Here is a 135,340-nt window from a genome sequence, read left to right as displayed (position 1 = left end):
GACTAGCCAGGAACGCTAGAGGCAGTTACTCAGTTTCATAAACTCAAATCTATCAGGTGAGAAGGAGGCACATATGATTTTATAACAGTAAAGATTCCTAAAGCTTAAGCATGATATAGAAGTACTTCAGTGATATATATAGACACAACATCCATTAGATATAATAGTTTAATTCTTTTCTACTTGTAACTGATTTTGCTCTTGATACTGAGGAAAACCATTGTTAACATTAGGCTTAACTCAATGTGTGACTGTTAATGAGAATATATGCTGTGAAAATAGCTGTTCTTTTAAAAATGTTTAAGATTAAAACTAATTTGGAAGCCATGCTAAAACTGAAATGGTTTAACAATATGAGTGACTGGGGAAACACAGCAAGCAGAACTAGGAGCGAGTGAGGCTGGTGTAGCCGGTACCATGCTTTAACAGACTGTGCTGCTCAAATACAGCTAGAGCACGCTGCACATAGTCTGGCTTTGCAAGCAGGCTGACATTACTTGTGCTGAGGATAAGGGGGAAAAGCTTCTATACGAATTCACAGGAGGTATTTTTTGTATTGTAATATAATCATCTGTGTAGGACACAATGTAACAGAACAGTCATAGCCACATGATGTGAAAATATTTATCTATGTAAAGTGGTTTTCCCTGGGTTTGTTTGGTTTTGGTTGTGGCTTTTTTTGATAGTATTTTGCTAGTACTTACCTATGAGAGGATATTTCTTTGCACAGCAAAATGGCCACAATTATTTCCTATCTTACAGAAAATTAATAAGCTTTGTTCTAATCAAGACCAGTATTACCCCAGACAAGCTCAAGAGAGGGCTTTTTTACCTGTGATAGACACTCTTTGAACTTTTTGTGTGTCTTGGAGAATGAAATCCTAACATCATACAGGTAAAAGCTTGAAATTAAAATACACTCATTGCAATCTTTATTAATCTCTGATCAATGTTTAGATGAAGCAAGACTGCTTATCTTACATTGTGCAAGTGTGCTTTCTACTGAGCAATACAGAAGTCTTCAGCTGGAAAAAGAGCTGAGGGGAGACAAAGTCTAAAAAACTTTGAGTGCCACAGAAAGGGTCCATAGTGACTGGCTATCCCACTCTTTCTTAGTAAAAGATTTAGGGGACTTCAGATGTAGCTAGTAGAAGCCAGGTTCAAATCAAAGAGCTGGTTCTCCACCTACTCCTGTTTTCTTTCTGCAAGCTGCTGTGCTCAGAAGAAAAGCAAACAAACCCACTGCTTTTAAATTCTGAACTCAACAAACTGGATTGGACTGTATCAAGGATTCAAACGGAATTTGACAGTATGGAAGAGTCACAGGAAAATAAAAATGGAGTTTTCTTTAATGTAGGAAAAATCTTGACACAATGCCTGGAAATCCTACAGACAAAGGGACATGGGAAAAACCATTCTTCCCCATACTGCACTGTTATGCCAGTTATTGGCATATTGTTTAAAAGAATAACTTCTTAGCTAGGACTTATGGTAGTTCATTCCTTAGCATTTGAAATAATTACTAATATTAGCTGTCTTATTCAATATCTGGCAGAATATAAAGTCTTAACCTGCTGGAATTAGTTGCCACAGATCAGGGAGTTAATAGAAACAAATACGGAGAGCTTGTCTCTGGCTGATGTTTTCCAAGATTTCACTAAGGATGTTGTCCAGTTTTAATTGCTATGTGACTCCAACATTATAATATGATTCAAAGTTGCCTCATTATATTGTGATTTGCACTACTAATGAAATCTCTTTGCAATTAAAAAAGCAGCCCAACTGAAGCACTGCTTGATAGCTTAATCCTTTATCTTGCCAGACAGTTCCTAAAGATAATAAGATTTTATGTGGCTTTATTTCCCTTTTTCTTTTCCCAGTTTCCTTGTGTTGAAATTGCTTGTACAGAGAGTTACTCTTATGTCACTTTAATCCCACAGTGATAAATACAAGGGCAATTCCATCTCCCTATCCACTTATGTGGCAGAAAGAGACCCACTGGCCTATATCAGTGATCAAACCTGAAACTGTATAAACTGGTGATATAAACCCAACCCCAACACTTAGAAAATCCTGCTGCATTCCAAATCTTATTTAATCTACCAGTTGTCTTATATTTCAATTGTTGTCATGGTATCTGATTTTCAAATGGTAGTGGGTTCAGCCTCACAGGCTCCACAACAGTTGCAGTTTTGTTGGGCTTTTTTGTTTTAAAGGCTCTGAGAAGAACAGAAAGTATACATATAGGCAAACTTGCAAAGGGACTTCCCCTTCAGGATTACTGTAGCAGTGTGCCTTGTCAACAAATTTGTGATATTACACTCATGCAAAATAAACCACTGCGCAACTTAGCTCTGTGGGACTGCATGACAAATAACTGATGGTGTTTGTAGGCATGTAAACAGGCTTTGCAAAGGGACTTTGCAAGAGGTTTACTGCTCCATGGGAAGGAGGCAATACCTGCCTGTACCATGTCCTTTCTCATGCCTCTGAAAGTCTTCTAGGGGCTGTTTAATGTCATTCAAGAGTCCTCTGTGCGCTACTCCTCCGCCTCAAAGTTTTGGCCTCGTTTCTTGCCTTTGCTGCAGCGTGCATTGCTTTCGTCCTCCTTCCCTTCTGATGCTGGGATTTACTGTTCTTAACAGAAAACCCTTAAAAGATGTGGCTCAGCTGGTAGCCTCCTTATCTCGTTGTAGCAGATAATCAGGACTTAGGAGCTTATTTTGATTTTTTGGAAGTAGGCTGGTTTTTGCCACAGAACTGAAATGCTTGCCAGTAGCTGTTTCTCGATGGTGGTGCCACTGCTCATCCCAGACCTCTGCAACACTACGATAGGGAACGTGGTAATTTAAAGCGGTCTCTCCTAAGGGGCTCGGTAGCTGGGAGACCAGGTGAGTGTGCTGTAGTGCTCCATATCATCCTCAAACACCCAGAGGCATCTTTTCACAATTTCTCAAAGATTTTGAAAGGTTTCCAAAGGCTCAGTTAGACAAAGGCCACAGCCCAAGAGGTCTGTGAAGCCAAAACCGTTGCAGGTGGAGTGCACTCCTCCTCACGCTCAACCGCAGCTCATTGTGTTTGGTTTAGACACAACCATTGTCTCTGCTTCAACAGGCAGATTTCCAAGCTTTGTGGGACTGTAGCAAACCCGTGTGACAACAGTGTTGCTCTGTGGATAGTGTGGGTGTTTACCCTGCAGCAAAAACAAGTGGTGCATCCAAGTATTTCTCTGCCTGTGCTCTCGGAACAGAATCCCAAGCTTAGCATCATAGGGTGCTGAACAAATGGGACATTTGTGAACCTTAATCCAATGCCAATTAAAACACAGGAAAAGCTTTTATTGATCTTACTGAAATATTTCCTTACTGTAGACCAACTGTCACTTTTAGCTGAGTTACTTTTGATTTTTTTTCAGAAGACCTTTATCTGCTGAGAAGTGCTGGGTGATCAGATCTGCAAATCCTGCCTGCATTACTCAAAATGTTAGCAAATCCTATGTTACACGTGAACCAACATGTTTCCTGAATTGTTTATATGGAAGACAGGGAAAGAAAATAGTTTATATTTTTTCATCCCAAGTAGTCATTCTATTGTACAGTCTAAAATGTTGTACAAAATTTGATTTGTATTCCTGTTTCATTTATGATTTTGTCTTTAAGTGTCTATATGATGACTTTCTAATATGAACACACATATTGGATTTATTTCTCATGCCTTGTCTCCTCAAAGTATTGAGAAATCCTGTGTCACACAATAATGTTTATAGAACCCCAAGTGTGGCAAACTCATTTAAAATGTTAATTGTGTATGTGGTAAGTAAATAATTTATACCACTGAAACTGGTACTGTTTCATTGATATCTAATTTCAGTGTAGGGAAAAGATGTGAAAAGGGGCTTTTTTCAGTTACTCTTGGACCTGCTGCCGTTTGGACATCACAGCCTCAATGGAGTATGAGACAACGTGAAACATTGCTGCATTTTATTAGGTTTTGCAAAGATGTCTTCTTAAACCTAGCTTACATAAAGAAATTCCTTTAGAAGAGGGTTGTTAAGACTTTCTGCCAAATATTTATATACCTTAAAAATAGCACATGCTCTGGAATTTAATAATAGTGAATTAGGTTTTCAGCCCTTAATTAATTCCTTTTGCTCTATTCCAGCAACACAAAGGGATTGCAAACCTGAGGTAAGGCAGAAGATAAATGTTTTCCAGGTATAGTGTAATCCTCCTCTGGCTTTCCTTCTGCATAGTCTTGGTGGGTTATCCAGCTCTGTGGTTTCTGGGTGGACAAATATGTCAGAACTGCTCTGCCCTTGCAGCAGGCACTGCTAAAATGTACGATTACTCTGTAGTCTACTAGAGAGCAAGAGTGGAAACTGTGGGGCCCAGAGTTTCAGTGTCTGTGTACACTGACCTGAACTGGTGACACAACAGCTCTTAAATGATTCCCTTCTCATTCCCCATCCTCTTCATTTGTGCTTTGAATGCTCTGTGCCAGAGCAAGGATGCACATAGGAGTCTGAGTACCAATAGAAAAAAATGACTGATGGGACTGGGGTGAAATGTAACTCTTCCAAATCCATGCCAACACTGTATTGCTCCCTGTGATAATCTGATACCAGTTTCCAGTGATGATGCTGAATCCCACCTCTGCAGGCACACGGAACCGCAAAGCCATTAGGGCATTTCCAAGTGCCTGTAGCCTGCAGCAAGCATCAGGGTGAGTACAGTGAAGATCACTCATCTGTCTGACTGGAGAAGGCTTCGAAGTCCAAGTTTGGGAATTGTAGTCTTAAAGCTGATGGAACAGATCAACCTAAATTCTTTTAAACAGCACATGCAGGACAACCAGGTGATCAGGCCCTGTCAGCATGGGTTTATGAAGGGCAGGTCCTGTTTAACAGACCTCATCTCCTTATGACAGGGTGACTCACTTGTTGGATGAAGGAAAGGCTGTGGGTTTCATCTACCTTGACTTTAGTAAGGCATTTGACACTGTTTCCCACAGCATTCCCTTAGGAAAATTGCATGTTCTTGTCTTGGATGGGCATACACTTTCCTGGGTGTAAAGTTGGTTAGATGGTTGAGTACAAAGAGTTGTGGTCAATGGAGTGGAAGTGTCAATCTGCTGGGTGGAAGTGTCAATCTGCTTGAGGGTAGGGAAGCTCTACAGAGAGATCTGGATGGGCGGGGAAAGGTCAGTGCATTGAGTTTCAAGAAAGCCAAGTGCCAGGTCCTGCCCTTGGGCCACAACAACCCCCAGCAGTGGTACAGGCTTGGGGAGGAGTGGCTGGAAAGCTGCCAGGCAGAGAGGGGCCTAGGAGTGTTGGCTGACAGCAGCTGAACATGAGCCAGCCGTGTGCCCAGGAAGGCCAATGGCATCCTGGCCTGGATCAGGAACAGTGTTATCAGCAGGAGCAGGGAGGTGATCATTGCCCTGGACTCAGCTTTGATGAGGCCACACCTCAAACACTGTGCCCAGTTTTGGGCCCCTCTGAACAAGAAGGACATTGAGGTGCTGGAAGGCTCAGGGGAGAACTTATCACTCTCTACAACTACCTCAAAGGAAATTGTAGTGAGGTGGGGGGTGGTCTGTTCTCCCTAGTGACGAGAAATGGCCTCAATTTGCACCAGGGTAGGTTCAGGCTGGATGTGAGGAGGAATTTCTTTCCTGAAAGGGCTGTCAGGCATTGGAACGGGCTGCCCAGGGAGGTGGTGGAGTCACCGTCCCTGGAGGTGTTGAAGAGACGGTTGGATGTTGCACTTGGGGAAATGGTCTAGTGGGTGATAGGACTGGGACAAAAGCTGGACTTTGGATCTAAAAGGTCTCTTCCAGCTGAAATGACTCTATGATTCCATGATTCTAATACCTTTTTTCTGGATGCACCTGGTTTGCATTCTCTGCTTGCAAAGATCCGTTCACAATCTCAAAATAGAATATAGCTTAGTTATTGTAAAGCTTCAAGCCACAATTCCAGAGCAGACTGATAAAGAAACAGAAGGCCAGCTAGGAGTTTATCTAATAAAAGCTAATTCGCTTGGAGTGGAATTTTTTTTAGGTCAGGGCATAAAAATGAAGCTTAATGCCTCTCCCCATTTCTTTGAGAGGTAACTGGGATCTTTCTTAATGATCTGAGTCTTTCCTGGAAAGATGAAACTTTCCTTTGATTCTCTTTCTTTTATAAACTTGCACAAGTATTCTCTTCAGTAACTATTTGCCAGTATACCAACATGCTCTCAAATACCAACAGTATCTACGTAACTTCAACCACTTCCATGCTTTTAAAATTTCCAGAGTCAATACTACCATCAGATGAAGCAATGCCTGGCTGAGACCAGCCCTCTGTATACAAAGCAATTGGCTGAAACTTGTTTACAACCAAGAGATAATCAGGGATAGTGAGCACGTATCTTTGATCTTGTCCTTACTCATTTGAGCACTGAGCAAAATGTGTGCATGTGTGTGTTAGAAAATCCAGAACAACACATGCCACAACTTCACTCCCTGGTGAGAAAGTGAAGGCACAAACAGGCAGATACTCCTCTCCCTGTTGGGGGTGCTGAATCGTGTTCCATCAATCTTACACACTCCCAGTCTCCTGGAGAGTGTGGGTTCTCCCATTGTATCTTGTCTGTTTGTTTTATGCTCTTGTGGGAAAGTGCCAGATATAGAAGTAGGAGATTTTGCTGCCATTCGTTGTCACGACACCAACTTATGCCATGGGATGTATTTCTCCTTGCTGAACCACTGTGAAGTTAATGGGATTGTGTCTTGTGTGAAGAAAAGAAAATAAAGTCCAGTTTAATTCAAAGTAGGTTTAGCAGAGCTAATCTGAAAGTCATGATTTCTCATTTAGGAGAACCCACTTGGGGTTGGGTCTTCTTGCCTAATTTTATATGTCTACTCCATAGCTACCTAAACACAGGTGTTGCTTTATATAATTGTTAAAGAGATAACACTGTCTATGGATATTAAGAATTATTTTCAATACTGTGCATGGATATAAAGAGTGATTTGTTTCATCTTGGAGCTGAAACATACTTTTGGACAGGTGACTTGTAATTTCACTATTCTGTGTTTTGTAGGTCTCCATTGCTTGTACTGGGAGCCTCGATACCTACCTCAGATGTAAATACATATGCAGGAGGTCCTTGAAGCTAGATGGGGTGACTCTGATCTGCCAGTTTCTCCTGATGTATGAACAATGTAAGTCAATGACAGCTCAGATTGTTTCTGCAGCAATTATACAGAGCAGCAATTACATTTCTGCAGCAATTACAAGGAGTGACACTGGAGGTACAGGGAAATGAGGAGGAAAAAAAAAAGAGAGAGAAGGAAATAAAGCAGGGATATTGGCCACATTGTGAAATCTTTAGTCTAAACCTATTCTTGAGACCAGCAGTGAGGTAGTGAGTGGTGCACAAATGGCTTCTGAAGTCAGGGTTTGTGCAGTGGGGAGAGGACTGTTCTGCAGGAGAGGCCCCAGCTTATTCCTGGGACATCTTTGCCTGCCTTACATTCAGGAATGCATGAAAAAGGGCCTTTAGGTTTTGTCAGGAACAGAATCTCTGTTGATTTGGTGAAAAAAACTGCATCAGTCTCCAACAGGATGAGACTGCACACAGATGAGAGCAGAGGGAAGTGAATAGAGGGGGAGTTGGCAATGGGGCTTTTGTATGCAGTGAGAGGTGAATTCTGGTATGTGACATCCAGGAGGCAAACTTATCTTGCCTACCATCTACATCATCAGCTCTCCTAAACACGCCTCAAGGCATGGTGCTGAGGGCCAAGGATGCTGCTCCTGTGTAGGAACAAGAACTCAGTAGTAGAGAGGCCGAGAAACTGGACGATTCTTTTAGAGGTTTGTCACCAGATTCATGATGCAAACACCCCAGGGAAAGCCCATACAAACACTTTGCTAGATCAATAGATTGGTAATACAGGTTGATTAATCTAAGGTGACTATCTTTACAACGATGTTGTGAGATCCAGTGCTCAAGCAGCCCTACTTGGCCCTAAGCATCTGCCACAGGGACACTGGGTGATAGGAGTGCTCCCTCACACCTCATTGTGGGGCTCCCCTGATCGCCACAGCCAAAAGACCGATCCATAGGCATCACCTGGCACTCCAACCCTTGGCATATGAGTTACCTGCAAAGCAGAAAGTGAATGTTTAATAAGCCATCTAGTTTCCACACATATATAGAGATGAAAAAAAAGAGTGGAAAATATATGTATGTACATATACATACATATAGGTTTCCATATAGGATATTGCCAGGGCTGCAAGCAGAATAATGAGAGCACTATTTGTGAATCCTCCCTCCCCTCTACTGTAGGAAATAACAACGAAGTCAAGGTAGGCTGTGGGGCTGGCATCCTTCCCCTGGGGCTGTCTCTCCCCCATTAGGGCTCTTTCCCACTTTGAAAGGGGAGACTTCAGCTGCCTTCAACTGCTGAAGTGGAGCCACCTTCCCTCACATATGCCTGACTTATAGACCATTTTAAAATATGCCATGGGGGCGTCTAATATGCTAATGAAGAAAGTGGGTGGAATAGCAGGAATGTGAGCACAGCTAAAAATGTACGTGCCTAACAATTGCAAATCAGCCTGTGCTGAAGTTACCTAAATGGGTTGGCATCGGTGGAAGGTGGGTGCCTCTACACCTCTTCTTGTCAGTTTTCAGTGAGTACATGGCTAAAAAAAGCCCATCCGCCTCTGTGTATGGGCCCAGAGTTTCAGCCAGGGGTATTGGCGAAGGCTTGTAGCAAAGTCCTTGAAACATACACTTACCTACTTTCCACTCTTATTCATACAGTAGGAGGAACACTCTCTTCATGCAAACACATCCTAGAGTGCTTGCAGGCATAGTATTTCAGATATGTCATGACATCTGGAGATAACGAACAGAAATAAGTTACACCTTGGAATGGACTTCTAAAATCTTGGTTAGTTTTGGCAACTAGAGTCTTGTCTGGGGTGTATAAATGAAGATCCTGTGTATCGTGGCTTGTAGCAGAGCTTTAGGTCGCTCACAGATTTGTGTGATTAGGGGTGTAAAATCACAGTCTGGTGATTTTACACAGTCTTGTTTCTGCAGCCCAAGCCCAGCTCTTCCATTGCTGCTTTTATATGATTTGGTTTTTCAGATGACAACTAAAGATTTGTGGATGCATTTGGAAGAACAGTTGCAGGTAAAGGCTTTCTAAATGTATGCCTACAACTGCAGTGGCTGAATCTGGCAAAAAAAGAGAAGTAATACCACAAAGAGGAAAGCATGAAACCATGACAAAATCAGTGCACACAAAGGTGTACATATATTGAAAAGAGAAAAAATCACAGACAGGATATTGTCTGCAACCACATCCTGCCAAGGAAAGCCACCTCTGCCCGTGGGAACAGGTATACAGGAGACTCTGCTTGTAGGGTTGCAGCCTGACCAGTATGTTATATGCCTCTCTGAGAAATTAAATGTTAGCAGGAGAGACCGGTGCAGGAATGGATGAAACTGGGTTACAGCTGCATGGAAAGTATGAAAAAATGGGAAGAGTCTTTCTAGGAGTGCTGAGACCAGAGGAGGGGACATCCCAGGTGTTTGCTGCTGCTGCAGAGCCTGTTTGAAAGGCTGTACCTGTTGGGTGCTGTGCTCTTGAGGGTCCTGTGCCCACTCCTGCAGCTCACAGGTGAGGAGGGCAGGCTGTGAAGCTGTGGGCTAAGCTCTGGAGGTGAATACAACAATCCTCTGGCTGGGGAGGGTGCACAAGGTCTGATACCTTTAGCTGAAGGTAGATATAGCTTGGAGTGGGGACCCAACAGTGTGGGAAGAGAAGATGCTAGTGGAGATCAAGATAAAAGAGGCCATGTCTGAGGGGCAGCAGTGAGATAAGAGGGTAGAGGTAAGCAGCAGGATGTGGGGTTTGGTGAAGAACAATGTTTAACAAAAACATGCCGAAGCAAACTGAGTGAACCATGGGGAGCAAATCCAGGAGTCCAGGGGCAGATCAGTCTCTGTGGGGAGCTGTGATGGTAGCACGAAGGTCTGTAGATCTGCTGAAGGAGGGCTCCAAGCCCCACAGAGGCAGAGGGAAGAGGAAGAACTGATAACGCAATAGGGCTGTCTCATGCACGGAAGGAAGGTGTTCACTCTGCTGCTCTGTGCTCGTGAGGCAGTGGAGGCTGCTGGCAGGTCGTGGGCCGGGATGGGACATCCACAGCCAATATGTTGGGGGAGGTTGAGGGTGATGAGAGAGTGAGATGAAAAAATAACATCACAGATCTGAGAAGAGTTTCAGTCCCTGGAGAGAAGAGAAAGGAAATTGGTGCAGAAAACCCCAGAGCTGTGAGCTCGTGGGTGAGGGAAGCCAGAACTGCTAGAGGTGCTGGAGGAGCGTGGGAGGTGAGAGGAGTGAGGAGGAGTAAACATTTGGGTGAAGGCGTATCTTTCTGTCCCAGGATTATCTGCTAAGCACAGCAGTGCCAACTCTGTGTCTGCTGCATCCCCAGCTGCCCAGCAACCAGCCCTCTGCAGCTGCGCTTGTACCAGCCTGGCTGCCTCCAGAAGATGGAGGGATGGTTTGTCAAAGGATTTGTTTGCTCCATTACAGTGTGGCAGAGGTTAATCACAGCCTGGGAACAGTGACTATTAACAGCAAAATCTGAGGTAGGAGAGGATGGGCTGGGACTCCAACCTCTCTGAAAGCCAAAACCATGCTGGGTTTTTTTCCCCAGGATTTCTGAAGCTGCCAGGGAGAGGAGGGGGTGGTACCCAGAGGTGTTTGTGGTTGCAGTGTGGCTGTGTGGAAAGCTGGGTGCTACACTGTTTAGAGTATGAATAATTCAACTTTTCCGTTTGATCCGAGCCAAAGATTTCCTTTTTTCTTGCTGAAGTAATCAAACAAGTGAAATTGTTTCAGCTTTCTTCCTTTGCATGTGGCTTTAGCAAGAGGAATGCAATGCCTTTTCTCTAGGCATCACTCCAGAGTGGAGAAGAGGAGGTAGAGGCTCATTTCTTGCCCAGGGGTAAAGACTCTGGTTCCAGATGTGAGTGACCAGATTGAGGCTGCACCATATCCCAGGGCAGGTCTGACCTGTGCCCTCCCATGTCAGAGCAGTCCTGAGCAGGAGGTGTTGGAGGGAAGGGGAAGGGTTCTTCATGAACTCCCAGTGTTGCTGTATTGTCTTATTTTAAAGTCTTTAAAGAGTCACTAGAATTGGAGCTCATGCCTCAGTTTTGGTGACCAGGATATTCATTAAACATGGGTACAGCTGAGTTTTGGTAGTGGCTACCAAGACCAGATAATGGGAGTCACAGAATCACAGAATGGTAGGAGTTGGAAGGGACCTCTAAACATCTAGTCCATACCCCCTGCTAAAGCCGGTCCACCTAGATCAGATCACACAGGAATGGGTCCAGATGGACCTCACACTCATAAAGATATTTTAAGGGAATAAAAAGAAACTCACAATGTCCCTGGCTAGAGTAAATTGTTAATCTTTTTAAAGAGAGAAAAGTAATGATCTCAAGCAACAGAGGTGAAGGGAATCTCATTTGATAATGACAACAAAGTCTGCAGCATGGTTTGCAGGTCACTCAGAAGGAAAAAAAGGAGTGTCAGGAGGGTTTGTACATCAGTCTCAGGTCAGCACTGAGTCTCTTGCTAGTACAACAGGAGCAGAATTGCCCCATGTGATTGTTTTCCTTCCTGAAAGATTAATCAAAAACTGTTTTCCATGCTACAAATGCTTCTAATTACTTCCAATTCACATGCACTCATCAGGCTGTTACAAATGTCTTGGACACAGCACACTTGCAGAGACTTTAGATCCAGCAGTGGTTTCTTGTAGCTCTCAACTGTCTCCTTATCTGGGAAGCTGGTTTGGGGTTTCGTAACAATGATGTTAACCAAAGTCTGCAAATGGAATCATCTTAGGAGGTAAGATTGCCCCATTAGTTGGATGCCATGTTACTTTCACAAGGAAAGAAGAACCTGACTTTGAAAGAGGAAAACCTTATTACTTTACTAGTATGAAAAAGCACAGAAGTTTGCAAAAAAACAAACCCCAGGGGGGAATTGGTTAGTTATTAGAAGAGATGATGCTTTTTCTTCAGTGGTATTTGAGTGGTAGATTTCTCAGAAGTGTTTATACTGATCAGGAAATGATGTAAAAATGGAGACCCCATGAAGGTGCAGTCATGGGCTGACCCTCTCCCAGTCTGCTTAGCAGTCGGTAGGCAGGAATGAATGAATGCAAACGGATGTGTGTGTGTGTGTTTAAACTTGTCCTTTCCACTTATGTCCAGTGAACTAACTGATGAAAGAAAAAAGAAAGAAGTGATTTTATTATTTCATGTTGGTGGCAGTGTGTTAATTTAGTTTTTGTTGACATTTAATGATTTAGGGTGGCTGTTAATATTGTTTTATCATTACTAAGCAGTTGAGAGGCTGGGCTTAGTCTGGGCTTTTGTTATTTATCATTAAATTTAAATTTATCATTAAAAATCATCTCAATGTGGGAACTCAAGAAAAGGCAAATGTATGAGGCAGCATTATCAGGATGTGCTTTACTCCCTGCAGTGACGATTTCTGTCTCGTGCATTGTGTGTTTGCCTTTTCATTTTCTCATAATGATGTCAATATGAAGGGGACAATGCTGAAACGGAGGGATTTTAGCCTATGATACAAAGGATTACAACCTGTAAGCATAGTAAAGAGTTCCTAGACTTATTTTTAAACCTTTCATTGACTTCAGCAGAAGCAGAATCTGGCTCTAAAGGCATTTGGTTTATGTGCACTCCACAGGAAATGTTCAATGTTTTGAGCAGCGAAGTTAAGAATCAGAATGAGACTTTCTTTAAAAAGAAAATGGAATTTTCTTAGAAAATAACAGCCAGACTCTAGCTGCAGTTTCACTGGTGGGATGAGCTGTAATACAGGCTCTGGGCCTTACTGCTGACAGACATTCTATCACCTGAAAGCCAGGTCTTTCCTCTAGCTCCTCTTTCCAAATTTCCTCTCTTTTATGTATGTATAATTTTATATACATATAAACATATATATATATAGTTTTACAGACCCTCTTTAGAAATGGACACTAAGCAAAGTCCAAAATCTGAAGCTAGGGACTTTATTTTGAATGCCATACGGATGGATTCCATATCTTCACTGATTTTCTTGCTCTTATAGTATTTGCTCCATACACACTTGATTCTTTTCTTCCATTATGGAAAGTATGCTGGAAATAAGGAGTTCAGAGTTGAATTGATCTGAGAAGGTTAAGGAGAGCATCTCTGTGGGCTCATCAGCTCGATCCATGGGGCAGTGGTTTTGGCACGTTGTCCTGGATCTCGCAGCATAGTGGGTCTTCAGTTGCAGTGGTACAGACCAAATAACATCTCCTCCCTACAGCAGAAGTCATTTCTTTCATGGTAGGCATTCCCAGAGGTCTTAACAACATGTAATCTGGTGATATTTGAATGTGAGAGTGGCTCTTTGATCTTGGCAGAGGGCTGTTACAGACCATTTGATCCTCTACACGGAGGTGGCAGTCTGTGTGCACTGGTTCTGCCTTTGTCACTGTTAGTCCACCCCTGAGGTCAGGTGTGATTCCTAGAAACCATCTGAGCACCAGTGAATGCAGCACTGGTGTACATGAGTAAATAAAAAAGGTTATGCTTGCTGAAGCTCCTTAATCTCTGTGCTGCTTATTTTCCCTCCATTTGTGTTATCTTCACATTGGAGGCTCTGTGCATTGATGGAAGGGGGTGGCCACCCTGATTGCTACCTCTACCTTTGGGGTCATTCCCAGCTCACCCAGGACCATGCTGCTGGATGACTCTATCTGGAATGGCATAAAAGTAGACCAGTGTAGGTAATTCACACTTCTCAGCTCTTTCCCAATGTTTATACTCTAAATGCCCCTCCATGCATACTTCTTGTGGTGCTCATGGCCAAAAACTTCACATGATGACAAGTAAATATCTGCAACCAAGACCTTATTCTTCACCTTCATCAACTCACTACAGCCCAAAGTCCTGTTAATTTTATGAGAATTCTGTGTCAAAATGTGATCTTCATTGTTTCTGAGTAATTTCTTGACACAATATGTCTCAAAAAAATGTGTGGCATACTTCATTTCTAGTGATTCTGTGAAAAGTCTGATGAAGGCAGGCAGAATTTCTCTGGTTGTAAACAACTGACAGTCACTGATCATTTGACATCATTTTAAAAACCCCCACCCCTCGAATTCTGCCTTTTCTCAATGACTGAAAGACCTGTTCAGACACCTCTCTGTTGGACCAATGCAGGCAGTGTGCATACAGTAGTTAGGGGTTTTTAGTGATTCACATCTGTCTCAATCCTGAATTCACTGCCTGGTCGTTCTTCAGACCTTACTCAGTGGTAATCCCCATTATATAGTGGTGCTTCTCCGACAGCTGTTGCAACTCCTGGCTTTGATGTCTTTGCTTTTTGCTTTGTGCCAGCACCATAGTATCAGTTGAAGTAGCTCTTAGTCTTTGTGCTTCTTCCTTTTTCTTATGTTGAGGGATCAGTTTGAGCTCAAAGCTTACAGTTGTGACTCCCCAGAAAGGAGAGCTACAGCTCTTGCTTATAGCTCAATGCCTACAAGCTGCAGCAACCAGGGGCAGACACATGGATAGAGAATGCATTCTTACTCCATTTCTTTTTACTGTTAAATATGGGAAAATGCTCTTGTACAACATGCCTCAGTTATCACAGAAATACAATGTCTCTCTTGCTGGAAGTGGATGGGTTTTGTTCAGGAAATGGGTTGAAGAGGGTGTTTCTGTCTTTCTGGTTCCCTCACTATCCAGTCCTCACTGCCCCACTTCTCTCTTTCTTCAGAGCTTTGTGAAACTCTGAATAGAAAAACAGCTAATGGCTTTTTTGCTTTTTTTGCACAATTTCAGTACCCTGGATGGTAAGCAGATGTCTACAACCATTGTACAGGTATTACTAGTTTGAAGTCTGATGGCCAAAGTCAAGGATAAATGCAGGAAGTGGAAATCTACGTTCCAGCTTTGCCAGGTGTCCCCAGGCTGATCAGACTGCCTGTACATCTTTGTTTCATCTTTGAAATGTGTGAAAATAAGACAGAGCTATTCCACAAGTCTCGTCTGGAGCTTTATTTACTTCAAATCTTCGAGCAACAAGCAACAAATAGAAAGAATTTCTTTCTGCATTTTTCTTTGCTCTTCATTGGATTTTGGGAAGAAAATTGCAAATTTGTCTTGTTCCCACTGTTCTAAGCCTTGCAGGAGGAATGTTTTGTTCATAACCTTATAGATGCCTAATTGTACTAACAAGAACTATTACTGTGAGGACAGACAGCAGTGTGATAGGACAGACAGTGGGAATCCCCTTCAACGTTACAAACCATCATGGCAAATTTATGCTAGTGTAACTTCACTGCACCGCTGGGTCCTCCTGCCATCATCCCCTTGGTTTAAAAACAAATAATTCACATCCCTTCCATAGCTGTGCTGGTGCAACTTCAAAAAATAGAGGCACAACTTAAGCAAGGACTATTGTATTCTTTCTGTTGCTGTGGCTCTGAGGGTTTTGGGTGTGAAGAGGTGCAGTCCCTGATTGACAGGACATGGCTGGCAAAAGCCTTCAAGCACAGACATAGTTATACTAGCCAAACCTGTGGATTTTGGTTATGGGGCAAGGTGGGGCTGAGACAGGCTCCACTGATGAAATCTCAGTTTTAGCAATACCTTCTGCATCCCTATTAGAAATACTTCTGCAGTGCAGCTATCTCAGCCAACTAAGACAGAGATAGCTTTGCTCAGGTGGCTGCAGAGGGGAGTTTTTTGGTGCACAGAATGTTTTGTCAGAGCAATGTCTGTTTTCTCTCTTTTTAATTTTCTCAATCTGTTGCTGAAAGGCTGCTGTTGTAAGTCACAGCTGGGCAGGTAACCATCTGTTAATGAGTAATTCTTGTGCCTGATATTGACATTGATCTGGTCCATATTTTGCAATGTAATGTCATCTCCTGAGTGGGCTTGCTTGGAGCTCCTTGTCATTGCTATACCATGCTTTTAATTAGCTCGTGAAGGTAAAGAGATGGAAAATGTCTGGATGGTAAATCATCTCTGATTACAAGCAACATTAGATCAGCTGCTCTGGAGGTCCTCTTCAATGCTTGCTGAGGACACTGACCATCATCTCTGAGGGTCAGGCACTTTGTAAACTTTTCACTCCCTGTGGTTTAGGGATAATATCTCTCTACATGGCATTCCCATCTAGCCACAAAGATATTAATGATTAACAATGATAACAGCTCTGCTTACTTAGAAATCTAAAATACCCTAAAGTCAAGTGAATCGCAGTCCCTTGCGAAAGCTTTGCTCATTTACACTCCTGCTTCAGCCCAGCCCTGGAAGTTTCCCTCTGACAGTAAAACCTTTGAGAGAGGAGAGCAAAGATGAAAGTCTGTGCTCCTTTCATTGTTGTCTTGGCTCTAACTCTGAGCAGCGACTGTGCAAAGATGGTAAGTCTGATTCTTCTGTTTTGGAGTGGTGGATCACCTACGTACTGGCTGGCAGGACAATATTTCCTTGGGGTTGGATGAGTGAAGCTGCAACCCTGACTGAAAGGAAGAGTGCTTCAAAGGAAAAACAGAAGGGATTTATTAGATGAAGGCTCACAGCAGTGCTGACTAAGAGGGTGGCTGCAGGATAACTGGTCCCATACATATCTGCATTTAAATAAATTGCTTGTATTGGTGCCCTGATAGGGAGGATGAACTAGAGGCAAGGAAGTACCGCAAAAAATGAAATACTTTGAAAATGCATCCCAGGAATGTGTTGACAGAAACATTAGAAGAGACTACAACCCCACCAGACTTTACTGCTACCAAGCCACTGAAGTGCCATCTCCGTTTCGAACCTCTCCCTGTTCTGGTGTGATGCCTTTTGGTGTTTTCATTGTGTGTTTTGTGTATTTTTATGGTATATCTGCAGGGCACCTACAGCACTGCTGAGTGTGGCCATGAGGGTTTGACTTTGCTAGTTTGCTTAAATCTCACCGCAGCTTGACATCCACCGTGGACCAGCAGCAGAGCTAATAGTCTAGTCTGCCAGTTGTATGACTCTGTGATTAGCATTATTTCACTAGGCAGGTTAAAACTAGCTCAGATATACTTAAATGGTGTTATAATCCTACCCATCCCAGTGAAATACAGAAGTATCTCTTTAGATATTGCAAATGGGAGCAGAGAGAAATATTCATGGTGCCTAGGAAATGATCAGCCCTGGCTGATGCTATTAGAGACTGCCTGGCAGAGTCAGTTCAGAGTGCAAAAACTATTTCTTCCTCAGAACTGTTCAAGCCCTCCCTGTATATCTTAGCAAAAACTTTACATTACCCCTTTCTTGTGTCCCCTACCCAGCAAGATATCCAGCAGGATCCACGTTCATGATGTGCTGTTTCTTTAGCTGCTTCTGTGACACTTTTATTTTGCTATAGTTAATCTGTCAGCACCTTTGGTGGCAACAGCACTTTATGTGCATTTCCTTTTTTTTTATTATTCCCTGTGGCTTAAAATGGGCTCAGCCTTTGCCTGCTGATCAGGGAACCCATAGGAAGTAGAGGTTGCTTTTTTTAACTGATGCCCTGGGGGATACAGCTAAATGGCAGGAAAAGTCAAATGCTGGGATATGATTTGTAACTGTGAACTGGTCCCAGAATCCATACATGCTTCATGCTGAGAGAAACAGGAGACGTGTGTCTTGGCAACAGAAAGATAGAATGGAGCAGAGTTTTGGCCTTATTTGTGCTGTGCTGGGTTTTCCTGGTTTAACAGAGACCTTTCACGAGTCTGTTTATATACTCTCACCACTCTGTGCCCCAGCAAAAATCCCTTGCACATACTGAGATCTTTGCAGAAACACTGGGATAAATAAGATTTCAAGACACCCTGGAAAGAACATTTGTCTTAATAGAATGATTCCCAGAGTGAGTTTGTGTCTCCAATCCACATTCTTTTTTTCTCTTTGTAGCACCACAAATCTGAGGCAGGAAGAGGCTCAAAACATGAGTTCACTCACCCACAAGGTACAAAGTCAAATCCAATAGGTTTCATGACAGTAAGAATGATCTGTCTGTCTGTATCCATGCTGTGCAAGTCAGTAGTAAGCCTGTCTTTGTTTCAACATGAATAAGGATTATAGAATGGTCATGCTAATATTAATTCCTGTGTAGAGGGGAATTTGGGATTAGCTCAGGAATATCAGGTAATTTTCCTTCAGGTGTGGATTAATGGGAAAGTGATGATGGGATTTCAATTCATCTCAGCTGGTGTGGCATAAATTCTCTCATAACATGGTGTGGCTGCAGATGCACAACTCTATTTTAATCAGAGCTGGGTCTGCCCTGCAACTTTAAAGTGTATAACCTCTTTGTATATAAGTTCAGTTTCTGCCACAGCCCTTGATCTCTCTGTCAGAGATGGATTTGAGCCTCATGTGATTTTCTGGGCTGCATTGGTTTGACGGCACCTAAACAGACAGACACCCTGGCTATGTGCCACCATGGCAAAATTCCATTTTTCAAGCTTTTATTGTCCTGTGCTTTTGCTGTTAAGAAGTATATGAATCAGGCCATCAGTAGTGCCTTTGTGTCTTAGAACAGTTTCATAATACTTTGGGATGCAAGATACCTTCTGAATGGATACACTTTTATTGCTGCCCTAACTGTTTTTTAACAGGAGGTATCAGATAGACAAAGCAAAGATCTGAACATTTGCTTAATTAGTTCAGACAATGGAAACCAGCCTTGAAAACGGATAGCAGAGGGCCTGGCAGTGGCTATTTTGTATTGACAGATAAGGAGACAGTTAGGACAGTTAGTGACTGTAATTCCAATCAGTTAAGAGGGGTTTGGACCACAATGACAGGTTCTTTTTTTTTATATCGTTGATAACTGGCCTCAGCAGTTCTTTGAGATGATGAGTCTGGGCTTGTGAGGGTTAACAAATAATGAAAAGATGTGCAGGAGCCCCAGGCATCATGGAATGGGTAAGCTCTGGATAAGCAGCAGTTGTATATTGTCACTGAGAGCAGGAAATGTGCTGCCAGCTCAGTTGTATGCCTCATTTCTCTCCTACAGCAGTGGCTGGTTTCCCATTCATGCTTCCGGATCTCAAAAGTGATTGCTGTTAACTTAGTGGTTAAGTAAGCTCTGACAGTTTTCCATTGTCTTATTTATCTTCAGTCTTTCTCATACCCTAGACTCATCTTGAAGGATTTTTTCTGCTAGGGTCCCACTAGCCTTCCTTAAACTCCCACCACTCATCCTTAGACTGCCATCACTGATGCGGTGAGCGTAAAAATCTTGCCCTTTTTAGACATTGGTCACAAAAATTTCTCCTCACTTATATGGAATTTGCTTATCCCAGAGAGAAGGTGGTATGATCAAAATTGTCTGTCTTCCCTCAACCTTTAAAATCTTCTTTCTCCCGTCTGTTTCTGTTTCAGTTTTTACTATCTGGTGCTTTAATTGTTTTAAACAGATGTTAGAATGTGATATGGAGCCTGAAAGGATATTACTTCAGAAATCAATGTAATATGCTATTGCAATACTACATAATTAGAAATAATTGCAATTAATGAACATAATTGACATTTGCTGTACCAGAAATTGCAATATATTTTTGAACTGGAATGATCTGAGAACTTTAAGCTGCTGCTGAGCCTGTCAGTCTTTGTTGATTTAGTCATTATACGGGATTTTAAATCCCTTCTTGTGAACCAGAAGTTGCAGAGAAACAGAGTTCAAAGTACAGTTGAAAAACTCGAAGATATCTGTCTTCATAATTTCATATAGTAAAATATAATATATATACACCTGTGGGTTGGTGTTCAGCTGCATGATGAGTTTTTTATTCTTGCATTTCAGTGTTTACGGAGGATGGAAATTTATGCAAATTTCCTTTCCGGTACGGTGGAAGGTTTTATCACTCATGTTTATCAAATCTATTTTCCAGAAAGAAATGGTAAGTTAACATTGCTCATAAATGAAGACAGCATTCAAATGAAAATGTCATCCATTTGGTGCTTTATGTTGTTTTTAGGCTCATAAACTTGAGCTTGATGTCACACCCAAGAAGAGCCACACGGTTCTCCTGCTTATAGACGTGGTGCTCAGGTCGAAACATGCTCAGAGGGGAGGGAACCCAGGCACAGGGTCTCCAAGGCCACAGAAAGCTCAAGAACTACAGAAATGTTTCCTCCTTGGCCTTCATATTGGATCTGCAACTTACACGATTGACAAGAGTTTGTATAGAATGGCAGGATTGATGAAAAAGCCTGATAAAACCCCTCTGCTGACAGAGAAAGGAGAGAAACAGTATCAGTAGGGGATGATGCTCAGTTGAAGAATTGTTTGTGTGGGACACACTTGTACTGCAGCAGAGGCCACATGACTTTGGGGGAAAGGTGGGATTTTTTTCCCTATCCTGTCTCTAATTTCTATCCTCATTGGCTTCAGGACCCTTTGTGGATAGTACTAAGAGGTGAAGTATTACTCCTGCTTATTGGGTAATGATTTATTCTACTAGTGTGTTTAAGGCCAGGTTTCACTATTTTGGTCAAAGGTTATTCTTTCATGTAAGCAGAAGTTGTTAAAAGCATTCATTATTCATTTTGGGGTAGGGGCAGTCAGGTGGGAGCCCTTCCACAGCAAGCACTGGATAAGACTAACTCTGCAAATAAACCTACCTACTGAGCATATATTAACAGAAATCAAAGGCAACAGGGAATATGGAGGTACCAGCAATGTGAAAATATATGCAGAGATGAGCTGTGTTGAAGGCAAATACTTGCATCTTTTCAGGGTGAAGAGAGTATTTTATAGAGCTTCTCTTATTCACTCATGCAAGGCAAAACTATCATTTTTTATACTGGACTGTCTAATGTTTTCATGATCTGTATCATCTTTCTGATGGCACATCTGTTTCCAGTGCTGGTGTAATGTAAGCAACACAACCCATACCTTCTTATACAAACAGACATAAGGCTTCAGACTGGGAGACAGCTTCTGAATTTCCCCAATGTCCATAGATACAATCCAGATAAGAAAAGCCTGAAGAAACAAGAATTCTAGAGTATCTTAACTGAAGGAAGGGAACTGGAATAATTTTTCAGTTTGGATCCTGTTTTTGATGAACTGTATATTTAGACCCACTTAATTTTACTCAAAGCTTAAGATTGAACCTGTTAATACATGACACTCTGTGTATTTGTTTTCAGCCAGTTAGGCCACAGAAGTGGAAAAAAAAATGGAAAACCCCATGGATGGATGGGATCCAAGGGTAGAGTGCACTTTAGAGCCGACCTTGGACAACTTGCTCTTATGCTTCCGATTTTTAAAACACCATTTACAAGCAGGGAGACAAGGAGGAGGAAACAGCTGGAGCTGTTTCATTTTGACAGGTCATTTCACCCCATATCTGACCTTCTGGCCAGTGTTTACTCTTCTTTCATAAGTTAAAAGCAACCTAATGTGTGACTTCAGGCACAGAGATGCCAGGAAAAGAGCCTTGAATAGCAGTTGGGAAACATGCTCTGTGCATTTTTGTGTGACTTGGCACTAGCCCATGCTGGAGTGGTGCTGAATAACTGATCCCAGGGGACCTGACAGGCAGCAGGTGGGGGCAAGGCTTGTGTCCTTCCTGATCCTGCCTGTCTGTGAACTGCTAGTAAGGATAGAGATGATGGGAGGCAGGATGCCGCCTGCACCTTTAGGACTAAACCCAAGGGGACCAGACCAGGGGAGTGCTGGATTATGCACTTAATGAGCCCATGTCCTTAGTCCTCAAGTCTTACTTTAAGGCAAGACTACAGGCAGGACTCAATAGTGTGAGCCAAAGCCCGTTCAAATTTGCTTTAATTTTGTTATATATTTTTTCATGCTACATATGCCACAGATACTATGTGCTACGTCATTGTATGAAGTTCAATAGAAAGACAGTCCTGCAGAAAGCATTTAAGAGCAATGTCTGAATAAAAAGCTACATATCTCATTTATGAAAGCTATGGTGTTATTTCAAAGGGGTAAATGTGTAAGGCAACTAGACATGACCTTGTCCATACACAACATTAAAAACAGAGTCCTGACCATAGAAAGCTGTTCCTGCTTACTCTGAGAGCAACAAACAAGTTGTGTCTTTATAAATATTTATCAAAAACACAGGAAAGAAGACAAAATAATTGCAGTATTCAAATAACAAACTGCATTTGACAGCATCCTGTATTGCTTTCCCCTGTAATTATAATCTATTTTCACAGATAAATTACTATTTAGAGGTCTCTTACCAGATACTAAAGATATCATGTAAATTTATGTTTTGTGTTGAAGAGAAAAAATTAGCTGGAACTATTGCTAAAGTTCATTAATACCTCTGGAAACACTGAACAGTGTAGGCACAGAAACTTGAGGATGCAATGGACACTTGTGAGAGCAAATGGAGAGGATGGTCTGAATTGCAACCCAACTGTGGCTGCAGAGATGCTGTCAGTGCCCTGCTTCCCTGTCCCATGATGGGACAGTTGCCTTGAGATACTGCTCAAAGGAAATGGCAGAAGCAGACTGTGGCTCAGATTTTGGATATGAAATGGAAAGTGTCAACTCATACCCTGGAAAAACCTCATTGTGTGCTCGAGTGATGATCTCTAAAGGTCCCTTCCAACCCTACCATTCTATGATTCTATGTGTGGGTCCCTGTTGTACCAGACTGCAAAGGTGGGCTTAGGAAGGACACAATCCTAACACTTTCCCTGGAAACAGGAAGATTTGATACTTTGTCCACAGATAGAAAACCGTGCAAAGAAAGGCTTTTTGGCCAGATGGATTACAAACTGGAGAGTTTATGTCAGTTCTGGAAATGAGAAGGACGTGGGGTGAGCCAGGAGACACCAAGCATCAGGCTCTGGATTTTGCTGGTGGTGGTGGTTCTTATGGTGTTGTTAGGCAACGTCTGGCCATCTCTTGTGATCAGGACACCTAGAAAGGTCTGAGGAAACCTTCAGGCCCCAAACATGGTGACAACACCAGGTGTAATGGCAAAGCTCTTTCCTTCCACCAGACTGGCTCTGCTCTGAGGCTTTGCATGTCCTACAAAACATCCAAAATTGTGTGCTTTCCATTTATCCTGCCTACCAGTTAGACCTCATCTGTGGTACTCCATTTTATCCACCTTTACCCAGGCTGTTTACCATGCATGAGTGTAAAACATTGTTTAAATCAGTCTCTACCAGTGAACTTTCCTGGTGTAATTAATTCAGTATCAATGTCTTTGCATTTTCACTTATTTATTAACAATTTTACGTGACAGTCTGATGTAAAGACATTTGTTATCTTCTATATCTAGAGAGTAGGCCCATTTACAAGTAGCACAAAGAAATAATAAGCCTGTTTGGTGTGGATGTTGGAGGTAACATCCCATGAGACCAAGATGTCTTTAGATTTTTGGTAAGGCTTCCAGGAAAGAAGAGACTTTAAAAAGAAAAGGAGAGAAACTGGTAAAGTAGCTTTGAGGGCGCTCTGAGCTTCTCCCAAGTGATGAGAAGAAAATGTGGTAGAAAATGTAAAAGGATTCTGTGAATGTGCAGGAAGCCTGGCACTTGAGGATGCATCCTGGCATCACAAGGGGGGACCAACATCTTCATAGTCACTGTGAAGTGATAGGGAAGCAGAGGGCTCATTGTGAAGAGCATTGGATGGGAGGATCAGTGAGCTGTGGAAAGCTGGTGGAAGAAGCCTCTGTCAGGGTCTCTGATGACCAAAAACATGTATGAGGGGAATATTTGAATTCTCCATTTGCTTAAAGCATGGCTGATACTGGACACACTCCAGGGAGTATTAATTTGCATATAAATTGCTTTTTTTTCCCCTAATGATCCAAATTTGCTTGAATTCTTGAGATATGTTTGGGGTCTTTTCTGTTTGCTTCTCCCACGCAGCTCAGTGTAATGTTGCTCTGCTAAATCAATAATTAGTTTGTCTAACTTGGATTCTCCATAACCATCATGGGCAAATGAAGTGTTCAGTCAAGGATGGTTTTGCCAACAACAACACAAGCAGTGCACCTCTGAGAACTACTTTTAACTTCTTCCTCACCTCAATCCTCATGTGTAGTAGTGTAATAGAGCATCCTTTAAAAAAGTGTGAACCACTTCCCACTGAAGGAGCACAGAGAAATTTCCATTAACTCCCAGCAGAGTTCTATGGGCCTCAATGCCTGTGAGAAAACAGCCTCTTTAAGAACACATCAAGTTAATCTGCACTAGAATACCAAGCACCTTTCTTTTTGTACACCTTATGTAATTGAGGTCATCAAACTTAATATGTGTGGCCTATTCAGATGCTCGTAGGAACTGAAGCATTTAAAATACCCCATAGCATCTAATTAAGAAGGAGAGTAAGGCAGTTAAAATGGCAGATGTGCTCTACAATAGCATTTCAAACCAACTTGTGACGTCCTAGGCTGAAAAAATATTTAATAATACAAATTTTCAAGGTATGATAAAGCCATATATAATAAAAATGGATAATCTGGCATGCTGAGGACAGAAAAAAAGCATTCTTCCCATGTTGCATAGGCACTTGTTTTCCTGTGTAGTGGCAGTTGGTATTAATTATGCTGCCTTAGAACTGGTTTGAGAGGACATTTCAGTGGATGCAATGTGGACCTCCAAAGTTCACCTTTGATTCAGTCCCATACTCCCTATGTGGCCTTGGAGAAGCTCATAAGTCTGCTCTGCAAATGGAGAATAGCAGCTTAATGCTCCTTAGAGTACTATGAGCCTGATAACAGACTGATGAGGGCAAGGAAAGTATGTTGATAAGAGTTGTCAAAGCGTCTCAGTAGGATTCCCACAGGCAGTGTGGCACACAGGATTCAGCCGGCTGCTCTGCAAAAAGGAGAGAAGAGGTTTTATCTGTGCATTTGGAAATCACCCTGTGTCACTTATTTCCTCATTTTGTCTGGCAAGTTAAAAAATAGAAATATTTTAAAGGAACTGAGTACAAAATACTTTTGCTGCTGAAAGCCAGGAAAAAGTCCCTCTGCAGACAGTCTCCCGCTTCCACAGATTATTAAAGGAAATGACAGGCATTAATGTCAATTATTAAAGTAAATGACAGGCATAAAAAATGGTTGGGTTCTGGTTTGCTTCTTTTGTAATGAATAAAGGAAGCATAACTTATTTGCTTTGGTTTTAGTTTTGGTTTTAGAAATAAGGTTGTGGGTTTTTTTCCGGAGGATTCATTGGAGATGTCAGCTCCTGCTTCTGTATCATTCTGTATCTGTATTTTGTTTGAGAGAAATAGGGCAGAGCGACTTTAATCCCTCCCCTCAAAAAAAAGCAGCATATTTCTCCTCTGGTGTTAATTTGAATGAAACAGATGTTAATTAGGAAAAAAAAATGAATTTCCAGGTTGCCAAAGAATGAAGGCCACACAATTAAAGTGCAAATGCCTGCGTTGTTCAAAGCTGCACTAAACTGCACCTTTAATTCTTTGCAGGTGTTCAACAACACATAACTATGACCGGGACAGGAGATGGGGACACTGTGCTTTGTTCCCAATAGACTTTTCAGGTAAGGTGAGACATTGCTGAGTTGCTCCAGACACCCACTCCTGTTTTGCCGCCTGCAGTAAGGAGGGATGATGCCCTCAGTGCTGCTTTAATTTGGTGTACACAGAACAAGCCTTCACATTAGTTGTTTCCACAATCTCTCTGTGACTCTGCATAACCAGACTGTGAATATAACACAGCCTTTAATTGACCCTCTATTGACTAACTCGGAATTATGGTAATGCCAACATGGAAATCTGAGCTCTTTTCTGGAGCTGAGCACAGAGGTGGTCATCTTCTGTCTCATGACTTGGATGTGGCTTTTAGTTTTCCATTCATATAAGCAGCTACATTTTCTGGTCTCTTTGACCAGTTAATTTTTTACAAGCTGTTGAAGCACTTTACACCTTGTACAACACACGACCATCCCTTCCAGCTGTCCTTCCTTGAGATCTCAGGATAAATAGCAGACCTTCCAAACCAGAGAAGACAAGAGGACAGATGCATTCATTGCAGGAGTGCTGAGGGACAGTGAGATTGTTACTTAGCTGAGCAATGCTATGGCTTCACGTGGTCACCACATTTCAGTGCTACAATGACCTCATTGTGAAAGTCTGCCTCAAACAGGAAGCCAAAGTCTGTGGCAAACTGTTCCCATATAAGTCACTTTAATTGACACACTGGGTGAAAGCATCACATCCTAAACGCTTTGGTGAGGAAGACACATCTCTGGCCCCAACAGTACCTTGATGGCTAGCACTTGCTTGTCTCTGTAAGGAATGTGTGTATCTAATTCTCAGTTTATCCAGTGACTGACAAGTGCTGAAAAATCAGGGGTTTCACTGGTCAGCCTTGATACCCCCGAGGTTTTTTGAATCTGTGCCTAAATGCTGACCACGTTCCTCTTTTCTCCTTCACACTACTTGCAAACGTGACCTGTCTTGTTTAGTCTGCAGAATATGACCAGATACTCTCAGATGTTTGCTTCACACTTTCCAATGAAGTACATTTTCTGTGATCCCCTTGCAGGGAGTTCTCTGTCATGTCAGAAGACTCATTGCCAAACTGATTACAATCTACCAGAAAGCTTGAAAAGCCAATGTTAGCTGAGTCATGCTGAGTCTAAAATTAAGCAGTGCACAGCATTAGCATTTTAAACTTAACAACTTTAAATTATTTTCCAGCCTGGCTTTAAATCAGATTAACAGTAGATCAGAAACAAATGACCCAGCCCTGAAACAAGCAGCAATGCATGTGCCTTTGTAATGTGAGTAGGTCAGACATGAAGGTAGACTTTAGAGGTGGTTCATGCTTACAAGAGCCAAGTTATGGTGGCTGCACTGACTTATTCATGAGTGCCCTCCCAGAGCTTAAATTGTTGGAAGCGGTAACTCATGACTACTTTAATCCTCTCTTGAAACATTGACTGTCACGGTGTTGTCTGTCTGACTCAAGAAGGCTTTTCCAGTAGCTGAAGAAGGAGCTCTGTAAGCCAAGAATTGCATTTCTGTGGGTGTATTGTGCCATCTCTGTCCCTCACTCAGCCCATCACCATGGCCCTACCAGGCCCACAAGCAGCCGCCTCTGCAGGGAACTGGATGCCTGCAAGCCTTTTTCTGCTTTCTGAATCATTTTTGTCCATTACCCACTACAGCTTTGGTTAGGTGGTTTGCAACAAGAAAGCCACTCTGTCTGCCTGCCCCTCACTGAAAGGTATTGCTGTCAATATCAATGCCAACCCTAGTGCCAGTGAGGGCTTGCCCTGGCTGTTGTTTCTTCTCCAGAAAACAAGAGTCATATGTGTGAGAGAGGAAAGGAAACAGAAAAAAAAGGATAGAGTTAGCTGGAAGAGATCACTGCTGTTACAAAGAAAAGACAGGAAAATGTGAGAAGAGAGTATCCTTTGTCCATGAAAGATTGGTGAGAAGTGTGTGAACTGGGATCAGGGGGACCTGCTTGAAAGCAAATGCTGAAGCAAAAACTCTCACTAGGCTAAGAACACCATGTGTACATGGGGAGTCGACCTGAAACCTTTGGAGCTGCTTGCAAATTAGTGTTAAGCAAGTGTTGGAGGCACTGATCCAGAAAAACACATCTGCCAAATTCAAGAGGAACTGTAATCAAAGTGTTTAGCTTTAGGATGAAGTGCAGCTCAGGTGTGAAGGGTCTGCTGGAGGGAGATGTTAGTACTGCACTGTACAGAGCCAGAGCTCACCATAACAACACCCAAGGGGCTTGTTCAACCCCCTAGACGAAATCTGTTGGAGCTTCAGGTTTCCAGAACATACTCCACTCCTGCCTAGGAGATGTCTGTGGAGACTATGTGTAGTATCTGCCCAATGTGAGCCCTTTGTATGTGTGGGCCAACTGGGCTGTGAGTGTGTAGTTCATATATATATATATATATATATATATATGTATATATATAGATACACATGCACAAAAGTGAAATGTCCCTATGTGTGAGACTTACAGATCTTGGGCAGTCTGCTAGGACTACTGCTCTGAATGTCTGTAAATCTTGGACAAATAGCCAAAACCTCAGGGGGGTGCCAGACAGTGAGGTTTTTTTAAGAGCTGTTTGGACTGGTATGGAAAGAAGAAGTAGAGTGGTGTGGGCTGTGCAGGCAGGAGGAAGAGGCATCATCGCAGGAGGGTCTCTGGGGAAGAGCAATGCTGGTTCTGGGAAAGGTGGGTGGCAGAAACAGAGAGTCTTTTGTGGGAACATATGGGTGGAAAAGTGAGACAAATCTACTGCTTGTTCAGCAGAGCCTCAGAGAGGTGAAGCTGAAGTCAAGGTGATTGTTAGCAAGCACAAAGTTTTTTACCCATGAGGATGGGGAGATACTGTTGGGTAACTTTAGATATTGTCTGAGCAGGCAGGGACTTGGCACTCCCTAGTTACTGGATAGCTAATGGTAGGCAGGATTCCCTGCAGGGAACTGTGGTGTGTTCATGTGTTCGTGAGCAGAAGGTGCAGAGAGGGATGCAGTACACCCCAGGGAGGTCAGACTGTAGTAATGAGTGAGATGTAGTGAGGGACTCCACCTGGGAAAGAAATGGATGACTGGAAGTGCTTTTTGCAGATTTAACATGAATACAAGAAGTGAATTGAGCACTACCTGCTGTACCAAATGATGGCTTGGAGATCAAGCCATGGTTTGGATGTAACAGGAATCGGAAATACAGGTTTTTCCTTTGAGGAAATATTACACCACTAAATGTTTCACAACTATCAAACAGCAGGAACAGTAAGAACGTCACCGCCTTTAACGGCTTTCTCTTGATGTTATCCTGGAGTGAAACTATCAGTGAATACACCCAGACCTGCTCTGTGATATCAATTACATCATTCTATTCTGAAGTAAATATTTTTATCCTTGCAGGAAAATCTCACATTTACACTGCTGCAGCAAACTTCTGGATGTACCTTTTGTGCTTTACTTGAACCCTATATGTGGGTGCTTGTTTTTGTCTATGTTCCGTCCTGTGTTTAGGATCCCAGTCTCTAGGAGTGTGTTTAGGAGCACCTGGAGTGAATAACTCAACAGTTTCCCTTCTCAGAGTTTGACCAGCATTAAAAATGAAGATTCTAGTGCAGATAAATTGTTCATCCAGTGCTACAGCAAATGTAAAATATGATGTTGGTTAACTTCAGGGGAGATATATCCCTTGACACTGCCTGAAATCAGGAACATAGTCTGGACAGCTTACAACTTTCGCATTGCAGGTTGTCAAGTAAATCCTCTACAGCAGGAATTAGAGGGCTGTCCTGACACATCCCCTCCTCATAATATTTTCTCATGATTTAGAAGGTTTTTTAGGAAACAGAGATATACTAGGCTGGTCTTTTTAAATCTTGCTTGGCCTAGTTTACTTGGATGTGCCTTTCTTTTGCTTTACAGTTTTTTCCTTTGTTCCAGCTGTCCATTAGTTTTAGACATAATCCAAAAATCCATAGCAAATTGTTCCGTCGAGGGTTGTCCTTTGTGCAGTTTGAAAGGGAGATCCATAATCCCAGGCAGTGATGTTGAAATGCGAAGCATGCGCGGCAGGAATGCGGGCAGAGGCAGAGCTGCAGCCTTCCTCCCCACTGCAAAGGCACAGCTCCATCTTGTGGGCATTGATCCCATCTTCTTCCTCACCACAACAGAACCTCTGTCAACTTCATGTCAGCCTGGACCTACCACCTAAGGACAAGTTATTCTAGGGGAGAAGGTTCAACTTTTCTTCAGTATAGTGATTTACTACACGGTTTAAAAAAACTAGTTAAACATAGCTGCAATGCATCCAGAAAGAAATCCAATGTAATTTGACTGGATAAACTTTGTTTTATGTTAATAAGTGGAATTAAAACCAGCATGCATTGAAACAAAATGGTTCATGTAACCAAGCCAGCGTCTACCACAACAAAGCACAGCTTATCTGGCACCTATTAACAACAGTTTCTTATGTTGTCTGTCTAGATCAGTGTGCAAACAACCCTTGCCAAAATGGAGGGACCTGTTCTCTCACTCATGGCCATAGGATGTATCACTGTACCTGTCCTGAGGAATTCACGGGCAAGGACTGTCAGATGAGTAAGTATCTTCTTTCATCAGTGTTACATGAAATACAGGCAGTAAGCAGAGCTCTTTAATGTTTACTTAATGAAAAGGTAGTGCTGTTGTGATGGGAGAGACCACTGCAGCACAAATGTTTATGTAGGCGGATTTCCAAACAGTTATGACAGGCAATCCATTACTGACAGGACAGCTGAAAATAGCTTGATTATACAATTATAAATCCAAGCATGTTCTGAGACAGGGAGGTATTAAGCTATGGGAAACACAAAGAGCCTCTTCCCCTCCCTTTGCTGTTTTTAAGATTAAAATATCCCTTGCATGTTTGGAAATTACTAATAATATCATCTAGTAGGTAGGGCAGAGAGACATGAAAAAGCACTAACATTTCAAATGATGCCTTAGTCCTCTTGTATATGCACTCATGAGTCTCTTGCAACTTTTCCTGTGATGTCAGCTTTGCACCTGGGCAGCCACTCCACCTTCAGGGTAGTCATTTTCAAAGCAGGAGAGACAAAGTGGGCAATTTTTCCAGTTTTACAATGATGACACTACCAATTTACTGCAGGTCAAGCAAAGAATTTGGTTTTTAAACTAAGAGTTTTCAATAGTATTTGCTGTTGTTTAATGAAGGCTTTTCATAGAATCAGAATCATTTAGATTGGAAAAGACCCTTAAGATCATCGACTCCAACCACTATTCTGGCCAAGAAGGCCAATGGCATGCTGGGGAGCATTAAGAAGAATGTGGCCAGTAGGTCAAGGGATATTCTTTTCCTCTTCTACTCTGCCCTGGTGAGGCCTCATCTGGAGTCCTGTGTTCAATTCTGGGCTCCCCAGCTCAAGAGAAACAGGCTGGAGAGAATCCAGCTGAGACCTACCAAGATGATGAGGGAACTGAAACATCTCTCTTATGAAGCAAGACCTGGGGCTATTTAGCCTGGAGAAGAGAAGACTGAGAGGGGATCTTATCAACACTCATAAATACCTAAAGGATGATTATCGAGAGGGTGAGGACAGGGTTTTTTCTGTAATCCCCAGTGACAGAACTGGTAATGGGCACAAGGTGGAACACAGGAAGCTCCACTCAAACATGAGGAGAAACTTCTTTGCTGTGAGTGTGAGGGAGCTCTGGCACAGGCTGCCCAGGCAGGGTGTGGAGTTTTCTTCTCTGGAGGCTTTCAAACTCACTTGGACATGTTCCTGTGCCCCTTGATCAAGGGGAACCTGCTTTAGCAGTGGGTTGGACTGGATGTTCTCTAAAGGTCCCTTCCAACCTTGACCACTCTGTTGATTCTGTGATTAACCCAGCACCACCATGTCCATCACTAAATCATGTTTCGTGCATCTCTAGACTCCTCTCCCAACAATAAGCAAACAAGCCCTTTTCAAATCTGTTGCTCCACTGTCTTTAGCACAGCACATCATTTGTGGGTGATGCAGTTACGTGTGACAGACAAGAGTACATACCTCTGATTTAATGGTTTTGTTTTCTGAATTATCTCTTGGAACTGCTTAAGTAATAGTGATGTTGTCATGCTCACAGTACTTTAGGAGATATCCAGCTCTGCCCTGAGAGGCCCTTAGAGCTGCTGCTAAAGTGGCTTAGTGCCTACACAATATAGAGGCTGACTTTCTTGAGAGGCACTGTCAACAAACATATCTGCTAAATAGGCAAAAAGAGCAGGCAATGGTGGAGATTGTGGTATCAATCCTTGCAAGAAATAACCTTGGAATGCTCATGTTGTTTTTTAAACTGTTTCAGAGAAATGTTTTGACAACAATCTCTATGAGTTCTTTGATGTGGGCATGAGCTGGTCAAGAGTCCAACAAGGAGTTGTGGAGCAGTGCACGTGTGTGAACAGCCAGATCGAGTGCAGGAGTGTTGAATACAAAAGTAAGGCATTATTTTTCATTACAGATATTGGCCTGCATGGACTAGGGATAAAAGTCAGTAAGGATATTGAAGCCTGAATGGTGTTATATACAGTGATGCTACTCTTGCAGCTCATGTACCACTGCCACCCCCGTCCCCCTCAAGAGAACACCTTAGCTTTTCCACATATGAGCAGCAATGCTGGCCCAGAACATCATGTCAAAGTGCCCATCCTTATTTGAGGAAGCAATTATATGCATTAAGCTGAATTTTAGGGGCACACCTCAGTGTTTTCTTTGAGAGGGATGCAATCCTGAACTGCAGCATGTAATACAACAAATTATATAGCAGAAGGGGTGAAATTTCTCCTCTGAAACTGTAATGTGCCTGGGGCACACCCTCCTTTTCCCCTGCACACCTACAGTTATTTCACACCGCTGTTTCACCTCTGGATTTTCTTCCCGAGCCTCTTCCACTCTTCAGTTGCCAGCGTGTAAACTCTACCCGCCTCCAGGATCCCATATGCCCTGCATTGACCCCAGAGTCCTCATGATTTTTGGCCTGATATGCTCATTCCTGTCTGGGGTGATGCTTATGCTATGAAGCTGCCTCCTTGGTTTGGGGCTGCCAGGTGGCTGACACAGCTGGCCAGATTGCTGCAGGGCATACACTTTGGATTATTACTTATCTGATGAGGCCAGCACAGCATCTCCCCTTTGGAAGGAGAGATGGTGGAAAGCAAACCATATGGCTCACTTATATATGTGTTCTGGTATGGCTATTCTGTTATTCAGTTTGGCTGACATTTACCCTGCCTAGACTTGCAGTACTGAATGAGCTCCATAAAAGCCCATTGAAATAGACATCTGCTTTTATTCCCACCTTACAATACTGGAAACTAAAGCATGGAGAGTCAGTAGCTTTCTACGACATTGGGAGTTCAAGGGAGATTTGGGAATTTTGGTTGGACTTAATACTTTCAGTCACAGATTCTAGATATTTAACTGAGTTTCCTGCTAGATATGTTGTTATAAGTTTTAAAGCAGCTCAGTGGCAAACCTGGAATTAGTAGAACCCTCTGTACAGAAAGAAGTGCTAATGGCATCACCATCACCACCAGTAATAATACTCACCACCCCCATTTTACCTATTGTTCATTGATAATATTTTTTCAACAGCAAGGCTGACATTATCCAATAAAAGTGAGAACAATGAGACAGACCTCAGTGGGCAGAAATCAGCTGTCTCCTTTTCTTTAATTTATATTAAGTGTGAGTCTGAAATGAGTAAAAAGGGAAAACTTCCTCAAAATGTATATGCATGGAGAAGGTGTACTAAAGGAAGTTAAAATGGACGGATTCTCTTAAACAGTTTGTACTTTTGGTTTGATCTTTGGTTTCTGCTTGTAGGTTGTGCTCACGATCCTTGCATGAATGGTGGTGAATGTAAAATGGTTACCTTCACTGGGAAAATAGTATGTGATTGCAAAGGAAACTATGCAGGAAAGTACTGCAATATTGGTAAGTATAGCAATCTACCATTGGGCAGGGAATTTGGAGCTTTCATTTGGGTGGGAAGCTGGTGTTTTTTTCTTTCATATTGTATTCTACAGACATTTCTGGTGGTAACAGAAGAGTCACACAGAACAAGTGTTTAACATATTCCTCCAGTGTAAAACATAACACAGCCTTCACCACTGAGACCCTGATTCTAAAAATAGTTATTCGTGTCCTTAACTCTACGGCTATTAAGGCACAGATTTTTGGATCCAATTGCTCATGCCCTTAAAAAGAACACGTGCTTCCATTTTGCAGGATCAGTCTCAGAGCTGTACTCTAGTGCAAATGCTTCTCCACAGATCCATGCATCTTATGCTGGCCCCTCGTAAAACAGGTGTTTATGCTCTGTCAAAATCCAGCAGCTGACTGCAGTGGGTAGCATTAGATTGTTGTGGGAAGAAGTCAGAGATAAAATTCATACCCTTTGTTTGGGTTACCTGTACTTCAAATTAAAGCACATTTAGCCCAGTATAACTTATCTAAAAATGATGATCTGTACTGGTGAGCCAGGACAGAGGAATCTGCTTCTTGGTGCTTCTATGTTAGTTCTGTATTTCCTACCACTAAATGGTACATATTTTTTTGACATAATTTTCCTCCAGAAGACTTAATATTTCTTACTGCAGGGGTTAAATCTGCTTGTAAAGCTTACCTACATGCTGAATCCTCAAGTTGTACCAGGGGCTACTTTTCAATTATAGTAGGTTTTAGCCATAAATTATAATAGGCCTTCAGTCATACCAGCCTGTGATCCCATCAACTCACTTGCTATGTCTTTCTGAGTACATAAATCCCAGGGCTCATCAAAATTGAAGATGCGACTCCTAGTAGCTATGGTGGGCATTTAGTTGGTCTGAATGGGTGTTGGGGTAAAAAGCCACAGTAATGAGAACTGGAATTAGTATCTTTTTTGTTATTCTGATGGTTAACAAATGGTGTAGTCATTGATTCAAGCTGGAAAAAAACAAAATCTGTTTGGATGGGCTTGTGACTCTCTTAAGACTTTCACAAGGAGGGATATTGAAGCTCTATTTTTTTGTTCTTAAGTTGCCCTAGAGAGATTTGTCCCAGGCTTTGAGAATGCTGCTGCATGAATATGGGTGAGTCCTAGGCAGGTCTGCATGCTCTCCCTTTCATGTGAAACTGCTTTTCAGAATCCTGTGTCTTTATGAGCTTCCCCTGCCCAAAATTGCAGTGCTGTGCACAAACATCCGCCCGACATGGCCTGGATTATAAATATCAGGATGACAGTGTTATAGCTCTAATACTGGTTTCTGTCTGACTAGCTTAGAACAAGAAATAAGCAGGTGCTCTTTGATTACTTGAAAATAATCAAGCAAACATTTGGTTTGCTCAACAAATGGCTTTAGATACTTAAAATCCATCTGTGTTCAGCTGCCTAACACCCCCACACAAAACAGGAACTGAAGGATTGTGTTTATATGTCAGGGCCTTGCAAACTAGTTTAAAAATGTAAAAAGCTCTTTGCCAGGATTTAGTCATTCTAAATTAATGCAAATAAATTAGTGCTGGGGTCTATAGGCCTGGTGGTATCAGCACATGAGGGCAAAGGCTCGCACAGAACATCATAGAACGGATTTTTAAACTTCTGTTGGATTAAGTCTTTCTTCAGCTCTTCAGTTTGATTCTGTAAGCACAGCTGGCTTTTTTTCTTTGTTTTCCTTTTTACTGTCTTTTATAGTTTCATTGTCTAACAAAAATGAATTGTGAGGTTACCCCTTAAGTCTGAAGAGCATATTATTATAATGCTTCATTCAGAGAAAGTTAAGGATCTCCAAAATGTACATTATGCTCAATTGTTCATTTATAGAGGCAATCTTAAACCCAAGTTGTGAATATTTTTTAAAGAAAACAATCAATTTAATAAACAGCAAGTACCCCTAAATGTTATTGATCTGTTATATATTTGAGCTCTCTGTCTAATCTATCTTGATGTGACACTCACAAATATTAATAAAAGAAGTGCCATCTGAGTCATATCACAAATTTAAGTACCACTGTGACTTGAGCACTGGCAAAGTAGAGGATGACTGAGGAGTAATGTAAGTAGCACGAAATTACTGGGAAATTCTTCTGGTTGACGATTTTCTTAGCAGATGGCTGGACCACTATATTTTATAGACCTTTACCCATTCTCCATGGATTTGTCTAAACCCTTTAGAACTTTTCTGCTTTTCCCTTTCACAGCATGCTGTGTCAAGAAGTTCCAGAACTTAAATAGATATGATGAGAAACAGTATTTTCTATTGTTAGCTCAAAACCCACTGCCTGATAATTTAATTTCCCCCCTTTGAACAGTGAGTAACAGAATAATCATAACTTTTGTGATTTTACAGATACCTATTTATCTGTCCATTAGATCTTTCTTTCTTTGGGAATTACAGGGTCCCTGTCAGGACTCAAAAATCATCTTCTTGCAGTTTTTGAAATTCTCATGCAAACAATCATTATATATATATATGCATATATATTGCCAAGCCATTATCATAATGGCCATGCACCTACTGGCAAATTATGATCTGACTTAAAAAAAAAAGGAGAGATGATAAAAGTAACACAGAAGATATCTATAATAAAGGACATCAATATAAAAAAAAGACAGTTTCTAATATAGACTTTTGTTCTTTGTGGTAATACATTATTTTCTACCCCTTAAAGAAGGAACTTACAGTACTGAAGAAAGGAACTGCCATTTAAATAAATGATCTAACATAATTTGTGCATTAGATTTCAGTGAAGTTTAACTGCAAAAACAATTAGACACATCACCAGCAAATCTCTCCCCAAACAGATGTTGTTTAAAATTGTTCAGTGATCCATTTTAATTGTTTAAATCACAATAATTGCCCTTAAATATGCACTTATTTTTAGAAATAAGGATTTTGTATTAAGAGTAGCTGCATTCACTTTGGAGACAGATTTCTTGTTGATAGAACTCTGAATCCAGGCTTTAGGTGAAGATTCGGAATTAATTATCCAACCATGAGTGGCAGTAGTTATCTTACTGGGCAGAGAAAGTCACGAAAAGCACCCAGACCAATCCACCTTGTTAGGGATAAATGTGAGGAAAAAGTGAAATCTGAGAAGAACGTGAGTGTGACCTTATCTCTGGCTCAAGTTGGTGTAGGAAGTAGAGAGGGATATTTTTGGGACATGTTTAAATTCAGAAATACTTCATTGCAGAGCTTACGACAAACAGTTATAAACATGCAATCATAAAACTAGTTTGCATTTTGTTTCTTTTAACAGTTAGGAACTGTGGTAGAGGTGTTGGGTGAATATAGAGGGAGACATAGCTAAAGAAAGAGAAAGAGCTATTTGTCCAGAGGATGCATAATTCACAATAATACACATTTATGTAGATGTTCAGAGAGTGGTGATCAATGGGGCAGGGTCTAGTTGGAGGCCTGTATCTAGTGGAATCTCTCAGGGGTCGGTGCTAGGACCAGTAGTGTTCAATGTACTCATTAACGATCTTGATGAGGGAACAGAGGCACTGTCAGCAAGTTTGCTGACAATACTAAACTGAGGGGAGCTGCTGACACACCAGAAAGCTGTGCTGCTATTCAGTGAGTCCTGAACAGGCTGGAGAGTTGGGCAGAGAGAAATCTAATGAAATTCAACAAGAGCAAGTGTAGAGTCTTGCATCTGGGAAAGAACATCCCCATGTACCAGTACAGGTTGGGGAATGAACTGTTTAGAGACTAGTGTAGGGGAAAGGGTGCTGAGGGTCTTGGTGGACAGCAGGATGAGCATGAGCTTGCCCTCGTGGCCAAGAAAGCCAATGGGATCCTGGGGTGTATTAGATGGGTTGTGGGCAGTAGGTTGAGAGAAGTTCCTCCCCCTCCACTCTGCCCTTGTGAGACCACATCTGGAATATCGTGTCCAGTTCTGGGCCCCTCAATTCAAGCAGGACAGGGAGCTGCTGGAGAAAGTTCAGTGCAGGGCCACCAAGATGATGAAGGGAGTGGAGTATCTCCCTTATGATGAAAGGTTGAGGGAGCTGGGGCTCTTTAGCTTGGAGAAGAGGAGACTGAGGGGTGAACTCGTTAATGTTTACAAGTACATAAAAGATGGGTGTCAGGAGGACGGAGCCAGACTCTTCTCAGTGGTGTCCAATGATAGGACAAGGGGTAATGAGTGCAAGCTGGAACATAAGAGGTTCCAAAGAAATAGAAGGAAGAATTTCTTCACTGTGAGGGTGAGGGAGCACTGGCACAGGCTGCCCAGATGGATTGTGGAGTCTTTTCTCTGGGGACATTCAAAACCCACCAGGACGAGTTCCTGTGTGACCTACTCTAGGTGGTCCTGCTCGTGCAGGAGGGTTGGACTGGATGATCTCTCAAGGTCCCTTCTAACCCCTCAGATTCTGTGATTCTGTGATGTTACAAGGAATTGGAGGGTGGAGGAAGGTAATGTAGAAGGGGGACCGGTGCCTTTCTGTTTGTGTGGTTAAAAGCCCAGCGTTGCATTCACACTATCATCCTTAGTTGGTATGCAGATGGAAACTAATACATATTTTGCCCCATTTCCTGGGTAAAAGCACTTCCTTCTCTTTAAAATTGCTTTGATATGGGCTTTGGATGTGGGTTGTTAGAAAATTTGGGGGTTTTATTCGTATTTTATGGCTTTTAAAAAATTTATTGGAGGATATCACCTACTCTAGGTGGTCCTGCTCTGGCCGGGGGGTTGTTCTAGATGATCTTCTGAGGTCTCTTCCAATCCTTAAGATTCTGTGACTGTTTATGTTAGTGAGGTACCTTTATTCTGTTTAATTACTTGCCAAATCTCTTTGTGAAATGTTTAGTCTTTACAGCTGGCTTTGCTGCTTTACTGTTGAAGAGAAGAATAGCTGATAGTCTTATGTGGATAACTGATGTAGGGTTTGACATCACGTATTTCAATGATTTGTCAGTTTTTACCTGAATTTTTAAAGTTCAAGATTTCCTTAATCATTGGATAATCCATTGTTCTTGATTGCTAGCTGGGGTTTGGTTTTGTCCCATTCCTTGTATCAGAACTCTGTAACAATTCAGGATGGGTTCTTGTGGAACTATTTGTAAAAATATGGTAGCTATGTATTAAAATAAATCAGTGGGATGGATGAGTTGTCGGACGTTTTGGTGCTTTTTATAATCAACCTAATGAACAGGTAGAGAGTTGCACATGGAAAGCTTGTTTGGATTTGTGGCACCATGGTTGTGTGTTACAGTAGATGGTAGGTTTGGGAGGACTGGGAGGACTGCACAGAGGCTTATATGTTTTGAGTTTTCTTTGGATTATGGTTTAAGAAGCAATAATGGTTTTGCTAGCATTTTAGTCATGATGAAGTATGAAGTTAGAATCATAGAATCACAGAATGGTAGGGTTGGAAGGGACCTTTAGAGATCATCTAGTTCAACTCCTCTGCAGTAGCAGGTCAGCCTGGATCAGGTCACACAGGAACATGTCCAGGTGGGTCTTGAAGATCTCCAGGGAAGGAGATTCCACACCCTTCCTGGGCTCCCTCACTCTCACCATGAAATAGTTTTTTCTTATGTCTAAATGGAACTTTTTGTGTTCCAGCTTCATCCTATTACCCCGTTGCCCTGTTGCTAGATACCATCAAAAAAAGTGATGCCCCAGCCTCCTGACACCCACTCTTTAGATATTTGTAAATATTAATGAGATCCCCCCTCAGTCTCCTCTTCTCCAGACTAAACAGCCCTAGTTCCTGCAGCCTTTCCTCATATGAAAGATGTTCCAGTCCCCTGATAATCTTGGTGGCCCTGCACAGACTCTCTCCAGAAGTTCTCTGTCCCTCTTGAGCTGAGGAGCCCAGAACTGGACACAGGACTCCAGATGAGTTATTGAAATATTTTTAAAGCTATGTTTTTCTAGTGATTTCTTTTTGTTTTCCCTGGTTAGGCTATGGGTAATGGAATTAGAGGGGTACCATAGCTTTAAAGAAAGTATGAGTTGGAATGCTAATTGTGGAAAGCCTATGGTTATATAAGGAGATGTGTTGTTTTATGTCAGAAGTAGGCTGAAGATTTTTTGAAAAGGAAGATGACAGAATTGTTGAGTATATAATTATATGTAAGAAAAAAATACCCTCTTGGACATATTTTTGGGGGTTAAACTGAGGGAGTTTGAGGTAAAATTAAAAAAGACAGTAAACCCACCTTTTTAGTAGTTGTTTTACTGAAATAGGGTGTTTGCAGTATTCTACTAAAAAAGGTAGTTTAGTAAAGGAAATTCAGCTCTGGAGCTAGGAAAGTTTTAAATATTTTCCTTCTGAAGAAGAGAGTTGATGAAGATGACGGGTCTTAACTTCTTGGTTTTCATTTACCAATTACCTATAATCTACTAGAATGCTTGTGGATTAGTGTTATTTTTCAAAAATGTTTTAGGTTCCTGTGGGAAAAAAGAGAAATAAGGTGAATTGCAATAACAAGGTCAGTTGTCTGACAATGATGGCTGAATATTCAACGAATCAGTGCGCCACTGACCTTGGATGAGCAGATCTGCTTCTAAGAGCAACAGATCCTTCAATACTAAGGCAGTGTAAGCAATATGCTTATGCAGAGGCATAAAATTTCTTTGTTGCTATCCATCTGCATTGTTAATAGATGAAACAGGATCAAGTTGAAATATACATTGATAGATGTATTAGAAAGGCTTCAAAGACATATAAATGCCCTCATGAACCATCTGCTATCTAGTGTGAGCTGAAGTGCTTTCTCTGACCAATGCAGATGACATAGGGAAAGCACTTAAGTCTTTAGCTCTGGAGCTTCCTGGAACATTGCAACAGGAGAGGACATAGCTCCCAGAAAGCTCTGGACAGAGAATGTTCTCCTGATTCCACCAAGGTTTTGCTTCAGTTTGTGATTTTCTAAAGAACTCTTCTACTGGGATAATCGATAACTAAAACACTGGAGAAGACATCTTGTAAATGTGATAGTAAGCAGAGAGGGAACTTATGTCTTTCTCCTCTTCTTCTCTCTTCCTTCCTGCCATCAGCTGATACAGAGCAGTGCAAAAGGGAAATTAACCCAACATTGTATTTAATAAGAGCTTTACAGGTTGTTCAGGGATAAAACAAATCATGTCTGAGAGAAAGGATTACTTAAAACTGGTGCAAGATTAGGACCTTCAGGGGGAAAATGTACTTTTATTAACAGAATGAAAAAGCTTATGGATATCTGGAGGAAAATACAGACAAATCTCAAAAACATTAGGAAAATTGCCGATGAGATGTTTTGAGGAAAAGAAAATCTAAAAGATACATTATTTTCTATAGAAAGATTTCCAAAAGAAACTCGTACTAGTGGTCGACATTGTAACTACAGAATCTGAAACAAGATTTGGTGACAATAAGTCTTGTGAAATGTTTTCAGGAAGTTAACAGTTATAAATGGTTGGATAACTGCTATTTGGTTGCTTTTAACACCTGAAACTGCGTTTTACTGAAAAATTAAGAGGAAAGAAATTGGTGTGACATGCTGATAAAATACATAATTCCAATACAACTAAAATGTATTATATGAGCTACTTATACCTCTTGGATTTTAAAATATAATGGGAAATTATTACTATTTTTTTTCCTGAAAAGAAACAGTGATGAGAGTGACATAGGTCTGCAGAGTAACTTCAATCTCATTTGCATCAAAACTTTCATCAACTGAATGTTTAAGCCATTTGCACTCTTAAAAATAGTGATTCATAGTGCTTCAGGGAAGTGAATGAACAAGACAAATACATATATTATGCCCTTCGTTACTTTCTTCCACAGAAGAAAATAAATACATTTCTGAGTTATGAGAAGTTGCAGAAGCTATAGAGAATTGAGAATGAACAATTCCCAGTCAGAGTAATCCATTAAGAACTGCTGAAAACAGACCACCTACACGTCATTTCTAACAAAGAGGGAAGAAGACTTTTTTTTTTTCCGAGTTGCACCAGTTTAAAAAAAGAGTATCAGGTGCAAAACATCTGTATGACTGCAACAGTTGCAGAGATTTTTTTTGGGAAACTGTCTTGAATTATAGGTGATAAGATATATTGGATTTTGTAGATACTTCTTAATGGCCTTAGACACATAAAAGTGCCATTTAATGAGCAGTGATTTGGGTACTGTGGTGCTACTGCAAGCCAGTCAAATAAAGCGTGCTGCCATTCAGCGGGATCTCGACCGACTGGAGAGGTGGGCAGAGAGGAACCTCATGAGGTTCAACAAGGACAAGTGCAGAGTCCTGCACCTGGGGAGGAACAACCCCGTGCACCAGTACAGGCTGGGGATTGACCTGCTGGAGAGCAGCTCTGCAGAGAGAGACCTGGGAGTGCTGGTTGATAATAAACTAAATATTAGCCAGCAATGTGCCCTCGTGGCCAAGAAGGCCAATGGCATCCTCACGGCATCAAGAAGAGTGTGGCCAGCAGGCTGAGGGAGGTTTTTCTCCCCCTCTACTCTGCCCTGGTGAGGCCTCATCTGGAGTCCTGTGTCCAGTTCTGGGCTCCTCAGCTCAAGAGGGACAGGGAAGTGCTGGAGAGAGTCCAGTGCAGGGCCACCAAGATGATCAGGGGACTGGAACATCTTTCATATGAGGAAAGGCTGCAGGAACTGGGGCTGTTTAGTCTGGAGATGAGGAGACTGAGGGGAGATCTTATTAACATTTATAAATATCTAAATGGTGGGTGTCAGGAGGTTGGGACATCCCTCTTTTCTATAGTAAATAGTAACAGGACAAGGGGTAATGGGATGAAGCTGGAACACAAAAAGTTCCACTTAAACATAAGAAAAAACTATTTCACTGTTGAGGTGAGGGAGCTCTGGCACAGGCTGCCCAGAGGGGTTGTGGAGTCTCCTTCCTTGGGGGTCTTCAAGACTGGCTTGGACATGTTCCTATGCGACCTGATCTAGGTGACCCTGCTTCTGCAGGGGGGTTGGACTAGATGATCTCTAAACGTCCCTTCCAACCCCAACCATTCTATGATTCTATTCTATCCTGCGCCCAATATACTCCTTACAAGACAAAAAGAAGCAAAAAGCCTATCTGAGATATATTACTGTTCCTCACAAGAGCAGTATGTTATCTAAACTTTTTAGTTACATGAAGAGAACATGAGGGATGATTTAGAAGGGGGCCAAATTCTTGCTGTTGCAAGCTTCTGGCAGCTTTAGGAATGACTGGCAGACCTGACGAAACAGAGATGCATTGGATTTTAAGCCTGACTAGGATGAGCACAACTTGTAAACACCATCTGCAAGATATCCAGACCATTGGTATTGTAGAATATGGCCCTGGTTCCCCACTGAAATAGAATCTCTTGCTTCATCCTCATAAAAGTAGTCAACTCTAAATCATCTTTGAATGTAATAAATACAGTATCAAATAAAAACAGACCTGGCACTTCCCTGGATAAATAAAAGAATTTAGCATATAGAATGATGGTGGTGTTTTCATGACACTGTTTCAGGCAAACAAAGCAGTGTAACTAAAAACTTGCCCCAAAAATAAACGGAAGGCTTGTGAAGAAATGTTTACTGTTGCTAGCAATGCAAATGATCAACAAATTTTTTTCTCTGAGCTCCTAGATTACAGCCATTAAAATATAAGTTTCAGTTAATGTTATATTCAGAATTAGTGAAATAAAGAGAGTTTGATTTAAGGTGCAGGTAGGAGAAAATATTTGCTTGTCATCTGAGAATGGTCTGCCAGGCCAAGCTAGAAAGTGAATTCTGCCAAGTACTTGTATGTTAAGTCACATTGAAGTTCTTTCATCAAACTGCCTGACCTCCAGCTCCCAAATTTATTCCATATCCTTGCTTGTGCTTTTGAGATCTGTTGCTACACCGAGGACATGGAAGGATAATTGACATCAGCAATTCAGTGCTATGATTCACTATTTCAATGCTGGTTATATGCCCCGGATCATGTGTCCCCTTATTCTGTTAAACAGACCTTCAGCAATAGCTGTCTGCACTGTGTGATATGATAGATCATCATCACAGTGTGTTTTTCAAGAGTCAGGCAATCTCATGGTTATATATTTAAGTATGTTTATAAGTTTAGAAGGAGATTCCACCAGTCTTGCAGATGTCAAGAATAAGTCACACTGGCACGGCTGGGATAAGAAACCCTCTGAGGCTCGGTCACAATTAATCCTCTTTGTACATTAGATGGTTTTGTGTTTCCTGTAGGATACTCTGAGCTGTGTTTCGAGGTGTAGACTTTCTCCTCGGTGTAGCTATTTGTATACAAATGCATCCCCATATGTTTTTCAGCCATAATGTTGGTATGTGCGGTTGATAGATCTTGGCAGCTGAGTATATATGTCACGGAATTTGTATGTGTGAGACCTATCTGACAAATAAATGGGTTTTGAATAAGAAAATTCAACTTAGTAGTTGTTTTTTGCAAAATGTATATATTTGCAATATGTAGTTACATAAAAAATATACATATGTATACTGTATATACAGATATATACACACATGTATAGAATCATAGAATAGTAGAGGTTGGAAGGGACCTTTAGAGATCACCCAGTCCAACTCCCCTGCAGAAGCAGGGTCACCTAGATCAGGTTGCGTAGGAACATGTCCAGGCAGGTCTTGAAGACCTCCAAGGAAGGAGACTCCACAACCCCTCTGGGCAGCCTGTGACAGGGCTCCCTCACCCTCATGGTGAAATAGTTTTTTCTTATGTTTAAGCTTCATCCCATTACCCCTTGTCCTGTTGCTAGCTACTATAGAAAAAAAGGGATGTCCCAACCTCCTGACACCCACCCTTTAGATATTTATAAATGTTAATAAGATCTCCCCTCAATCTCCTCTTCTCCAGACTAAACAGCCCCAGTTCCTGCAGCCTTTCCTCGTATGAAAGATGTTCCAGTCCCCTGATCATCTTGGTGGCCCTGCACTGGACTCTGTCCAGCACTTCCCTGTCCCTCTTGAGCTGAGGAGCCCAGAACTGGACACAGGACTCCAGATGAGGCCTCACCAGGGCAGAGCAGAGAGGGAGAAGAACCTCCTTTGACCTGCTGGTCACACTCTTCTTGATGCCCCCAGGCTGCCATTGGCATTCTTGGCCACAAGGGCACATTGCTGGCTCATGGTTAGTTTGTTATCGATCAAGACTCCCAGGTCTCTCTCTGCAGAGCTGCTCTTCAGCAGTTCGACCCCCAGCCTGTACTGGTGCATGGGGTTGTTCCTTCCCAGGTGCAGGACTCTGCACCTGTCCTTGTTGAACCTCATGAGGTTCCTCTCTGCCCACCTCACCAGCCGGTTGAGATCCCGCTGAATGGCAGCACAGCCTCTGGGGAATCAGCCAGTCCTCCCAGTTTGGTGTCATCAGGGAACTTGCTGAGGGTACACTCTATCTCCTCATCCAGGTCGTTGATGAAAACATTGGACAAAACTGGCCCCAGAACCGATCCCTGTGAGACTCCACTGGCCACAGGCCTCCAACTCAATTCTGTGCCACTGATCACCACCCTCTGGGCTCTGTTATTCAGTCAGGTCTTGATCCACCTCACTGTCCACTCATCTAAGCTACACTGCCTGAGCTTTCTGATGAGGATGTTATGGGAGATAGTGTCAAAAGCCTTGCTGCAGTCAAGGTAGATGACATCCGCTGCTCTCCCCTCATCTAGCCAGCCGGTTATGCACTCATAGAAGGCTATCAGGTTGGTCAAACAGAATTTCCCCTTGGTGAAGCCATGTTGAGTCCCCCTGATCCTATCCTTCATATCTTATTCTATCTTATTCTATCTTATGCTTCATATGTTCAATGATCACATTCAGGATGAGTTGTTCCATCACCTTTCCAGGGATGGAGGTGAGGCTGACCAGCCTGTACTTTCCTGGGTTGTCCTGTCATCCATGATTGTTCAGAAATGATGGAGAGAGGCTTAGCAATTACATCAGCCAGCTCCCTCAGCACTCTGTCATCCCATCAGGACCCATTGACTTATGAGCCTTAAACTTGGCCAACAAGTCTTTAACCTCTTCCTGTTCCATCCAGGGCAAGTCCTCTGCTGTCCTGGCCATCCTGTTCTCCTTGCTGGACTGGGCTTCCAGAGGGTCAGCCTTTGCCATAAAGACTGAAGCAAAGAAGGCATTCAGTACTTCGGCCTTCTCTGCATCCTCAGACACCAGGGCACTCTCAGCATCCTTCTACTGCTGATGTACTTGAAAAATGCCTTATTACTGTCCTTAACATCCCTGGCTAAATTTAATTCTAGAAGGGCTCATGGATACGTATGTGGCCATAAAAAGTAGTATTTTCCAAAATCAAGCCTTTTAAGCACTTGCCATCAGGGCGGGATTGTTTTCAGTCCTTGATAACACAGATATCTCTGAGCTGGTTGACTTAAGGTACCTTTAGTGTCAATGAAATCATAGAATTGTTTTAGTTGGAAAAGATCTTTAGACCATAGTTTGGATCATTGAATCCAAACAGCAACCTAACACTGCCAAGCCCACCACTAAACCATGTCCCTAAGCATCTCATCTACATGTCTTTTAAATATCTCCACCACCTCCCTGGGCAGCCTATGCCAGTATCCAACAACTCAGTGAAGAAGTTTTTGCTAATATCCAATCTAAACCATCCTTGATGCAACTTGAGGCTATTTCCTTTTATCCTGTCACTTGTTACTTGGGAAAACAGACTGACTCCTACCTTGCTATAACCTTGTATCAGGTAGTTGCAGAGAGCAAGAGTCTCTCTACAGCCTCTTCTCCAGGCTAAACTAACCCCGGTTCCCTCAGCCACTTCTCATGAGACTTGTTCTCCAGATCCTTCACCAGCTCTGTTGTCCATCTCTGGACACACTCTGGCACCTCAATGTCTTTCTTGTAGTGAAAGGCTCAAAACTGAACACAGCACTTGAGATGCAGCCTCAACAGCACTGACCACAGGAGCATAATCACTTCCTTAGTCCTGCTGGCCATGCTGATACAGGATGCCTTCTTGGGCACCTGGGCACATGCACACCAACAGGTCCTTTTCATCTGGGCAGTTCTCTAGCCACTCTGCCCCAAGCCTGTACTGTTGCCTGGGGTTGTTGTGGCCCAAGTGCAGGACCCAGCACTTGCCCTTGTTGAATCTCACTCAATTGGCTCTGGCCCATCACTCCAGCCCATCCAGGTCCCTCTGAAGAGCATCCCTGCCCTCAAGCAGATCCCACTCAGCTTAGTGACATCAGCAAACTTACTGAGGGTGCACTCAATCCCTTCATCCAGATAGTTGATAAAGATGTGAAACATAACAGGCTCCAACATTTAGCCCTGGAGAACACCACTGGTGACCAGCTACCAACTGGATTTAACTCCATTCATCACCACTTTCTGGGCCTGGCCATCCAGCCAGATTTCCACCCATCTCAGAGCACATCCATCCAAGCTGTGGGCAGCCAGTTTTTCCAGGAGGATGCTCTTGGAGACTGTGTGAAAGGCTTCACTGAAGTCCAAGAAGACCACATCTACAGCCTTTCCCTCATCCACTAAACGGGTCACTTTGTCATAGGAGATCAGGTTGGTCAAGCAGGACTTGCCTTTCAAGAAGGCATGTTGACTGTCCCTGAACCCTTCATTGTCCTGTATGTGCCTTACAATGACAGTCAAGATGATCTGTTCCATAACCTTCCTTGGCAGTGAGATCATGCTGATAGGCCTGTCGTTTCCAGGATCTCCCTTCCGGCCCTTGTTGTATAGATGGTTGTCACATTTGCCATCCTTGGTTAGATTCCATCCGGCCCGTGCATTGAGGTGACGCAACACGTCAGATACCTTTTCCCCAGGGACTAAGAGGGGCTTCATTCTTTCCTCTGTCCCTATCTCCCAGCTCATGGGGCTGGATGCCTGGAGATGCAGTCAATGTAGTCAAGGGTGTATGGCAAGATTAATCTAATCTTTAAAAAGTTGCTTCAGATAGGCTGGATCACTTTGTCACTAGAAATGCCTATTTCTCTTAATTGACTAAAAAGGCAGTCTCCAGTGATGAGCTCAGTTGTGTCTAAAATTAGACAGGAGGAATCCCAGCCATATTGCTGACTTTGCTGCAGATTGCTGACTAAAATCTTCCATAAGCAGTATAAATTTTAGGTGTAATTTTCTGCCATATTGCCTGACAAAATAGTTATTTGTGAATGAGTAAAATGAGGCTAACTCAATACTAAATTTAAACAGAAGTTTTAACTGCTCAGGTTCTTTTCTTCTGAAAAAAAAAAATCATTTGATGTGTTCCTCTGAAAGGTGAAAGGCACTGTACAGAACTGGGCCCTCTGACTCTCCTTTGGGACCTCAGTCATGAAATTAGTATTTAACATGTAATAAGCATTGATTCCTGACCAGTGTCTTATCCTTTGTTAGATCCTAGTCATCGGTGCTATGTTGGCAATGGCACAGAGTACAGAGGCACAGTAAAGACAACAATTTCTGGACACAGCTGCTTGTCTTGGAATTCAGACTTGCTTTACAAAGAGCTTCATGTTGACAGCGTTGAGAAAGCAATACAGCTTGGCTTGGGGCCATTCTCTTACTGCAGGTAAGAAAGTTCTCATTTGCTCTGTACTTGTCAATCAAGAGATGGGTGTATTGTGGAAGGGAGTAGGGCTAGGAATCTCATAGCAAGTGTTAACCCTGCTTTGGAAAAGCTGACTGACTTAACAGCTTGACACAAGGGATATATGTGTACAGAACACAAGACTTAATAATATTGTTAAAGCAATAGCTGGACCTGCCAAGAGAAGCTCAGATGCAAAATAATGTTGGAAATCCCAGGCCTGTTTTTTTTCTGAGATTTTTTTTCCCCTCAAATGAGATCATAGTGCAAAACTTTTGAAATTATTCATAAATGACTATCCAAAGGGTCAAAGAAATGCAGCAGCCAAATTGAAATGGTTAACTTGGTATTTCTAATACTCAAATTGTGAAATATGTAACATAAAGGAAAATATTTTCAAAAGTGAAAAGTTTTTTAAAATGAAAAATCAAAGCAGTATGTTTCAATACTATCAAAATAGGATGTCAATTTTCTTCCAAAGCAAAACTATTGCTAAATAAGATTTCGTGATGTTTCGTTTTTCATTCAACCATATATTGGTAAACTACATTTCTACTGAATTTTTGTGTTCAGATGTAATAAAAATAGCTTGTGGTGTACAGGTTTTTGCTTTATCATCAGTCATTTTATATTCTCCTTGTCTCTGAGGTCTTCATGAGATCAATGGATATCCACAAATAAAGGAAATGTTTGATTTAGAAAGGATGCTGGAAATGAACAAGTGCTAAAAATGGCAAACTTAGGTGATGCTCCATAAATTACTGATTGATGTCTAGGCTTTGGTTTTGGTTTTTTCTTTAGTGTGGTTTTTGTTTGGGTTCTGCCTCCACCTCTGGAAGTTAGACCAGTATTTCAGGAAAATCAAAATGTACTGCACTTCCTAATTTGTTTGATGATAAAAAACATGCATGCAAGCATGCTTCTTCTCTATCTGTCACAAATAATAAGCAGTTCCTACTCCCTCTCTTAATCCAGATCTGCTTGCTTTCCAAGGCTTGGGACTGATTGCAGCACTTAAGTGTGAGATTTCTAGTGTCCCAGTACAATATGGCAATTTATTGGGCACATACTTTATGCTTTAATAAAACTGAATCCCTTCAATTGGCATCATTTAAGCACAATATTCACTTGCCGATTTGAAATGCAAAGAACAAAATGGTGTAGGAGCTGATGTGTTCAAGTTCTGAAGAGCTGAGAAAAAAGCTTTTCACTTTTTTTGTCAGCTTGCTACAATTTCTGGGGATATCTCTGCTACGCTATATAATCCTGCAGATATCTTCTTCTTCAAATAGTCTAATTTAGAAACATTGTTGGCGGAAGATGACTCAACCTGCGTTGTTTCTTCAGTTCTGAGAATTTCAAAGTACTTTAATCTTTTTCTGAAGATAAGTCAGATTAAATAGAAAAAAAATAATGAAGAACCTTACAATAATAGAAAGTGGTCCCGATAAATCCAACTGAAATTAGAATTACTGTTTATCTGGAGCCCTGAATTACTTTGTCTATTTCTGAAGATCTTTCCTATATTCTTGCAGGAGTAAACTGGGCAAATTTCTAGTTATGTATAAGGCATCAATAAAAATAATTAGCCTGTACCATGGAGAAATTCTAATGGAATCATCAAAAAATCTGTTTAACACTAAGACAACAATGGGGTAAACTGTTTCTGATATTCCTTTTTTTCCCCCCTTTTTACAGAATACAATATTTTGTTGAGGTAGTCTTTCATTTCTTCAGACTCTCCAGGGAATGTGAACCTGAGCTTTTCACATTTGTCTTTGCTAGCTATTCTTGTTATGGAATTTCTATGAATCTACCTGTGTTGGAATTTCCTCTCTTAAAAAAATAATCTAAAAAAGGAATATCTCCCATGGGTTTTAGTCCTGAAAATAGCTGAGATGATATCTGTTAAAGCACTTCAGTGTGGGCTGTGTTTAAACCATGTGAACATGCTCATGCGTTCAAATGCTTGTAGGCAAGTTTTACAGGTGTTCAGTCATGTGTCTGTATTTCAAGTCCTAGAAAACCTTAGACCTGGTTAGCCTTAAGCATGAAGAATTCTGCTGAAACTCTGCTCACCCATTTAGGGATTAGCAGGTACTTCATCACGTTGTCAGATGGCTCAAAACCTGAGAGTCCTGTCAGTCCTCTGTATGGAGTAAGAGGAAAAAGTAGAAACCCTCTGGGAAGCTTGGAGCAACACTGTGGTTAATGCTTAGAATTCATTTTCTCCCTAAACTAATTAGAAATCCAGATGATGATGAGAAGCCATGGTGTTACATCATGAAGGACAACAGTTTGTCGTGGGAGTATTGTGATGTTCCATCTTGTGGTATGTAAAGGCTCTCTTATAAACCATGTTATAAATGAATGAAGAAAGATTTATTGATACTAGAACAAGTTTTCACTGTATAATTTTCAATGTTCTACTTTTCTCAGGAGTGTTGAATATTTTACTGTTTGCAGCAAATCAAATGACAACAACAGGCTTCTTTTGCATATTTTGGAGTTGTGATACAATCTGTGATTTTTGTCCTGAAATAACAGTAGTGTCACACTACTACTTTCAGTCACAATCATCCCAATATCACCACACTTTCTGCTAGAACATGCAAGATGTCCGAAATAGTTGATACTTTCGTACAAGTTGTCATCACTCAGAGAACCATGGGCCCAGAGAAGTGAATGGGCCACTGAGCAAATAGAAGACTGAATCCTGAGGACATATGAGACAGCAGTTAATTCTAAAGCCTCAGGATTCTGCTCTTCCCTCAAATTAATATTTAACTGTTAATGTTGAAGCTGACCTTCAGAACAGAAAAGTCAGTTTATGAAGTGGTTCCCTTTCTGGTTCTAATGCATTTGATAACTATTAACACAAGAATCCTAGTTCTTGCTACAGCAATGGCAAAGTTCAGTCCAGAATCCAAAAGTTAAGATTTGTATAACCAGTGCTGGGAACAGGCATAGCTTTCACCCTTGCAAGTCTCCTGAGGAACTGCATGAGATACAGTTGTAGGTGAATGTTTAATGAGCCTTCCTTTTAAAGACTCCTCTGAAAGTTCCAATCCTCAGAAGTTAACAAGAATTCATAGTCTGATACCATCTCTCTTTGTATCTCAGCAAGAAGAGAAAGGAGGCCACCAGTTCCAGACGCTGTAGAGACTTCTGCAGTTACCAGAAGACCATGTGGGAGAAGACACAAAAAAAGAAGTTTTGTGAGACCCAGGATTGTTGGAGGATCTTCATCTCTGCCTGGATCTCATCCCTGGACAGCAGCTATATATATTGGAGACAGTTTCTGTGGTGGAAGCCTTATTCAGACTTGCTGGGTTGTGTCAGCAGCACACTGCTTTGCTAACAGGTAAACTCACCCCTCATCTGTCAGTATGTCCTCTCCTGCTCATATTCTCCGTCTGCTTGTGACTCACAACAAACTTGAACTGAAACAAGTAAGAAAGAAGATGAGATTATAAAAGACTAGTGTTTCAAAAGGAATTTTTGGCAATTTGAATGCTATTCATGAGCTAAGAAATAGCTTGAAGTCCTATTACCTAATAAGTCCTTATCTTGTTCCTTATGGAGTCTCCTACAAGCTAAATGACGTGGCTTGAAGGAGTATAGCAGGGTGGAGAAGGACATGGAATGGGAGCTTGCATGTGCAGGCATCTGCAGGGGGATATAAGCATTTATCATCTCCTCAGTTACCTTTGTGAACATTTATGCCTGCTTTGAGATATAACAGAGATGACTGTGCTCACTGCTGAGATTTGTTCAAAAAGGCTAAGACAGCCAAGCAATGATTTATTAGACAATAAATTACAGTTGGTTGATACAAATAGAGCAGGCTGAGCCTTGCAAAAAGCTAAAGGGAAGAACTGAACTGTTAAATTTTTGAGGCTGATTTCCTTGAGGTGTATTTTGGGTTTTTTTTGAAGTGGTTTTTTTTTTTTTGTCCTCTGTCTGTGGGACACTGGTGAAACTATTGACTATAGGACACTCTATCCCAAAAACTTCCTTTTCTACAAATGCTCAACACTTTCCTTGATTTCAGTCTGACCACATTGATGGGTAACATATTACATCATTTCATACCCATTGTTCCTTTGCATAGTGAAGAAGCCAAGAGAAACAGAAAAAACCTTATGCCAGAATACATACACTGATAGCTTGTAGAGCTAATAATACCATTGTGAGTGCTGTACTGAAGCATTTGGAGCTTGAGCCACACCGCATTTGTTTTTCAAATGTTGTGAAATAGCTACTAACTTTGGCAGCTATTCAGGACATTTCCACCCACTTCCAGCTGGTGGTTTGGTACATACAGATTTTCTATAATTGCTGCATTGTAATTTGCACCCTTCTGTGTGTTTAGTACCTCTGTTAGCCACAATTTCAACTGTTTTCCGCTAGGCGACAATAGATGCGCAGATAACTTGTTATTTTTCTCTTTCCATAACCCCTCACGTTTTATTCCTTTCCTGAATGAACCACCTGTAAGTCATAGTAGGACCATTCAATGCCTTTAAAATCTATTCTAAATGCTGTTTTGGGAAGTGAACTTCCACTTTGTCTACAGGCCCAAAATCTGATTTTCATGGGAGTAGGTTTACCACTGCAAGAGCACTGAGAAAATCCTCACCTTACATATTGAACAAAGAACATTTGATTTTCTTTTTGTTTTCCAGTCACAAAAAAAGAAACTTGGTGCTTTCCATTGTTAATTATAAGCATAGCTATTGTTGCAAGGTAGCTGTCAGTTCTCTGTTAGAATATTTCCTCTTTATATGTTCCTGTTGATCATTTCTTCACGCTCAGTACCAGAGGAGACTCCAAAGTGCTTCTGTATCTGATGGCTACTGGTGATGCACAGAAACACAACTAGGGAAACTGCAGTGATGCTGACCACCCTGCATTTGTTTGTGATGGATGATAGCAGGTATTTTCTACTCTTGCACTGGATAACAAAGCACACCAGTGCTCCAATGTTGAAGACATTTGCTGGCTGTGTTCCTTGTAGACTCATGCACATGCAGACCAAATTGGTTTTAAAGCAAGAGTGAACTTTAAATTCTGTTGCTTTCAAAGCTAGAGAATTTACTGTCTTTCCAAACTCTTCCTGATTATTCCAAATGTCTCTTGCCAACTGTAATACTGGTTCTTATTAGTTGTCAGTCCTAGGACAGTGGAGTGAGAGGACTGTAGTCTTTTTAAAGTAAACATACAATGGCTGTAAAAGATAGTGTGAAGGGACTTGGGGGGTAGGGGGAGAAGCAAAACAGAACAAGCTGTCCCCTCTAGTTGGGAAACAGGGCAGGACAGGGAATGCAATGATAAGTGCCCTTCATCTACACACGGGGCTGAGATACAGAAGGCTGACCACCCTGAGAAAAAGCCAAACCAGGGAGCAACCTCCTGCACCAGCCCAGGGAAGCCTATGTGTTTGAGTAAGCCCCTGCGCTGCCTCTACACCAATGCACGCAGCCTGGGGAATAAGCAGGAGGAACTGGAGATGTGGGTGTGCATGCGGGGCTACGACCTCATTGCGGTCACAGAGACGTGGTGGGACAGCTGCCATGACTGGAGCACAGCCATGGAGGTCTATGGATTGTTCAGGAAAGACAGACTGACAAGGCGTGGAGGTGGAGTTGCTCTCTATGAGAGAGCAATTAATGTGTACCGAACTGTGCCTGGGTGGGGATGAGGAGCAGATTTACTGCTTATGGGTGAAAATTAAGGAGCAGGGCAAGGCAGATGATATTGTTGTAGGAGTTTGCTACAGGCCACCTGATCAGGAGAAGGATGTGGATGAGGCCTTCTACAAACAGCTGAGAGCTGCCTCAGGATCACAGTCCCTGGTCCTCATGGGAGACTTCAACCACCCTGATATTTGCTGGGATAGCCACACAGCCAAGCACACACAGTCTAGGAGGTTCCTACAGATTGTTGACGACAACTTCCTGTTGCAGATGATCAAGGATCAAGGAGGGGTGTGCTGCTGGGCCTGGTACTGACAAATAGAGAGGGCCTGGCTGGGGATGTGAAGGTTGGAGGCAACCTCGGCTGCAGTGACCGTGAGATGGGAGAGTTCAAGATCCCATGTGGAAGAGGCAGAACACAAAGCAGGATTTCAGGTGAACCGACTTTGGCCTCTTCAAAGATCTACTTGGATGTATCTCATAGGATATGATTCTAGAAGACAGAAGTGCCAATGGTCAACATTCAAGCACCACTTCAACCAAGCCCAGAATCAGTGTGTCCCAATGCACAAGAAAGGAAAAGGAGGTAGGAGGCCTCCATGGATGAGCAAGGATCTGCTGGGACAGCTCAGGCAGAAGGCAGCCATCTATGAGAGGTGGAAACAGGGGCTGGCTTCTTGGGAAGAGTACAGGAACATTGCCAGGGCATGCAGGGGTGCAACTAGGAAGGCCAAAGCCCTTCTAGAATGAAATTTAGCCAGGGATGTTAAGGACAGCAATAAGGCATTTTTCAAGTACATCAGCAGCAGAAGGATGGCCAGGGGGAACGTGGGCCTGCTGCTAAACGCTGAGGGTGCCCTGGTGTCTGAGGATGCAGAGAAGGCCGAAGTACTGAATGCCTTCTTTGCTTCAGTCTTTATGGCGAAGGCCGACATTCGGGAAGCCCAGTACGGCAAGGATAACAGGATGGCCAGGACAGCAGAGGACTTGCCCTGGGTAGAAGAGGTTAAAGACTTGTTGGCCAAGTTTAAGGCTCATAAGTCAATGGGTCCTGATGGGATGCATCCTAGAGTGCTGAGGGAACTGGCAGATGTGATTGCTAAGCCTGTCTCCATCATTTTTGAACAATCATGGAGGACAGGCAATGTGCCTGAGGACTGGAGAAAGGCCAATGTCACACCAGTCTTCAAAAAGGGCAAGAAGGATGACCCAGGAAACTACAGGCCGGTCAGCCTCACCTCCATCCCTGGAAAAGTGATGGAACAACTCATCCTGAACGTTATCACTGAACATATGAAGGACAGGATGGTTATCAGGGGGACTCAACACGGCTACACCAAGGGGAAATCCTGTTTGACTAACCTGATAGCCTTCTATGAGTGCATAACCGGCTGGCTAGATGAGGGGAGAGCAGCAGATGTCATCTACCTTGACTTCAGCATGGCTTTTGACATTGTCTCCCATAACATCCTCATCAGAAAGCTCAGGCAGTGTGGCTTAGATCAGTGGACAGTGAGGTGGATGGAGAGCTGGCTGAATGACAGAGCCCAGAGGGTGGTGATCAATGGCACAGAGTCGAGTTGGAGGCCTGTGGCCAGTGGAGTTCCACAGGGATCGGTTCTGGGGCCAGTCTTGTTCAACATCTTCATCAACGACCTGGATGAGGGGACAGAGTGTACCCTCAGCAAGTTCCCTGATGACAGCAAACTGGGAGGACTGGCTGTTTCCCCAGAGGCTGTGCTGCCATTCAGCGGGATCTCGACCATCTGGTGAGGTGGGCAGAGAGGAACCTCATGAGGTTCAACAAGGACAAGTGCAGAGTCCTGCACCTGGGAAGGAACAACCCCATGCACCAGTACAGGCTGGGGATTGAACTGCTGAAGAGCAGCTCTGCAGAGGGAGACCTGGGAGTCTTGATCGATAACAAACTAACCATGAGCCAGCAATGTGCCCTCATGGCCAAGAATGCCAATGGCATCCTGGGATGCATCAAGAAGAGTGTGACCAGCACATCGAGTAAGGTTCTGCTCCCCCTATACTCTGCCCTGGTGAGGCCTCATCTGGAGTCCTGTGTCCAGTTCTGGGCTCCTCAGCTCAAGAGGGACAGGGAAGTGCTGGACAGAGTCCAGCGCAGGGCCACCAAGATGTTTGGGGGAATGGAACATCTTTCATATGAGGAAAGGCTGCGGGAACTGGGGCTGTTTAGTCTGGAGAAGAGGAGACTGAGGGGAGAGCTTATTAACATTTATAAATATCTAAATAGTGGGTGTCAGGAGGTTGGAACATCTCTTTTTTCTATAGTAGCTAGCAACAAGACAAGGGGTAACGGGATGAAGCTGGAACACAAAAAGTTCCACTTAAACATAAGAAAAAACTATTTCACTGTTGAGGTGAGGGAGCCCTGGCACAGGCTGCCCAGAGGGGTTGTGGAGTTTCCTTTCTTGAAGGTCTTCAAGACCCGCCTGGACATGTTCCTATGCGACTTGATCTAGGTGACCCTGCTTCTGCAGGGGGGTTGGACTGGGTGATCTCTAAAGGTCCCTTCCAATCCCTATCATTCTATGATTCTATGAATTACAGGAACTGTATTCTCCTCTGAGTATGGTTTTTCCCATTAGATTGGTGTACCATTGTGATCTTCCTTAACTAGTTGGTTTTTATTCTGGACAAGAGATTTAACAGCACTCCATCTAATCTCAGAGCAGAGGTGGTGATAGCTGTTATCTGACTCATCTTTTGGTCCTTCATTTCTTCCTCGGTAATTTTTGTACTCATTGCAAAGCCTGGTCAAAGTTGACTCAGTTAAATTTCTAGAACAAGAAGTGCTTACAGTCCCTGAAGATTCCTGTTATCCAGGGAGCAGCTGGGAACCAGTGCCTGTGCTTGCCTTTTTTTTCTGTCAAGTAGAAGTAGCCTTTAATTAGGCTAATCAGGACTCACAGACCCTGGGACTCACCGTGACATTAGTAATTTCTTTCCTTGAAACTAGTAGGAATGAAGCCTGGGAAATAGGTCAAGGCATTATGAGAGGGCAAATATTAGCTGTGATGGGGGCTGAGGTTATAACGGTTCATGGGATACACAGCAGTGAGGAGTTAGGCTTCATTTGTTCTATTAATCACGGAATCGCTTGTTCTCTTTTGTATTACAGTCCATTAAAATCAACTATTAAAGTAGTTCTGGGTCAGCATATATTTAATAAAACAACTGATGTAACACAAACATTTGAAATAGAGAAGTATGTCTTGCATCCCCAGTACTCTGTGTTCAACCCTACTGAACATGACATTGGTGAGTATCTTTGTTCTCGCAGCTTTATTTTCTATTTGCACCACTTCATTTCAAGTTTAGTTGATCTGTCAAAACTGCCTTCATAGTAGAAAAATCGTAGATATTAAGAGAGGATTTTGAGCATGGAGGGTTTGTAGTTCTAATGGAGTTAAAACAGCATCTAAATGCTAGACAAATTCAGATGAGAAATAAATTGCAATTTTTAAATAATTATGATAATTGGCCTTTGGAGCAATTTACCTAGATGTATGGCAGATTCATCATCACTTCAAGTCTTTGTGACATTAGGCATTTTTTTTCAACTGAACCAGAAACTGTGGGCTTGATGCAGGAATTACTTGGTAAAATTCTATTGTCTGTATTGTGTAGAGGATCTGACTAGATGAATATAATAGCCCCATCTGCTCTGCAAATCTATGTTACTAAGAATCATCTTTTACATTGGGAAAGATTTGAAAATCAGCTGTCTTATCAGCCAAAAGTTAAATACCCTTCTGATTGACCATATAATATTAATCAGAGTGGCACATCACCCTGGTGTATCAAACTGTGTGAGCACTTTGTCTGTGAAACTATTTAAGAACTTGGTATCAGGGATATTTTAGGTCAGGAATGTACTGATTCATTGCTCTCATATGGTGAATATTTCAAATGCTTTCAAAAGGCATTCAAATTCTGTGTTGGTGGGAGCTCCGTCACAGTGTATCAGGAGATGAACTGGATTTGGGGTATTTAATAAACTACAATGTTATTATTTTGGTCTGAAATATCCTGATTTAGATCCCTATTGGCACCTTGAGATCTCTTAACTTTTTGAATTACTCTGAAATTTGGCATGGCTTGCCGCTACATAATGGCTAAATCTAGGGTGAGCTGAACGTGAGTGCCTAAGAGAAGCACTCTTAGGGGGGAAAGATATGGGGGCACATTCTGCCCTGTCAATGACTTACACTGATGTAGAAGAGTTATTTCCTGCTGAAAATCCTTTTCTAAAGGAAACAAACTACCACATGAGTATTTGCTGGGAAGTTCAGGGGATTCAGAAACCAGCAGTTAGTGGGGAAGAGGAGGAAGGCAAGGAAGTGCAAGCTGCTGAATGTTGGAGTGCGGTTTGTGTGGGCTTCTCAGCCTATGATATACTCTTCACGTGTTCCACAAAGGCCAAAAAAATTTAGTCAGTAGAGAAATAAGACTATTTGGTGGAATTTCTTGTTGTCCACACAGCTGTGCTCAGAAAAACTTGAAGCTTTCAAATGGTGTGATGTGAAGGTTTAACAGGTGTGTGTCTATATTACTTCAGCTCTGTCCACAGTTCAGCAGTGTCCACAAACCCAACAGTCTGCCCTTGTTACACCAAGCATAAAGTTCCCTCTGTTGCTCTACAGTCAAACACTGAGGGTTTGCTACAGAGGAACCAACATTTCTGCTACTTCTGACATCATCTTTCAGTATTAAGCTCATGATTCTGCACAACTGGGTATTTACAATGGTTTTGGCCCCACAAAAGCAGCATAGTAAAGGTTGTGTAATTCTTTGTAGCTTTCAGAAGGTTATTTTCAAAATATCTTGATTTTTTTTCCCCTTAGTTTTCAAGATCTGGAATGTTACTGTGCTCAGTGATAACATAGCATGAAATACACCAGCCCTTGTCCTAATTATTTTTTTTAATCAATTGGAATTAGGCAAGTGGCCAAACTTTCAGCAGCAGTGAGCACTTGCACATCCCTCTTATTTCAGCTGAAAGTTGTGGATATGTCACTGTTATTTAACTTTAAGGTGGGAGCAGACACATGTATTTTCTATCCTAACCCTTCCCTAAGAAGGCAGGGAACCAAAATCTACTCAGTGAGTGGCGCATAACATAAATATTCCCACAAGGGGAGTAGCTGAATGTTTCAGCTTTCAATTTGCAGTGAAATCAGGTGCTGTTGAGATGAGTCTGTCTGTCTTTCAATTGAAATATCTTAATTAAGAGCGGCTTAGGGGATAATTAAAGTTATATTTGAGACCCATTGCTGCCAATCGCATCAAAGAAAGGGAACAGTCACTTTACTCCCCCTATATTTTCTGTTCTGCAGCTTTGATTAAGCTGAAGAAGAATGGCCAACGTTGCGCTGTCAAGTCTCAGTTTGTTCAGCCCATCTGCTTGCCGGAAAGTGACACTGTTTTCCCTGATGAGTTCAAATGTCAAATCTCTGGATGGGGACACAGGCATGAAAGTGAGTAAAATGAGAGTTGGTATCTGTAGGAAAAAAAACCAACAAAAACCCCCATAATGCTCAAGTGTATGTTATAGAACTGAGTCTGGTAAAATATTTTCAAAGACTTGTGATGGGATTCTTTTAACCTTTTAACTTTTTGGTTTTTAACATTTAGATGTTTACAACATTTATATCTGAAATAGTCACCCTGAATTTCCCTTCATAGCCTTTGGAATTTGGAGTGTGGTTCTCTTGACTAAATGTTCAAATTCATTTTGGGATGAGATGATCTATTGAACTAGCTAGATTTCCTTGGACTGGGAAGGAAGCACATAATTTAGTTGTAGATGCTAACTACTTGATACCTTAATTGAGTGAATCCTACCCCTGGTTTCTCAAGGTAGATATTGAAGACCGAAAACCAAACACAATTGGCTTAAAAGTCTGTGCTAGACTTTCATCTGGTATTTTTACCTTCACCAGCAAGCAACTTTAGAAACAGGAGAGAGATATTTTGGGCTAAGAAGTGCTTGCATTCATCTTGAGAAAGGTAGAAAAACTCATCTCATCTTTTCAGATGAGGAATTTCAGGATTATGAAGTTTGGCCACGTTGCTTTGATGTGGAGATAGTAGAGACTTATGCAGATGATTAAGAAGAATGGGAGAGCTGTTTGACTCACTTTGATAAGAAATTTAGCATGAGCAAATGTTGTCCTGGTCTAAACATGTAGTCTCAAGGCAAAAAAAGGAAACAGAACCTGTGATATCTTGATGATTTATTATCAGAGCTGGAAAGAGGAGAGAACAGGAATGCTGGGGGACTGTTCCTGAGTCTCTAAGAAAGGAGAGAGCCTGAAGTAGGTTAATGCCTAGATGTGGCATACTGTTACAAGACATGGAGGAGTGGGAAGTGATCTGATCACTAGAAAAATTGTCTTTTAAAGAGAGTCACAATGTGAATATGACTGAGAAGTGTGTTTGTTGGTCGTACTATACACTGTGTTTCCATGTTATGCTATTTACATTCTATAAAACTGATTTTCTTTTCCTCTCTGGGCTTTTTTTTTTTTAAAGATATATCCGGTTATTCACGTGTCCTGCAAGAAACACTGATCCCAATTATTCCTGAGGAGAAGTGCAGAAGACCTGACATTTATGGAACAGAAATCTCTGAAAATATGTTCTGTGCTGGCTACTTGGACAGCAAATCTGATGCTTGTCAGGTAATGTTGTGAGTCATTTCTAGGCAGAGAATATGAATATATACTATTGCCAGAAACATGGCAGTGTTACAGTGCTTACTTTTGATGTTGTTGCTAAAGACAAGAAATGTTCCTAAAGAAAAGAAACTTATGTGACTGCACTGTTTTCTTCTACCTTCATTTTAAAACCTGTTCAATGTCAATTAAGTTCTCCAGAAGGGCAAAAAACTTCCAAGGTGTTACATTCCTCCTACCTTCACAAAAGGCAATGACTGTGCACTGGAGGGTGAGTTGCTTTAGCTCCCGGATGAGCTCGGAGTGTGATGGCAATGGTTTACTGGCCAGCTGGCAAGAGTGCACTGGCAGGCCACCCAGCATGAACCTGTGCTGAGCCAAATCCCTGGTCTGCTGCCTCTTGCCTGAGCAAAAAGAGAACACCTGGGTAGGAGGTGGGGAGCAATACTGAGATTTGGAAGGGGAAGGAGCTGAGGTTACTGCAGTGAATGAGCTTTGATGGCATAGAATATCAGGCAATTGGAAACTGTTTTTCATTACTTCAGTCCTTCATGGGATGATCTCATGCTCTTATTACTCTGCATCTCTTTTTGAATTATGTCACACCTTGGCTCCTAACAGGGATGCAGAATAGTGGTGATAGATGAGGCTATTTTTCTAAATGATCACATTGTTCCTTACATAACCTTCAGATATTATCTTCAGTTCATTTTGAAGGAGGGGGGCTTATGCTGTATTAGCATAAACTTGGAAACAATTGGAAGTGAGACTCGATAAAACAAAAAAAATATCATGTATACTGTGTGCTGGAACCCCTATGGAGAACATGAAAGTGCCCAAAGAAAGGTGTCAATGGTGAAATGACAGCAGCCAGCAGTGACTCAAGGTTTCCAGATTAGGGCTGAGAACTGATTACTGGCTGCAAGTCTTTGTACTAGCCACAGAACTGGAAAATACCTTGCTTGCTCAGTTTCTTTTGACTTACCCAGGAAACACAGACACAAAATGCAGCATTATAGGTGATTCTCACTCCCTGCCCTTGAAAAACAGAGTTGATCAGGAATGAAAGGGAGAAAAAAGAAAGTAGAGGGAAGGAGAGAGGAACTGTGCAGAGATAGCTGGTCTGGAGAGAGTTGTGAAGTCTGAGAAAAAATGATTTAGAGTCACAGATGTTAATGAAGAACAGTGCTCATGACATGAAAACATTATTAATGAATCAATAATTCTTATTTTTTCCTGTTGGCAGACTTGTGTGATCTAAGGAGAAACAGTGTAGACCTCTTAATGTCAAAATAAATGTAGATAACCTCTGAGGTTTTTTTAATGTATGCTTAGGAAATTAAACAAAAAAATGTTATCTAGAAAAATATTTCAAGACCAAGAAATGCCAAGTGGATGTATTCTGCTTGAAGATGTTAAGAATATTTTCTTGGAAACTTCTTTCAAATCAGTGCACTGATACCAAAACTGCAATTAATGAGATGAATTGTGGAGAAACAAGCAAGATTCTGAGAAGTAAATCGATGACAGATAGAAGATTTCACTTGATATCTCTCATTTATCACAGAAATCTCATAGTAAAAAGGCAACACAATTTTCCTACCTACTTTGTTCTCAGGAGATTTTCTTTTTAAATAGGAAAAAGTATCTCTGGTTCGTCTCACATAACTAGAGTGGTGGCTCCTTTCACCTTTTACTGTTTGCTAAGTTACATTTTTCTTTCCATTTTAATTTCCATGGAAAGTCAGTCTAAGATTAATAATAATAAAAATTCCTTTCCTAATGCTTGCAAGCTTATAAGTAAGCAGAAGTGTTCCAAATTCTTTGCTGTAGCATATCATCAAACATTAGTTTGGTGTTATTTTCAGTTTATGATTTTAATGACAAGGTAAATGCTCAGCAGCATCAAATCCAACAGATGCAGAAACCCATATGCCACATGAAATTATAGCATCCCACAGTCATAGAAAAGTGTGTATGTAGGCAACACCTTTCTTCAAAAACTTTGATCTCTGACAGGTGCAATAAACTGCATGTAGAAACTCTCCAAGTATTCTTTGCCTTGTATAATCCATCTTCACAGAGCTCGTGTTACACCATAGGGCAACTCTTAAAGACTTGTGTGCTCCAGTTGAAGATGTCTTAAATGAATTGTGTACTTCAGTAAGTGTCTGAATTGAAAAGAATTTCAGGTTTTAAATCAGATCTGATACTTTGATACTTCTGTTCAATGTGGAGTTGAAACACTCCACCATTGTATTAGAAGTATGACTGCAAAAAGCTTTCTATAATGAAACTAATTAAATCTCACGTGCAAACATTCTTAATCTAGGACTTTCCCAAACAGGTCTTTTTCTAACTGTTTTCTATAAAATCAGATAACCTTTGGCTTGGTTTTAACACAGGGAGATTCTGGTGGACCTCTGGCCTGTGAGGAAAATGAAATCTCATACCTCTATGGAATTATCAGCTGGGGAGATGGCTGTGGCAGAGTCAACAGACCTGGAGTGTATGCGCGAGTGACGAACTACGTAAACTGGATTAATGAGAAGATAGCCCCTCGAAAAAATAGTTGATCACTTACATAAGATAACTTTTGAAGCAGGTTTCAGGAGTCTTTTGGTTTTATTAAAGTGGCACAGATATTTTATTATAAGCCAGTATGAAAACTCTCATGGTAATTCTCAGCAATTCCAAACCAGACCACCAAAAGTTGGGTTATTCCATCTGATGTCAGCATCTTTGATCTAGATTTTTAGGGCTGTGGATTGCTCAATATATGAAGCTGTCTTTATTTGTTTTAGTAACACAAACATGTTGAGACAGTGCACCAAAATCTACAACCATTTGTCTGTTTGGTGGATTACATACCAAGTGATTTGAACATGTGTGTGCAGTTTCTGGTGGACGTGTCTTCCCCTAAACCAACCCTTAACATTGTCCTTGTACTCTCAGGTGAGATAAAAGAAACAAGAACACCAAAAATGAAATTCTCCCCCTGCCCCAGAAGTGATCCCTTGAAGTTCAGGTTGAGAGATACCAGTAGAGCCATGTAGGGGAAGCTGCTCCTCAACAAACTACAACAAACAAGTTTTGGGCATAACCAAAGGGTTTAGGTTTCGATTCAGTTGAACATATAAGCATATTTTTATGTTCCACTGACATATAATCAGCAATATGATTCAGAGCTCTTCTGAATGTGGTGTGCAATTTTCCAGCAAGGCGTCCTGAGAGCACAAAGTTTCCTGCTGAAAAATGTTGGAAGTCAGAGCACCTGATTTCAGGCTGATGCAGTTGGAACCTTTTGCAGACTCTGAGCTGCTCCTCACCCTGAGGATAACAGTGGAAATACTTCACTTTGATGATAAATGCCTAAATGTTTCTTAAATTTGACACTGTTTTGAAGATGTCTCAGATTTTGTACTAACACTGTTCATCTGTTTAGATAATTCACAAGGAGGTTTCTCTTAACAGATTTTCAAACTGGATGGCTGGAAGAGAAGCTTGATATTTTCCTTGGGAATTTGGCAATACCATAAACCACAGGCTCTGCTGTCATGGTCTATGGAATTGTTATGGGAAGAAATTATTACAATATTCAACTGTTTAGAGGCTGTGGACTCAGCTATGCCAGCAAAAAAGGCAGAAAGTGGTTCAAAACCAAAAAGTCTTATTTCTTAAAGTACAATGGAATTTATTAAAAAAACCCAAAACAATACAGGGAGCCTTTAGCCATGCCAGATGTGTACATTTGGAAGTGTTGATGGGAACTGCATTTCTTCTCTTACAGTGAACATCTTTCAACTCTTTTAAGTACTTCAAGCCAAGCTGTGCTTTAAGGTGTAGAATTTTAAAGTGGTGCCTAGATACTCAGATATGTGTTTTGTTTTACGATACTGGCAGTGTCTTCATGGGTTTCTTAGTTGCAGTGAATGATTTCTGCGGTTTCTGCTTGTGTAAGTACAAATATATAACAATGCTAATCTAGATAAATGATGTAAACTGGTTAATAAAAACATTTACCCTCTGTTTCTTGGACTTAGTTTATGTATACAGTTAGCTACATCTTTGAATCCTTCTGTAGGTTGTTTAACAGGTTGAGAGCTGGTAGGAAAATGAAATAGCACTTCTCTGTGCTGGAAAGCATCCGAAAAGCTCTGCATAGGGATCAATTTCAGCTGGTGGTGATCCCAGTTTTATGCAAGTGTCACACAAATTTACAGCAGACAGATATAAGAGCTTAGATACAATTTTCAGCTATGAATGCTAAGATCAAAGTCTTTATATTATTTTTTTCTGAGGCACTAAACATGAGCTTGAAAAATTGAGATCCACTTCTGAGGTCTTGATTTCAAAACAAGCTAAAGACAGTTGTTGTCTGTCATTGCCTTCCTGGCCATTTGCAGTATGAGTCTGGCCTTAACTCAGTGAAATGAATGCGACTGTGTAACAAGACTAAGTGTACCTGCTGCTGAAAGACAAGTACTAAATCAGCATGAAGGAGCTATTTACTCTTCTTTGGAAAGGATTAATTTGGAACAGGTTTCCACACAAAGCTTGTGCCATTCTGAACATCCATATCTGTTCTGTGACTCTAGTTTCATTTTGAAATGAATATCCATCATCACTAGGGCTGCTTTTAATCTGGTCGCTTTGTGTTATATTCTCCCAGCCTCCTCTTGCTGTGAAAATGGTGGCTGTTTGATTAGATATGTGTTAGACTGGTGTTTCTGACAATTTGTTTTGAGCTTTTTAGCAGTTCTATTTTCAAAATCTATGCTGCCTATATGGATATGTGGCAACACCAATAGAAACAATGAAACTTTAACAAAAATATACTGAGTGTTCATAAGTGAAACAACCTATTTTCTGCCCTCAAAGTTGTAAATGATAAATCTTCAATCAATAGTGTCATACCTTGAAAGCATTAAAATGAATTTGTGGCTTTTAAGGCAGCCTGCTATCACATTAATTTGGTGAAACTGAGTGTCATCATTTGACCATTTTCTATATGGTGACTAGTACTCTATTAAATCCAGAAACACAGACTAGGGGTGGCAAGGAAGCGTCTAGGTTAAGCAAGAGGTCCTTGCCTGGCCTCTCACATGCCTGACATTGGTCACAATCCTATGGGGCACTCCAGCACCTTCTGCCTTTTTCTTGAGCATTACCTCATGGAGACTTATCCTCCAGACTTTTCTTCTCACTTAAAGTGCTTATCACTTTGGTTAAATGCAAATTCAACTTAAATTTACTAGTGAAATTTTATCTGGTATTTTTTCTAACATTTACATTGAAATTGAATTAGAATGCAAAGCCAGTTGAACAAACATGTCCCTAATTCACGATGAAACACACTTAAAGATGGTTTTATTAAATTATATGTTATTCCATGCAAACTGATCGATTCAAAGGGAAGAAATAAATGCAAACATCTACCCCCCCCCTTCTATTATGCCATTGAAAGAAAAATGTGCTGTGGTGCTGTTTAAAAAAAGCTGAAGAACTAATTACCATCAAATAAGATGCAGTAGGAGTATTTTTAGAATAATGGACTCTAATTAGTCCATTTCTCGTTGAAATAAATCTGAGGACATCATTAACACATCTTATTCTAGTAATTGTAGCTTCTCTGGCTTTGATGTAAGTAGGTTGTTATCTTGTGACAGTTGCATTGCACAGAAGAAAAAAAGAGGAGAGTATTTTTATCGGGGTAGTTGGCTGTATATCTTCCTGGAGCCAAGGGGAGTAGAAATTAAGCTTTTTGAACGAGAAATCTGTAAGTCAGCGGCTGGTTCCAGGCTATGGGGAAGGGGGCGTTTGGTCCCTCCGGCTCCAGGCCCCGCTCCGCGGAGACAGAGGGCGAAGGGAGTCCGGTCCGGGCTTTCCCGGCGCCCCGGCCGCGGGGCCGCCTCGGCGGTGAGCTGCAAAGCCCGGAGCCGGATCGGCGCGGCGCATCGGCGCCTCCGCGGGGTCGCGCCAGGAGCCGGGTCCAGCTGGGGCGGCCCGCGCGGGGCCGTCGAGCTCCGAGTGCCGCGTTCTGCGCCTCCCGCTCGCGGAACCCCGCGGTAAAAACACTAATCATTTTAAAAAAGCTTAACCCCGCAATACAAATAAATGAATAAAGAACGAGTACAAAGCTTTCCGGTATCCCCTTTCCCTCAGCCAGGGGCCGCGCCGGCCCGTACCCCTGCCCGGTGGGGCAGGGGGCGCCGGGGAGGGCCGGGCCGCGCTGGCCACTCGCTCGCGTCTCTCCCTGTGCCCGTGCGGGGACCTAATAAAGCTATTTTGAAAGTGACCCCTCGGCCAGAGCGCGGGGAGGGAGCAGCGAGCCGGGCGCAGCTGTTCGGAATCATGACTGAAGATGACGGATTCCGTGGTGGTGGAGGGTCACGTCAAGTTGAGAGACGGAAAAAAGGTCCCCGCTCCCGGTACCCCTTCGGGCCGTGGCGGGCCGGGGCCGAGGGTCCCCGACCCATAGCCCCCCTCTTCGGGAGGCGAGAGAGCCCGCTCTTCCCTTAGCCGGCCCTGGCTAACCCTCTCTCTCTCTCCTTTTGCCTCTCGTTGCAGTGGAAGAGTAGGTGGCTGGTGCTGCGCAAGCCCTCCCCGGTGGCAGGTAAGAGGGGGGCCCGTCCCGGGGAGGGCAGGCAGGCGCCGGGGCGTCCCTCCCGCCTCCGCCCGGCGCGGGGGGCACACGGCTTCTTCGGGACGTCGCTGCTCTCCCGTCCATCAATTTACTTATTTAATCAGGGGAGTGGGCAATAAACTATCTGGCAACGGACCAGGAGGCCAAAAATAGGAGGCGGCTACTGCCGGAGCCCCCAGGAGTGGAGGCGAGAGCGCGGCGTGGATCCCGGGCTTCGCGGTTCTTCTCGGCCCGCGGCTGCCGTTGTCTCAGTGGGCGGCTGGCGCAGTGGCCGTGGGTCCGCAGTCCCCTCGGGGCGAGCGGCAGCCTGGGCTAAGGGGCCAGACCCTCGAGCCGCTGCCTGGCTGTAAGGTTTGTCCTCCGACAATGTTAACGTTTGACCCCCGACAAGGTTTTCAGTAGATTAATATCGAGGCGCTGACTAAAACCCGTGGGAAAGGTGACTCTTCAAGGCACAGCTATTTGGTTTTGGTTCCAATTTAAAATGCAATTTCTTTATTTCGTTTTGTTTTTTTTTAAAAGTTATTTCTTCAGAGTGGTTGGTGTCTGTAAAAAAAGAGTTGGCACTGTAAGCTTGGTAGTTATTTTTGATCAAGTGCTTTGACATAAAATATCACTTCAATTTAAAAATAAACCACCACTTTGAATAATAATAATAATAAATTATTTCCATGCTTCTGAAGGGGAAATTGAAAATGTTATTCAAAGTTGATGTTTTACTGCTTGAGAGGGAAAAGTAGGTTTCAGGTTTCCCCATGTATTCGTAACAGGGGAAAAAAAGCCCCAGCATTTGGGTCCAAAGGTGTATCTTTCCAGGGCTAAACATTGCCTATACTTAGAAAATGTAAATCTACCTTGCTGCAGAATGGATTATTGAATCTTTTCTAGGCTGGTGCTGGTAGGTTGAAGGTTCCATAGTAATTGAAGCTTTTCAGACCAAACTTCTTGTTACTTGAGTTGTTGCAGTTGTGTTTGAGGCTTAAATGCCTGCATCTTGGCTGAATCCATAAAACTTATCTGCATGAATGGGCACCTGTTGATCCTAGAGCTAGTATCTAGACATGTGAATAAGAGCCTGGGTTTCTAACATGGATAGGCCAAATTTGAAAGGGAAGATGAGGGAGCTTGCGTTAAGAACTTATTGACTGATAATGTAGCTTCTTCTTCAGAAATAGTATTTTAATTCCAGCTAAATTTTCCAGCATTATGAGAAAAAGCTTACAGCTTTTTCTTGGTCTATAAACCATAGTTGTTCTTTCTTCAGACACTTAGCTGTACTGCAGAATGCTTAAATATCATAGTTGCAGCTGTTTCTGCTGACAGGTGCACAAAAACAATTGGGAGCCCATGCAAAGCTCTGCATTATTTGACAGATGGTTCAGACTTTTAGGTATTTTTCACCTCTTTGGTAATTTGCCATCCTGTTGCCCAGCAGAGAGGCACAGAGCACCTGGCCAGGGCTCAGGGCACCTCAGCCCAACATTCATAAAATGGTTGCAAAGGGGACTTTCTCCTTTGTGGTACGTTGGCCATGTTAAGTTTTCGATGTTGCAGCTTTGATATTGACCATTTCATTTATAGCTGAGTGCTTTGTGTTAGGGAGGGAACCCAGGGAAAGAGGAGTGCTGACCTTATAAATACAAAAGGTGGGAGAGGTCGCTCTCCTTTTTCTTGTCTTCTGGGTTTGCTTGTGAAATGTGCTTATACTATGGCTCTCACGTTGCTTTCCTTCACTGTGGTTACTGTGTAATAAACCCCTCTAGGAAGGGGTTAAAACCAAATGGTGAGGCAAGGAAATATATGACAAAAAAAGAAAAGGTGTGGCACATAATGATTATTTAGCAAGGGCTACTGTGTAACATTTAACTAGGAAACCTGAGCTGACACTAACAATCTGGCAGTGCAGTCTGCTCACCATTTAGGAGTTGAGTAATCTGTGAACTACTGTAAGAATTTCATTTGTGGTTCAGTATGTTCTAATGGAAATATAGATGACAATAGCCTCTCAGTCTTTGGTGTTTGTATTGTGAACAGCTATCATAGTGCAGCTCCTGATGTTCAGAATTAGTGAGTCAGCTCCTTCCAGACTCCAGAGAATATCTGAAAAACTACTGGACTTTTGAACCATGAAATAGGGAGAACTTTTTACTTGCCTCCTTATTTCTGAGCCTGCAGATTACCCTTGAAGTCCCACGTTTAATGTTTGCTCCCTGTAAACAAGGACTGCACACTGACTGGGGATGAGGTGGGGAAAAGAAACCGATTCCTTATGTCAACTTGGTTAGGCTGACCCTGCAGTTATCTAAAGCACCTTTGTATTGAAGCAGAGTACTGAGAAGCATGTTGAGTTCTATGTTCTGCCTCATCTCTGACAGTTTTGCTTCTTTTAGACTGTTTGCTCATGCTGGTGTACAAGGATAAATCTGAACGAGCAAAAGGGCATAAGGAGAGGAGCAGCATGACCTTAGAAGACATCTGTGGCTTGGATCCTGGGCTCTCCTATGAGGGCTTGAATCACACGCTTGCAATCATCTGCCTCTCTCAAGTTGTGATGCTGGGATTTGAGAACAAGGAAACAATGTATGCGTGGGATGTTCGAATCCGCTACAGTTTGGGGGAAGGTAACCTTCATGTTCTCACTTTTGTTTCTTTTTTTTTGAGGAGGGAGGGTAGAGGGAAGCAATGCATAGATAAAATACAAATAACAAAGTACAGTTAAGGAAAAGACTGTCACTCATCTGGGATTGAAGAGACTGGTCTTCCCCTTACATCTGAAAGCAGATATCCCTTGTGTGGTAGGTTTTGAGTACAGTACTGCCTGTTACTGATGGCTAACTATGAGAACTCACAACTTAGGTTTTGATTTTGGCACTGAAAGTGTGTAGCTTTGAAGCAAAGTAGTCAGACTTCTGGTCCTGTAATTTATTTGGGGATTTTGATAACAGGATTCAGAGGGAATCTGAATTAAGAGAAGCAGAGTCCTGAGTTGAACTTTGCTAGGTCAGTCCCAGTTTTCTGAGCTGGCTACTAGATTGTTACATTGATGATGCTTATTGCTGCTAGTCTCCCCTTTTAGAATTAGAGATCTTGCAATAAGGAGTATCATCAGGCAGAGTCTTTCCAGATAACTTCACTCTTACAGGTTCTTTTATTTTACTTTCTTGGTTATCAACTCTGAAACGTGTGGTATTGAACCAAGAGTGATAATATTCACAATCCATAGTATCTGTCTTATGTTTGTTTAGTCATAACTAGGGAAGGAGGGTAGGTGTGTGGGAGACACAGATTAGCCATCTTAATCATTTGTTACATATGCTTTGCCATCTGTTGCATTTATGGCATAGTTCCTTTGCAGTACATATATAGAAAGATGGCTTGGGAATTTTACAGTAATAAAATGTAGAAGTATCAGAGGAGAGATATATGTACCACTTGGAGCTGTCAAATATGAAGCCCTTGTATAAGGGGAGAGGTTAGAGGGAGTTTCTGAACAATCCAAGCACGAGTAGCTGGAGTAATCAATACACTTTGATGTAGCTATGTTGTGTTCTGGGTCTGTCTCTTTACAAGATTTGGGATCTCTGCATAACATAGACTTGTCCTAAAACCTGAAGGAGAATTAGAGTTTGGCAGGATAGGTCTGGTCTTCATGATCTTGCTCTGGTGCTGTGCTGGGATGGGCAGACCTCTCAGTCTGGGGGTGAGGGTTATAGTTTCATAGGAAGAAATGCAGAAGTAACAAAGAGAGTTTTGTTTTTTTTAAAGGAAAGCTTTCAGTAAGGTAAGAACAGAACCTATTGGATTATGATATGGGTAGCCATGGGGTAAAAATAGAACAGGAGAGAACACATGTGGATGTGAAGAAATGAAGAAGTAAGGAAACAAGTATAATTTAATTAATGAAATAATCTGTGCCTTTATCTTTCATTATAGACTCAATTAGGAGAAAGAAGTCAAATTCAAGTGAATCTAATTTGAGTAGATAGAAAAAGAGGAGACTGAGGTGAAAGAAGGGATAGTCACTGGTGTTTTTTCTTAAAGTGTAATAAGGATGCCTTTGTGTGCATCGGAAGTAAGGTGGCTGGATGCTAAAAATAGTGTATGGACAGATGACCTCAGAGTCTGGGAAGCAAAAAAAAAAAGTGAAAGGAAGTGATGCTGTTCTTGAATGAGTAGCACAGAATAGAGGTGCTTGCAATGAAGCTCCCGGTGTTTTCTCTCCATTTTTAGCAGATGAGGTGGATGTGATTCCTGATATAAAAGAACCAGGATTAGAGAAAACAGTGGAATTAAGTGAGTTGAGGTGTAGGTCAGGTGTAAGAAGAGTGCTTGAGCCCACATGTCATTCTGATTCTGAGGAAGTTAGTGTACTGCAGGTCAGTGAATAGCTGTGAAGAGAACACGAGCTCTTGAAGGAAATGACAAACTTCAATAGTACCTTTTGTTCCTGGGTATATTCAGCTCTGTATTTTATTAATTATTTTGGCTGGGGAGGATTTTGGGGAAAAAAATAAATCAGTTTGCCAAGAAAGTAGCATATGACAAAAGCTTCAAGTCCAGATCTGATTTTCTGTCTGCTTTGTCTTTGTTTTCATTTGGATATGCTGGGTTTTTTTTTAAAAGTGATCTAGAATCTGAGCTACGGCTCTTTGTTTTCAACAGCTGTTGTAACTTGCAACTGATTGCATGAAGAGTGTGTTTCATTTCTCACTTACCAGGCACAAAGAGCCCCGATGATTCTGCTCTTGTGGTTTAATTGCCAGAACAGTACTTGGGAGAGAGATCTCAATGATATTACTGAATGGATACCTTACTGAATGTTATTTGTCAAGATGATTTTGGTATCTTTTTCATAGTTTGTTTGAGCAGGTTTTGTAACAACTGTGAGCCCAACTGGATGTTGTGTGGCTATTGATTTGCTCCTTAGCAGTATAACGGGCAAAGCTGTAAGCAGAGCTGTGGTTAGTTAGATCTATCTCTGTCTCCTTGCACATTTCACTCGAATGACTTTGTGGCTAATTCTGCTGGAGCCTTAGGGAACTTAATAAATGCATGTCACAGACAAGGAGTTGACTTACAGCTAAAATGGTAACTAAGAATATAGCAAGTATTTGGATGAGAAGCAAGACTCAGACCTTGCTGAAATTCATGATGCTTGAAGAAGCATAGACAGGAAACAGGGAAGAAGTGAGACTACTTGGGAGTTAACCTTGTAGATTTCAGAGGTAGATAGCTGTTTGTATGACCTTTGATGGATAAACAAAAGCTAGATCTATGGGCTGCTTGATAAATGCTCCACTGAAAACTGAATAGAAATGTAAAGTTCAGATGCTTCTCTATGTCAAAACAAAAGATGAAAGAAACTAGAGGAGAAGAGGAGGTCAGAACAGTTGTTTGAGAATTAGATAATTGCTCCCTTTGAAATGCTGTGAGATTTGAGCCCTTGAAGCGCTCCCAATAGTTTATTACTCAGAATGCATCAGCTCTGGGGGAGAAGATGGGAGACTAGGCTAGAACAGCTGCTTCTTTAGGTTAGGACCCTTGCAATATAGGGAATACTGGAGTTGGGATTTGAACCTGAATTTTGTAAATTTGAATGAGACGTGTGTTTACTTTTTCCCCTCCTTCTTTTGCAGTTTAGGATGTGAAATATGAAGAATTAATGAATGCTCTTAGATGTCAGTTACCTATAAATTGCATATTTTCCTAGTCTTTTTAATCTCTAATCTACCATCTTGAGCTCCCAAAAGATTCAGAGACATGGAAAAATTAATTATTTCTCCCCATTTTACTTCTAAGGAAGAAGTAAAGGAGTTTAATAAAGGTGGCAAATGAGTCAGTGACAGAGCTCTGGTTAGAACTTATGTACTTCTTTCAGCCTTGGCTTTTGAGCTCCTTGGACACTGTTATGCATGTCTGTGCATGCACGTGGTAAAGGAGAGGCACAGGCTGTTTAGAGGAAGAAACCCATGTAGTGATACAAGGATGGAAGAGGTAACTGACTTGTGGACTGGATAGTTGACTAATTTGAGATAGTGAGTAGCTTGGAAGACAGGATAAATTAATGTATCATCTCAATCATTTGTAGCATTAGGCCGTATGCTTTTTTCCAATCCTAAACTGTCAGAGAGTGATGAGTTTATAGCTACTCCCATGAGGCTGTGTGGGCTCTATTTAGAATCTTTATGCTAGAGTCTCATGGTCAGTCCACACACTACAGCTGAATAGAATGACTTGTAACATAAATCATGATACCTTACTGTTTTCTGTAGTAATTTTTTGTCCCTCCTTATCTAATAGTTCATAGATTTCAAGTTTTTGTAGCACCTGGCACTAAACTAGAGAGTGGGCCTGCTACCCTGCATTTCTGCAATGACATTCTCGTCCTTGTGAAAGACCTTCCTCCTGTTGTGATGGGACAGTGGAAGCTCTCAGATCTGCGGCGATATGGAGCTGTCCCAAATGGATTCATCTTTGAAGGAGGTACCAGGTGTGGCTTCTGTAAGTACAGATGGAACCTGTCTTTAAAAGTTGTTTGAAACCTTTAGTGGAATTGTAAATACTGGTCCCATTCAAAGTGGAGATTGCAGAACCAGCTGTGCTGCTTTGTCAGAGTGGCAGCCTCACATCAGAGAGTCTGTTCTATTGAGTAGATTTGTTCAGGCTTCAGCTCTGGTGTTAAAATGTGATTTAGTGGAGTCTTGACTGAACATTTCCCTGTGGCTATTCAGAAGATGTTTCGTCAACTGTTGCTATTGGGCACAGAGCAGAAATAAGGTAATGAATTTTTATGTCTTGTAACATGTAAGAGGTAAGGCAAAATGGTTTAATGCTCAGATTATTAAATTAGGAGTAATTATTTTGTTTGCAGAGGGAAAATGATGTGAAGCTTTGAGGTTACAGACACCATCAAGGCTCTCATTGTGTAAATGCTAGTGTCTAAATTCCACAGAGGATTTCTGTCTCCTAAATGTTAGGAACTTCTGTCTTCTTTCCTGTTAGTAGCTTTGTCACTTTATGGGGCCATGACGTTCATAGGGTCAAAATGAATACAAACAAGCTGAAGGTAGTTCCTGTTGTTCAGAAGCCAAGATACACCTTTTTAGGTGAGAAGTATCTTATTCCAATGTCCAGTTTAGGACTTCTCACTGCTCATTTCAGTTAAAGTGCAAAGCTCCTATGCAAGAGCTGAAAAGCAGAGATAATTAATGCACTGGTGTAATATCATGTACTTTATTAGAAAACATAGGGTTTAAACTTCAGAAGCAGAGTTTGAAGCCATGCTGAATTGATGATTTGTTAGTGCAAGTGTATTTGCAGATCGGCTGTTGGGATGTGAAGTTGATTTGCACGCTGAAGTGTGAAAACAACGGTTTTTTTCAATTACTTAACTGAAAAAATAGGTTTCAGAATTCATCCAAATCTGAAGATTGTATGATATATGTTTAAATGATTATATGATATATTATTACAGATATATGAGGTTGGGACATCCCCTTTTTCTATAGTAGATAGTAACAGGACAAGGGGTAATGGAGTGAAGCTGGAACACCAAAAGTTCCACTTAAACATAAGAAAAAAACTATTTCACTGTTGAGGTGAGGGAGCCCTGGCACAGGCTGCCCAGAGGGGTTGTGGAGTCTTGAAGGCCTTGAGGTCTTCAACGGAGGTCTTCAAGACCCGCCTGGACATGTTCCTATGCGACCCAATCTAGGTGACCCTGCTTCTGCAGGGGGTTTGGACTAGATGATCTCTAAAGGTCCCTTCCAACCCCTACCATTCTGTGATTCTATGATACATAATTATACACATAGCCTGTGAGGAAACAAATCCATTTTCTTTTAAGATTATTCTGTTTTAGTTGAAAACTGGTATGGGAACTACAGTGCCAATTGTCTTGTTTCCTAGTGGTAAAGTTTACACTGTAAGCTAGATAACTGATTATAGATTATAAGAGGAAGACAGCACCAACAACTTTTCCCCCACTCTTGTAGCTAATGCAACTGACCTAGGCTAAAGTTGAATCTGCAGCTTAGTGCAGATCTACCAACACCTGCAGTTTTTTTCTTCCCATGCAGAGTAGGGAAATTGTTTGTTCCCGCCTTTGTGTGGAAATACCACTTTAAATGTAAGCTGGACTTCTAATAAATATGTGCACTGCTATGCTGACAAAATTGAGGCCAGCTTTTTGAATTAACTGAAAATAGAAAACTTAATTTTGAACTAAATAGAATTCATGTGGTGAGAAAATTTCACAGAGTTGAACCGTAGTGTTTTCTGTCTTAAAAAGCTGCTGCTCTTTCCAGAAAGCTTGTGTGAAGTACTAGTTTTTTACTAATGAAATCTGAAATAATGTAACTACTGAGAACTTAAAAAAAAAAAAGAGGAGGGAGGGAAGAGAGAGGAATTTGAGGTCACCTAACTATTCAGCAACAAGGCACTTGAGATATAAGAGTGAAGAATGAAGGTGTGTTTCAGTAGGATGTAGCTAACATACTCGGTCCAGAATTGTGTTTAATAAAACCTGTTATCATAATTAGCTTTTATAAAGAGATGGATTTATATTCTTGACTATGCACTGTTATGATCTGTATTTGTGATTGAAATGGAGCATGGTAGATTACTAGCATATCATCCTACGGTTCTATGTGTTGCTCATGTCATCTGGTCAAAGATGTCCCCAAATAAATCAGATCAGTAAGTAATATGAACTGGTTTTATGTGACATAAAAATCATTCAGTAGTTCATATGATGAATGGAGACCACCTCAGTTTGTGCATTACACTTTATTAAAATGTTTATGGAATAGAAGTTAATCTTTTTATTCTGTGTGAGTTTTGTAGAAAATATTATCATGTTTTAACATTACTAATATGCAAGGAACTTTTATTCTGTGAGGGTGAGGGAGCCCTGGCACAGGCTGCCCAGGGAGGGTGTGAAGTTTCCTTCCTTGGAGGTCTTCAAGACCTGCCTGGACATGTTCCTATGCTACCTGATCTAGGTGACTCTGCTTCTGCGGGGGAGTTGGACTAGATGAAGAAAATTTGTATGCTTTAATACCGAGAATATCATCAGTTCTCACTAATGCTCAAATTTTGGAAGCTAACAAATAAATGAACCAAAATACTAACCTGAAATAACTTCATCAGTTTTGCTTAGTTGTTTGGTAATGTGAATGAGTGCTGTAATTTATCTTGAAAGATTTGCAGTGCCTTGGTATAGAGAATTTGCTATAGCAATTGTATTATCCAAGTGCTGATGAGACCCTGCTTAATCTGGTTATGCAGCAGTGTTATGGAATGCTAATGATTAAGTTTCTACAGCATAGTAAGAGGCTGTTTTTTTTAGAATGAGATCAGAAAGAAACTTTCAGTTTGGGTGTTATAAAGGCCTAAATATCACAGAATGTTTGAGGTTGGAAGGGACTTCTGGAGGTTACTGTGTCCATCTCCCCTGCTCAAAGCAGGGCCAGTTAGAGCTCTTTGCCCAGGACCACCATATCCAGCCAGGTTTTGAATATCTTCAAGAATGGGCACTCCACAACACCTGTGAGCAACTTCTTCCCCTATTCTGGTGCATCAGCTGCTTCTCCCAATTTTGTATCTTCTGCAAAGTTGCTGAGTGTGAACTCCATCCCATCATCTATTAATGAAGAAGTTAAGGAAGCATTAGCCCCAGTGTTAATCCCTTGTATAGACCAGTAGTGACTGATATCCAGCTGGACTTTGCACTGCTGATCACAACCCATTCAGCCTCTTTTCAGTCCACCTCACTGTTCATTTATTTAATCTGTGCTTGATGAGTTTGTCAATGAATATCACAGAATCACAAAATGGTTGGGGTTGGAAGGGACCTCTAGAGATCATTTGGTCTAGCCTCCTGCTGAAGCAGGTTCCCCTCAATCAGGTCACATAGAAACACATCCAGGTGGGTTTGAAAACCTCCAGAGAAAGAGACTCCACAACCTCTCTATGTAGCCTGTGCCAGGGCTCACCCTCAAAGCAAAGAGGTTTCTCCTCATTTTCAAATGAAACTTCCCATGTTCCAGTTTTTGCCCATTACCCCTTGCCCTATCACTGTGTGGGCACTACAGAAAAAAACCCCCTGTCCTCATCCTTTCAACACCCACCCTTTATGTATTTATAGGTGTTGATAAGGTTCTCCCTCAGCCTTCTGGCTGTTTTGTAGGAGATAGTGCTTGCTAAAGTCAAAGAAAACAACATGTACTACTCAATCCTCCAAACCAGTCATTTTATCAAAGATTATCAGATTGGCTAGGCATTATTTTCCTTCTGTAAATCCATACGGACTACTCCTAGTCACCTTGAAAATGGCTTCTAGCATTATTTGCACCATCATCTTCCATGTTCTATGTTTCCCTTAATTCTCCTTCTTGAAGACCAAGGGGACATCTGTCTCAATTGGTTTTTTTCCCCAGACCTCAGGCACACCATTCCAACCTCTAGTCTCCATGACCTTTCAAGGACAAGAAAGTATCCTCACAATGATTAATAACCAACTCCCTCAGCAGCTGTTAATGCATCCCACAAGGTCCTATGGGCTTGAGGTTGTTCAATTTGTTTAAATATTCCTTAACCTGCTCATCTTACTTCAAGGGAAAGTTGTTGATCTAGTTGTTGGCCTGGGATTCCTGATGAGGGAATTGAATCTTGTCAGTAAGACTAAAGTAAAAAGACCTTGAATATCTCAGCCTTTCTCCCGTCCTTTGTCAACTGATCCACTGTTTCATTCAGCAGTAAGATGAAATTTTCTCTAGTTTTCCTTTTGCTGTTGGTGTATTGTAGAAGTCCTTCTTGGGGCCTTTCACATCCCTTCCCAGATTCAATTCCAACTGGAGTTAAGCTTTTCTAACCACATTCCTGTGTGCTCGTGCAATGTGTCTGTATTAATTCTACGTCATCTTGGCTGCAGTACTTCTACTCTAGCTATGCCTTCTTTTTGTGTTTGGTTTTCTGTGGAGCCTCATGTTCATCCATGTGGGTTTTCACACCACATTTAGTTGGCTTGAAGTTGCAGAAGGTGATCCTTGAAAATCACCCATTTCTTCTGGATCTCCTTTCTCATCACCAGACTGTATCACATAGAATTCTTCTAAGTAGATTCCTGAATCTTAGGCCAAGGTCTCTTCCTGCAGACTAATTTTAGCAAGTGGGAGTGAAGATGTTCTGAGTCCCTGAGTAAGGAGTTAAAAAGCCAAACCTGGAAACTTTTTCCAAGTCTGTTGCTGAACTGGAGAGGACACTCTAAAACATCAGTGTCTTTTCTGGTTGCCATACTTCTGTGGAGTGACAAACCCAGGTTCTTGGCCTCCCTCAACCTGCAGGGCTTCAAATCTTTGTTTTCCCCCTGGCGAGTGGTTGGTGCTTGCAGAAAGAACATCCTACTACAAAGCCTGGAAGTTGACTTGCTGTCAGCATACCAATGTCAATGGGATGAGAAGAGAAAAATGGTGTATGTAGCTTTGTCCCTTAGACTGGGAGCACAATTGCAGGGACAAACCCTAGGTGCTGGTCACTGCTCCTAAGCTTAAATGCTTCATTTCTAAAGTTAGATCTTAGTTGTATAAGGAAGCTCAGAAACAATGAGATATATAATTAACCCCTGATTTCTGTTCTTTAGTTAAATTTTGCTATTTCTTCTGTAATTTGCTCTAAATTTCATACAACTGCTGTGATATGGGCATATTGAATGTTGCTGTGTCTTACCTTCACATCACAGAAAACCTAAGTGGTTCAATCCATAGTCCAGAGTGCCAGATGCATGAGGAACATGTAACATCCATCCATGTTTCATACCACAAATGTGAGACTGTAGGTGACGGAGCTTGAAGCATCTGAATTACCTGTTATGCCTTTTTCTTTTTTCTTCCCTTCTTTAAGCTTACATGAGTTTCTGATGCAAAATATACAGATGGAAAAAGGAACAAATACGATCCTGTATCTTTCAAGAAGATCTTTTCTGGTTCCAGGAGGCCAGTCTGTGTTTATTGATATACCATTAACTACAATCATCTTTGAAGTTGTGGTACAGTGTACACAAACAAAGAATCTGACTTCTGAAGGATTGTCAAGCGTTTCTGAAGGTTCATCAGTGTTTTAGACACTGACATTGTCACGACTCTTTAATCCTTTAAAAAGAATCAAAGTGTGGATTGGGTTTAAAACACGGTCTTGAGTTTTGTAGATACTTTGATGTCTAAGATCTTTTCAATATTTTTAAAATTTCCAACCTAAATTTATGTTCTCTATCCTTCTCTTCTCTGTCCTCTTTTCTCTATTTTAAGACACTTACTAATGGCTCTTAAAGATAATTCTGAAATAGGACAAGGGGCTGCTAGTGTACCTGGAAGGGCCAAAGGAGAAGAGGAGAAGCCCTATAACAAATAGGAATTTATTTGAAAATTAGAAGCAGTAGAGGTGGTTGAACTGGGGCAATATCTGGAATTTCATGAAAGATTCTGGCTTATATAGATTAAAACTTCTGTTTATGTGCAGATATTGTTCTGTTGCTGTCTCCTGCTCTTATGCCTACTGAAGACAATAAACATTTTAATCTTCTTTTTAGCGCTCATGCTTGTGTCTTAGTGGGCAGTAATAGGAACACTTGTAATTTTCCCCAGAGAGAAGAGCAGTCTGAGCCATGCAGCCTGAGCCACCTTCAAAAGGAGGTTGCTCAAGGCCAGGGTTCTGACACACTGATTGGACAAACATGATGCTGACAACTCATCTGGCATAGTTTGTACCTATCCTGTAGCTAAAAGACTTCAGGCTCTAGCATTGTCTGGCACCTGTTAGGTGGAATAATTCATGGTAAGGAACTGACTCTTCTGCCCTGCTTTTGCATACAGGACAGAGATTTAAGTAATTTTTGATTATTGTGGATTTTGAGAGTGTGTTTGCCCATGGGTTTGCTTTTCTAATATGATGAATTAAAATTGAACATTAACAAGATTTAATAATACTTGGAGGTTTTATGAAATTGACAGCTTCCCTTGAACGTTTGGGAGACTGTACAAGACTTTGCTGCTGTCACAGAGGACTGGCTTAGTGTTTCAGCCTGTGCAAGTGGTTACAGGCTGCCTTTCACCGAGTCTTACCCTGTGGAGCGAGTGAGTGAGCTCTTCAGTCTAGTAGACAGCTGCATGGTATTACAGTGATGCATACCACATATTCCTCAGCTTCCAAATGCCTGTGCACCAAACCTGTTCCAACACATGACTGGATATGTAATTTCTAGTAGTGAATTTCTCAGCTTTCTCAAGAAGGCAGAAGAGAAATGTAATTGCTGGCTTTTATGAATGCATTTAAAACATAACTTAGTTAAGCCTTACCTATTCATTCATATCAATTGATGTCTTTTGCAAGGACCCCCAGACTACTTCTTTCCCTTGCAATCTACTTCCACCTAGCAAAACAGGAAATAAAATGTTTTCTATGAAGGTCAATCGGTGATTAAGGTAGTCATAGAATCTACAAAGAAATATTTTACACATGTGTAATATTGGATTTGCATCCACGTGCACATGTGCATAGACCTCACTAGTTGTATAAGATCATCATATTTGTGTTTGGGATTTCCAAATGTGTGGTAGTTCTTTGCAGAATTCATCCTTTGAGTTAAGCAACCAGCTCACATGTACACTTTTTTGCTTCCTTTACAAAAGCCTTGTAAAGCCTCTTAGGAATTTAAGACTCTTGACAATAGTGGTAATAGAGCAAAGTGGTCCAGATGCACTCTTTATGTACAGAAATGTTTGAGAGATCTTCCTTTTCTGAATGGCAACACAGATGTATAGGATTCTGCTGAATTTTCAAGCCATATAATAAATCACTGTGCTTGAGATACAAATGTCTTCTGTTATGTTTTCTCTTTATCCTATTTGCTTGCTGTGCATTGGATGGGAAAGTCCACTTGTTCAGAGCCTAGCGAAGCCTTGTGCTGCCCTGCTCTTCCAAGAAACGCATGGCTTCTGGCATCAGTGTGATTCAGAGCCATAGTTAAACTGATTTCCCTAGACTCCATCTACTGTGTAGGGGGAGGAGAATGCAGCTCAAAGGAAGAGTTGAATTTCAAATCATTCCTGAGTACATATTTTGCACTCAGCTTTTTCTAATACCATGTTCTCTGACTCTTCATCATCTCTTCAGGAGGGTAAATGGGATGAGACTGTGAGTCACCAGCAGAAACTTTCATACCTGTCAGACTGCATGATTAATGTTGTCATCTCCTGGTGCCATGAGGAAATGTGGGACAAGCTTGTTTTAAAAAACAATAATTGAAAATAATACCACAGAAGTAGACTTTACTCTGGTTTTCATTTGTGTTTATGTTTTCAATTGCTTCAACATAACTTAGTGTTCTAATACTTGTCTATCCTGAGTCTCAAGTAATATATTTGAGGCCTCATACTCTGGAAATGATTGGCAAGCCAGCCCTTAAGTATAAATTTAACCTCTACCAGTGAGTGAATTTTAATTCCAGATCAATTTATAGCAGCTTACCAAATGAAATAAACTGTACCAAGAACAGGATTTCTGACTCTTTGGCTGAAGATATTTTGGTCAGTAAGATCTGAAGAGGAATAAATGTGATGGAGTGACAAATCAAGTTACAAAGATGCTTCTAACAATGTTCTTTTGAATTAAAGATTTCAGCAGAGCAGGCAGAGAATTAGATGTGACATAAATTGAGAATGGCAAGAGACTGTGGACCAGCATATACTTTTCCTAGAGTAGTCAGTTTACTGGTACTGGCTATGTCTAATGTACTAAAATAGTTTGGTTTGTGGTCTATTCTTTGTAATCTCCTTCATTTGAATCCCACGGCCTTTTGTCAAGCAATCAAAATTGTATCCACTGCTGAAGTGGAATGTGAATATCCTATGGGATATGACAAGGCATATGTGTGGAAAGTGGTGTAGAGGCAGGCATTCTGATCAAGACCAACTCTGCTGCTTTGAGTAAAGTTGGCAACAATATGTATGCAACTCAGAATTGGCTAGAGGCATACATACAGAAGTCAAATTTGTGTTCAGATTAGGAGCCCAAGTCCCTAGAAACGTAATGTGTAAAACCCTTCTGCAGGTCTAAGATTTGTTGTGTGATTTTCCAGTGTGCATGGCTCTGGTGAACTGGCAACACTTCTTCAATGCCTGAATGCTAGTTTAATTTCCTCTTGTGTCTGGTTATTGTATTGTTTTTTCCTGAAGTCACTGGTCACTGGGGTGGTCTTTTGCCTGATATTTTAAGATAATGTTTATTTTTCCTGATGTAATGTTTTAACTGGCAATTCTCAAATAAAGAGTCCTGTGGAGCACTTTTAGTCTTGTCGCTATCCATGTAGCCATATATCACACAGCTCTGAACATGTTTGTTTATTTAGTGATTCTCATTCTAATTTTGCTGAGGGCTATTCTTAATGAATGGAAAGCAAGGTATCAGAATAGAGCAAAGAGTAAAGCTCTGATGACAACTTGTGGAGTTGTGTTACATTCTGTTAATAATAGACACATAGGACTTAGTCTAGGAAAATTCATACTATAATCCAGCAATATAATCAAATTCTAATTCATTGGGATATAAACAGCTTCTCTTGGTTAAAATTAGGTAAAAGTCAAATGGTTCATTTTCATTAAGACAATTTAAGTATTCCTGACACTTGCATAGCTAAGATTTGATCTACAAAATATTAGGGATAAATAAGAATAAAAGACCCAGTCAGCTGATGAGAATATGGCTTGTATTTTGGCATTGCTCTAAGTGTCTGAATCTCAGAAAATGCATAAATAACTAGCTAGCTATTGGATTTTTCTGTATGTTTGTGATAGTGTGTGTGTTGACCTGAGTTTGTTCTTTTTATTCTCTCTGGAGAAGATGTCTTGTTGATTTCTTTCATGACTTGCACATAATACTCTTTTGACTGCTATATTATAAATAGCTTCAGCTAAATATATTTCTAATGTATCCAGAGGAAACCCACATATTTATGTTGTGCTTTCTTGCAGGGGCTGGTGTTTTTTTCCTTTCTTGTGCTGAAGGAGAGCAGATCAGCTTTCTGTTCGACTGTATCGTCCGCGGCATCTCCCCGACGAAAGGCCCTTTTGGTTTGCGTCCAGTCCTACCAGGTTAATATAGGAAGTATAGAGTAACTGAGTAAAGCAGGAGCTTGCCATGTCTAGCACTTATTGCTGTGACTGTAAGACACTATGGGTGTAGCACGTGCAAAGAGGTTTTCATTCTGAAATGTCACAGGACAGATTAATCTGTTGAATGTACCCAGTTTCCCTCTACTGTTCTGGCATATTGATATTTCTGGTAATACTGTGAACTTTAGCCTTTTCTTATTTAACGGTACTAAAATAAGGACATCTGAATTGAAAGCAACCCTAACCTTTAGTATTAGATTTACACAATTCAACTTGGATCCATGTCTGCATCACTCTTTTGATAGTTTAATGGAAAACTAACTTCTGGGGCATTTTCAGTTCATTCAAAATTCTTGGAGCTGAATCTTTCCAATGTTAGGAAACTTTGTCAGGCATCCACATCACATTTCAGTTTTGCAGCTTGAGCTTCGTTTCTGATATGCAAGGATTAAATTCCTTTTCCTATTTCAAGGTAAATGCTGCATGAACTATAATGTCCACAGAGGAAATAAATAATGGGAATAAACTACAAGAACAGTGGAAGATAAGGCAGGATTTGTGGGGAAAAACTTTCTGTTTAAGTGTTAAGCAGTAATAGATGTTTGACAGGGTTTTATTTCTATTATAACATTAAGATAATTGCAGGAAGGAAATGTGATGGAAAAGATTAGATCTGGATGTGAAACTTGTGAAAATAAATTATGAACAGTTAGCTAAGGTAAATGCAGTAGACACAGGGCTCAGTTCATCTCAACTTTTCCTTAGTTGTAGTACCAAAGCAAATAAACTAATCAAGCAGAGTAGTGGGCAATAAAACCTCATTTGATAACCCAGGGATGGTTTGACTATTACTGACAGTGCTTGCACAGCTCCTTGCCCTGACCTGCTAGCAAGTGGTCTGGAGGTGCACAAGAAGAAGGAAGCATGGGCTGGACTCTGACTAGCCAAAGGGCTATTCCATAACATAGAGTGTCATGCACAGTATAGAAACTCAGGGGAGCTGCCCAGAAGGGGCTGCTGGGCATCAGTCAGTGGGTTGTGGTAGAGGGTTTTTTTTCCTTTTGTATTTATCTTTCTTTGTTGTATTCTTTCTCATTACTATTATTATTGTTATTACATTTGATTTCATTTTAGTTAGTAAAGTCTTCTTATCTCAACCCACATGATTTACTTTTTCCCCCTGGTTCTCCTTCCCATGCCACTGAGGGTGGCAGGGAGTGAGTGAGTGGCTGCATGGTGCTTAGTTCCTGTCTGAGGTTACACCATGACAATGGCACATTCTTGGAAAAATCTTTTTTTTAGAGGCATCTAGAAGTAAATCTGCTTTTGCACCTTAGTTGTCAACTCTGGTATTTGTAGGTTGTTATACATAGCCACATACCACATTCCCTTGTCTCCTTCAGGACCTCTGACCTTACTGAAGTGCAAAGTGGATGTGGAACGTCCTGGGGATGATTTGGGAGATTTTCTGAGGTCTTCTTAATTTGTCTTCTGTGCTTGATGGACTTGCCACTAAAACGAAGTAAAAGTGTACTTGATTTCATCTTGTTTCCCTGGATAGGAGCAGTGTTCTATAGAGAAGTCTGCCCATGTTCTTTCAGACTCCTTTGCAGCCCATTTTGCAACCTGCTTTTGACCCCTCTAACTCAAATTTCCTCTATCTCTTGTCTCTTCCAATCTGTTGTCCCTTGTCTCTTCCAGTTTGTTGTCACCCCTATGTACATAGGAAATTTTTGTTCTCTTTCATTTATTATCCCAGCTTGCACAGACTTAAGGCACATGGACATGCACAATACTAGTGATTCATCCATAAACTTATTTTCATTATCAAGCATACTGTAACACAAAATGTACTGTATTACTTGAAAAGGTCAAGTCTCTGTCAGCTGTATATTTAATAGATTAATCATCTGCACAGCTCAGGTAGCTAGATCAAAACTTCCAGACTGGAGATTCTACTGAGAAACATCTAGTCAATGTTATTCATATTTACTGCAGTGCAGAATACTACACAGCCTTAGCTGTGCTTTATATAAGCAATGCTCTGCCTTTCTGTAATTTAAAAGCTTTTCTAGGAAGCAACCTTCTCTCCACAGTTTGGTATTTGAATTTGGTTTCTCGCTGTTGCTTGTACCTTTCCAATTTAAAAGTGAAATATGCTTGAATAACTCAGGTATTTTCGAGACTGGAAAACTCACAAAGGGCATCTGTTCAGCGGAAAGAATGTAATGTGGAGAAAAAAAATGCCACACTGACAGTGTTCTTGGACACCAATGTCCACAGCACAAATATAATCTAGAGACATTGTGCTGTCAACATCTGCTTAGTCTGTCTTTGGCAAAAGGGCAAGGAAGGAAGGCAGTGGCTTTGTGTACAAACAGCTCAACTACGTGGTTAAATGAAAGTAATGGGAAATGATAGGGACTGGGTTGAAGAAGACTGGAAAATGACCAATTTTCTTACTTATACTTGCCATAATTCTTGAAACAAATGTAAAATGACCAAGATGTCCAAAAGGAGTTTGCAAACTGCATGTGCAAGGGATATTTGCTTAAGGAAAATATTAATCTCTTTCCAGGATTGTAGCTTTAAAAAATATGCTTCCTTAAAAGCTTGATGTTCTTGTAGCACGAATGTATGATTACTATATGTATCTTACTATGTCATCCATAAATCATGTAATGAAAGTGCTGTGCAGTGGAACTCATAAACTTGACTGACCATTGCAAGGTATCAAAATCTGGTCTAATCTCTCATAGATGGCCTGCTCTGAGCAGCAGGTTAGACTAGAGAACTGAATTATTCTGTGGCTTTTTGGAAATGAGTATGAGTATATTGTCCAGGCTGCACAATCCCAGTTCCTGCAGCCTTTCCTCATAAGAAAGGTGTTCCAGTCCCCTGATCATCTTGGTGGCCCTGCGCTGGACTCTCTCCAGCACTTCCCTGTCCCTCTTGAGCTGAGGAGCCCAGAACTGGACACAGGACTCCAGATGAGGCCTCACCAGGGCAGAGTAGAGAGGGAGAAGAACCTTCCTTGACCTGCTGGCCACTCTTCTTGATGCATCCCAGAATGCCATTGGCTTTCTTAGCCATGAGGACACATTGCTGGCTCATGGTTAGTTTATTGTCAACCAGGACTCACAGGTCTCTCTCCACAGAGCTGCTCTCCAGCAGGTCAGTCCCCAGCCTGTACTGGTGCATGAGGATTGGACTAGATGATCTCTAGAGGTCAGTAGTTCTACTACTGAGTGGTACTTATTTTGGTAGCCCATTAATTCTGCAGAATTGTAGCAAGATATTCCTATTGGTATCTCCTTTAGCAGACTGAAGGTTTTGGTTTCTTAGAGGCTGCATGATCAGGTCTCAAATTTAAGACCTATAACATTAAGTGGGACTGCAAAGGTAGTGTAGATATCTGTAGCTATTTTTAGGCAGTGTAGCATTTTAAATAAAGGATTGGAATGGCAATATGTCTTTGGATGGCTTGTTTTTCCCAGCTACTAGCTGGAAGATAATTACTGTAATTGGCGACTTGCACAGTTTTATGTCTTTGTTTTTAAGAAGATATTTTGAAAACAGACCAGAGAATTTTATTGACATAATAATGAATTGCTGATCGCATGGTTTTATAAGCTATACTGAATTTACATGCATATTACTTGAGAAATGCTTGTTTATCAGGTGTGTGTTGAATTCCTTTTCACTAGCATTCTTCTTGAGTGCTAAAAATGAACCCAGCAAAGGGCCAAAAGCTGATCAGTAACATCTCTGATCGTTGATTGGTCAGTACTCGTGAAGTTTGGCTAAGACTATGGGACAGTGTAGTCCTGCAGGCTGGAAAGACCTTAAGGGTTGTGTTGATGGTCTTGATGTTCTCTTTTAATTTTGGAAGCTTTTTCAGGCCTTGTGACTGACTGGACAGTGTGCAGTGCTGCTTGCTGAGGATCTATGTGGTGCTCTTTCTTTTTGTTGAAGCTTGATACGCCTTTGGCCATTGCAAGACAGCTCTGTGACTGCCTTTATCTGTACCAAGTGTATCCTCCTCAAACTTCTAGAACATCTTTTCATTCCTCCAGACATCTTACAAGGTGTGGAGATGTTAGTATGAAGGTGAGGATCCAGGCCCGAATTGCAAATGTGCCTACAGTTACAAAGGAAGAAAGGACAGATGTCCAGCCTAACTTATCTAACTGTTTAATGAAGTCAGAAGCCAATGTTGCATTTCAAAAACGTCTATAATCAAGCATAACTTAGGTAACTGCTGACTTAACTTGATATATTTCTTCCTGACAGGTGCTTACTGAACAATCCTGAAGCTTTGAATTGCTGTGACACTTTATTCGTATGTTACCAAAGTATTCATAATCTCCCACGATGAGCAGCTGATGTGACTTTAATGAATATCCACCAACGTAATACAAAAATAAATTCTCCATCAGAGGCATTTTTAGTCCAGTCAAATTTGATGTAATCTTTCCCCTTTGCCCCAAAGCAGCATTGAAGTAGATTTCAATGATTGCCTTACACAAAACCTTGTTCTTTATAGCAAGGAATCAGTTTTTGTTTGGAAAATGACAAAACTCTTTCTTAATTGAAGAAGCTGAATGAATCTAACTGCCTAGATTCCATGACAGAAAATCATGTTATAGGTTATATTTGTTAAGAGTTGGGGAAATTAGGGAACTAATTGCTCTTAAAGTTGTTGGAGCCTACTGTAGACTGTTGCGTGGGGAGAAACTATCCAACCTTCCTTGGACAGAGTTCTTAAGTACTGGTCATATTGCTTTTGTCCTCCTAGGCTAGTAATATGGCAAATTACTACAGTTATTTAGAGGCTTTGTATAGTGCCTGCACAAGGTGTAGTAAGATGCCAACAAATCCACCTTTGCTGTTGAAAAAAATCCTTAAATTTTGTCATTTTTTAGGACATATTTATTCACTCATATGACAAGAGGTCAGGTTGTGCCCTCTAATAAGGATTGATCTCTAAAAAGTGGTTGCCAGTGACCTCAGCCTTAGTCTAATCTTGTAGCAAAACCTCCTGATTAGTGCTTGGTAGTCTGTAACCAAAACTACAAGTGTAAGAATCAGCTGCTTTTGGGGAGTAGTATTGTGTGTATTTCCTGCAGAGAACATTAAAGGCAAAACAAAGAGTTAAGGAAGACTTATAGACAATTATTTTAAATATCTGCCTAATACTTACAGTCTGTACATATTTGGCAGGTTTGGAAGTTGTTTTTCTAGGTATTTCTTAGTACTTGCTGAGGAGGTGTTCTTTTAATCAATCTTCCACCTTTTATACACAAGCAATCCTTAAGGGGAAGTTCAACCAAAAATTATCAGCCTTCTTGGACAGACAGTATCCCTAGAGATTGAATGTTGTTGGGTGAAACCTAGTGTGTTCTGTAGCTGTATTGCTGATATGTAATTTGGTTTCTAGAAGCAACTGAACTTGTGAAATGGAGCTCACTGATTTGCTTCAGCTTCCTTCCTACCTCCTCATCTTGTGTTTTATTATAGGCCATTTTTGCAAGATCATCTTGACTTTTTTTAATTGTATCTTTTTATTTCTGAGAGGGATATCAGTTACTAAAAACCTAGTAGTTGTGTGTGTGCTCTAGTAATATCCTGAAAATCTTTATTTATCAAGTAATGATCTTCTGATCAAAGTGGAAGCATCTTTCCTACTGACAGTTCTTTGCTGTGGGAAGGGTTAATGTCAATTGCATCTTGATACAACTGATTTACTGATCTCTGATTTTGCCAACCTTATATTCAAAGGCCTTGTAGAACATCTTTGTTGAACCTTTCTGGACATAAGGGCATTTAACTAGATACAGCAGAGTAACTGGAGCAGAGGACATTCAAAAATAGATTCAAGCAACAGCGTGTAATGCTGTATGCCACTGAGCAGGTCCTTGCATAGACCTGTCTGGGTTGCACCATAGGTGCTGATGGCCAAATCTTGTCTTTTCCTTTGGCAGAGGTCCACATGGAAGCACTGAGGGTTTCATTTCAGTAGGCAGTTACACAAGTTTGAACTAGTCATTGCTTAATATGAGTTGTGTTGCAGGGGAAGTAGGAATGGAGACCTAAGAATATAATCCATATCAAACACTCCTTTGTTCTTAAAGTAAGTTCGGAAAGTGTGAGATACTGATGTCAAGCTGAGAGATACAGAGGTCACAGACCCTGTTCATCACAGTCATCGTTGCCTTAGAACATCTTTGCTTTCCAACATACGATCTTATAGAAGGACTGTGGGTGTCTGTCTTGTGCTACTAATCTTCTCCAGATTGCAGACTGCTTAAGATGGAAACCCCTTCTACATGGGAAAGTTCACCATTGTCACCTCTTCTGTTTCTGTGATGCACTTGAATCTATTCAGATGAGATCAGAAAGTGAATATGGTTAGGCAGGGGAGACTCATCAGCTTGTTTCTCAGGTAGTTAATAATGTAGGGACTTCCATGAAGCATCAGCTCATTTGGCAGTGCTCTTGCCCCTAATTGTGAGCTTGATTTGACTGCTGTGTTGACACCATCAAACTCAAATCTTTTAAAATTGAAAGACTTGGGATGAAAATGAAACTTTTTTTTTCAGCATTTCTGCTGCTTTTTTAATCTTGCTACCTCAGCCACAGAAATGTGTTGCCCTTTTCATCATTTTTTCCCTCTTATGAAATGATTCAGTGATTAAAAGTTTTTGTGGTGTGTTACTATAACACAGTAAATCAGCTATATAAGAGCAGCAGTTGTGAGGAAGCTAATTTGTTTTATCTGTCATCAATTACTTTCCCTATGTAATTAATAAGAGCTACTGAAACTGCCGTTGATGAACAATTTAGCAGACCATATCTTTTGTAATTGGTGAACATGATACACTTGTCAGTGCTGTTTGAAGAAATCTGTAAGATATCTCTTGGGATAGTGGTTATGATTATTTCCAGTGTCTGGCTTTATTGTGGTGCCTGGCTGGAAACAAAATGGTTTAGAGGAAACTGGCCACTGTTTATTGATGAAACTTCTTCCATGTTCTGTATAAATTTTGGTCTTTCTCTTGGAATAGAATGAGCCTTCTTCCGTGAAGTACTTTCAACTGGCATGGCAAACTCTCTAAAATGGACAAGGAAAATCCCCAACAGTACATTTTAGGAGTGATTTTTACCAGTCTAACTAGTCTTGTATTAACCACGAAGACACAGCCACCAGGTTGCTTATTTCATCTTAGACTTCTCAACTTAATGACTTTTAAGCTTGAAAGCAATGTCTCTGTAAATAAGCGCTCTGGATTGGAAAGTGTCAGATAGTTTACTACATCTCTGAGTTTATAATGTAGATTTGTAAGTTTGTAGGGTGAAAACTGATTTTTCTAGATAATAAAATCCCCAATGAGTTCGGTTAAAGTCAGGACACGTTTTGCAGGTCACATTAGTTTTCAGTTCCACTAGACCTGCTGGATACTAATTGTCTCTGTAGCTGTTGCCTTTGGTGCGGTGCTCTTCAGGCATTTGTCCTTGGTGATAACCCTTACAGATACTGGTCATAATCTCTGAAAGCCTTTGACATTTAAAATTATAAGGATATGCTTGAATGCAGGTTGTCCCATACATTCTTCAGCCAGCATTTTCCCTTCCTGTAGCAGAAGATTTAACATAAGAATATCTAACATTCTTTTCTAACATAAGGACGTGTCTTTATTTTTCTTTCTTTCTTTTTATGTATTTTCCACATTTCTCCTTTAATTTATTTATTCCTCTTATGTTTCTTTTTTCAAGATCCAAGTACAAATCCAGCCTATTCAGAAGAAAGATTGGCTCACGAAGCTTTACAATTAGAAAAGCGCTTGAGCTTGCTCTCTCATACAAGTCGTCAGGGCAGTGGAGGTAAGATATATCTTTATTTAAATAAAAATAAAGAGTGTTTCTTCCTTTCCAGGCTTTAGAAATGAACATATGTATTTAATTATAAAATACTGAACTTAAAAGAAAAAATAATAGAGAAATGGTCAAGATACTTGATTTGACTGCTGTTGCTTGTGGAGTCGTTCTTTAACAGTATTGTTTAAAGACCATTGACATGGATTGGAGCTTTTCAAGTGAGTGGAGTGAGTTTTGGATCAAACACTATTAACACAGGAAAATCCTTTAGTATGCTGAATCCTACTGAATTTGTGCATGTGTAACTTCAAAAAAAACTGTGTCAAGTTTGGTATCTGCTTAAGTGCTTGACTCACTCCAGCCTGTGAGGTGGACTAACTTGTGTAGTTCACACATCCCACTTACAGCAGATTTTTGTAGTAAAACCTGGGACTTCTGTGCTTTGGCTCTAAGTCTTACTCTTACTTTTTGTGGTATATGTCCCTTCTGGAGTTGTTTATGTATCAAACTAGAATTGGTGTCTGGCACTGGGTTAGTAAAAGGGCCTATGCCCTGAATTTGAATTATTAGCAGAAGTAATAAACAAATCCTCAAAATCTACGCTTTGCTCTTGTCTCTAGAGCCTACAGGCCTAAGAATGGCCTTGTGAAGATCCTCAGGAGCCTAATTATGTGCTTCTATACATGCACATGGATAATTTAGTCTTGACACCACTGAGTAATGTGGTTTGTGATTTTTCCGCTGAGGTTTCCTGAGGTTTTTCTTACTTAACGTGTAACTGCTAGACTTGACTAGATTGATGGAAAACAAATGAGACTTGGTTTAGAAGCATGCCACTGGGTTTTTTTCTTTATTTTAGGAAAAAAGAAAAAATGGTTATAAAACATGGTCCAACTTCATATACTTCCCTGCTTATTTTACTTGAATTTATGACCTTATTCTCCTAAGGGTGTTATAATCCTCAGAGAATTTAGAATCCTTGACTAAGATTTTTGTATTCTACTATTTGAGTTTTGCATAGGAAAATTCAATGTTTATGGGAATCATAGGATCATAGAATGGTAGGATTGGAAGGGACCTTTAGAGATCATCTAGTCCAACCCACCTACAGAAGCAGGTTCACCTAGATCAGGTCACATAGGAACATGTCCAGGCAGGTCTTGAAGACCTCCAAGGAAGGAGACTCCATACCTACCTGGGCAGCCTGTGCCAGGGCTCCCTCACCTCAACAGTGAATAGTTTCTTCTTATATTTAAATGGAACTTTTTGTGTTCTAGCTTCATTCCATTACCCCTTGTCCTGTTGCTAGATACAATGTAAATAAGGGATGCTTCAACCTCCTGACACCCACCATTTAGATTCAAGGCTGTCCTTGTATGTTTGGTGGAAGGCCATTTGCCTGAATCTTGGAGATCTAGGTTCTGCCACTGACTTGGAAAACATGTAGCTCTACATAGTTAAAGCATTTTCTTCAAGACAGTGAGAGGGCTTCCCTTCCAGAGTTCTAAAGTGCTTGAAATATTTATATAAGAGAAATGATTTCAAAGATATGCAATGATTTTATTTTTAAAATAAAAAAATATTCTTTTGTCAGCAGATTAATTTTTATTTAACAAGATATTTCTTCTTGGTATGTTGCTGAGAAATACACCAATACTTTCCTAATTCTTGTCTGCTGTCTAGACATCCGTATGATTTAATCTCAAGAGTTAGATTTACACAGGGGTCACAAGCTTGTGTCGTGCAATGGACACTGGGCCAAAAGAAAGAATTAAATTTAATGGGATAAACATTGCTATTTTGTGACAGTATATATCAACAATCACTTCATAAAGAGCAGAACTGTTCTAAACTTTTCCCTCAACAGTGAACAGAAATAGCCTAATAACACCAGAAGCTCAGGTCGCAAGTTGCAGTGGACCCTTCCCCTTTCTGCCCTATCTGGCGACTGATCACCCAAGGTTTAAATGAATAAAATCAGTCCCTACAAAATGATCCTGTTGCCTGCTTCTGTTTTTACATTGGTTTTATTAAGAAGGAAGAAAATAACATTGTGGACTCTGTGTGTTGGTACAAGAAAACATGTGCCTGTTGGTTTGTGTATGTTTTTGTGGATGCTTGTGTTTTGTCCTTACGCCTTTTCATCCCAATATTTTCTTTTTCCTTCCCTATTCTGTCTTGAATAGCAGCAGTTACCTGTAAAATTGTCCTTCTTGCAAGTATCAATGAGCAAAACAAAATGTTTGCAATATGTGCATAAATAAATAATGGGAGATCTTTTAAAATATGATATGTCAGCATTTTCATAATAGTAGAATTCTCATTTTTGTTTGTTACAGTGTATGATTGCATTTTGATATGGGTATTATAGAGAAGTAGGAGAGCTCAGAGGGAGAGAACAGGACAGTTTTGAGTTTGATTTTATTTTTGTGGTCTCTTCAACATTCACTTATTCAGATAAGATTAAAAAAGTACAAATAAGATAATCTATTGGTTAATTCAGGTGAAATAGAAACATGGAAACATATGGCTCTGGGTTACAATAACGAGGTTTTCTTCAGAGCACCTTCAGCTATTCTGGGCATGAGACTTTGTGGACCGTCTCTGTGACATAAGACCACCTAAGATAAATCTAAGTAATTGTATGGGAGTAAAAAATGCTTGAAATGAGAAGAACTTCATTTATAAACTGTAAAAATTTAGCCCTGAAAGCATTATGTACTAGGGTTATGGCAATGGGGATAAGAATTTTTGTAGGAACTCTGGCTTTCTGACGGAAGCTCCCCTTACAAAAAGCAGATGGAGTCTTGGGGTCATTTCTGTTTGTACATACTTGCCCAGCTTCAGTCTGCTGATTATATTTTCAACACAGGTTGTTATGTTTTCTTTTTTTTCTAGGAGATGACAGAAGCCTTTCAAGCTCATCTTCAGATACCAGCCACTCGGATGTTAGTGTTGGGAGCAGACTGACAATTTGGCCTGAACAGTCTTCAGCCAGCACTTCTCAAGAGAGTCACGGACTGGCAGCTGCAAAGGGCATTCATCTTGGGGAAGAAAAGACTCTTCCAGAAGGGGCACGTGGCACCACTAAGCCACCTCCAAAGCCCCTCAGATCCAGACAGCTACAGGAAATAGGTCGTCAGAGTTCTTCTGACAGTGGAATTGCTACTGGAAGTCACTCTTCTTATTCTGGAAGCTTCTCTTCCTATGCTGGGAGCTTGGACATTTGCCACGGTGATGAGTTTGGATCATTGCTAAGCTTGCCATTGAACTTTCCTTCGGATCAGAGTTTATGTACTTGTCCTCACGGTGAGCCCCAGAGAGGTGTGGGATCAGAGTACCAGGTTCCCAGCTCGCTCAGACATATTTATGATATACCCAGGAGTTTGTTACAGGCAGCTTCTAAAGATGTACAGCCGAAGAGTGCAGATTCCACACTATCTAAGGACCAGGCCCTGTCACCTCAAGGTGCTAGCGACCCAAAACTGCTACTGCCGCTCTTGGAAGCAAGGAGGGTACCTGAGCAGAGCCAGGACAGAGGGAGGCCTTCATCCTTACTCGCAGAAAGCAGAAAGGACTCGAGTGATGAGACATATGTGGATTTGGTTTCGAGGTGGTCAGACACAAAACCACAAGGACAGGTGTCAGACTCCAAAAGTAGTGAATTGTCACTACCTAGTGGGGCCTCAGCTGACCCCTGTGACACATGTAGCCCCCACCTTGGGATGACAAGAGCTCTTTTTTCAGCTTGTCCAATCTGTGGTGGACTAAAGGTAAATACCTAACACTGAGCAGATGCTAACAAGCCTTACTTACTATAGCATGATTCTTTTAAAATGACTTAAGTTGCAGGTCATAAGTACTATTTTTTCCTTTACAATTTGAACAAGTAATAACTTCTGTGTTGTTTATGCTCCAGTTGAGAGGCTGAGCACACAGGTTCTTCCAAAGCTGTGCCTCATCAAGAAAGCACTGAACAACATAGGTCATCAATCTTTAAATTGACCAGTTTTGGCTTTGGGTGTATGTGAGTGGCTTACAGTGACACAGACAGAAACTTTACGGACACCAAGAGTGCTGAATTTGTTGTATAATAGTAATCTAGCATGAAAGACACTGATCTGTCTTGCTGCTGGTATTTCAAAAGAAGGGAGAAGGGAAGTCAAATATTATGTGCTGCTCTTAAGGTGACCACAGTGCATATTTTTACTTTATGGATGTTTTTATTTTATCATTGTAGTTTGAGCATGTCTTGCACAAGAGGCCAGATTAGCAAAACTTCTCCCTGGGGAAAGAAAAGATAGTCAAGTCAGCATGGCAGTCCATAGACGATAACTAATCCACTGTTATAACTGACCAACAGCAGGTATTTTAGAGAAGATATGCAAAAAATCATCAGTGGTCTACTACCAGGACAGTGTATTTGCAGGAAAAATGATTTTTGATCACCAGTCACATAAAGACTTACAACCTAAAGTGTGGAGATTCATGTGCCTTTCTAAACACATTTGCAACTATCTGGTGCTATGACTTTGATAGAAATTCTTTTTGAACCTTGCTGAATTCTTGTCTTTTTATGGCAGTAAGCTTTATACATTAATTATACATTGTATGAAGAACAAGTTATCTATTTTTATCCATTTTGGAGAAGACTTTTTTGTGAATGTGTTTGCTAAAGTAGAAGGAGGATAAAGCTGCTTGTGTTGGTGAGCTATTGAAAGGCTGGGAAGGTTAGAGGGAAAGAATACGTTAAGGTACAGTTAGCTCATAAATGTGGTCTAAATGTTTCTGAGTGATCTGAATTTTCAGTTTAGACGTGAATTCATGAAAGTTTACCTTGGATATCACTGATAGAAAATGAAAGTGAGTATTCCATTGTGTATCCTTAAAGGCTAAATTACGTCACCTTTTTAACTGCCTGTTGACCCCAAGAATATACACACCCACATTGCAAAGTGCTGTCAGTTTTTATGGTGTCTCTAGTTGCCCTAATAATTTCAGTTGGCAAGAATTTCAGCCATTGTCAGTATTTAAACAAAATTACTAAGAGAAACATTGTTGCAACAATTACTAACCCTTGTTTTAGCATGAGATATGCACATCTGCTTTTTACCTTCTTTTTTTCTACCCATTCATACGCAGCTGGGAAAGAAGTCTCATTAGATGGAATGATTCATGGGTTTATTTTCACATTTGATACATTGCCCTGAGCTGTCAAGGTGTGTTATTTTAGCAGTATTTAATGGACACTGTCTTTGGCTTTTCTCGTGGTTAGAACAGTGAAAGCACAAATCCATACACTGTAACTAAAATTAATTCTTAGTCTTGTGCTCTGAACAGAATTTGTGTAAGATGCTGTTAGGGCCAGGAGGAGTTGATTTGTGGATTAATGAAGACACTAGGTTTTCATGTTTATTCAAATTCATGCTCAAAGAGCTTTAGTGTGCCAGTGTTTTGAGTTCCTTTGCAATTTCAAGTGAAGCTGTTAATTTAATGATGTTGATGTTTGTTAAAAGCCTACTATTTAAAGTGAGTGACCTGAGTAGAGGAAAGTCTACAGCACCGGTTTGTTTTCTGCCCTGTATGTAAACTTTGGCAAATCAAGGTTAGATTTTGGCATGTTGTCTGTGTGGGGTGGATGGAGTTCAGTACGTGAAGAGTTGGAGACAGGTTGCAGGATGAAGATATGCAGATGTGGAAGGCATGGTGGCATTTGTGATGAGGAGTAACTTAGTTAAGAACTGCCTGCTTCACTAATGACAAGGATGATGATGAACACAGGGAGAACATACCCTAGGAAAGTGACAAGGTTCGAACAGAAAATAGGGCAAGGAAACCTCTTTGTTTCACTGTGGATGAAGAATAGACCCAGCATGAAGAAAGGCCCTAAATATTGCTTCTACTATTTCTATATTGTATTCTTTATTAGATTTTGGGGGCTAATAAGCAAGCATGCAGGGTATTTTGCTCTCTGTTGTATGTTACTGTAGTGTGCTCAAGATATCCTTCTTTACAAACTTCACAAGGTATGCTTCTGCTATGTAATTTTTGCTGAGGTGGTTTCAGTACTATAGCTGATTGCAGAGATGAATTCTTTGTGTTTTGTAAGTATATTTTAAGCTGCAAATGTTGGATTGTTCTTTGATTTCTGAGTAAGTTGTAGAGATTTATTAGTAGACTTATTACATCTTCAACTACTTAGCAAACACTAATTTGATGCACAGAATTTCACTGTACACTTCTTGCTCTGTAACTTCATTTGAGAAATTGTCAACCTTTTTTATAGGTTGTCCTTTTTTTACACCACCATTGTTTGTAAATTTTCTTAGAAGTCTGAAAAATAAACTGATTTTCCAACTGGTTTTGTCCTTTTCCATCTGATAAGTACTGGGTTTAGTTTTACTGTGGTTTTTTGTCCTCTGACCTTCACCTTATTATAAGTTTGAGTTAATATGGAAAGGTTATGGCTGTCTCTTCACACTACTTAGCATTATACTCAAATCACTGTTGACAGCTCAAAATGTGCCTATTAGTAGGAATGACTTTTATGTATGTCCAGCTCACCCTAAACTTGTATTTATGTCAGTGGGAATGCTTATGTATGTAGAAATATAGTCACGATTGCTGCTTTGGTAGTTAACTTGCCATGATAGAGGAGGAAAGAAAGTGTCAGTTTGTTTATGGCTTTGTCATAAATCCTGTACTGGTATTCAGCCACCTACTTTAGTTGATATGTGAAAGCATCAAAACCTCCTTGGAGACAATGGTCTCAAATTAGGAGCTGTCCTACCCAAATTCTCTGTGAGGTATTTTTGGATGGTTTCTGCTACCACGGTAACTGCATGCCTCAAATGTTGGATCTCCCAGCATTTCTGTGGTAGAACTACAGGAATGCTGTGGTCAGGGTGTACAAAAGAGTTCAGGGTTTTGTGAGGTAGCAGGATCCCCAGCACTGAGCAGATAAGAACCCTGCCATGCACAATACAGAGAGATCTGGTACCTGCCTTGGGAGCATGTGAATCTTGGTTGAAGTGGAGAGTTGCTTTGATTAGCTGATAGAAAATTAACCTCTTTTAGTTTGTTCTGTAGAAACGGCTTTATTTTGCATCACAGGGATGCAAAGGGATGGGATATGCGTGTCTGTACTGTGAATCCCGAGCAGGCCCGTTACTTCTGTATATTTAATCCTGCAGCCCTTGCAGGGTTTGTTGATCACATCCAGCTTTCTGTGAGCGTGGAGTCTCTGAGTATATCTACCACTACTGTGAATATGTGTGTTTCTGTTGTACATCATAGACCAGGGAGAGGCAAGGCTGATATGTCCTCAGGCAAAAAAGGGACTTCTAAAGAACATCTTGCACTAGGTCTGTTTTGTGATCTTGCCTGGATTGATTTAACCAAGGTCATGAATGGGATTGGGAGTACAACCTTGGTCTTCCAAACCCTGTGCAACCCCCTTAACCTTGGCTTTAGCTGGTGTGTGTCCTTCCATTGTGGATGCTTCTTTTGAAGGTGGCAGGAGGGAAGGCCTGCAAGCTATAAACTTGTGTAGTGAGATTTGAGACTGCCAACTACATTGACATATCTGTGTAACTGAGAATGTTTTGGGTTATTTTTGGCTTCTAATCAGAGACTTTTTAAATGTATTATGAAAATAGATACTAAAGAAATCTCAATATATTGTTATATACAACTTTCATGTAGCTATTTTTTTTTCCTGTTGGAGCAAATACTTCTTTCCCCATGAGACTGGACTTCTTATGTGTTTGTCTTGTAGTGTGTTTATTTCCCTTCTTTCTCTGAAAGAACACCATTATTTGTAATTATACACCTTTTACATCTCTTTTCAAAGATTTAATTTTTCTTTTTTTACAGTTTTGATGTGTGATGGTGTGACATTTTATGCTTCCTCCCACCTTCAAAAAAGCTACAAACTGTCTAAATTCTCAGTTGAAAAGGATGCATTTGTCATCTTTTAGAGCATTGTTTCTACTTGTATTTGTGCTCTAATCTCAGAACTCTGGGCAGTTAGGCAATACACGTGCTGTCAAAACTGTAACAGGAGCAATTTTCCTCACCTTGGGGGAATCTGGAAGTCGGTCGTCAGCATTACTGACCTGATTAGTGACCGTGTGTTTGTGAGGTTCTTGTGTGCTCTGGTGACCATTGATTCTGGGTACTATTGACATGAATTGGAAAACTTGCATTTGTGCTCTCTTCTCTTAAGATTGAACTCCAACTGTATTTCTCAAAGTTCCAACTGTTACACATTAACCTGCAGTGAGGTGTATCTTAAATAATATGGATCACCACTAAATGAGGTAACTGCACTGGACAATGATTTGACAATCTGGCATTTTACTTGCATTACAGTTATTGTAAAAGGCTCTGAAATTTTTACAATAAAGCAATGGTGGGTTTTTTTGGCTTTTCACAGCTCCAAAGGTATCTTTAAAACACCAATTTCCCCATAACATCTTTCTGAAATAGAAGAAATCCACAATGGCTGCTGTCCTTGACAATGAAATGCAGTCATTTCTGGAGCTGGTTGTGCTGACAAAAGCACATAGCCCTGTGCAAATCAAAGACTGGAGCAAAAGTATGTTCTTCAGTTGAAATTGGCAGAGGAAAGGGGCATAAAAGAAGTGGGTGTAGTGTCAGGCGTAGAGCTTGATTTGTTTTGTTTTCCTTTTTGTACTTTTGGCCAGGACCCCAAGTCTAGCACTGTGTTAACTTCCCTTCTCTTACACAGGTGCTGTTGGGTCTGTTTTATACACTGGATTGAGATGTTGTTTATCAGCAGTTCATAGGGGAAGGAAGATTTTTTTCTTCTTCTTCCCAGTTTACCACTGTTATTTTGTTCAATAGTGTAGTGTTTTTTGGCAATAAGCTTCACTCCTAAGTACTGAAGAAGAGACCTGGCTTCCTTTTATTTCACTGTGCTAGTAAGGGCTCATAGAAGTGACCCAACTCTTCCAAAGCTTTGTGTGGAGGAGGCCACTTAATGGTTATTATGAATTTGGATTTGAGATGTCACAGTAAAATACAAGACAGGTCAACTGTAGCAGAACTGTACAGGTCTGACTTGCTTTTGGTCCTGTAGGAGGCTGCATTACCTCTTACCTAAAAAATAAGATACTCTTCATCAATCATGAAGGAATCTCCACAGCATTTGTGATAAGAATAAAGGTTCTAATCTGAAATCAGAATAATAATTAAGCTCTCAGCATTTGTGGGGATAGGGCACTAAGTGAAACAGATAGCCTATGGTCTGTAATGGCAAAAGAAGTGCCTACCACAGAAGCACTGGTAAGTAAAACAATAATGTCAAGAGAAGGGAGCACCTTTCCTACGTGAGGGAATGCAGACAATGTAGCTCAGCAGGATTCATTCTTCTGTACTAAATAGAAGTGTCGTTGGATTGCTGTTCTGCCAGAGAGCCAGTGAAGATATTGATCAACCAGATGTTGACCTTTTGATATCCGTCAGAATGAACAAATGGGAAAATCTACTTCCTCCCCTAAATACAATCAAGCTGAACAATAGCTATTAATATTACTACAACTGATGGCTACTTCTTCCTCTGTTGGGAGCAGTAGCTTTTCTGAAGAGACAGAAGGAAATGTTTTGGAAGAGGAGGAGGAGTCTGACAATAGAAGCTGTAAAAAATTACTCCCTTTGGAATGTAGGGTTTGTGGGTTTTTTGATGTAGTTGTAAAGAGAGTCTTCAAATTACTTGCAACGTGGTTAAAATGGGAAGAAGGAAAGGGGTTTTTTTCTGTCTTTTAATAAAATAAATAGAAACCCATTTCTTTCTGAAAAATTCTACATAATCTTATAAAGTGTTAGCAGGCACTATCTTTCTTTTTCTAAAAGGGAGAAAGTAGAATTCACCTGCAGAGGAAGAAAACCACAAAATGAAATTAGGAAAGCATGGATTACATTGAGCTGAACTCAGTGAGCAAGTAACTCCAGTGGCAGCCCTGGATTAAGATTCCCAGGTTTGATTCCCATGTGGTTCACCTCCTTCTGCAAATCATAACATTGCTTTTAAAACCCCTCAGTTCCTTGACCTGCATTTCTGTAAAATGAACATTGTATTTTTAAGATCATAGATTAAAGAAAACTATTCAGAATATACTGGGTTTTGATTAACACTCCCTGATATCAAAGTAATAGCATGGCTCAGAAGGAATTGGTGAGTGTCACTAGGACGGCAATCATTTGGATGGGATGTCTGGAGGGTTGACAGCAGCTCACTGTGAGCAGATGAGAGGATTGAAAGTAGATGCTCAGTAGGGGTGTGACCTTTCCTACCAACTCTTTTTGACAGAACCACTTAAAACTGAAAGTATGCAAATTAGAAGGATGAAATGTGTTCCAGCAAAATTACACAAGCTATGCTTAAACTTGTGTGGAACCCATGACAAGACATGAGTGGAATTAGTTTTGGTAATTCAAGATGCCCAATATATATATATGTGTTAATTCAAGATATCTATGGAAATACTTTCAGTCTGGCTGAGAATGTCCCATATGGACCTGTAATCAGACTAGATCTTTAAGGAATCAGTCACGTATATAACATATATACGTATATATGTTATATATATATATAAAACATATATAGCAAGTTGTATTAGTTCATTCATAAAAAGAAATTTTTTTTCCTTAAATTGACTTAGTGAACTTTAATAATATGGTAATGACATCTTCAGACAGGTTTTGGCAGCTGTTAGCAAGAAAATGGCAAGTGTGGTGATAACTCCACTGAATACAAAACTATTTATTACCTCCTCCACAAAAAAATAGCCTAAAACCTGTCTGAGGTACAGAAGAATATCTATATGTTCAGAAAAGAATGAATACTACCCAGAGGTAGGAGTGAGAAAATGTGGGTAAGCCATTTTGGTATAGAAACGCCTACATAAGAGTTTTCAGGATGGACTGTTTTAAACCTGCCTTGCTGTTTTATGCATTGCTTTATTTTGCATAGTTATGAATGTTTCTGCTGAAATGCTAGGGATCTTGTGCAGAAGTGAAAGGAAAGGGTCACACAGGAGGTGGGACTGACAAATCTTCCTCTCATGAACTTGTACAGTCCTGACCAAACTGTCCCACTGAGGTCAGCAGAGCCTTTTTGCAGACTTAGCAGGTTTTCCTCTGATGATTATAAAAGCAGGGCCACTGAAATCAGTGTAATTAAAGCATTTGCCTCATAAGAGAATCAGGCTGTCTAATTTCTTTTGAGAGACTCATTTCAGTCCCTGTCCCATAGTAGGATAGGGGGGTTGATTGCTCTGGACCTCAAGAAATAAAAAAGAAATCCATGCTAAATGCTGGTGTTCTCACTCTGCTTGGCTTTGTGTTGGATGCATTTTACAAACCTGCATTGTGTGCTATAAAGCTTGTCATCTACTGCAGACTCCTGGCAGGAATTTGTGATGGCAAAGCGTAGATGGTGGTGTTTTGGGCAGTGTCTTATTTCAAATAGGAGGAGAATCTCAGAGTGTGCAAGAGAGGCAAGAAGCTTGAGATTTGGACTGATCCTGGAATCTTGTGTTGCAGTTTTATTATTGTGGCTAAAACCAGCTTACTTCAGTGTACCTTGTTGTATAATTATCTGTATCTGGATAGTGTGTACTTCCCAAGGCTGCTGTTGTGACTGAAGGGATGGTGTTTCCACAGTATTTTGGATGCAAGCAGTTCTATCAAGTGCTAAAAATTGTATTAAATGTGAGATTTTCCAGGCTGCAGTGAGAGGCAGAAATCTGTTTGCCTTTCAAGTGATCTGTGAACAGAAAAGGAATTCAATAACTTACTAAAGAAAATCAACCTGCCAGGATGGAGCAGTTGATCTACAATTATTTTTTTAAGATGCTGTGAAGTCTATCACTAATTTTTATAACTTCAATAGTTCAAAGACTTTTCCTGTTTAATGAAAGATCACAGGGCAGTGGCACTGACTATGTCATTTCAACAGCTTTTATGTGTGAAATTGAGCTTGAAGAATGGTGTTATTCAAGAACTGTAGAGCTGCTGGAGAGAAGTTGTTAATGCAAGGAACCTTTCCACTCAGTGGATTCAGATATTCTACAACTGAGGACATAGCAGTTGAAAATCAGTTATTCCAAAGCATGGGGTTAGCCTGAGGGTTGAGCAATTTTATAGAATTTAGAAAGGAAGAAGATATCAAGAACATGTTTGAGGATATGACTGAAAATCAAGCCAAGTTGTAACAACAGAGGAAGAAAAAACCCCACAATTGTATCATGCTTTCTTCATGTATTCTTTTCTTGAATCCTTATAGACATGCATGTTGCATCAAATCTATTTTGCAAATATTTTTTATGCAATGATTTATTTGTTTATTAGTTTTTTTTTTTAGGCCCAAGCTATTTAGTCTGAATTGGGATTAGGTAAAACTTTGATCTCTTCCCCAGTAAAAGGTGTGAGAGCAGATTACCATAGGGACCTTCTGAAGCAGATCAAGCGGTCTGTAGATCACCAATTAAGTATTTCAGGTAGTCAGTTGTTCCATCTTAAGTAGATACTTCCTGTTGAGTTTCCTTGGTGCTGGCTAAACTCAGCTAAAAGTGTAGGAACTCTGGGTCAGAAACAAGATGACACATTGAAACCTTGAAGTTACTGCACCTGATCAACTGAGCAATTTTTTTCATGCTGTAAAAATGTTCTTTATGTTGCTTTATACCAGTTGCAAACAATATTTTCTGTTTTACTCCTAAATGACGTTGTGGAGGAATGGACTTCCTTGCATTGCAGCCATCCTTGCTAGTGCAATAACATTCTGAATCTTGAAGAGTCCCTTGAAGATCTATTAGCTTGCTTCAGGGAGTAATTCACCTCTTGTTTTAAGACAGAAGCGTAGAGAAAAATGTTATGTGGAGCTACTGTTGTTTTTCTCTCCCCTCTTCCTCGTCTCCAGTGGTTTGATGCATCACTGTGGAACAACACATAATGTTTATGTGTATGTAAAAGTTAGACTCAGCTTCCTCAGGTGAGATGGGGATGTTAAAATCAAAACAAGTGACTGTTAATGTGATTCATGTGATAAACGACAGCCAGGATGGAGTGATTAAAAAGCAATCTTACAAACAGATTCTAGACTGCAGTAAATTGCCATTAGTGCACACAAGCTCTTCTTTGGTGTTATCTTTTTACGTATTTCCGTGTTTCCTTTCTGAAAAAAGGGTATATATATGCAAGAAAGCAGCCCTTGAGACTTTCTCTGAAGCAGTTCAGAGAAACTGCTTTGGACAAGAGTCCAAAAGGTAGATGGGAAAGGGGCTTTAAAGTTGACTTGGTGCTCCTATGTCTTGTCACATGAGGATATTGGGCTATTCGCAGTATAAACTGCAGCAGCCAGCTGTCAGTCAAGTGAAATGACTGTTTCGACAGCTGGGAATCAGTGGGACATGAACTCTGGCTGTGTTCCCTCCCCCCTAGCCACATCCTCTGCAGTAGTCTGGATTCTGTGGTATCCTCTGCTAATTCAATGCTGATTGGAAGCAATGTTGAATATATAAGAAATTTGAGCCTGGAAAATATTAAGGAAATATAAACCTTTTCCATATCAGTTTATTGCAAGGACAGAGAAGTGCTAAGTGGGCTATATCAGAGCTAGTAACTTGAATCCTCTGTATCACGAGGATTTCCAGATGAAGTTTGCCAATTCATCTCATTCCTTGAGACATAAAGTCAAGCAGAACACAGGTGCTATGGAGATAACTGCTATAGAAAGCTTTGGAAAACTACAGGAATAATTATACCTAATAATTTATTGCAGTGCTCTCCAATAGAAAAGCCTGTGAGCAGCCCCCATGCATAGTTAAGTATCTGTATCCTTTGAAGCTGTGCAGCTTAATTATAGTTTCATTACCTTTGACAAACCATAATTTCAGTGATGGGCTGGGGATAAGGTAAAACACTTGCCTTAATTTTACTATTTTGAGCTTTCTCTCCCTTATTTGTCCTCTTAGTTCCATCCATCTCTTTTCAAAGATGACCGTTGATTATCTTGCTAATGATTACTTTCTGGGAGAAGTCAACTAACCTTAGCTGTACATGTGAGGTTGTAAAAGAAGGAAAATCACTGCAAAGATCACATTGCAAGGCTTTCATTTTTATTCTTCACAGGCTCATAATTGAGCCCACTCTAGTTCTCTCTCTGTGTGGAGCAGGATGCACAGGTTATAACAAGGATTCTTTTCTTCATGTCTTTATGTGGAATGGACTGGAAGGAAGGAATCAAATAACCAGTCTAATGTAAATTGGCATAGCTCCATCAGCTACAGAACAGGCCCAAGTGTATTTTTAGTGCAAGCACAAGCTAAGCTCACACTGTGGAACAACTCTCTTTGGGGGAAGTAGAAGGAAAAGACTTTCCTTAGGGAAGTCCCTAGGTGAATGTTTCAAAATGATAATTACAGCTTAACATAAACTTTCTTCATCTCTAAGGCTCTGTAGAGGTAGGTTTAATTTGTTACTGACATCTGAGATTTCACTTTGCCAGCTTGTAAAATAGTTTCACAGCTCAGTCCTTCTCTATTTACTGTTTGTCACTGTAGCTGTAAAGTTGTAGTTAAACTCTTTATTTGCAAAGAAGAATCCCATTTCTTCATGAATTGGATTTTCAGTCTTATTGTAAAGCAGAAAACCAGAGTAAAAGGGATACTTTGTGTGCTTTTGTATAATTAGTGGAATTAATTTTTTGTTAAGCAGAAACTTTTTGACAAGAACAGTTGTAGTAAGTTAGGACACTTCTCAGTGGCTAAAGACTTGTTTTCCACTGGCAATTGTAAATTTTCTCTTATGGAGGTTAGTTGAAGCTTGTCCCCTTTCCTCATCAGTGTAAACTTGCCATAAGTTTCTCCTCTGACAATCAAGAGAGCAGGGCTATCTGAATCCCTTTGTGAGAACATGTGCATATATTTGTCCTTTCCATTTATTTTCAGTCTCTCCAAGCTTCCTGCTAAGCAGTACTTTGGTATTGACGTTTAAAACGTTGAAATGAGCTAACACTCTAACTGTAGCAGAACTCTGTTGTTTCTACTGGGATATGCTATTCTAAGAACATGTAGAACAACACTTCCCATCTGCCAAGCCCTCTTAATCTCACAGGTATTTCTGCAGTACTGAGATGCACAGTTAGTCTTGTGAACGTTTAAATACAAAAGAAATGGATCATGTTAGGTGGTGTGCCTAACCTATGAGCACCTTGCCTCTCCTGTTTCTTTTAAATGCTGAGCAAGAAGAATGAGAGAACACCACACTGGTTATTATCTGCACAGCAGAGCCGTTTCTGCTGTTATTCATATCTGTTTGGGCCTCATCCGAGACTTATCTGATTCCAGTTTCACTGGATTCTTTGCCTGGAGTGGTTTTCACTTGGTGCAGAATGAGTGGAAATTAACAGATCTATCGTACAAGGAAGCTCAGGCTAACAAATGTGGGGAAACTGAGTGTATTTTCAGTATCAAATGTTCTTGTAGTAGTGTAATGCTACCCTCTGTTGGAAATTGGAATATAAACCAGAGTACATGGAATTGAAGTGCCTTTGCCTTTGTGTATGTTACTTTGATTCCCTTGCACCTCAAAGGACTTTAGAAGTGTCAGTCTCTATTAAAAATAAAGAGAAGGAAAAAAAAAAGTCTTGCATAAATAGGAAAGATCTTTCCCCCACAGTTATCTGGACTGCATTCAGTTTAAAATAATCTTCTTTTCACATTAAAGTACAGCTGTAGGCAGAGATGTCTTACTGTCTTTCTATGAGAATAAAGATATGTGACCAATTCTAATTAATGCTGATTTTGTATTTTTGGTAAACATCTAACTTTTCATAATGATCTTACCACTTCTGAAAGAGAGAACACATCCTGCCTTTTTGCATGGCTAAAGCTGCTGTATATGCTATTATTGAGCTGCATGCTGAATAACAGCTCTTGTGTTCACTTGTGAAAGTCTGACTGGACAAAGCAATGATGTGCATGCATTGGTGAACCTTCAATAGCCAGGACAAATGTGTGCTTCAAGTTCTTTCGCTTCAGCATTACAGCTGGAGTTTCTGTATATACCTTAGTGGAGGTGGTTTAACTAACAGGAGCCGAGCTGAACGAGGCTCTGAAAAGTGGAAAAGGGAATATAGTGTTGCTATGAAAACACCTCTAAGAAGCTGACAACATTAACTCGAATCAGAAAATCTGCTGCATGTCTTATGCTTAAATTGAAAATTGTTCCTTTCCATAAAATTCCAGAACAGATCTTCTGTTACTGTAAATGACAGCTCAGCTGAGGAGTTAGGGGGAACAATGTAGCTGATTTTTACTACTCTAGGAAACTGTCCATCTTTACTTTGGCCCTAAGAATATATGATATGCTGAAATTTAGACTGTATAAAGATATATGTCTTGGATCTTAGACTTCCGAACTGGAGAACAAGAAGTTACTATTTCTGAGCTGGGTGTATTGGATGGTTTATTTTAATGGCAATCATGTAAAGTCCTTCATGTTCTGAATGGCAGAATTATTGTTATGAGATACATCTGGTGAAAGACGAGGCAGTGAAGGTTAATGTGAACACATTTTATCATGTACCTAGCATTAATTCCCAGGTGCGTGTGTTTGTACCAGCAATGTGCCCTCGTGGCCAAGAAGGCCAACGGCATCCTGGGATGCATCAAGAAGAGTGTGGCCAGCAGGTCAAGGGAGGTTCTTCTCCCTCTCTACTCTGCCCTGGTGAGGCTGCATCTGGAGTCCTGTGTCCAGTTCTGGGCTCCTCAGCTCAAGAGGGACAGGGAAGTGCTGGAGAGAGTCCAAGATGATCAGGGGACTGGAGCATCTTTCATACTAGGAAAGGCTGCAGGAACTGGGGCTGTTTAGTCTGGAGAAGAGGAAACTGAGGGGAGATCTTATTAACATTTATAAATATCTAAAGGGTGAGTGTCAGGAGGTTGGGACATTCCTCTTTTCTATGGTATCTAGCAACAGGACAAGGGGTAATGGGATGAAGCTGGAACACACTTAAACATAAGAAAAAAACTATTTCACTGTTGAGGTGAGGGAGCCCTGGCACAGGCTGCCCAGAGGGGTTGTGGAGTCTCCTTCCTTGGAGGTCTTCAAGACCCGCCTGGACATGTTCCTATGCGACCTGATCTAGGTGACCCTGCTTCTGCAGGGAGGTTGGACTAGATGATCTCTAAAGGTCCCTTCCAACCCCTACCATTCTATGATTCTATGATACTGTGCCCTAGTTGTCAAGTTTTGTGAATATACCCTATGACATTTGCATACGGTGGTTTTATTTTTCATTGTAAATTGGTTTTAGTTCCTGCCTACTAAACTCCTGCACCAATTTTGGCCATATTTATCAAACAACATTGAATTAAAATTGGTCTTGGAGGCAATATGTGATGTCTGGCTAAGCTGTTACTTCTGAGTGGCTGAATTCCTCAGCCTAGTCCTGGCTCCTGCTGTGAAAGTCCTCCTGTATCTCCAGTGTCTTTGTGCTGTGAGATCTGTCACGAAGCTTAGATGAGATCAGCAATACTCTTAATCAGCAATGTCCACCTTTACATTTGAGTTGCTTATACAGATCTACCTGGAGAGTTTGTCACTGCAGTAACTCTCTGCAGCTTGTCACTATATCTATATCTGTCTTTAGAAAACCTCTGTGATATAATAAAGACTTTTACCTGTCTAGAAACCAGTGCTTACGACTTTAACCTGTGGTCAAGTAGGACAGGTTCTCAAATTCACAGTAGTATTTAGTAATCTTGTCTGATATGGGCCTATCATAACAATTTTTTTGAAGAACTATGAGAAAATCAAACCTAATGAAATAGATTTTTAAAACTGTAAACTAAAACCAAAATCTGTGCTTGAGAGAGGTGGCAGACAGTCTTTGTTTTTTTTCCTTACAGTTGCTGTGGTTTTGGGAATTTCTCTGTAACCACAAGCCCTCTAGTATTGATTTTAGGACAGTTTATGGTGGTTTGGTATTTTGTGACTTCATACTTTGCTTTCTATTTCAAGTGAGTGTTATTGCTTGGGGCCAGCAGTATATGCTCTCGATTTTGGTTCTTGTCTACCAAGTATGAAAGCTAGACTTCTAGTAGTGCCTGGAAAGAGACACAAACTTCACTGATGTGTTTACACCACATAGTTTATATGCATTGGATGATATGGCGCAGCTGTTTCCTCTAGAATTCTATCTAAATACTTTCTTACATAATGAGATATGTATGTGATGTTAAAAGGATGTTATTTAGGTTGAAAAGTTAAGCCTCACGCTGTTAAGGAATTGACAGATTTACAGCTGCTCATGCCATCTTGATTTTAGCCACACATGTGTTCCTCTCATGCAGTGAATGAGGCAGATGTCCCATGCAAAAAGTGGTATGTGACCATGTAATTGCATTACAGTCCAGTTGTTCAGCACACTCTTTGGTATGTAGTAAAAGCAAAAAGACAAGAGCAAATCTTGTGCCTTGTTGCTGTGTCAGCTTCCACATCCCATATATTATCAGTAGTAGAGCTTGAAATTTGACCCTTCAGCATTGCAGTCAAGACTCCCACCATCTGAATTCCAGGGATGTTGCTGCTAGCTGCCTGCTGGAGGTGCCTTTTGTCTCAGGGTGGAGGCTGGGCAGCTGAATTCAGGTACTGGCTTTTGTGGTTGCTGTGGCCGAGGGCTTGTCCAGGCTTTTATTCATTGCCCTTAAGTAAAGGGTATCACAGCATGCTAAAGGAAATGTGTGCAACTTTCAAAGCACTTCTGATGCCAGTTGCATTCTGGATTGAATGACGAATGGTTCATGGCTGTGGGCAGCTGGGAAGCCCACAGCAAGAAGGGGCCCCTTCCCACAGGAGCATATCCAAACCACAATTAAAGAATTTCTCTGTAAAAACATGAGAGAGACAGGATGAGTACACAAACCTGGGCTACAGCTGAGCAACAGGATTAATTCTTTCTCATCTATTGTTCTTTAAACAACACCTGTAACTTGTAGACAAGTTGACCTGTGATTATCCCACAGATTTTAGAAGGAATATTTTATTGTGGCACTGGACATGGCTTGCCAGTGCCACTGAAATTTCCAGCTTCATGCTTTAGAAAGTAGCTGGTGTTTGGGCTTGGCTGCACAAACCGAGATGTTTCTGCACTGACTTCAGCAATCTCTCTGTAAGCCGACAGTTGGCTTGTGACAGTTGAAGCTGAGTAATCACAAATTTGTGGCTGAAATCAGAGCCCTGCACCTGAAGCATGGCACGGTCTGAAGTTTCTGTTTCATTTGGAGCTGTTTTTAAGGATCACAGAGTTTAGTAATTTCTGTATCTTTTGTTTAGAACATGGTCAACTGCTGGGCATTGTGAAACAGTCTGTCAAAGCAGATGACCTTTAAAGGTTGCTCCATGTGTCCATATTTATTGACCTTTCCTGGGAACTCTTTCCCTCCCCCCATGACTGCCTAAGCGTTCCAGCTTTAATCTTTTCTGGTGATTTGCTCCAAGAATAAGTCAGCGTTTAGTCCTCATGAGGAAAATACCTTGACTGTCAGTTTAGGGGTTCCCTTCTGGTTTTTTGGGTTGGGTTTGTTCTGTTTCTCTGAAATATTTCATCTTTGCAAACCTTCAAACATGTTAAAGTCTTTTACTTTTCCATTTTCTAAAAGCTGTTGACACTTTCTTGGTTTTATGCTGCTGGTTTCAAAATCTCCATTCAGGATTTCTCATTGAGTCTTTTGCTACATTGTCAGTTGCTAACAGTTCAAGATACTACTACCATAAGCTATATAACGTAACTGTAATCTGCTGCCTCCCTCTCCATGCAAGCTCTGCGAAGCAGTCAGAGAGATTGTGCTGAAGGGCCTCCAGCTGTATACTACAGGCATGAGAGTGTTCGTTGTTAGAGAAGTCTGCTTCACAGTTTCTGCTGGAAAGTTCTGAATTGCTCTGGATTTTGAGTCATGATTTGGATGGTTTTCTTTTTTAAAAATGGATATTTTTCATGGCCTTGATATGGCACTAAAAGGAAGGGAGAGGAGGAAAAAAAACCCTATATCATTTTCTCTATGAAAATGAAGCATCTGACCAGTGTTGCAGTCCCTCCTCTCTGTTTATGAGAGTGGTTTTGACATGTGCTGAAAAAAAATATCTCACAGTGCAAACAATTTCTATTGCTATTGACTACACATTCCTTTTTCATAGCAAGAAGAGTTTAGGAGCCTCTCATTTATGTTGAGCCTTTCTTCTTCCGCTCTGGGGACCCAGGTTTGGACAAATATTCATACCTGTTCTTGGACCAAAGCAGATGACACCTAAAAATCATAGAATAGTTTAGATAAGAAGAGACCTTTAACAGTCATCTAGTCCAATCCCCTTGCATTGAGCAGGGACATCTTCCACTTGATCATGTTGCTAAGAGCCCTGCCTAACCTGACTTTGAAGGTTTCTGGGGATGGAGCACTGATCACTTCTCTGGGAAACCTGTGCCAGTGTTTCAGCATCCTTGTTGTAAAAAATTTCTTCTTTACATTTAGCCTGAATCTACCTTCTTATAGTTTAAAACCATATGATTTAAAATTGTTACCCCTTGTCTCATCACTACAAGGCCCTACAAAAAAAGTCTGTCTCCATCTTTCTTATAAGCCCTCTTTAAGTGTTGAGAGCCTGCTACAAGGCCTTCCAAAAGCTTTGCCTTCTTCAGGCTGAAAAACCCCAACTCTCTCAGTCTTTCCTCACAGGAGAAGAGCTCCAGCCCTCTGATCATTTTTATGGCCTCCTCTGGAACTGCTCCAACAGGTCTGTGTCTTTCCTGTGCTGAGGGCTCTCTACTAGGTTGAGAATAATGGAGCTATAAAAAGCTACCAAACTTAGATGAGCTGAAATAAAAGCTTTATTTCTAAAGATACACAAAGGGAATTACATAAGCTGTGACTGATGAGGTGTGTCTGAAATGTTGACAGTTATCAGGCAAATGGCATTTCATTCCTCTTGCCAGAGATGATGGAGCCAGCTCAGCATTACAATGTACAGAAGCTGATCTACTTTTTCTTGGAAGTGTGGTTTCCTCCTTTTTAGGAGGAAAAATATGAAACAAAAATGTTGTGGTTCTTTGAAAATACATGCTTTATGTGAAACAGCTTGCATCAGTTCCTATCCTTAGACTCAGTAACAGGAGAGATTAGTCTTAGAAAAATATTTTAATTCTTTCTTTTCTGTCCATTTTACTTTTAAGTTCCTGGTTCCTTTTTACACCATGAAATTAAGGTTACAAAGCAGTTGTGATGCCTTTTGTCACTAGGAATCTGGCAAAACTTCTCCCACAAGTGGGAAATTGAGCAGTAAAGTATCTTTGAACCCTGTTATGCAGCTCTTAGTGGAAGATCTGGATTTTGGGACAGATCTTATGTCCAAATACTAAAACTGCCATTAGCAGCAGCAGAGCAGGATTGGGTGCATAGTCTATGCAAAGTGATTAGAGTATATAGAGAAAGTTAGAAATTCTAATCTCTGTGTGGGGTGCTCTTTGTGTCTGGTAATTTTTAAAATGACAACTGAACTGGTAAATCATATTTAAAGACATTTAAAGTGAACAAAACTTTGAATTAAATAAAATGAAACTTAAAAAAAAGAAGATAAAGACAAAGATATATCAAATAGATACATAAGGGAAAAAAAAAAGTAATCCTGTTTTGATTGTAAAAGGGATTTTGTTTTATGATGGTTATTTGCACACAGAGAAATGAGTGCCAAGGTTTTGCTTAGCTGTTTAAAGCAACCAAGCTTACCTATAAATAATGATCCAGCACATCAAACTAGTGGGTTCTCCTAACATCTATCATTGAACCTTACCCAAGATATTTGGAAGCAGAACACCAAAAATGACTGTCATCTGACAGCAGCCAGATCACTACCAGAGTTAAAATAGCACTGGACATGTAGTTCATGATGTGTGATATACAAGTGGTACATATCCGTTTACTGGGGGTGTTGTAGTGATGAGGTTGTTTGAACTAACAACCATGCATTGCATACTTCACCACTCAGCTCTTGGGTCACAGATAAAAGAATCTATATTAGAAAGATATTTAACATATCTTTAGGACTAAAATTATGAGATATGCAGAATTTTGATATGAGTGTTGTTAGTTATTGTCTCAGTGTCGTGGCAGGTGTAACAGACTTGTACTATTTGAGTGAGGTCACCCCTTTTCTTCTTTAGTGTAATGATATAGTAGATGAGATAAGTATTAGACTTTGCATTTGAAAATCATTCATTTAGATTTATACATTATGTCACCATAATTATAAAAGCATGCTTTGTAGAATTAAATGGTAGCTCTTAGGTCTCTGGTACTGTTCTTTCTATTGAGTTGTCTTAATGGGAGCCACTGTCAGAAAAGTCTCTGCCTTAGAGAGGATTGCAGCAAGAGTCCTCAGAGTTGCAGAAGCAATAGAAAAGGATATATTGACATGGAAATTGAGACAACAGTCTTACAGGCTGGAAGAAACACTTGATAACAAAAGACTGTTTTTGTTACGCTCTTCAACTCATGCTTTATCTCATCACATCTGGTTATTTTAGTCAGCTCTTATCTTTCATCCATTCACTATAATTTCAATTATATTTCAGCAGTATCCCACATCTGATGTGATTTCACACACCTAACTTCTGTTTGCCTTTCTGTATCTGTCTTTATCACGTATAACCTAATCTTCTAATAACGATTTTCAAAGTATTGGTTTGATTTTTGTCTGTCTAGCCTTTATCAATTTTCTCATCTTACCTAATTTGTACATTTTTATGAAAACTGTCTTAGAATTTATGTCATAAGAGTGACAAGGAGTTCCAGGCATGAAGTTAAGACTCTATTGTTGAACAAACCGTACCTATGTTAACAAAACAACTTAATTTTCAGTTACTTCCATGTCATATATGATGAGCAGAATAAAAGGCAAATGATGGTTTCAATTCTCACTCATATTTAGAGGTCAGAAAGTCTCACTGATTGATTTTAACTTGCATTAAAGCAGTACATCATAAAAAAACCCCAACTTTCTGCAACTATTTTTAACAGTTCAGCATTGCTGACTAAAATCCTCATTCTCTCAGAAGTGCTATATTTGTGCAAGACTGAGAGGTAACTTTTTGTTTCTTTCATTACTGTTACATATAACATCTGTAATGATGAAAGGGGATTCCTCTTTGGGAGATTGTGTATAAATGCAGAGCCAAAATAATTCTTTCTTCTAAAAGCTTTCAATGTCCTTTCAGATTTTCTGCTTTCTGTCCTTTATTTCTATGCATATGATTGCCACAACTGAGAACATTCTGCTGTGTAATGCACTTATGGCAAAAAGAATTAAAAACGGTTTTTTCAGACTTGCTGTCTAGTTTTGTGCATCAAGCCTATGCCCTGAGTGAGAGCAAGGCTGTGCAGATTAACTAGTCTGGAGGCAAAAGTGATGAAGATAAAGATTCTTTTTTCTCCTTCCAATTCAATTTTTAACTGACTTTGTGAGCTAATATCCTCTGATACGCCACAAGTTACAAAACCCCACCTAATCAAAACCTTCGTTTTTAAAAGCAAAAGAGTTGTGAAAGTTGTGAAATCCTTTCTTATTGGCAAGATTTGATTTTTATTCATTTCAGCACTACAGCCTGTCACTTTCTCTTCATTAAGTAAGATACCAGATGCTGCTTTCAGAGGCAGCATAATCTTCTTTACATCCACAGACACCACCAAAGTCAGAAAAAGTATTTTTTTGGCATTCTGTATTAGTAACAGAATTATTTGGGCCAGGCAAAAAAGCGTTTTTCCAATTGACTATAAATAGAAGTGACAAAAAATTCATAGGAGAAAAAAACCCCATAGAAATTCCACTGCACTAGAAAAACTTTGTTACCTAAATATACATAATTCTGCTTGTGATGGACTCCAAAGTCCTCTGTCTTTTCTTTACCTGTGTAGATAATTCTCGATATTCTTCACATAAAAGCAACAATTTCTGTGGTGGCACACAGTAACTATAGAAACAACATCCACTATGGTTAAATTAATATCTTTTTTTCTATAATGTTGTGAGATGTTTTTACTCTTTTAAAAATGAAATCTTGGCCATATTTCTGATTTCCTCTCTCTTCTGTTCTAAGAGTGTGCTTAAACTCAGTGTCTCATACTAAAATACACTGAGAGCATAAAAACTCAAGTAAATACTGAAGTTGTAGATTCCATATTTGTGATAGAATCAGGCAGAAACATCTTGGATGGTGTGCTATTCCACTGGTGAAAGTTGTTCTGCATTGCAGATTTCAGAATTGTATTTAAAAAAGCCAATTTACCTCTCCCTGGTTGGTTCAAGGTAGCTCTGTTAATGTGTATTTTATTGTCTGAAACAGATCAGTATAATTTGGTCTAATCTTTTTCTAGTTCATTGCAAGTGTATCAAGACCAAAGAAAGCCTTTCCACTTAACTTTAACTGAAATTGAACATAGCTTCTATAGGTAGGGGTTGGAAGGGACCTTTAGAGATCATCTTGTCCAACCCCCCTGCAGAAGCAGGGTCACCTAGATCAGGTCACATAGGAACATGTCCAGGCAGGTCTTGAAGACCTCCAAGGAAGGAGACTCCACACAGTCCCTGGGCAGCCTGTGCCAGGGCTCCCTCACCTCAACAGTGAAATAGTTTCTTCTTATATTTAAATGGAACTTTTTGTGTTCCAGCTTCATCCCATTACCCCTTGTCCTGTTGCTAGATACAATAGCAAAAAAAGGATGCCCCAGTCTCCTGACATCCAACACTTAGATCTTTGTAAATATTAATGAGATCTCCCCTCAGTCTCCTCTTCTCCAGACTAAACAGCTCCAGTTCCCACAGCCTTTCCTCATAAGAAAATAATCTTTGTTTTTCTATTGACAAATGTTGGGAAGCATAGGAAAAGGAGAATTAGGTGAAGAAATTTACTGTCAGGTGTTAATAAAAATTGGAATTTTATTGCTTTGCAATTGAGCTGTGTTAGTGATCAGCTCTAATAAGTATATAATGTTTTTCCACTTCAAAATCCAGAAGACAAATTTATTTATCAAAAAAAACAAAAGAGGTCATGATTCTCACCAAGATCTCAGAAATAAAAGGCAACACTCTGGCAGAGTGGTGATCAGTAGCACAGACCAGACTGACTCCACAGCCTGCCGTGATATTGCCATTGGGGAGAAGCCTTGATATCCTCTGGAGATGAAAGTGACAACATCCTCCATGTCAGTTTTGAATGACATAGATAGTATAGCTGGGTGAAACCTAGCCTGCAAGCAAGTTTTGGAAAACTCTTAATTGTAGGCACTGGTACTCTATGCTTGACTACTTTGATGAGCCCCAGCTGCCATTGTACCACCATGGTATGAAGAGTGCAAAACATCCGAGATGTCAAAAAAGCTTTTCTAGGAAGACCCTGATGTCACAGGTGGGATTTATAGGCAGTGTGAAATCAATTTAAGCTCTATGTTGGTTTTACAGAGCCAAATCAGAACCATAGCAGGCTTCAGTCTGCTCATAGCATCTACCATTTTAAGCAAATATAGACATGACCTTAATTTACCACTCTCAATCCTATTACTCCAACTTAGTATCTTCTTCCTCTGAACAGCAAATTTTCTTGCATTTTGCTGTTTAATTCAGAACTGATTCAATATTGCAAGCTTCAATGTGTCTGTTAAAATTCTTGCAAAGGATCCAAAGCCAAGTTAGTTAGCCTTTACAGGAAGTTTTTGCAACATATACATGTTTAGAACATCTTCAGGTCTGAGCACCTTTATGTCTATTCTGGATTTTAAAACCACTTGTTAATCTTTTGTGAAGATGAAGCAATTTTTCTACCATTCTTCTATATTTTGTGAAGTTTCTGTTTCTTGTAAAGATTTTTGATTCTAAAATTTTCTGTTTTCTTTAGGGAACAGGAATATTACAGTCTGGAGTCTTACCAGCGTTATCAGGTAGGAGCCATTTAGTTACTCATTTTGTTAAAGGATAATATTTAAGTCTCAAATCGTGGTGAGAGAAATAGAAGACTTATGGAAGCAGAACTAATAAGCATATTGAGAGTTACCCTGTTTGTGATTGGTTTTCCTGCTGCAATGTACAACTGGCAGTTATGAAATAGATTGCAATCTGTAGTATCTTTGGTTGTAAAGATTAATACATTTTCCCCTTTTGCAATCTAAAGAGATTCAAAGTTTTCAGTTCATATATAAAGTTGTTTAGGTATTTTTCTTCCTAAATAGTCAAAGAATGTTAAAAAAGTGTTCATTTTAGGCTATAATAACACCAAGAGAAAACTTGATTTATGTGTTCATTGTGTATACCAAGTTTTCTAAATAGCACAAAACCATATGAATATGTTTCTCATGTTGGTGGAACTACTGATTGACCTACAAAGTCAGTAAAGGAAGGAAGCTGAGTATCTATCTTGGAAAGATTATTTAACTGAGAGTAACACACTGATTATCTTTGCATTGTAAATCTGCCTGTCAGTAAAATATATGGGTCATCTGGAGTTTTCTGTCTAACATAGCCAAACTAGTCTGGCACCTTTCTATCATCATTTTACTTCAAAGGTAACATTTCCTAAGCATTTGAGCTTGTATACTGGTTAGTATCTTAAATATTTTTATATTCTTAAATGTTTTTATATTCCTTAAATTGTTTGCCTGAGAATTCAACAGACCCACTAAATTTCTCCAGTTGCATGCTTCCAGTAGATGTAGAACAGTCTTTTGTGCTCAGGCTTCTTAATTACTTTAAAAAACCTTGATAAATATGTAAACAAGTACAGCTGATTGGTGCTTGTCTGAAAAATTCCAGTAAGATAGCTAGGATCAGGAAGTGTCTCTGGAGAAGGTTATAAGTAACTCTATTCCTTTATCTGTCTTAGCAGGACAAAATCCAGAAGCATTTAGGAGATCTTGTTCCTAGTTATTCCACTCGAGTCAGTGGAATTAGTCTTGATTTAGAGAGGTGTAAGTAGAAACACAAATTGAATCATTATCTCTAAATTTATCTTTCCTTCTGATACTCAGATTTCTAGTTCTCTAATCAACCAAAGAGAAAAAAAGAGCACTTATGATTAAAGTGTGTGGAAATGCAGGGGAATTTAGGTCTCTAGCTGTGTGTGATGGGCACCATATTATTTCTGCATTAATTTCAGTGTCAAATCAATTGTGGATGCAAACAATATCTCACAAGAACTTAATCTCAGACTGTTTATGCAGATACAGTAGTTAATAGTTTTGATAAAACTTACCATTACAGGACAGATTTTTAGATCAATGGAGAGGGAAGATTCAAGACTGAAAAAATTTGAGTGGGGGGGGTTTCATGTTTGGTACACTGGGAAAATATTTTTTAAAAATAGAACTGAATACTTGTTGGAATAAGAGTAAATGCTTTAGATGCTCTGCTTGCCTAAAGCCAGTGAGAGAAGTTTTAAGCTATCCTTGTGGCCTTTCATCTCTCAAATGCTATCATCATATACCTGTAGAACTTTATTTTTCAGTACTGGCACATATTTACTATCCTCAGATATTTAATTTTAAAGTGTTGTCTTTTATGCAAGTGAACATTTTGAGTATAATTGAACTTGGCATTGCAAAGCTTTCAAAATTATACTCTAGCCTTTGAATGTTCTGCATCCACCATCTTTAAGCAATTAGCTGAAGGGCCCTGGCTGCTGAGCAGTAGTTCAAACAGTTCTGTTGTGCTAAAGGAACAGCATTAGAACTTTTTTGTATTTCCCTGTTATGATCTTTAATCCACTGATGAAGATGACATGGGGATATACACTAATTTGAGGTAACTGCCTTCAAAACCTGTCTTGCAAATATACGTGGCAGGATACCTCTACTAGCATAACTGACTGTACAGTTATAATGTTTGCTAGTGTAGCAGTCCGCTTAGTCATCAACAGATTTCTTTTTAATCATAGAAAACACTGTATTGTATTTTCATTCAAATACACAGTACAAATGCAAACCTCTTTCTTCCAGTGCTACAGGTGCCAACATGTTCTGTACTATATTTTTGCTTTTGAATGCCTCAGTTTTGTAACAAGAAATGGCATTAGAGTCAGAGCTCCTTGTTTAAATATTTTTCAGTTTATTGCTAGTGAATGTGGATGATGACATTCTCTTTCTAATGTTAGTTATATATGCTGAGCAGTAGGCTCAGCCACTTCAAAGAAAGGTGTCTAATTCTAATGGCAAGCTGAAAAGTGTTCATAGATGTGGCAGCAGTTCTAAATTGTACTACTAGATGGAAAAATCCAAGTTGGGGTGAATTATTTAATTCTGGTTTAAGTAATTTTGTTGTCTTTGTTATTTATAACTTCATAAAGATGGATTAGAAAGTGAGACCAAATTAGATTGCTTGTATTTGTAGAAGGAAAGTATTCCCATTGTTATCATAGCTTTGTGCTACAGATCAAGGTAAAGGATTCTTTGGAGCTGTATGATGTGGGAATGACTGCTTTTAAGTATAATAGACTGTGTTTATGGTTTTGATGGACCTTAAAATACCATGTCAGAGTAAAGGTTCAAAAATGTGATCCTGATTTCCTCATTTCTGGCACTGCTGAATTCTGGAGGTACCTAGGTTTAATATATGTGGTCTAAAAAGTTCTCATGGGACCTCTGTAAAGTTTCTCATGAAGGTTTAAAAAATTCTGTGTTATGATCTAGTGGATACAATTTCAGAGATATGTGTGTAGGTCCTTTTCTCAGGAGCTGCATACGTGTTTTGAGGTCATGACTGAGATGTACATTCAGTGTTGAGAGGTGAAACCAAAAGTCAGAACATTCCTTCATAGAATAGTGAGCCAAAGAGCTCACCATTATCTTGATGATCTTCCTGTTACTACAATCAAAGTACTGTATTAAAAACAAGGCTGAGGAAGTTGTCTAGCTAGAACCTCTGCCCTGAGGTTTGGATGTACTTCTTTCTATGTGTATGTGTGACAAGTGTGTCCCTTTAGCATGTTCTGCATTGAGAATCCTTAATTCATCTTATATCATCTGAAGCCCTTTGCTGTTCTTACACTTAGAATGTATTTCCTAACAGTTGCAGTGTTGCTCACTGTGCTTTAGGCCTGTGACAAATCTTGTACTCCTCTCTAGCTCAGTGCAACAGCTTAGATAGAAACCTCCAGCCCTCACTTGAAATGTTTTAATACTCCATTCCAAAATATTTGGATTTTCTCAGTTGAGTAGAACTCAGTGACAGCTCCCCTCTTTTCTTATGTTGAGGTTGTTTTGTGGAGAAGGGAAAAATGCCACTATTGTTGTCCTGGATTGCCAACTCTAAACTGAGAGCTGGAATGAGTTTGCAAAAGTTCTTAGAGTCCTTCTGCAATCCCTAGAAAAGACGTGTCATGCATGCTCTGTGCACCATATTTCAGAAACTTTTGTCTCTTCCCATTAGCTACAGGAAAGCCGATTGCCTAGCCTTTCCCAAGAGCCAGACCCAGCCTTGGGCATTAGTTAATTACAAAATAAACATCTATAGTGGGAGGTCTGATCTGTTTGTTCTTCTGTGCTGCAGGCTCTGGCACTACAAAAATCAATAGCTAAATGGGAAAATGATTTAACGAATATCCAACCACAGAAGCAGCATACTTCACTATTGTTAAGTTTTGTAACTACTAAATTTTCCTTTCTTTTATTTTTGTCTGTGCAGTTCCATTTTTTCCATACTCCCCAGGAGCAAATTTTTCAGCACTGTAACAGACACTCTTGCTATATGGCAGCCTCTTTCCTTGTAGTGTCAGAGGTACACAGTGCTTGATGAGAAATATTCCAAGAGTATGAATTAAGGAATAAACATAAACCAATGCTGCAGATGAAATATCAGCTGAATGCTAATTACGATCGTTGTATGTCTCAATTTTTTCTTAGGCAGATAGGGAGTCAAGATATGGATCAAGAAAGAATAAAATATATAACATCAGTACTGGAAATGAACTCATCTGTCTGCCAGCTTTGCTTTTGTGATGGGAAAGTAGGCTTGCTTTCATGCATTTTAGAAATTCTTACTGCAAACTTTTGCAGCCTGATACTTCTCTTTCAAGCTTAGGAGTAAGTTTTCAAGGAATCATTTGATATAGAATGAAAACTCCAAGCCATATCATGTTGGTGGTTGTTGCTTAGGTTGAAAGTTATTAATAATTCACAATTATTTTTTTCATGAAATACGTTGTCAGCTCTTTGGATGTAGGATGACAAAGTACACTATGTGATTTTTATTGAGCCACTAAAGGACTGTGTGCTGAAGAGTGTCCTTCATAAATGTGTCTTACTCCATAGAGATAAACACTACAGTAGAAGAGCATTATTGTAATGAGAAACTGACCAAGAACATCCTGCCATAAAATGTCATACTTTTTCTTGATTGCTCTTCAATTTATAAATGTCCTCAAAATAAATCCACAGGGGAAGAAAAATAGGAGCTGAGAAAACATGGTTTAAGCAAGCTGAATAAAATACATATTGCATTTACAAGTTAAACCTTGGCCTTAGTGACACTGAATGTAGTTTAGAGGGATCTGGCAAGTGGGGAAAAAGAAAGTCACTGCTGTGAAACCATGTGTTTGTGAATGGTCCAAAAGTTGCTCCTTCAACTCCTTGGGTTGAGTAGAACTGGTACATTCCTTTTCCCTGTTTTGGGGATGACAGAAGATGGTAAGTCTATGCCACAGTGACCCTCTAGTCCTGCCTTTTCTGTATTCCTGGTTTGCTTCCTCACACTCTCTCTGACATTGAAGTTGGGAAATTAGATATCCTAGCCTTATAGAACACAAAGATGAGGAACCTTATTTGCAAATATAGTGATTATTTCAGCTTTTGAGTTTTTTATTAAGGTAACACTTTATGTGACTATTCTTGGCCAAAGTAGATCTGGAACTTCAGATACATCAAGAATTTTGAAGTAAACGTATGTAAAGCATGTCTGAAGGCATATTTTTCAACAGTTTCCCAGTCCAACAAAGTGGTAATGGCTGTAACTTAAAGTGCTTGAATTTTTAAGTATGGGAGGATGGGCTGGCGTGATCCTACAGCATGGGAAGATGGATAATAACTAGAGGTAAAGACCCTCTGTGATTCTTTTGGACACACTAAACAAGCGTCTTTATGGAGCAATATTTTAACAGTCAGTGTGCTTGAATGCATTTCTACTTTTGATTGATTCTACTGTTTCCAGTTGACCATTGAAGAAACAGGAAGCATTTTCAAATACAATGAAATCTGTAGAGCTAGTAAGTGTTTTTAAGCATCCCCTTCGGCTTTTCTGTATTGCAGAAAATATATGAAATCACTTTGAAAGTAGAAGAATAACAAACTTAGGGAAGTTTTATAGGGCAACTATACAGTACCAGTAAGTCTTTTATTAGTTTTACATGAACAAGCCTCCTAGTGTACTCGTAATATTTCTCCTATCAGTCACTAGCTCTCACCTTTGCATGCTCTTTTAAGCCAAGTATCTGTTTTCAAAGGAGGAGATGGAAATGTTCCTTGGCTGAGTGATTGAAGTGCTTCATAATAAAGGTAGATTTAATTAAAAAAGAATCAGAAATTGTCATTAAGATAGTGTTTTCTTCTGTCCCGACTCCTTATCAGTCAATTTAGTATCCCAGACTTGCCATTTGTGATCTCTGTGAAGGCAAGTAGAGGCTGACCAATAAGAAATTATGTGTTGTGTAGTGTAGTGTTGCATGTGTCTACTCATTGGTCATGTGATGATAGGTGACAGGATCTGAAAACGTAAACTATCTGGGCTCAGTTTATTGCAAGTATTTCAGCTTCCCTCTTATTTGCTAGTATTTTTTTTCATGTCCCTTTCTTGTAGCACATGTGCTGTAAACTGTCCTTATTTTTGAAAACTGGACATAAAGAAATTACTATGAAGTTAGAAAAATGTTTCAAATATTGGTCATCTTCATTGAGTTTCATCAGACATTTGAGTCTAATCACATATAGGAATACAAAATACTCTGCAGCTTATTTTCATTTTGTCACATTTTGAATTCTTCCTCTGTGAGGAGAGTAGAACAGAAATAACTCTTGATGAACCACTCATTTTTAACAAAGACTTGAGGCAGTCAGCCACACAGAACTGGATGGCAGGGGAAACTGAAAACATTATTCTTAACAATCCCTTGTAACACCAAAAAAAAAATGAGGGAAGGGAACATCTGTCACCTGCTGGCTGCTTTATATGCTCAGAAATTTTTCTTGCTAACTTGCTTTTTCCAGTCCTGCAAGTCTGATCCTAGGATTTGTAAATGAGAAACAAACTAGCTTATATGGCAGAAACAAGGAAGGAAAATATCTAGGCCAGTCTCTGTTGACATGTGTTTATAGGACGTAGTTCAAAGCTTCAAAAAAATTCCATGAGAGATTTGACTATGTAGATATTTGTTATTTGCCAGATTTGAAAATGAGGACAATGCAACAGGTCGAATCCTGAAGTGTTAACGTAGTTCTTTTAAACAAGCTCCAAATAGGAAAACTTCAAGTTGACCATAAAAGGACTGGAATATCTTATTGTTTTGAATTTCCTTTCCTGTCCTGTGTGCTTTTCACAAATCTTAAAAGATCCATATCTCCTCTGAAATGATTTCAACTGAATTACTTAAAAGTTTTGAGGGAGAAAAAACCAAGCTCCCACACTAGTTTTGTGTTGAAGCTGCAATTAGCATAAAGCTGTAATCTTCAAAGTAAGATAAGGTTTTCAGCTGCATGAAGCGTATCCTGATGTTCTCTAATAACACAGAGGCAGGATGCTCTGAGGTGAGAAAAAGGAAAGTTAGGTACAGTGAAAACATAAGTAAATCAACTAGTCCAGGGTGGCCCTATTTTTACATTGATTTTTATCATGACTTGTTAAAAATAGAATTTCAAGTAAAGTTTTTAGAGGTTAAGTCCTCACCAGAGTATGTAAAGGTTCTACAATCCCATCTCATTTGATAAAATACAAACCCAGTTTCTCAGTATGGTATTCTTGAAAACTGTTTCTGTAGCCTTGGATTACCCTACATATGCTTTTGTGTACACAGATACTAAAAAACTAAAGGCTTTTTTTCAGTTGTACGCTTCTGAAATAGATGTTCATTAATTTTTTTAACCCATTGTGCTCATTAAGTGAAATGATCTGTGGTTTTTATTTAGCTCCATTTTGTGAGAGTGTAGGAATAATTTTATAACCTTGGATAGTATTAGATTTAGAAAAAAGTTTTATGAATGTAACTGTATACAGAGGAAAAACTAAAGAAATTGCCATTTAATTTAGATTTGTAAAGTTCCGGTTTTCTGAGGTATTTTAGATTGCTATTTATCTTCAGGAATTTCTTCATGTTACATAAGAATTACAGTAATCTTTGGACACTATTGTAAAAAAAACCTGCAGAGAAATTTCTCCCCTGCTCAAAGACTATTCATCAGTTTAGAAGACAGTGTTAATTTTATGCCCGATCCCCAAAACCCAGTAACACGTGGCACAGCTGTCCTGTCACTAGTGGCAGTTACTCATAAGCACAGCCTCCTACCTTATTTCTGTTAAGTACCATTTACTTGCACAAGAAGTTCTCTCCAAATTATTCATGTGAGGAAGTAGATGCCACTCATCTTGATTAAGGTGCTCACAGTGCCAACAGTAGAGACAAGAAAAACATGGGTGGATAGCAATAATGCAAAAACTGAGTTTAGTTTTGGGCTTCAGGGAAAACACAGAGGTGCTGGAGTGTGTCCAAAGAAGAGCAACAAAGCTGGAGAAGGGTCTGGAGCACAAGTCTTATGAGGAGTGGCTGAGGGAAGTGAGGGTGTTTGTCTGGAGAAGATGAGGCCGAGGACAGACATGATCACTCTCTACAGCTACCTGAGGGGAGGTTGTAGTGAGGTGAGGGTCAGTCTCTTCTCCCTAGTAATGACTGATAGGATAAGAGTAAATGGGCTCAAGTTGTGCCGGGGGAGGTTTAGATTGGCGATTGGGAAGAACTTTTTCACTGAGATGATTTTAAACACTGCAATGGGCTGCCCAGGAAAGCGATGGAGTCCCCATCCCTGGAGATATTTAAAAGACACATAGATGAGGTGCTGAGGGGGGCCATGATTTGGTGGTGCGTTTGACAGTGTGAGGTTAGTGGTTGGACTCAATGATCTTAAAGGTCTTTTCCAACCAAAATGATTTTTGGATTTAATGAATATAGGTAGGCATAGTGTTGATTGCTCTGCTGGTCAAATAAAGAATGGATGTGAGTGTGTAGATGAACCACATTACGTGTGTACAACTCTGCAGGTTTCTCCTCAAACTTCAGTATCTAATACTGTTCCTAGGACAGCTTGCTGCTGACCTACATAGGGCTGGGGAAAGGAGACTGACTGTGTCATCTGAAATGCCCTGGGTAAAGCTTTCCTGGCTGTAACACTTGGAATGGTATTTCACAAGAACCAGCTATGACCTGGATTTAAAACCCATGGAGGTTGCATCTTCTGCCTACACTTCACCCTGCCACAGTTTATGCATGTCTAAAACCAGAGAGTGGACTACTAAAGTGTGGTACAATTCTTCTCAATAACTTTAATAGGATTTGAATGCAGTCTGATGAGATTTTAACAATCACAAAGTTTGTGGTTGCCAAAGCTATGTTATGGATCAAAAAAGCAACTCCCCACTCAGATTTCATTGCCATTTTATTTCTCAGTACAAGATGACTGTCTCTGTGAGTAAGGCAGTACTCAGCACAAACAGAGAGACTAGTGTGCTGAAATTTTACAGAAGACGTTCTTTATGAAGAAAGAAAGAAAACAACAAAATTAGTTTATAGTACCACAATCTCGGGATAAAGAATTCAGCCACCAAAGAGCAATATTGCTTAAATGGAGAACAATGACTTGCAGTTGTTATTGAAATTTTTCTTGATGTCTCAGAATCATCTACTAAAAATGCTGATGCATGGCAGATATCTAATAATAGTGACAGGTATTTAGATTTAATGTGAATATCTCTTTGAAAACAGGGGGTGCTTCTGTCATGGCAGCTTCTGGGTCTTTGAAAGTACACAGAGGCCACAGTGTCCAAGTTGGTAAGTGGTTACAAGGTATGTGTGTGCACGTAAATTTAAGTTAATTTAAACCTAAATGATTTTAAACTTCTAAAAATGTTAAAGGTAATGTATGACCTGATTCCCTATTGTAAGATTTCAGTATTTTGTTGGGTTTTTTTTTCGCTTTGCAGGGTTTTTGTTAGAGATGCATTGACAGATGGGATAAGTTTAGAAGAGGCAGTGACAGATGAGATAAGTGTCAGAGCACAGGCAGTAATCTTATTCACAGCAGTAAAATGCTGCCAGCACTTTAACTAAGGACACTCACCAAAAAAATCCCACCTCGAGCCATGAGAAATTCTGTACCTTACCAATAATGTGGTGTGAAAAAAACCTTCCACCACACATAAAGATACTTCATGATAATGGAGTGGGAAATAACACCAGCAGATAAAATTGTGTTTGTCATTGAAAATTAATCCAAATCTGTTAATTCCATGGACATAACTTTTTAACTTGCCTTGTTTGAACTCGTGAGAGAACCTAGGTGTCTTTTTACAACTTAGTGCTTTGGAAGCACTGGGTGCTGTTGTGCAACTTGGTTTCTTGCTAAGCTGATAATTTGCACTTGGAAAGCAAAGTTATCTTTGGAAGGGCTACTTTAAGCATTTTCTATGGAACTTTGTCAGAAATCAAGAAGTTATCCATCATGTTGGAGGTGGAATTTTAACAAGAGTCTTCCAGATGCTCCCAAGATCACCCACACACTTATCCCTGATTCATGCATTCAAGGCAGCTTTGCTCCCTCATTAATGTACAGCAAAACACGCTGTTGACTTCTGTGGCCTCCAGTGAGAATTAACTGTAAAAATGCCCTAATGTTTATTTCCTTGCAGTTTCCACTCATGAGAAAATGCTGACATTGCCAACAGGAAAGTTGACAATAGCCACTGTTCCTGCTTTCTGAGATTTTTCAGTATGATAGTTCAGATTAGAAAGTTACACATCAGAACCAGAAAATCATATGCTTTGTTTTCATTGTGCAAATACCTAAATCCAAAGCTGTTGATGCTATTCCTGTATTCTAGGTCCTAAAAGTGGACATGAGATGCTGACGCTTCCTCCAGAACCTGGAACTCCTGCTAGCCCTGAGGAACCTGGTGAGTACAGGTCTTTGCAGCCAACTGCATCAGGGGACACAAAGATCTCCTGTTTCTTTTTTCTTCTTTTCTTTTTTTTGCTCTGATGTCATCTAAATGCCCATTTTTGAGGTGTTGCCCTTTGCATGCGTGAGCTTTACACGTGTGCTCACACGCACACACGTTTATCTTGGGGCTGTGTTTGCGGTGCTGGTTTTCTTTCTGCGTTATTTATTGCACATCTCTGAGAATGGTGCCTGCGTAGGGTAGAAAATATGAATAACTAACACTTGCTGAAAGACTAAAACATCAGTTTCAAAAATAATGTTCTTCTCTCCTCCCCAATTATACTATTTTTTCCCCTTCTTTCCTCCCTCATTTTGGTGCCACTGTATTTGCTTTTTTACTCTTCTCCTGTCATTTGCTGAACAGTCTTTTTTCTTCCTACCTTTTCCCCCTTTCTCTTCAAGCAATCATGATATTCTACCAGTTCTTTCAGAATGTTGTAACCATGCATTTTGGTCTGTTTGTCTCTCAAATTCTCCTTCCATAATGATCTCAAATACTAGCCCTATGAACCCTCTTGGAAGCATCTTCTACCTCTGCCCACACAGAACAGACTGCTGAAAGAACTGTCTTTGTCCATAGCTCTCTGTGTATCCTTTTTTTTTTCCTTAGTAGGAGCTTTTATTGTCTTGTGTTTTTCGAATAAACCTTTCTCTTCAAATAAGTATGAGCCAGTTTTTAGTGTCTAATGAGGTTAGGGTTTTTTATTTGAATGAAAATTGAAAAGCCAAGTATTTCTATGTTTACAAAGAAAGCAGAGTTTCTATTAAGAGAGCACTAACTAAACAACAGAAAACTTCTTTCCTTCTAATTGCATTTTTCCCAACTTTGTTCTTAGTTTGTTTTTTTTTTTTCCCTAGAGAAGAATATTTGCCTGTTGACAGGGATTTCTTTGTTCTGTGTATTTCTGTGTTCTGTATGAAATGGTTCTGTCCCTGTTTTTGGGACATATATTCCAAACTTGCAGTGATTGTGGTTGCTCTCTTGCAAATGATATAATAGTTCACATCTTCCTAGAACAGATTGCTTCATATGAGGCTTTACCAATCTGAGTTAGAGGTGAAAGTCTTGTTGAGGTACTGTTGCACACGTTGCTTCTCTTTGAAAATATCTGTGTAGTGGTGGCTTTCTGTCACTACATAGCGAAATCACCGGCTTGGCTCTGCGGTCTTCCACATAGATCCTGGCTTGATCAGTCTTTCAGGATCTTTTCTGCAGAAACCTGAGTCTTCTCATGTCTCATCTATGACTGAGGAGTGTAGTTAAGCAAGCAAAGTAGTTGTTGCTGCACGTTTGCTTTCAGAACATTTGAAGCAACGGTGCATGTGTATAAAATGGATCATTGGCCACTGCAAACTGTCTATAATAACGTGTTACGTATTTTAGAAGGGGCAGTAGGTTATTCAGCTGATGTCCCTACATCAGATCGACCCCACAGTGAGACAGCCACCTACGTTAATATTCCTGTCAGCCCGACTTCCAAAAAACAGCTTCATTACATGGAACTGGAACTTCAAGAACCCAGCACGAGCATACGAGGTAAGGAAATTCACAGCACTACTGTAGTAAAGGATGCAGCAATGCAGTATGTTTGGACTATGGGGAATCTTTATTTCTCATGTCCCCATGGGCTCTTGTTAACAGAAGAGTTGAACCCCAATACATCAGAGAGCCAGTTCTTGTAATTGCCAAGTCTTTTGGAAAAAGTTTTTAAGTAGTGAGGTTCTATAAGGTGTTGCATCCCTCTGACAGGTGCTTTGTATATGCACTCCTTCTAAAGTGAACATTTTTGTGTCTGTAGAGTTTGACAGACAGCAATTTACTTCATGTTCTCAAGATTTTCGTTGCACATATTAGGACTGCACTTAATTTTTCTTGCTTGGCTTCAGAAACAGTGCTGTGGGTGTAGGTGTACAGGGCTTGCTCCTGAAAATACTGGCTCTGGAGCCATGCAGCAAATGAATAAGAAAAGGACACAGTGTTCCTCTATCTGCTCTCCATAAGATTGTGTGAAAGTGTTGCAGAGAGGAAGCCAGCTCAACTATTTGATCTTTAAAATTATTTTATTATTATTCTATCTGGGTCTGGATATTTTACTTCTAATGCTTAACTTGGACAATTACAACATAAACATGCAGTCTAGCTACCAAGTATTGTTATTTAGAGATGCGTTTCTCCTTACAGAAAGTCTCTAATTGGGATCTGGCATTTAATTGCTCACATTTGGTATTGATGGGTTTTCAATATATATGGTTTTCAGCTACTGAGATTTTAATTCTTATACTTAATTTCAGTGATTTTATTAACCTTGAAATATTAACACTTGGGGTTTTTTTGTGTTTGTATGGCTCCAGTTAATTCTAAGCTTCTCCTAGATTTTAATGTAGTTCTCTGTACAACATGGTAAAGCAACATTTTTTCTCCATGTTGAAGACAGTGAACCAAGGCATTAAGAATGAAGAGCCAAATTCTATAAACTAATGTAAACTTTCCTAAAAGTCAACTGCCCTCCCAAGCTTGAAGGTGCCTTTAATGACCATAAATACTTTATTTTTGCACACTAAAGCTTTCCCAGACTTTAGAGTTGTGTGTCTGCACTTATACAAAACTATACTCTACTCCTGAAGAGACTGAGCAGCTTTTGTCTCCCTTATTGTTCAGTGTTGGACTAAATTGGGTTGTTTTTGTGAGGCTGAAGGTGGCTGATCTGGTATATGTTCACAGAGTGCCTAATCCCCACCAACCCCCCTACCAAAGGTGTTTGGAAGTACCAGATGTTGTTCATTTGCTGTCCAGTAGCCTGCTGATAAAGGCTCCCAGAAGTGAGAGAGCTGAGGTCAATTTTGTCTTCTACTGGGAGGAGTAGGAGTAGAGATTCAGACTTGTGGCAGAAAGACAAGAGGTTCGTTTGCTTATTTGAAGAAAACCAGATAGCTAAAATATGCAGATAAAAAAGCTTTTGAGGTTTGGGTGGTTTTTTTTCAGTTGTGGTCATCATCTTAATCCTTTTATAAAACTCGCTTTAATAACAGACCAAGATCACCTAGGAAATCAGTGGAAGAAGTGTCTCAGTAGCTTAGCGCTGGGTTGGTTTGACCCAGGAATGTTTGAAGGGTATTTACAAGGATTTCATTTGGTATTTCAGGGAGTGGATCATCTCGATATGCACAGATTGACATTGCAGCTACCGAGACAGCCCACAAAGTGGGAACGCAGCACGCTCAGTGCCGGGAGGAACGCTTGCAGGAGTTAGAGCAGAAGAAGAAAGGGGCTCAGCAGTGACCTGTCTAGGAAAGGACTTTTTGCTCACCATAAATTTGTACTAATTTATCTTCCAAAAGATTCAAATTTACTGTAAAGAAATGCTCATACAAAAAGCTGCCGTTGTGTATTGCATTTATACCAGATTCATTCCAGCATCTTGATTCCTAATTGGAAAGCTGGTAGCATGTGTGGTCTTTCTTTTTGTTTCAGTTTGGTTGTAAAGTCCAGATTGTTGTGGTTTTTTTTCATATGCAATGGCAGATATAAGCTACAGTTATAGGATTTTCTATCATTCTAATATCCTGGAGAACCTGGAACCAGTTTCAGTGTTCATGAAATGGTGGCATTTTCTTTAAAGATAAAGAACTCAAATGTGTGCAGACAGGAGAATGTGAGAGTGTGTGTGATAAGTGTATGCATCTGTTTGCATGTGTGCATATGTATGTATGTAAGCACACATTACTGATGTAATATATGTATATATCTGAGTGTATAAAATGTGTAAATCCTCTATAAATATATTAATAGACTCTTACAAAAGCAAGAAAATTCAGTGGCTGATTTTTTGCCAGCACAGTTTTTTCAATTCATATGCTTATTTATGGACATGCTTAACTTTACTGTGGCTAATTCAGTTCTATACCTCACCAAGAGTTCTACAGCTCTGGCCCAAGTTGCTCAGATTTAAAAGCTGCAGTGTCAGGGATGGATATGTGCATGCATACGGACAACAGCACACACAAACAAGTTATTTCATTCAAGTATGTCTATAAAGCAAAATAATGTGAACACTTTGAGTGCCTCAGTTCCTAAAAACCCTGTGTCAGACCTGTAATGGCTACTGAGTACCTATAACTAGACATTTTCCTGGAGATGAACCTACATATCACTTTGAAAATCAGGTCTCAGGTTTCTCATAGAGAATATCTGAAAATCAAAGTACTCAAAAGAAACATCCAATTTTCACCAGTGAGACCTTTATTTATATCTCCAATGTAAACCTGCATCATGAGCAGATCCATCCACTTTGAATCTAAAACTTTCATTACTGTACCTAAATAGCATCAAACCAGTTTTGTGTAAAGAGGGTGATGCTTTCAAAGATGCTACAGAATTGAGACACAGCAGGACGTGATGTTGTCATGTAGGTTTATCCACAAGCCTGCAACATCTTGCTTTTGTACAGCGAGATTGTATGATTCAGAACTCCATTTAGTTTCTTGTGTTGCATTGTCTATGTAATTCTTGTGTTCTATGTAATTGTCATGATTAAAAATGTTATTTAAATAAAATGTTATGGCAGTGACACTGGACTAACAGGGCAGTGTGCTTATGAAGAAAACATGAATTTGTCTGCAACAACATACCAATTGTGGCTTCCAGAAGTCATGTAGAGGGATATCTTGGGTATTCTGATTTTTTGACTGTGTCCTCTTAAGATACAATATCACAGCCCAATTCTGTTTTTTTGGATAATGCATTATAATTGGTGAGTTGAAGTTTCGTGCCTGTGAGGGTTTCACTAAGTGACTTAGAATGAGAAGTTTCTGAGGCAGAATTTAACCTATCAATTTCTTTGAACAATAGCAATGTAAAATACCAGAAATCTCTCAAATAAATAAAATCGTGTTTGAGAGTTGACAATTGCCATTGTCATCTGTCCTGTGCTAAGATGTATTTTTTTTGTTTGTCAGCCCCCATATTCTGAAGGGAAAATAAAAATTCTCATGAATTTCCCAGTTCAAAAGAGGGACAGAGGGTAATCTGCTTTGTAAACACAGTCAGTACAAGGGGAATGGCATGGGCTTACAGCTGTTTGGGACCAGCTTTAGCTAACTGAACGGATTTTCATTAAAGATCCTCTGCTGGGGGACTTGTAGGGTTAAAACTTTTGCTATGAGTCTATTTATATTTAATATTTAAAATGAGAATAACTTGCCTGATGTGCTGAGATGCATTCCAGCATGAGATATAATGAAGCTGCAATATTGCTATTGTAAAAATCTATTTACCAGGAAAATACATTACCTAAGTTCTCTACAAAGGCTGCTGCTCTGAGTGTTGCTCAAAATTGCTTGCATAGAATCCTAGACATGCAGCATGGGTACAGCTTTAACACACCAGTGAAGGTCATCAGGTGTCTGCTGGCCTTGCAGGAGGAGTCACAACTTTAAAATGACATTTTTGGGGGTTGAAGAGGTTTGCGAATCTGTGCCTAGACACAATTTTCTGTGCACATGCATTTGTGTATGACATAGTAACTTCATCTAGAATTAGCTGATGACTGGATATAAATTTGTATTTATAGCCTTTGTTAATGTCAACATAATTATCCTATCAGGCTTTCCATAGATAACATGTTTTACAGTTTAGGCTTCTGTTTCTCTTTTTTTTCCACTTCACTTGCCTGGGACAAATAGACCAGATGACTTTCACGTATTTTTTAAATTCTCTTACTATTTTCATGTGCTAAATTATGTTCAGGTTGCTGAAGCAGGAGGCCACACTGCTGCACCTGTTAAAACTGGTTGGGGGCTGTTTCTGTAGCCCCTTGCAGGCTTCCCTGCCAAGTTACAGGCCTCACATTTCTATTGAAGAAACTGAAGTTTTCTTATTTGAACAAGAGCTCACAGAAATGGAAACTCTTTTGCCTTAATTAATAAAATAATGTGCCTTCAACTTCCAGTAGCCAACTGGGGAAAATGGGCTTCAAACTATAATCCTATGAGGGAGCTTGTGCTCACCATGTAGCTTCCATGAGTTAACTGTAGCACTGCTGGTAATGTGCAAACAGAGGTTTTTTTCACATTCCTTGCATAAAATTTGTGCCTAAATGATCTAAAACACAGGTTGTGATTGCTATAGGATGATTCCAGACATGGAGCTCTGCAAAAAACCCAAAAGACCTCACATGCTTTTGGAAGTTACTTCTGCTGGGGAAAATGAGGGCTTTGATCATTTTTAATTTAACATTCTACCAGAGCCAGATCTCCTCCTGCCCTTACCAGGAGTATGAGGAATTCACTACCAGAAGAACAAAAGAACGTGATGTGCCTGATGCTGCTGTAAGGTGTTCTTGAAGTACTTTAAGAAGGCTGGAGTGCCAGCTTGGGGCAGTGATAAGAAAACATACTGTCAACAAGTGCAATGTTTGGGCATAACCATTAGTGTGTTGTGTTTGTAGCTCGCTCCTTCTGCTGGTCCTGCTCAGTAGGTTACTGCCAAATGCAGCTACCACTTCACTGGGTTTTATGGTGGTGTTCACAAGCTGTTACAGAACATATTTACATGCAAGTATTTGGGTGATGGAATTTCTCCAAGTTAACATGTGCTGCAGGACGGAGGGGTGAAGTTTGGAGGCATTTAATTGCCCAACAATGCAAATAGTTGTCTGGGTTTTAATAGCACTCCAGCACCTACTCATGGAAAATGCCAGTAGGTGTCTTTAGGCATCTAAATGTGTGTGAAAATCTGCCCCCAGAGCTGTTTTTAGCAAATAGCTTGGAAAAATTCCTCATTTTCCCCTCTGCTGTAAACAAAACAATTTTAATTAATGTAGCTTGGAAAACTACACTTGAATTTGAATTATGAGTGATTACTTCTTTTTATGAGATGCTGAAACACACACCCTTTGGTAAGTACATTTTTCATCTGGTAGAACACATACTGTTGACTGCAGAATTTTATGAGTTGCTAGCCACTCATTTCTGTTAAAGTTATGCTTTCTTTTACTTCCAGATGACAGTGCTGTTATATTTTTATGTCACTTTTTATTTGGCAAGATCCTCAGGTCTCATTTGGCCAGTCAAACAAACATTATATTGCAATCTGGGTTGAAAGGAAATGTAACATTATACAGCTATAAGAACAAACAAAGCAGAGCAAGGATGGAGGAATCAGAAGTTATTGAGGGGAAATCAGTAGCTCTGCAAATGTTTCTCTTCAGTGAAGGTAAGTGGAATTAAAGTGCCATTTTGAGTTGAATGGGCTCTTTAGAATTCAGTTTTAAGCTTTCCCTGACCAACTGTATCCACTGAATGTTCACAAGTCCATAGGGCCTGAGGGGTTTCAGGGGAAGCAGATGTTACAGCGGGAACCCTCTGCATCATCTGTCACAGGTCTGGATATGGCTGAAGGACAGAGCTCAAAGGGCTGTAGTGAATGGGGCTATGTCTGGCTGGTGGCCACTGGCCAGCACTTTCCTCAGGGCTCAGTCCTGGGGCCAGGTCTGGTCCATCTGTTGATCAACAATCTGGATGCAGGAGTTGAAGGCACCTGCAATTAGCAAGTTTACTGATGATACGAAACTGCGAGGTACTGTTGCCTCTTGAGGGATCAGATGCTTTGCAGAGGGATCAGGAGAGATTGGAAAATTGGGCATTGATTAATGGGATGAAGTTTAACAAGTCCAAGTGTCAGATGCTGCCCCTCTGATGGAGGAAAGTGAGGCACAGATGTAAATTGTGAAAGGAGTGGCTGGAGAGCAA

General features: G+C 40.4%; 2 protein-coding genes across 2 annotated transcripts; both read left to right on the top strand.

The window, feature by feature from the left end:
• Positions 1-16,450: 16,450 nt before the first annotated feature.
• Positions 16,451-63,163, top strand: HGFAC (HGF activator). The gene is made up of 14 exons (XM_061993922.1): positions 16,451-16,519; positions 18,030-18,084; positions 19,927-20,023; positions 25,555-25,628; positions 30,073-30,186; positions 31,933-32,064; positions 33,453-33,563; positions 47,986-48,160; positions 50,425-50,510; positions 51,302-51,542; positions 57,029-57,168; positions 59,247-59,387; positions 60,445-60,593; positions 62,993-63,163. Exons 1-14 carry the CDS (start codon positions 16,454-16,456, stop codon positions 63,161-63,163), a joined length of 1,752 nt encoding a protein of 583 aa, XP_061849906.1. The 5' UTR covers positions 16,451-16,453.
• A 3,788-nt stretch (positions 63,164-66,951) lies between these two features.
• DOK7 (docking protein 7) lies at positions 66,952-130,871 on the top strand. The gene is made up of 12 exons (XM_061993841.1): positions 66,952-67,005; positions 67,158-67,203; positions 69,609-69,854; positions 73,534-73,734; positions 83,259-83,378; positions 91,176-91,283; positions 94,176-95,050; positions 117,247-117,289; positions 126,358-126,423; positions 127,473-127,544; positions 128,976-129,128; positions 130,735-130,871. The coding sequence occupies exons 1-12, from the start codon at positions 66,952-66,954 to the stop codon at positions 130,869-130,871; spliced, it is 2,121 nt and encodes a 706-aa protein (XP_061849825.1).
• The last annotated feature ends 4,469 nt before the right edge of the window (positions 130,872-135,340 follow it).

Source organism: Colius striatus, chromosome 3, assembly GCF_028858725.1.
Source record: "Colius striatus isolate bColStr4 chromosome 3, bColStr4.1.hap1, whole genome shotgun sequence".
NCBI lineage: Eukaryota > Metazoa > Chordata > Aves > Coliiformes > Coliidae > Colius > Colius striatus.
Note: the sequence above shows the minus strand (reverse complement) of the source record. Positions and strands in the feature narration are given on the sequence as shown.

What these genes read in the sequence shown, in the direction of transcription:
- DOK7 (XM_061993841.1), top strand. Translation starts at nt 66,952, where the DNA reads ATGACGGATTCCGTGGTGGTGGAGGGTCACGTCAAGTTGAGAGACGGA. An exon ending in TGCTAGCCCTGAGGAACCTG is followed by an intron (nt 127,545 to 128,975) that starts GTGAGTACAGGT and finishes TACGTATTTTAG; the next exon opens with AAGGGGCAGTAGGTTATTCA. An exon ending in ACCCAGCACGAGCATACGAG is followed by an intron (nt 129,129 to 130,734) that starts GTAAGGAAATTC and finishes TTGGTATTTCAG; the next exon opens with GGAGTGGATCATCTCGATAT.
- HGFAC (XM_061993922.1), top strand. Translation starts at nt 16,454, where the DNA reads ATGAAAGTCTGTGCTCCTTTCATTGTTGTCTTGGCTCTAACTCTGAGC. An exon ending in GGGCAAGGACTGTCAGATGA is followed by an intron (nt 30,187 to 31,932) that starts GTAAGTATCTTC and finishes AAACTGTTTCAG; the next exon opens with AGAAATGTTTTGACAACAAT. An exon ending in ATGGGGACACAGGCATGAAA is followed by an intron (nt 59,388 to 60,444) that starts GTGAGTAAAATG and finishes TTTTTTTTAAAG; the next exon opens with ATATATCCGGTTATTCACGT.